This window comes from Pimephales promelas, chromosome 8, assembly GCF_988280905.1.
Source record: "Pimephales promelas chromosome 8, fPimPro1.hap1.1, whole genome shotgun sequence".
NCBI classification, from domain to species: Eukaryota; Metazoa; Chordata; class Actinopteri; order Cypriniformes; family Leuciscidae; genus Pimephales; species Pimephales promelas.
The window spans coordinates 17074694-17192435 of record NC_142776.1 but is presented as its reverse complement, the minus strand read 5'-3'; the positions used below and the strand labels follow the sequence as shown (position 1 = coordinate 17192435).

General features: G+C 37.5%; 5 protein-coding genes across 13 annotated transcripts; 2 read left to right on the top strand and 3 right to left on the bottom strand.

The window, feature by feature from the left end:
- Positions 1–50251: 50251 nt before the first annotated feature.
- Positions 50252–55791, top strand: cd7al (cd7 antigen-like). The gene is made up of 4 exons (XM_039660995.2): positions 50252–52917; positions 53114–53467; positions 54446–54561; positions 55067–55791. Exons 1-4 carry the CDS (start codon positions 52857–52859, stop codon positions 55241–55243), a joined length of 708 nt encoding a protein of 235 aa, XP_039516929.1. The 5' UTR covers positions 50252–52856; the 3' UTR covers positions 55244–55791.
- On the bottom strand, positions 55642–81483 carry rhot1b (ras homolog family member T1). Of its 5 annotated transcripts, XM_039660984.2 has the most exons (20): positions 80631–81483; positions 79434–79492; positions 79240–79321; positions 78649–78692; positions 78498–78551; positions 77899–77951; positions 76747–76855; positions 75387–75488; positions 75158–75256; positions 69764–69872; positions 69560–69680; positions 69001–69085; positions 68617–68762; positions 68366–68466; positions 61283–61413; positions 60784–60867; positions 59153–59275; positions 58743–58945; positions 57495–57617; positions 55642–56315 (listed from the first exon to the last, which is right to left on the bottom strand). In XM_039660984.2, exons 1-20 carry the CDS (start codon positions 80665–80667, stop codon positions 56198–56200), a joined length of 1983 nt encoding a protein of 660 aa, XP_039516918.2. In that variant the 5' UTR covers positions 80668–81483; the 3' UTR covers positions 55642–56197. The 5 variants fall into 5 exon arrangements, with proteins under 5 accessions (XP_039516918.2, XP_039516920.1, XP_039516919.2 ...); XM_039660986.2 differs by lacking the exon at positions 57495–57617; XM_039660985.2 differs by lacking the exon at positions 75387–75488.
- A 143-nt stretch (positions 81484–81626) lies between these two features.
- Positions 81627–88595, bottom strand: rnf135 (ring finger protein 135). The gene is made up of 5 exons (XM_039660990.2): positions 88233–88595; positions 87687–87782; positions 87453–87593; positions 82590–82692; positions 81627–82487 (listed from the first exon to the last, which is right to left on the bottom strand). The coding sequence occupies exons 1-5, from the start codon at positions 88593–88595 to the stop codon at positions 81952–81954; spliced, it is 1239 nt and encodes a 412-aa protein (XP_039516924.2). The 3' UTR covers positions 81627–81951.
- Positions 88596–88637: 42 nt separating this feature from the next.
- tefm (transcription elongation factor, mitochondrial) lies at positions 88638–95613 on the top strand. Of its 2 annotated transcripts, none has more exons than XM_039660992.2 (4): positions 88638–88774; positions 93138–93598; positions 93686–93835; positions 94974–95613. In XM_039660992.2, exons 1-4 carry the CDS (start codon positions 88732–88734, stop codon positions 95397–95399), a joined length of 1080 nt encoding a protein of 359 aa, XP_039516926.2. In that variant the 5' UTR covers positions 88638–88731; the 3' UTR covers positions 95400–95613. The 2 variants fall into 2 exon arrangements, with proteins under 2 accessions (XP_039516926.2, XP_088990220.1); XM_089134094.1 differs by having other exon boundaries at positions 88654–88774; positions 93125–93598.
- Positions 95614–98147: 2534 nt separating this feature from the next.
- On the bottom strand, positions 98148–116493 carry atad5b (ATPase family AAA domain containing 5b). Of its 4 annotated transcripts, none has more exons than XM_089134093.1 (14): positions 115731–116493; positions 115261–115300; positions 112336–112732; positions 110584–110672; positions 110330–110475; positions 110063–110216; positions 109796–109963; positions 109421–109572; positions 109142–109235; positions 109008–109072; positions 108586–108771; positions 98806–99575; positions 98551–98703; positions 98148–98374 (listed from the first exon to the last, which is right to left on the bottom strand). In XM_089134093.1, exons 1-14 carry the CDS (start codon positions 116211–116213, stop codon positions 98302–98304), a joined length of 2970 nt encoding a protein of 989 aa, XP_088990219.1. In that variant the 5' UTR covers positions 116214–116493; the 3' UTR covers positions 98148–98301. The 4 variants fall into 4 exon arrangements, with proteins under 4 accessions (XP_088990219.1, XP_039516916.2, XP_088990218.1 ...); XM_039660982.2 differs by having other exon boundaries at positions 115458–116492; XM_089134092.1 differs by having other exon boundaries at positions 98149–98374; positions 115144–115300; positions 115731–116491.
- Between the last annotated feature and the right edge of the window lie 1249 nt (positions 116494–117742).

Here is a 117742-nt window from a genome sequence, read left to right as displayed (position 1 = left end):
TAATATATATTAATTTAAACAAAACAGAAGTTAAATAATGACTTTCCTCCAGAGGTTATGAACGAATCTCTTCAAAAACATTTTAGCAGTAACTACTGGAAAACAGTAAAGATCTACAATCTTTATTTGAAGCTAAAGTTTTGTTTAAAGGGTATTTACTTATTTTGATAATAATTTTGAAGGTTTAATTTACTGAATTAACGCTGTCATTTAGGAATAATATTGTGCTAGAATCAAGATTGCCATTATTTAATGATAAATCGTGCACACACGGAGCTGTAGGCAATGTGCTTTCGAATTTAATATTTGTATGTTAACGTTACCAAAAGTAGGCTAACCCGCGCCCAAGGCTCCCTTTCCCGCGATCCATGTAGGCCTATAGACAATAGAGATAGAGAACATGGGAATTTGTAAGTATGCAAAGTACATTAGTTTTATCCAAAAACAACTCGCTAATAAAGTAGGCCTATAATCTATCCGTGGGGGAGAGAGAGCGCAGTCCGAATTGGTCACACCGAACGCGTCAAACACGTCAAGTCTAGTTAGACGCTTGAATCTTCTGCAGCCCGCTCAAGTTCAAAATTTTCTACTGAGAGAGACGTTCGCGGCAAACGAGTCACCCAATTCGCGACGCCCGGCGCGAATGATGCGTCTTCGCGTCTTTGCATTGACTATGAATGTACTCTGCTATCGCAATTAAATTCGCGTTCGGTGTGAACACACCATTAATGCATATACGAGCCAACATCATGGTCATATATTTTGAAAAAACACAAGCTACTCGCGTGCAAAACACTTATTTCATTCGTTAACATGTAGACTACAAATGTTTTCATTCGTAAGAAACGTTTCTAATTGTTGATGCAAAATTTGTAGCAATTCTGAAATTCAGTTAAAAGTAAATTTCTTGATCAAAAATGCAATAAATGATCATGTGTAGGCCTACAACGCATTCTCACCCCAAGGCGTCACCTTTGACCATGCTTCAATATTTGACGTTTTAGGCGCCCTTTAGCGTCACTTACATGACGCGATCCTACGGCGTCATCTAACTGACGCTAAAGGAAAGCGTCAGTTAGAGGACGCGGTTAGGTTTAGGTGTGGGGTGGGGGTAGGGTACACGCGATCCTAGGGCGTCATCTAACTGACGCTAAAGGGCGCCTAAAGCGTCAGATATTGAAGCATGTCCAAATGCTTCCCAAGGCGTCAGTTAGGTGACGCCTTGGGAGTGAGAATGGGCTGAGGCCTAAGTACAAAAAATAAGCTTACCGCTTCTCAACGTCTTCACATGTTTCATATTTTTTTGTCTGGATAGGCATCACGGGAAATTGCATAGCCTATATCACGTGGCTCATACAGTTACTTAAACTGATATAATCGATTTACTTAATTTTGATGCAATAGTAGTTGACATGCATTATGTTTTTTTTATTATTTTATTTATGCATACATTTAAGTGCACCTAGTAGCTTATATTTTTTTGTTACACACATATGTTAAGTAAACGTTGAAAAGTTAGGAATACTTAATTTTTTTATGTTTGATCCAATTACTTTTATAAGTATTGGTTGTTCGGCTGCTTCAAGATCATACATGCTTTCGAAACAGTACTGTGATGTCATACACCAATCGTCTGTACTCTGTACAGTGCTGCTTCAAGATTATACTGTTTGCTTTCGAATCAGTACTGTGATGTCATACACCAATCGTCTGTACTCTGTACAGTGCTGCTTCAAGATCATACTGTATGCTTTCAAATCAGTACTGTGATGTCATACACCAATCGTCTGTACTCTGTACAGTGCTGCTTCAAGATCATACTGTTTGCTTTCAAATCAGTACTGTGATGTCATACACCAATCGTCTGTACTCTGTACAGTGCTGCTTCAAGATCATACTGTATGCTTTCAAATCAGTACTGTGATGTCATACACCAATCGTATGTTCTCTGTACAGTGCTGCTTCAAGATCATACTGTTTGCTTTCGAATCAGTAGTGTGATGTCATACACCAATCGTCTGTACTCTGTACAGTGCTGCTTCAAGATCATACTGTATGCTTTCGAATCAGGACTGTGATGTCATAAACCAATCGTCTGTAGGGGAGACCCGGGGCAATTGTAACGTATTTTACATTTTCCTTAATAACTCACAAACTACTTGAGATAGACTAGTCAACTTTTGATACAAGAAACATATATATGTGCACTAATTAATAATACAATTTATATATTTTTACTTATAAGAACAAGACTAAAATATTCAATTAAATGCAGTGTGGGGGCAATTGTAACACTGAGAAATAACTCCTATTAACCCACTTTATCTCAAATAAAAGCCTACCTCAAAGTAATCACTTTACTGCTGTTAATTTTAAGAGTTTATATAATATTCCCACTTTGTCAAGCACATATAAAACACACATTATTTTATATAAAAAATGTTAATTGATGATTTGTTAATACTGGAACAAACATTTATTTTAATACACCCTTTTAAAATGAAGTTTTACAATAGAATTTAGTGAAATATGTTCATTTTTTTTAACAGAAAAGTATGTCAACACACACAACCAAGCTTATTACAATGGGCCTTGTGGCTCGGGGGCAACTGTAACACAGTGTTACAGTGTTGTTCATGTTCGTTTTTAATCAATAACCTAGGGATAAAATGTATACAAGTTTAAATTGACAGACATCTAAACTTTAGACAGCAGAAGAAAAATACTGTACATTCAAAAAATAACTTTCACACCTCAAAATCAGTTTGTCATTAATAACTTCTGCTAAAGTTGAAAATGTCACGCTTCTTTTCCACAGATAGAGAGAGAATCCTATTGGGCATGTACAGATTAAGTGTCATCACTCTAGCTTGTTTCTGATTGGAGGAATTGAGTGTGGTACAATTGCCCCCTGTTACAATTGCCCCCGGTCTCCCCAGTGCTTCGTCAAGGTGATCAAAGTACACTGCATGCTTTCGAATCAGTACTGTGATGTCATACACCCAGGGATGTAGTGGAGGCTAAATGCACAAATGCCGTTTACGCACCTCCCAATATTCGGGAATTGCGTTTACCCACCTCCAAAGTGCGTTTATCCACCTTTCAATTGCGTTTATCCACCTCTAAATATCCTAGTTCCTAAGACATTTTAAATTAAGCTTATGTCGTTAATTTAGTTTCTTTAATTTAGTTAATTTAGTATAGGTTGTTAAACCTAAGGCGAACTTTTTCACTCATTAAGACGGTCGCCTGCCACCACCTACTGGCGGTTTAGTGTTACATGTTTAAAAGTAGCATCATTCTTTCTTATATGTAAATTAAAATCAATTTCATAACATTATTTCATGCAATTGTAATTTTTCAGTGTAAATGATTTAATTTGATCAACCCCTAGGGTAACAGCCCTATGGTGTCTTATTATTAGAAATAATTGAATTTATTGATCAAATTTAGGAATTTAAAATGAAATATGAAGCATACATTTAATAATTTTGGGGGAGGGGGTGCCCTTTAAAGGTGCAGAAATTACAATATGGTGATTTAAATATCAAAGCTGATATATCAATGATGAGAATATTTTTTAAGAATAAGTCAAATTTTTAAAAAATCTGAACAAGCAACTTTTTTACTCGGACAAGTGAAAGGCAGATTTACTTAGCGTATGAAAAGGCTTAATGTCGAGCCCTCCCTATATAGCAATGTCATCAGGAGACACACATACACGGGTAGGCAGTGGCCCACCTTACCTGGTGACCATGTCTTGGTCCACCAGAATTTATAGTTTACCCACCTCTTCAACTACACCTCTGCATACACCAATCGTCTGTACTCTGTACAGTGCTGTCGATCACTGTCTGCTGTATGCTTTCGAATCAGTACTGTGATGTCATACACCAATCGTCTGTACTCTGTATAGTGCTGCTTCTAGTTGATCACTGTATATTTTCGAATCAGTACTGTGATGTCATACCCAGGGATGTAGTGGAGGCTAAATGCACGTAAATGCCATTTACCCACCTCCCAATATTCGGGAATTGCGTTTGCACCTCCAAAGTGCGTTTATCCACCTTTCAATTACGTTTATTCACCTCTAAATATCCAGTAGTTCCTAAGACATTTTAAATTAAGCTTATGTCGTTTTAGTTTCATATTGTCCACACTCTAAAAAATGATGAGTTGGATTTACTTAAAATATATATGCACCATTTTTGTATCAAAAAATGTGCACATATCTTTTAAGTAAATCCAACACAGTGCAGGCCATGTGAGATCAAAATAAATCTTAGTTCTGTTAACTTAAAATTTAAGCTCATTTATATATATAAAATAAGACAATTAAATCAGTTGAACCAACCAAACTTAGTTTAGATCTTCAGCTTACATGTCTTAAAATAAATAACATGCAAATCACACACAATAAAGCATTTCACTTTATTATTTATTTAAATTGCATCTTAAAATATATTCAAATAGAAAATAGTTGTTAAAATAATAATAATAATAATATAGTCACAATATTACAGTTTTTCTTGGATCAAAGAAATGGAGGCTTGGTGGGCAGAAGAGACTTCTTTTAACAATATTAAAAAATCTTAGTGTGTGTGTGTGTGTGTGTGTGTGTGTCTATATATATAATTATATATATATATTATTTTTTTCAAAAACCAATAAAAAAAACAATTAAATGCAACAAATTAGTCCATTATTAAATGCCTATAAATATAAAAAAATAGTCTATTAAATAATATATATTAATTTAAACAAAACAGAAGTTAAATAATGACTTTCCTCCAGAGGTTATGAACGAATCTCTTCAAAAACATTTTAGCAGTAACTACTGGAAAACAGTAAAGATCTACAATCTTTATTTGAAGCTAAAGTTTTGTTTAAAGGGTATTTACTTATTTTGATAATAATTTTGAAGGTTTAATTTACTGAATTAACGCTGTCATTTAGGAATAATATTGTGCTAGAATCAAGATTGCCATTATTTAATGATAAATCGTGCACACACGGAGCTGTAGGCAATGTGCTTTCGAATTTAATATTTGTATGTTAACGTTACCAAAAGTAGGCTAACCCGCGCCCAAGGCCCCCTTTCCCGCGATCCATGTAGGCCTATAGACAATAGAGATAGAGAACATGGGAATTTGTAAGTATGCAAAGTACATTAGTTTTATCCAAAAACAACTCGCTAATAAAGTAGGCCTATAATCTATCCGTGGGGGAGAGAGAGCGCAGTCCGAATTGGTCACACCGAACGCGTCAAACACGTCAAGTCTAGTTAGACGCTTGAATCTTCTGCAGCCCGCTCAAGTTCAAAATTTTCTACTGAGAGAGACGTTCGCGGCAAACGAGTCACCCAATTCGCGACGCCCGGCGCGAATGATGCGTCTTCGCGTCTTTGCATTGACTATGAATGTACTCTGCTATCGCAATTAAATTCGCGTTCGGTGTGAACACACCATTAATGCATATACGAGCCAACATCATGGTCATATATTTTGAAAAAACACAAGCTACTCGCGTGCAAAACACTTATTTCATTCGTTAACATGTAGACTACAAATGTTTTCATTCGTAAGAAACGTTTCTAATTGTTGATGCAAAATTTGTAGCAATTCTGAAATTCAGTTAAAAGTAAATTTCTTGATCAAAAATGCAATAAATGATCATGTGTAGGCCTAAGTACAAAAAATAAGCTTACCGCTTCTCAACGTCTTCACATGTTTCATATTTTTTTGTCTGGATAGGCATCACGGGAAATTGCATAGCCTATATCACGTGGCTCATACAGTTACTTAAACTGATATAATCGATTTACTTAATTTTGATGCAATAGTAGTTGACATGCATTATGTTTTTTTTATTATTTTATTTATGCATACATTTAAGTGCACCTAGTAGCTTATATTTTTTTGTTACACACATATGTTAAGTAAACGTTGAAAAGTTAGGAATACTTAATTTTTTTATGTTTGATCCAATTACTTTTATAAGTATTGGTTGTTCGGCTGCTTCAAGATCATACATGCTTTCGAAACAGTACTGTGATGTCATACACCAATCGTCTGTACTCTGTACAGTGCTGCTTCAAGATTATACTGTTTGCTTTCGAATCAGTACTGTGATGTCATACACCAATCGTCTGTACTCTGTACAGTGCTGCTTCAAGATCATACTGTATGCTTTCAAATCAGTACTGTGATGTCATACACCAATCGTCTGTACTCTGTACAGTGCTGCTTCAAGATCATACTGTTTGCTTTCAAATCAGTACTGTGATGTCATACACCAATCGTCTGTACTCTGTACAGTGCTGCTTCAAGGTCATACTGTATGCTTTCAAATCAGTACTGTGATGTCATACACCAATCGTATGTTCTCTGTACAGTGCTGCTTCAAGATCATACTGTTTGCTTTCGAATCAGTACTGTGATGTCATACACCAATCGTCTGTACTCTGTACAGTGCTGCTTCAAGATCATACTGTATGCTTTCGAATCGGGACTGTGATGTCATAAACCAATCGTCTGTAGGGGAGACCCGGGGCAATTGTAACGTATTTTACATTTTCCTTAATAACTCACAAACTACTTGAGATAGACTAGTCATCTTTTGATACAAGAAACATATATATGTGCACTAATTAATAATACAATTTATATATTTTTACTTATAAGAACAAGACTAAAATATTCAATTAAATGCAGTGTGGGGGCAATTGTAACACTGAGAAATAACTCCTATTAACCCACTTTATCTCAAATAAAAGCCTACCTCAAAGTAATCACTTTACTGCTTTTAATTTTAAGAGTTTATATAATATTCCCACTTTGTCAAGCACATATAAAACACACATTATTTTATATAAAAAATGTTAATTGATGATTTGTTAATACTGGAACAAACATTTATTTTAATACACCCTTTTAAAATGAAGTTTTACAATAGAATTTAGTGAAATATGTCCATTTTTTTTAACAGAAAAGTATGTCAACACACACAAACAAGCTTATTACAATGGGCCTTGTGGCTCGGGGGCAACTGTAACACAGTGTTACAGTGTTGTTCATGTTCGTTTTTAATCAATAACCTAGGGATAAAATGTATACAAGTTTAAATTGACAGACATCTAAACGTTAGACAGCAGAAGAAAAATACTGTACATTCAAAAAATAACTTTCACACCTCAAAATCAGTTTGTCGTTAATAACTTCTGCTAAAGTTGAAAATGTCACGCTTCTTTTCCACAGATAGAGAGAGAATCCTATTGGGCATGTACAGATTAAGTGTCATCACTCTAGCTTGTTTCTGATTGGAGGAATTGAGTGTGGTACAATTGCCCCCTGTTACAATTGCCCCCGGTCTCCCCAGTGCTTCGTCAAGGTGATCAAAGTACACTGCATGCTTTCGAATCAGTACTGTGATGTCATACACCCAGGGATGTAGTGGAGGCTAAATGCACAAATGCCGTTTACGCACCTCCCAATATTCGGGAATTGCGTTTACCCACCTCCAAAGTGTGTTTATCCACCTTTCAATTGCGTTTATCCACCTCTAAATATCCTAGTTCCTAAGACATTTTAAATTAAGCTTATGTCGTTAATTTAGTTTCTTTAATTTAGTTAATTTAGTATAGGTTGTTAAACCTAAGGCTAACTTTTTCACTCATTAAGACGGTCGCCTGCCACCACCTACTGGCGGTTTAGTGTTAAATGTTTAAAAGTAGCATCATTCTTTCTTATATGTAAATTAAAATCAATTTCATAACATTATTTCATGCAATTGTAATTTTTCAGTGTAAATGATTTAATTTGATCAACCCCTAGGGTAACAGCCCTATGGTGTCTTATTATTAGAAATAATTGAATTTATTGATCAAATTTAGGAATTTAAAATGAAATATGAAGCATACATTTAATAATATTGGGGGAGGGGGGTGCCCTTTAAAGGTGCAGAAATTACAATATGGTGATTTAAATATCAAAGCTGATATATCAACCCGGTCTCATCCCAAATCGTCATATAACAGAGAGGATATGAGGCACAACCCATCAAACTGACAGGTTTATTGCCCCTCATAAAAATAAGCCCCGCCCCCTTTTTTACCCCTCCCGCTCACTTCCGGTCTGACCGCGTGACCGTGGGAAATTCCCACGGTCTCCCCTCCTCTTACCACCCACCAACACCCCTCACCACCACCTCCACTTCTGGACTGGTCATGTGATCGTGGGAAAATTTTCCCACGATACGGAACCCCATCCGACCCCGTACCGAACTGGACACCTGTTGTACACCTATTACACCTGTCTTTGTTCAATGTAATAATGTTCAAAATGATGGAAAAACAATACATTTTCAAACTTTAATGATGACAGAAAACAGATATAGGTTATGTTTTTTAGTTTTTATTAAACAATGGTCCTTTTATACACATTGTTTAAAACCATTTAGTCAATTTATATCATTAAAACGCAGTACAGGTCTTTCCCTTTACACATTATTTAGTAAATTACTCCATTTTTAAATAAAACATCTGTTTTAAAAAAGTTTTCATTCACAAAAATAACATTTTGGATCAAAAGTTGTACTTTTACACAATTACACACCGTTTAAAAGTATTAAATAATATTGATTATAATAATAATTATCGATGTTCAAACACTAAAATGTTAAATTGTTTAGACGTAAAATAAATAATTAATAAACGTTATCAAAATGTGTATTAAAACAGCGTGTATTTAAATTACATCAAACAATTATTAAAGGATATCAAAACTTAAACATAAAAACTGACTTACGTTCTGTTTTGTTGGTGAAAGAAGAACAAAATTATCCCGTTTAAAGATTAATCAGCTCCAAAGATTTATCCGACAGCAGCGGTTATCCAAAAGGTATATCCAACAGCAAGGATTATCCCAAAGGTATATATACAAAACTTTAGAGATATTCCAAAAGTCCTCCGATTCAAACTTGTGTAAATGTAATCCCGGGAGCCCAAGAAAGCACGTCCTAACCAGCCCATTCTCACTCCCAAGGCGTCACCTAACTGACGCCTTGGGAAGCATTTGACCATGCTTCAATATCTGACGCTTTAGGCACCCTTTAGCGTCAGTTAGATGACGCCCTAGGATCGCGTGTACCCTACCCCCACCCCACACCTAAACCTAACCGCGTCCTCTAACTGACGCTTTCCTTTAGCGTCAGTTAGATGACGCCGTAGAATCGCGTCATGTAAGTGACGCTAAAGGGCGCCTAAAACGTCAAATATTGAAGCATGGTCAAAGGTGACGCCTTGGGGTGAGAATGTGTTGTCCTAACAGGCCGAAGTCAGAGAGAGCAATGACATCTCGAACCTCTGTACTGTGACCAGACTCAAGCTCCGCCTCTTAGATCCCTCCCACAACACGTGATGAAGATGGGCGTGGAAATAGAAAGTTCCCACGCCTCTTCACGCAGGATTAGAGGAGGAGCGTCCTTGTAGCTCCTCCCAATTCTACAACCATTAATACCAAAAAATGTACAAAATGGTGGAAAAACAATACATTTTCAATCTTTAAGGACGACATAAAACAAATAGGTTTAGTGATTTTTATTAAAAGAAAAATCTTTTACACAGACTTGAAGTTGTACAAACAATATTTAAAACTATAACAAATATTACAAGTTTCAAATACAATAACGTTGTAATATCTTTTAGTATTCTATTAAAAAAGTTTTCTAAAATACATTTGTTATATTAGTAATATCTTTTAGTGTTTCATTAAAAATACACGGCTTCATATATATTTTATGTTAAAAACCTTTAAAACAGTTAAAAATGCATTAAAAAGTCAAAGATCGGACATTTTACAGAAAAAAGTCAAACAAGTGGGTTTTTCATTAAAGAAAACTGTTTTTCTAAACCATTTTTAAAAAGACTTACGTTTTACAAAACAATATTTAAAACTATAACAAATATTACAAGTTTCAAATACAATAACATTGTAATATCTTTTAGTGTTCTATTAAACAAAGTTTTCTAAAATAGATTTGTTATATTAGTAATATCTTTTAGTGTTTCATTAAAATACACTGCTTCGTATATATTTTATGTTAAAAACCTTTAAAACAGTTTAAAAATGCATTAAAAAGTCAAAGATCGGCCATTTTACAGAAAAAGTCAAACAAGACAGTTTTTCATTACAGACTTACGTTTACAAAAATTATCCTGTTTTAAAGATCCAACTTTATCCAAAACTTTAGAGATATTCCAAAAGTCCTCCGATTCAAACTTGTGTAAATGTAATCCCGGGAGCCCCACGAAACACGTCCATTCATCTCGACCGGGAGAAACCATACTGACTGTTTGCGTCTGTGCATGGAACCACACGCAGACTCCTCCCACGACACTCCCACATCACGTGACCCCAGTGCACGCGGTATCCATACGCACAGCACGTCAACCCCCAACGTCATACGGCGGACTGATTTAAAAAACGTCCGTTCAGGACGGAGCATGAAACTTAAATGAGAGAATTAACGCCTTGCAATGAGGCGCGCTAACCACGCCTCCTCACACGCCCCGTAGAAGACGCACGTGCGGTGGATTGGTCCACGCTCTATTCACGCCCCGTAGAAGACGCATGCACGAAGCATTGGTCCTTGCTTCATAGAGGCACAGGTAAACTCCTCCCATACTCTGACAGACGCTGTTTTAAAAAGCCAGAAGCTCGATACTCGTTTTTTTGTGGCATATAAAACCGATTGTTTTATATCAAACAAATATACCTATTCGTATGTGCGTCACCACCCCCCTCACCACCTCTCCACTTCAGGGTGATCACGCGAACGGGGAAATTTTCCCCACGATGGTGAAAAACAATACATTTTCAAACTTTAAGGACGACATAAAACAAAGATAGGTTTTAGTGATTTTATTAAAAGGAAAAATCTTTTACACAGACTTGAAGTTGTACAAACTATAACAAATACAATAATGTTGTAATATATTTTAGTGTTCTATTAAAAAAGTTTTCTAAAATACCTCTTTAGTATTTCATTAAAAATGCACGGGGTCATATATTTTATGTTAAAACAGTTTAAAAATTGCATTAAAAAGTCAAAGATCGACCATTTTACAGAAAAAGTCAAACAAGGGGGTTTTTCATTACAGAAAACTGTTTTTCTAAACCATTTATTTTTTAAAAAGACATACGTTTACAAAACAATGTTTAAAATCCGTTTTTAGTCCATTTATATCATTAAGACGCAGCAGGAGTCTCTACCTTTACACGCTATTTAGTAAATTGCTCCGTTTTATATAAAACATCTTTGCTCCATTTTATATAAAGAAGCATTGGTCCACGCTCTATTCACGCCCCTGAACGTTCGACAGATTGGACCACACATACACACACACACACATACGTAAACTCCTCCCATACCTCGGCAGCGGCCGTTCAAACCAGAGCCGTTCAAACTAGCCACAAACGCGACGTGCCCTCATTTGGATTTTACGTTACTGCAGAACCCCAAAGACTCTCCAGAGATGTATTGATGAAGCTGATGGATTTAACTTTTTAGCTCCGCAAAAATGACGAGGATCGTGATTAGTGTGTTTTCTTCACGAACCGGAACATATATGGATTATATTTTTCATTTGATTGATCATTGTGGATATAAGATTTAAAGTTACATGGAATACGACGGAGCACCCACGATTTGGTTTTCACAGAGCTTCTCTTTTCTTAAAGGAGACTTGGATTAACAAGTGGATTAACAAACGGGAAATATATTTTTCATTTGACTGATCGCAGTGGATATAAGATTTAACGTTACATGGAATATACGGCGGAGCACCCACGATTTACACACCAACCTATTTATTTAGTCACTCTAGTGATTTCAATGTTCTATCTACACTCTTGTAAAGCCATTGGATTAACTTTAAAACATAATCTTTATACAGAAATCACTAAGAAAAGCATTGTTTATAAGAAATACACAAAAGTTTGCAAATAGTCATCTTGCTCAGATATAGCAGATGGCGCCGTTCACATCCTGTTTTCTCGGATTGTACGTGTTTTAGGTGAAGACTTACAACAACAATACAAATTGTTTAAGTTGACATAAACAAAACACCCCTCTGATCATCCCATAAGTTATAGTAAACATTTACAATGTGTATTTCTGTTTGAGAATCTTCTATGATGCTGAATCACACAAAGTATTAACACAAAAAGTAAGTGTTTTTACATTACCACAGAATCACTCCTGACTATTGCACTGTGAGATGTACCCATTTAAAGCTTGAGTTAAAACTAAACGCATTTTCATACCTGTTGTGCAAACATAATCTCTGATTTTTATCCATATCCTTTACAAGGACAGATAAAAATGCTTAAACCCATTTTAAACGAATTTCGGCACGGATATTACGCATATTCTAATCATCCCCGCAGGTCTCCTATTTATAATGGGGGATATCCCCACAATCGTATGCACACAGATTACAAAATCAAATCATTAATTTAATATCTATCTGCCATACGCGATTTCACCAACTCTTCTCTCAAATTATGTTGTGGAAGGCAAGCATAAAGCACCGCTGCGATAATACACACGCGTTCAGGAATAGGGACATGACGGAATATTCGCTTGCACAATCGGGCCAGTATTGCATTGAATGAAGTTTACCATTTGTTGTACGTATTTTAGTATTACCAGTTTAACATTCAAGCGATTTTAAACTAACCAGTGCTCGCGCGCGCTCTCTGGGATGCGCACATTCAAAATCGCACCATAAACAGCTGGCCAGTAACAAAAGTTATTTTTCACGGATTATATTGCTTTAACACACGAAACTTTGTCGATTTCGGTCTTCGTGAGTATAATAATCTAAACATAGTCGGTTTTGTCTTTAATAACCATAAAATGCATGACAGTAGCCTATATAATGAACAGAGTATTCGTCCACTGGGTCTTAAAGTGACAGCAACAATAAGTGTTGGTCATTAATTCTGCCATAAAAAAAAAAAAAAAAAAAGAAGAAGAGAGAGCTTTAAGTTAAAGGCATCAGGATTAATAGCCAATGTATTTCATTTATTCAGGACTAAAAAATACTATCCAGTATTATTTTCCATTTTCATTACTTAATTCAGTTTCTGGAATACTAGTGCTAGACCTTTTGGATGATATTTTAACTATTTTGCGGTAAAACTAGTCGATGTGGTAAGATCAGGGAGTTGTTTTTATTTAAAGAAAGATTCGTTTTTCACATATATTTGAAAAGTTCACTATCACATTTAAAACTTTTTTTAAAAAAAAAAGCTGTATGAAGTTAAAATAGGCTACAGTGGTTGTTGTTCGTTTGTTGTTGTACGTTATCAGAAAATGTTAAGAGTTTCTGAACATTTATAAATTGTGTGCTGCAAAAGCAGAAGTATATTTTCTTTGAATAAAGATTTACCTTTTTATTTTCTTTAAATAAAGATTTGTTCTTATGCTTTAATTTCTTAAAATCAGTCTGATGACATGCATTATTTCTGTGATTAATTGATCAGTAATGTTGCGAAGAGGCTTCCTCACGCAAGTAAAATCCCTTTAGAAGTGTTTTGTGACAAACACCGTTATTTACTTAGACTTTAAAAAAAGATTTAACATGTAGGCCTAACAACTTACATTTCGTATGAATTACCTGTCATTCTTTTCATTCAAAAAGAATGCAAAAACAAAAATGTCTTGTTGAGGGACTAATGCATTCACTGTACATTTAAACACTATATATTTATTTATTTTATATGAGCAGTATTTCTTAACCATAATGTGTTTTATGTCATTTTAATTTTGTGATTTTATACCTTAAGGCTGCCTTTTATTACAACAGGTTGAGGGACTAACGATGAAAATTAGTCATTTTAAGCTAACTTGGGTACATTTACACTTATGTTGACACTGAAGAAGCAACACTGAAGAAGAATCTGAAGAATAAGAATCTTCTCTAACCCCAAATAAACAGATAATGGATATTCATACATTTTACGTTATCAGAAAATGTTAAGAGTTTTTGAACATTTATAAATAGTGTGCTGCAAAAGCAGAAAGTCTATTTTCTTTAAATAAAGATTTACCTTTTTATTTTCTTTAAATATTAAAAGATTTGTTCTTATGCTTTAATTTCTTTAAATCAGTCTGATGACATGCATTATTTCTGTGATTAATTGATTAGTAATGTTTTGCGAAGAGGCTTCCTCACGCTAGTAAAAGCAGTTTAGATGTGTTTGTGACAAACACGTTGTATTTACTTAGACTTTTAAAAAAAAAATATTTAACATTTTAAATGTTTTCTTCTGACCAACTTACATTTCATATGAATTATCTGTCATTCTTTTCATTCAAAAAGAATGCAAAAACAAAAATGAGGGACTAATGCCTTCACTGTGTAGTGTTTAAAACATCACCTTTATACAGAAATCACTAAGAAAAGCATCGTTTATAAGAAATACAGAGTTTAACATCCAAAAGGTGAAGAAGCAGTTCTTTATGGAAAAAAGGAAATTAATTAAAAACAACAACAATACAAATAGTTTAAGTTGACATAAACAAAACATCCCCTTATCATCCCATAAATTATACTAAACATTTACATTGTGTAATTCCGTCTGTCTGTTTGACATGACGGATCTGTACCACACTATTGTAATGCACGTTTGGGGGTTAACGTTACCCGTCCTTGTAAAGGATGTGGATAAAATTCAAAGATTATGTTTGCACAAAAGTAGAGGTCAATTTGCAAAAAAGTAAATACGAGACAATTAAAATGAATATAGAAAAACACTTGTAAACACATTACTTAAACTCAATTTAAGCTTGTCATCATTTAATTATTATCATTATCATTATTATTATTATTTTTAACATCCCACCTAATGGGGTGGATTAGGGTTGGTCGTTGTATAGGCCTAGGTTTTTTATGATCTCAGACATGACCACAATTTTTAAAAAACAATTTAAACAATTGAGACTGCATATATATTGATATACAGTACATTGAAGTGTTAAACAATAGGTAAAAGTAAAACGATAGTAATGACATTAAAGATTGTCTAACCAGCAAATAAATTTTTTGCAACTTGTGCTGTCTTGCTCTAGGATGTAACTGATGAGAGTATCAATAATTACGTCAACGCCACAAAATTTCTCATTTTTTGAAAACAGTGACGTACATAGATCTGTTACAAACGTACACATGCAGAGAACTCCAAACTCGTCACTACAATCAAACACCACTCCTAGAACTTTTCTGAGGATTACACAGATCGGCTCACTGGCATTAAGACACACGATCGTAACATCAGACCATGAATTTGTTAGGCCTCTTACAATCATTTCATTTTTGAGATGTGCTACACGTCTGGTATCTCCCGCAGAGTCGTTATTCGGATCACACGCAGCATCGATGATCTTATGCATCAAGTCACCCATCTGACCTCTAAAATAATCTTCAAACATAGAGTCTATGGTAGCTCTTAAACAGCACTCTTTGCTCATGGCACAGTTGAACACCGTAAGTTTGTGCGCAGCATCTTCAGAACTCGACGGGGAGTCGTGCTCCATCATGCTTTTAGTTAAAAGTTTTTGTTAGAAGTTTTTTAGAACAAAACTTCGTGGATGTTGTAAACTTTTCCCCCTATCCTATGCTGAAAGATTCTGATCGTTCCTGGAATGTCATGTGATTGAGTCCTTGCAGAATGATCCTCCAGGTCTTGTGCGTTAACACTCTGAAGTTTGGAGGTATGGGTCAGATCCTCCATAGTGATGTCAGTCGAAGAAACACAATGCGTGTCATGTTCAGCTGGAATGTCATGCGATTGAGTCCTTGCAGCTCGTTCCTTCAAGTCTTGTGCGTTAACACTCTGAAGTTTGGAGGTATGGGTCAGATCCTCCATAGTGATGTCAGTCGAAGAAACACAATGAGTGTCATGTTCAGATATACAAGAATGTTGAAGTGTTCTTTGGCTGTCCATGTAACAATCAGACAATGTTCCTTCAACCTTTGATCGCTGAGATGTTGTAGTAGTATAGGCGTCTACAACACACTACGGCGGAACTCGTACTGTCCTGTTAGGTCAGCTCTGTCAGGAGGTCAGCAGCTCTGTGTCTCTGTGTGAGATCTTGAGGTCTGGTATATAAGACCGTTGGAGGGGCGTGTATAGGTGGGTGTAACCGTCATGACGTCATAAACAGTGGGTGTAACTGATGTTTAGTGACTTAGTGATCAATTACAATATTTGATTAAACATTACAAGATAAAAAAACATATGTGGGTGGGTTGTAACGAGTTTTAAGAAAGTAGATATATTTAATTTTGTGCATAAGTTAACTTTAACCAAATATCATGCTGTAAAACAAGATATAAATATCGCATAAAACACACCATTACCGAATTCGGTGTTGTTTTATAACTTCTTCAAACAAATATTCTTCAAACAATGTGACAAAAGTAATTTTACGATAAATCATCGTACAAGTCTGCGCTGTGTTTTATCCAGGGCACCAGACTAACTTGTTCACCTCCGTCCTGCAACTGCCCTTAAAAACAATTTGAACTGTCCTAAAGTGAATGTCAACCGTCCCAAAATAAAAATGTACTTTGTTATTATCATCCATAGCTGATAGTTAACTAAAACAACTCAGATGGCTAAAATATAATGGGTTTAGTTCAGCTGTAATGCATTAATTTATAATTTCTCTAAAATTTCCAAACGTACTTTCAGAGAAAAAATCTATTAAGTAGTTAATATGAATGATTTTAAAGTTTGAACACGCAATACAGATACAGATTTAACTACTGTGACTTAAAAAATACCTTAATTTTTGTCAAACAAAATTAATATTTATCTTGTCTGACTGTTTACGCTCATTGCATTTTTACAATGGTAATGTTGTTAAGAATTTACACAACACGAAGCTTGATTTAAATTATTCAATTAAATTGAAAAAACGTCGCACAAATAAATACAATAGAATAAAGATACAAATAAAGGTCTAGCACTAGTATTCCAGAAACTGAATTGAGTAATGAAAATGGAAAATAATACTGGATAGTATTTTTTAGTCCTGAATAAATGAAATACATTGGCTATTAATCCTGATGCCTTTAACTTAAAGCTCTCTCTTCTTCTTTTTTTTTTTTTTTTTTTTTTATGGCAGAATTAATGACCAACACTTATTGTTGCTGTCACTTTAAGACCCAGTGGACGGATACTCTGTTCATTATATAGGCTACTGTCATGCATTTTATGGTTATTAAAGACAAAACCGACTATGTTTAGATTATTATACTCACGAAGACCGAAATCGACATAGTTTCGTGTGTTAAAGCAATATAATCCGTGAAAAATAACTTTTGTTACTGGCCAGCTGTTTATGGTGCGATTTTGAATGTGCGCATCCCAGAGAGCGCGCGCGAGCACTGGTTAGTTTAAAATCGCTTGAATGTTAAACTGGTAATACTAAAAATACGTACAACAAATGGTAAACTTCATTCAATGCAATGCTGGCCCGATTGTGCAAGCGAATATTCCGTCATGTCCCTATTCCTGAACGCGTGTGTATTATCGCAGCGGTGCTTTATGCTTGCCTTCCACAACATAATTTGAGAGAAGAGTTGGTGAAATCGCGTATGGCAGATAGATATTAAATTAATGATTTGATTTTGTAATCTGTGTGCATACGATTGTGGGGATATCCCCCATTATAAATAGGAGACCTGCGGGGATGATTAGAATATGCGTAATATCCGTGCCGAAATTCGTTTAAAATGGGTTTAAGCATTTTTATCTGTCCTTGTAAAGGATATGGATAAAAATCAGAGATTATGTTTGCACAACAGGTATGAAAATGCGTTTAGTTTTAACTCAAGCTTTAAATGGGTACATCTCACAGTGCAATAGTCAGGAGTGATTCTGTGGTAATGTAAAAACACTTACTTTTTGTGTTAATACTTTGTGTGATTCAGCATCATAGAAGATTCTCAAACAGAAATACACATTGTAAATGTTTACTATAACTTATGGGATGATCAGAGGGGTGTTTTGTTTATGTCAACTTAAACAATTTGTATTGTTGTTGTAAGTCTTCACCTAAAACACGTACAATCCGAGAAAACAGGATGTGAACGGCGCCATCTGCTATATCTGAGCAAGATGACTATTTGCAAACTTTTGTGTATTTCTTATAAACAATGCTTTTCTTAGTGATTTCTGTATAAAGATTATGTTTTAAAGTTAATCCAATGGCTTTACAAGAGTGTAGATAGAACATTGAAATCACTAGAGTGACTAAATAAATAGGTTGGTGTGTAAATCGTGGGTGCTCCGCCGTATATTCCATGTAACGTTAAATCTTATATCCACTGCGATCAGTCAAATGAAAAATATATTTCCCGTTTGTTAATCCACTTGTTAATCCAAGTCTCCTTTAAGAAAAGAGAAGCTCTGTGAAAACCAAATCGTGGGTGCTCCGTCGTATTCCATGTAACTTTAAATCTTATATCCACAATGATCAATCAAATGAAAAATATAATCCATATATGTTCCGGTTCGTGAAGAAAACACACTAATCACGATCCTCGTCATTTTTGCGGAGCTAAAAAGTTAAATCCATCAGCTTCATCAATACATCTCTGGAGAGTCTTTGGGGTTCTGCAGTAACGTAAAATCCAAATGAGGGCACGTCGCGTTTGTGGCTAGTTTGAACGGCTCTGGTTTGAACGGCCGCTGCCGAGGTATGGGAGGAGTTTACGTATGTGTGTGTGTGTGTGTATGTGTGGTCCAATCTGTCGAACGTTCAGGGGCGTGAATAGAGCGTGGACCAATGCTTCTTTATATAAAATGGAGCAAAGATGTTTTATATAAAACGGAGCAATTTACTAAATAGCGTGTAAAGGTAGAGACTCCTGCTGCGTCTTAATGATATAAATTGACTAAAAACGGATTTTAAACATTGTTTTGTAAACGTATGTCTTTTTAAAAAATAAATGGTTTAGAAAAACAGTTTTCTGTAATGAAAAACCCCCTTGTTTGACTTTTTCTGTAAAATGGTCGATCTTTGACTTTTTAATGCAATTTTTAAACTGTTTTAACATAAAATATATGACCCCGTGCATTTTTAATGAAATACTAAAGAGGTATTTTAGAAAACTTTTTTAATAGAACACTAAAATATATTACAACATTATTGTATTTCAGCCCATTCTCACTCCCAAGGCGTCACCTAACTGACGCCTTGGGAAGCATTTGGACATGCTTCAATATCTGACGCTTTAGGCGCCCTTTAGCGTCAGTTAGATGACGCCCTAGGATCGCGTGTACCCTACCCCCACCCCACACCTAAACCTAACCGCGTCCTCTAACTGACGCTTTCCTTTAGCGTCAGTTAGATGACGCCGTAGGATCGCGTCATGTAAGTGACGCTAAAGGGCGCCTAAAACGTCAAATATTGAAGCATGGTCAAAGGTGACGCCTTGGGGTGAGAATGCGTTGCGTATTTGTTATAGTTTGTACAACTTCAAGTCTGTGTAAAAGATTTTTCCTTTTAATAAAATCACTAAAACCTATCTTTGTTTTATGTCGTCCTTAAAGTTTGAAAATGTATTGTTTTTCACCATCGTGGGGAAAATTTCCCCGTTCGCGTGATCACCCTGAAGTGGAGAGGTGGTGAGGGGGGTGGTGACGCACATACGAATAGGTATATTTGTTTGATATAAAACAATCGGTTTTATATGCCACAAAAAAACGAGTATCGAGCTTCTGGCTTTTTAAAACAGCGTCTGTCAGAGTATGGGAGGAGTTTACCTGTGCCTCTATGAAGCGAGGACCAATGCTTCGTGCATGCGTCTTCTACGGGGCGTGAATAGAGCGTGGACCAATCCACCGCACGTGCGTCTTCTACGGGGCGTGTGAGGAGGCGTGGTTAGCGCGCCTCATTGCAAGGCGTTAATTCTCTCATTTAAGTTTTATGCTCCGTCCTGAACGGACGTTTTTTAAATCAGTCCGCCGTATGACGTTGGGGGTGGACGTGCTGTACGTATGGATACCGCGTGCACTGGGGTCACGTGATGTGGGAGTGTCGTGGGAGGAGTCTGCGTGTGGTTCCATGCACAGACGCAAACAGTCAGTATGGTTTCTCCCGGTCGAGATGAATGGACGTGTTTCGTGGGGCTCCCGGGATTACATTTACACAAGTTTGAATCGGAGGACTTTTGGAATATCTCTAAAGTTTTGGATAAAGTTGGATCTTTAAAACAGGATAATTTTTGTAAACGTAAGTCTGTAATGAAAAACTGTCTTGTTTGACTTTTTCTGTAAAATGGCCGATCTTTGACTTTTTAATGCATTTTTAAACTGTTTTAAAGGTTTTTAACATAAAATATATACGAAGCAGTGTATTTTAATGAAACACTAAAAGATATTACTAATATAACAAATCTATTTTAGAAAACTTTGTTTAATAGAACACTAAAAGATATTACAATGTTATTGTATTTGAAACTTGTAATATTTGTTATAGTTTTAAATATTGTTTTGTAAAACGTAAGTCTTTTTAAAAATGGTTTAGAAAAACAGTTTTCTTTAATGAAAAACCCACTTGTTTGACTTTTTTCTGTAAAATGTCCGATCTTTGACTTTTTAATGCATTTTTAACTGTTTTAAAGGTTTTTAACATAAAATATATATGAAGCCGTGTATTTTTAATGAAACACTAAAAGATATTACTAATATAACAAATGTATTTTAGAAAACTTTTTTAATAGAATACTAAAAGATATTACAACGTTATTGTATTTGAAACTTGTAATATTTGTTATAGTTTTAAATATTGTTTGTACAACTTCAAGTCTGTGTAAAAGATTTTTCTTTTAATAAAAATCACTAAACCTATTTGTTTTATGTCGTCCTTAAAGATTGAAAATGTATTGTTTTTCCACCATTTTGTACATTTTTTGGTATTAATGGTTGTAGAATTGGGAGGAGCTACAAGGACGCTCCTCCTCTAATCCTGCGTGAAGAGGCGTGGGAACTTTCTATTTCCACGCCCATCTTCATCACGTGTTGTGGGAGGGATCTAAGAGGCGGAGCTTGAGTCTGGTCACAGTACAGAGGTTCGAGATGTCATTGCTCTCTCTGACTTCGGCCTGTTAGGACGTGCTTTCTTGGGCTCCCGGGATTACATTTACACAAGTTTGAATCGGAGGACTTTTGGAATATCTCTAAAGTTTTGTATATATCTTTGGGATAATCCTTGCTGTTGGATATACCTTTTGGATAACCGCTGCTGTCGGATAAATCTTTGGAGCTGATTAATCTTTAAACGGGATAATTTTGTTCTTCTTTCACCAACAAAACAGAACGTAAGTCAGTTTTTATGTTTAAGTTTTGATATCCTTTAATAATTGTTTGATGTAATTTAAATACACGCTGTTTTAATACACATTTTGATAACGTTTATTAATTATTTATTTTACGTCTAAACAATTTAACATTTTAGTGTTTGAACATCGATAATTATTATTATAATCAATATTATTTAATACTTTTAAACGGTGTGTAATTGTGTAAAAGTACAACTTTTGATCCAAAATGTTATTTTTGTGAATGAAAACTTTTTTAAAACAGATGTTTTATTTAAAAATGGAGTAATTTACTAAATAATGTGTAAAGGGAAAGACCTGTACTGCGTTTTAATGATATAAATTGACTAAATGGTTTTAAACAATGTGTATAAAAGGACCATTGTTTAATAAAAACTAAAAAACATAACCTATATCTGTTTTCTGTCATCATTAAAGTTTGAAAATGTATTGTTTTTCCATCATTTTGAACATTATTACATTGAACAAAGACAGGTGTAACAGGTGTACAACAGGTGTCCAGTTCGGTACGGGGTCGGATGGGGTTCCGTATCGTGGGAAAATTTTCCCACGATCACATGACCAGTCCAGAAGTGGAGGTGGTGGTGAGGGGTGTTGGTGGGTGGTAAGAGGAGGGGAGACCGTGGGAATTTCCCACGGTCACGCGGTCAGACCGGAAGTGAGCGGGAGGGGTAAAAAAGGGGGCGAAGCTTATTTTTATGAGGGGCAATAAACCTGTCAGTTTGATGGGTTGTGCCTCATATCCTCTCTCTTATAACTGACGTTTTGGGACGTCTTTTGACCATACGTCAATATTCGCCTTTTTAGGGCCCCCTTAAACGTCGGTAGATGAGGTTATGAGATCCTAACTCTACCCCATACCTAAACTTAACCCTAAACCTAACCCGTCACCTAACTGACGTTAAAGGTAAAGCGTCAGTTGTATGACGGCCCGGGATCGCCATCTACCGACGTTTAAGGGGGCCCTAAAAAGGCGGATATTGACGTATGGTCAAAATACGTCCCAAAACGTCAGTTATATGACGATTTGGGATGAGACTGTGTTAGATATATCAATGATGAGAATATTTTTTAAGAATAAGTCAAATTTTTAAAACATCTGAACAAGCAACTTTTTTACTCGGACAAGTGAAAGGCAGATTTACTTAGCGTATGAAAAGACTTAATGTCGAGCCCTCCCTATATAGCAATGTCATCAGGAGACACACATACACCGGTAGGCAGTGGCCCACCTTACCTGGTGACCATGTCTTGGTCCACCACAATTTATAGTTTACCCACCTCTTCAACTACACCTCTGCATACACCAATCGTCTGTACTCTGTACAGTGCTGTCGATCACTGTCTGCTGTATGCTTTCGAATCAGTACTGTGATGTCATACACCAATCGTCTGTACTCTGTATATGTCACGGTGCGGGTGCAGGCAGAAGAACAGGCGGGTACAGAATCTCGGTAGAGAGACATTTATTTCAAAAACAGGCAGGAAGACGGGATACACAGCGTAACATGGAACATTGACCGACAAAACAGAATCAAACAGAACTGAACTAAATACACAGAGGAATAAGGCTAATTGGAGTGCAAACAGGTGAAAATGATGAAGACAGGACGAGGAACAGGTGGCTGATTGGGGAGTGAGTCCGGGAGAGGAACAAAAGGATCCGGGGAAGTGTGGTGCAGATGACAAGACAGGACGGTGCAGACGAAGACTGTGACAGAACTCCCCCCTCCCGGGAGGCGTGACCTCACGCCGCATAACAGAGGAAGGAGGGGGGACGAACTGGGGCCTGGGCGGGGCGTGGCCAGGGCGGAGCAGGCTGAGGGCGTGGCCAGGGCGGAGCAGGCTGAGGGCGTGGCCAGGGTGGAGCAGGCTGAGGGCGTCCCCAGGGCAAGGCAGGCTGAGGGCGAGACCAGGGCGGAGCCGATGGAGGGCGAGACCAGGGCGGAGCAGATGGAGGGTGAGACCAGGGCGGAGCAGCTGGAGGGAGGACCCCTGGTGGAGCCGATGGTAGTGGGGCTGACAACACCAGGGGGCCGACTGACAGGGGCGGAGCGGATGGGAGAGGAGACCAGGGTGCAGCTGAGGGACAGACGACAATGGGTGCTGCGGAGGGACCGAGGGAACATGGGGACACCGTAGGCTCTGGTGACTGAAGTGATGACAGGGGCACGGAGGGACACAGTGAGGTCAGAGGGCGTGAGGGCTGACGGGTGACTGGAGGGAGTGAGGAGTCCGACAGAACCGGGGGGGTGACATGACGGGGCGGAGCCAGAGGAATGAAGTCCAAAGGTGAAGGGAGGACGACGAGGGAGCGAAGGGAGTGCGGAGGGTCGAGGGAGCCTGGCCGAGCTGGTGGACTGAGGGGCCATGGAGGAGCTGAGGGAGGTAGGAGCCACGGGGGAGCCAATGGGACCGGGGGCCGAGGAAGTGTCCAGATGGAGGAGGTGTGAGGCGAAGGCCGGGGATCCAACGACCCAGCTGGGTCAGGGGAGCTGGCAGACGGAAGGGCTGACGGCTGCGTGACGGGAGGAGGTGGGAGAGGGAGGCTGGGTGGGATCCTGGTCTCGGGCTCTGGCTGGACGGTCTCTGGGGCTGGCTGGACGGTCTCTGGCGCAGGCTGGACGGTCTCTGGCGCTGGCTGGACGGTCTCTGGCGCTGGCTGGACGGTCTCTGGCGCTGGCTGGACGGTCTCTGGCGCTGGCTGGACGGTCTCAGGCGCTGGCTGGACGGTCTCTGGCGCTGGCTGGACGGTCTCTGGCGCTGGCTGGACGGTCTCTGGCGCTGGCTGGACGGTCTCTGGCGCTGGCTGGACGGTCTCAGGCACTGGCTGGACGGTCTCTGGCGCTGGCTGGACGGTCTCTGGCGCTGGCTGGACGGTCTCTGGCGCTGGCTGGACGGTCTCTGAAGAGCTGGATGGAACCAGCAGTGAAGAGCATACAGTCTCTGGAGGGCTGGACGGAACCAGCAGTGAAGAGCATACAGTCTCTGGAGGGCTGGACGGAACCAGCAATGAAGAGCATACAGTCTCTGGAGGGCTGGACGGAACCAGCAGTGAAGAGCATACAGTCTCTGGAGAGCTGGACGGAACCAGCGGTGAAGAACATTCAGTCTCTGGAGAGCTGGACGGAACCAGCAGTGAAGAGCATTCAGTCTCTGGAGAGCTGGACGGGACCAGCGGTGAAGAGCATTCAGTCTCTGGAGAGCTGGACGGAACCAGCGGTGAAGAGCATTCAATCTCTGGAGAGCTGGACGGAACCAGCGGTGAAGAGCATTCAATCTCTGGAGAGCTGGACGGAACCAGCGGTGAAGAGCATTCGGTCTCTGGAGAGCTGGACGGAACCAGCGGTGAAGGGCATTCGGTCTCTGAAGAGCTGGACGGAACCAGCGGGGTGGATAGCTCGAGCTGTGGAGTGGTGCTGGTGACTTTCTCCACGGTGAATGGAGACCCACAGCACACCAGCACCCACTCCACACAGGCGGCGAAATCCTCGGGACCGTTCCCTGGGAGGCGTGCCCGGGACCGCTCGCTGAGGCTGGCGATGTAAAACTCACTCAGCGAACGGTCAGAGTAGTGAGTCAGGCACGCCAACTCCAGAAAGTCCCGTGTATGGGATTCCAGGGAACGGTCCTCCTGATCCAGGCACAGAAGAGCCACAGCAGGAATGTCCATTTTTCTTTTGGGTCGGTCAATCTGTCACGGTGCGGGTGCAGGCAGAAGAACAGGCGGGTACAGAATCTCGGTAGAGAGACATTTATTTCAAAAACAGGCAGGAAGACGGGATACACAGCGTAACATGGAACATTGACCGACAAAACAGAATCAAACAGAACTGAACTAAATACACAGAGGAATAAGGCTAATTGGAGTGCAAACAGGTGAAAATGATGAAGACAGGACGAGGAACAGGTGGCTGATTGGGGAGTGAGTCCGGGAGAGGAACAAAAGGATCCGGGGAAGTGTGGTGCAGATGACAAGACAGGTCGGTGCAGACGAAGACTGTGACAGTATAGTGCTGCTTCTAGTTGATCACTGTATATTTTCGAATCAGTACTGTGATGTCATACCCAGGGATGTAGTGGAGGCTAAATGCACGTAAATGCCATTTACCCACCTCCCAATATTCGGGAATTGCGTTTGCACCTCCAAAGTGCGTTTATCCACCTTTCAATTACGTTTATTCACCTCTAAATATCCAGTAGTTCCTAAGACATTTTAAATTAAGCTTATGTCGTTTTAGTTTCATATTGTCCACACTCTAAAAAATGATGAGTTGGATTTACTTAAAATATATATGCACCATTTTTGTATCAAAAAATGTGCACATATCTTTTAAGTAAATCCAACACAGTGCAGGCCATGTGAGATCAAAATAAATCTTAGTTCTGTTAACTTAAAATTTAAGCTCATTTATATATATAAAATAAGACAATTAAATCAGTTGAACCAACCATTTTAACTTAGTTTAGATCTTCAGCTTACATGTCTTAAAATAAATAACATGCAAATCACACACAATAAAGCATTTCACTTTATTATTTATTTAAATTGCATCTTAAAATATATTCAAATAGAAAATAGTTGTTAAAATAATAATAATAATATAGTCACAATATTACAGTTTTTCTTGGATCAAAGAAACGAAGGCTTGGTGGGCAGAAGAGACTTCTTTTAAAAATATTAAACAATCTTAGTGTGTGTGTGTGTGTGTGTGTGTGTCTATATATATATATATATATATATATATATATATATATATATATATATTATTTTTTTCAAAAACCAATAAAAAAAAATTAAATGCAACAAATTAGTCCATTATTAAATGCCTATAAATATAAAAAAAAATAGTCTATTAAATAATATCAATTAATTTAAACAAAACAGAAGTTAATTAATGACTTTCCTCCAGAGGTTATGAACGAATCTCTTCAAAAACATTTTAACAGTAACTACTGGAAAACAGTAAAGATCTACAATCTTTATTTGAAGCTAAAGTTTTGTTTAAAGGGTATTTGAAGAGTTCAGATGCAAAAGCCTCTAAATGCCATTTGAAATGTTCTTCTAAAATGACCATTTTTATCAAGCTTGTATATTTAAGTTCAGTAATTTCACTTAAATTGCAATGAAGATTACCTATTAATTGTCATTTAAGTGAAATTACTGAACTTAAATATACAAGCTTGATAAAAATGGTCATTTTAGAAGAAAATTTCAAATGGCATTTAGAGGCTTTTGCATCTGAACTCTTCATTTACTTATTTTGATAATAATTTTGAAGGTTTAATTTACTGAATTAACGCTGTCATTTAGGAATAATATTGTGCTAGAATCAAGATTGCCATTATTTAATGATAAATCGTGCACACACGGAGCTGTAGGCAATGTGCTTTCGAATTTAATATTTGTATGTTAACGTTACCAAAAGTAGGCTAACCCGCGCCCAAGGCTCCCTTTCCCGCGATCCATGTAGGCCTATAGACAATAGAGATAGAGAACATGGGAATTTGTAAGTATGCAAAGTACATTAGTTTTATCCAAAAACAACTCGCTAATAAAGTAGGCCTATAATCTATCCGTGGGGGAGAGAGAGCGCAGTCCGAATTGGTCACACCGAACGCGTCAAACACGTCAAGTCTAGTTAGACGCTTGAATCTTCTGCAGCCCGCTCAAGTTCAAAATTTTCTACTGAGAGAGACGTTCGCGGCAAACGAGTCACCCAATTCGCGACGCCCGGCGCGAATGATGCGTCTTCGCGTCTTTGCATTGACTATGAATGTACTCTGCTATCGCAATTAAATTCGCGTTCGGTGTGAACACACCATTAATGCATATACGAGCCAACATCATGGTCATATATTTTGAAAAAACACAATATATAGCTACTCGCGTGCAAAACACTTATTTCATTCGTTAACATGTAGACTACAAATGTTTGCATTCGTAAGAAACGTTTCTAACTGTTGATGCAAAATTTGTAGCAATTCTGAAATTCAGTTAAAAGTAAATTTCTTGACCAAAAATGCAATAAATGATCATGTGTAGGCCTAAGTACAAAAAATAAGCTTACCGCTTCTCAACGTCTTCACATGTTTCATATTTTTTTTGTCTGGATAGGCATCATGGGAAATTGCATATAGCCTATATCACGTGGCTCATACAGTTACTTAAACTGATATAATCGATTTACTTAATTTTGATGCAATTATTGTAGTAGTTGACATGCATTATGTTTTTTTTTATTATTTTATTTATGCATACATTTAAGTGCACCTAGTAGCTTATATTTTTTTGTTACACACATATGTTAAGTAAACGTTGAAAAGTTAGGAATACTTAATTTTTTATGTTCGATCCAATTACTTTTATAAGTATTGGTTGTTCGGCTGCTTCAAGATCATACATGCTTTCGAAACAGGACTGTGATGTCATACACCAATCGTCTGTACTCTGTACAGTGCTGCTTCAAGATCATACTGTATGCTTTCAAATCAGTACTGTGATGTCATACACCAATCGTCTGTACTCTGTACAGTGCTGCTTCAAGATCATACTGTATGCTTTCAAATCAGTACTGTGATGTCATACACCAATCGTCTGTACTCTGTACAGTGCTGCTTCAAGATCATACTGTATGCTTTCAAATCAGTGATGTCATACACCAATCGTATGTTCTCTGTACAGTGCTGCTTCAAGATCATACTGTTTGCTTTCGAATCAGTACTGTGATGTCATACACCAATCGTCTGTACTCTGTACAGTGCTGCTTCAAGACCATACTGTATGCTTTCGAATCAGGACTGTGATGTCATAAACCAATCGTCTGTAGGGGAGACCCGGGGCAATTGTAACGTATTTTACATTTTCCTTAATAACTCACAAACTACTTGAGATAGACTAGTCATCTTTTGATACAAGAAACATATATATGTGCACTAATTAATAATACAATTTATATATTTTTACTTATAAGAACAAGACTAAAATATTCAATTAAATGCAGTGTGGGGGCAATTGTAACACTGAGAAATAACTCCTATTAACCCACTTTATCTCAAATAAAAGCCTACCTCAAAGTAATCACTTTACTGATGTTAATTTTAAGAGTTTATATAATATTCCCACTTTGTCAAGCACATATAAAACACACATTATTTTATATAAAAAATGTTAATTGATGATTTGTTAATACTGGAACAAACATTTATTTTAATACACCCTTTTAAAATGAAGTTTTACAATAGAATTTAGTGAAATATGTTCATTTTTTTTAACAGAAAAGTATGTCAACACACACAACCAAGCTTATTACAATGGGCCTTGTGGCTCGGGGGCAACTGTAACACAGTGTTACAGTGTTGTTCATGTTCGTTTTTAATCAATAACCTAGGGATAAAATGTATACAAGTTTAAATTGACAGACATCTAAACTTTAGACAGCAGAAGAAAAATACTGTACATTCAAAAAATAACTTTCACACCTCAAAATCAGTTTGTCATTAATAACTTCTGCTAAAGTTGAAAATGTCACGCTTCTTTTCCACAGATAGAGAGAGAATCCTATTGGGCATGTACAGATTAAGTGTCATCACTCTAGCTTGTTTCTGATTGGAGGAATTGAGTGTGGTACAATTGCCCCCTGTTACAATTGCCCCCGGTCTCCCCAGTGCTTCGTCAAGGTGATCAAAGTACACTGCATGCTTTCGAATCAGTACTGTGATGTCATACACCCAGGGATGTAGTGGAGGCTAAATGCACAAATGCCGTTTACGCACCTCCCAATATTCGGGAATTGCGTTTACCCACCTCCAAAGTGCGTTTATCCACCTTTCAATTGCGTTTATCCACCTCTAAATATCCTAGTTCCTAAGACATTTTAAATTAAGCTTATGTCGTTAATTTAGTTTCTTTAATTTAGTTAATTTAGTATAGGTTGTTAAACCTAAGGCGAACTTTTTCACTCATTAAGACGGTCGCCTGCCACCACCTACTGGCGGTTTAGTGTTACATGTTTAAAAGTAGCATCATTCTTTCTTATATGTAAATTAAAATCAATTTCATAACATTATTTCATGCAATTGTAATTTTTCAGTGTAAATGATTTAATTTGATCAACCCCTAGGGTAACAGCCCTATGGTGTCTTATTATTAGAAATAATTGAATTTATTGATCAAATTTAGGAATTTAAAATGAAATATGAAGCATACATTTAATAATTTTGGGGGAGGGGGGTGCCCTTTAAAGGTGCAGAAATTACAATATGGTGATTTAAATATCAAAGCTGATATATCAATGATGAGAATATTTTTTAAGAATAAGTCAAATTTTTAAAAAATCTGAACAAGCAACTTTTTTACTCGGACAAGTGAAAGGCAGATTTACTTAGCGTATGAAAAGGCTTAATGTCGAGCCCTCCCTATATAGCAATGTCATCAGGAGACACACATACACGGGTAGGCAGTGGCCCACCTTACCTGGTGACCATGTCTTGGTCCACCAGAATGTATAGTTTACCCACCTCTTCAACTACACCTCTGCATACACCAATCGTCTGTACTCTGTACAGTGCTGTCGATCACTGTCTGCTGTATGCTTTCGAATCAGTACTGTGATGTCATACACCAATCGTCTGTACTCTGTATAGTGCTGCTTCTAGTTGATCACTGTATATTTTCGAATCAGTACTGTGATGTCATACCCAGGGATGTAGTGGAGGCTAAATGCACGTAAATGCCATTTACCCACCTCCCAATATTCGGGAATTGCGTTTGCACCTCCAAAGTGCGTTTATCCACCTTTCAATTACGTTTATTCACCTCTAAATATCCAGTAGTTCCTAAGACATTTTAAATTAAGCTTATGTCGTTTTAGTTTCATATTGTCCACACTCTAAAAAATGATGAGTTGGATTTACTTAAAATATATATGCACCATTTTTGTATCAAAAAATGTGCACATATCTTTTAAGTAAATCCAACACAGTGCAGGCCATGTGAGATCAAAATAAATCTTAGTTCTGTTAACTTAAAATTTAAGCTCATTTATATATATAAAATAAGACAATTAAATCAGTTGAACCAACCAAACTTAGTTTAGATCTTCAGCTTACATGTCTTAAAATAAATAACATGCAAATCACACACAATAAAGCATTTCACTTTATTATTTATTTAAATTGCATCTTAAAATATATTCAAATAGAAAATAGTTGTTAAAATAATAATAATAATAATATAGTCACAATATTACAGTTTTTCTTGGATCAAAGAAATGAAGGCTTGGTGGGCAGAAGAGACTTCTTTTAACAATATTAAAAAATCTTAGTGTGTGTGTGTGTGTGTGTGTGTGTGTCTATATATATAATTATATATATATATTATTTTTTTTCAAAAAACAATAAAAAAAACAATTAAATGCAACAAATTAGTCCATTATTAAATGCCTATAAATATAAAAAAATAGTCTATTAAATAATATCTATTAATTTAAACAAAACAGAAGTTAAATAATGACTTTCCTCCAGAGGTTATGAACGAATCTCTTCAAAAACATTTTAGCAGTAACTACTGGAAAACAGTAAAGATCTACAATCTTTATTTGAAGCTAAAGTTTTGTTTAAAGGGTATTTACTTATTTTGATAATAATTTTGAAGGTTTAATTTACTGAATTAACGCTGTCATTTAGGAATAATATTGTGCTAGAATCAAGATTGCCATTATTTAATGATAAATCGTGCACACACGGAGCTGTAGGCAATGTGCTTTCGAATTTAATATTTGTATGTTAACGTTACCAAAAGTAGGCTAACCCGCGCCCAAGGCTCCCTTTCCCGCGATCCATGTAGGCCTATAGACAATAGAGATAGAGAACATGCCATGGGAATTTGTAAGTATGCAAAGTACATTAGTTTTATCCAAAAACAACTCGCTAATAAAGTAGGCCTATAATCTATCCGTGGGGGAGAGAGAGCGCAGTCCGAATTGGTCACACCGAACGCGTCAAACACGTCAAGTCTAGTTAGACGCTTGAATCTTCTGCAGCCCGCTCAAGTTCAAAATTTTCTACTGAGAGAGACGTTCGCGGCAAACGAGTCACCCAATTCGCGACGCCCGGCGCGAATGATGCGTCTTCGCGTCTTTGCATTGACTATGAATGTACTCTGCTATCGCAATTAAATTCGCGTTCGGTGTGAACACACCATTAATGCATATACGAGCCAACATCATGGTCATATATTTTGAAAAAACACAATATATAGCTACTCGCGTGCAAAACACTTATTTCATTCGTTAACATGTAGACTACAAATGTTTTCATTCGTAAGAAACGTTTCTAATTGTTGATGCAAAATTTGTAGCAATTCTGAAATTCAGTTAAAAGTAAATTTCTTGATCAAAAATGCAATAAATGATCATGTGTAGGCCTAAGTACAAAAAATAAGCTTACCGCTTCTCAACGTCTTCACATGTTTCATATTTTTTTGTCTGGATAGGCATCACGGGAAATTGCATAGCCTATATCACGTGGCTCATACAGTTACTTAAACTGATATAATCGATTTACTTAATTTTGATGCAATAGTAGTTGACATGCATTATGTTTTTTTTACAGCCCATTCTCACCCCCAAGGCGTCACTTAACTGACGCCTTGGGAAGCATTTGGACATGCTTCAATATCTGACGCTTTAGGCGCCCTTTAGCGTCAGTTAGATGACGCCCTAGGATCGCGTGTACCCTACCCCCACCCCACACCTAAACCTAACCGCGTCCTCTAACTGACGCTTTCCTTTAGCGTCAGTTAGATGACGCCGTAGGATCGCGTCATGTAAGTGACGCTAAAGGGCGCCTAAAACGTCAAATATTGAAGCATGGTCAAAGGTGACGCCTTGGGGTGAGAATGCGTTGTTTTTTATTATTTTATTTATGCATACATTTAAGTGCACCTAGTAGCTTATATTTTTTTGTTACACACATATGTTAAGTAAACGTTGAAAAGTTAGGAATACTTAATTTTTTTATGTTTGATCCAATTACTTTTATAAGTATTGGTTGTTCGGCTGCTTCAAGATCATACATGCTTTCGAAACAGTACTGTGATGTCATACACCAATCGTCTGTACTCTGTACAGTGCTGCTTCAAGATCATACTGTATGCTTTCAAATCAGTACTGTGATGTCATACACCAATCGTCTGTACTCTGTACAGTGCTGCTTCAAGATCATACTGTATGCTTTCAAATCAGTACTGTGATGTCATACACCAATCGTATGTACTCTGTACAGTGCTGCTTCAAGATCATACTGTTTGCTTTCGAATCAGTACTGTGATGTCATACACCAATCGTCTGTACTCTGTACAGTGCTGCTTCAAGATCATACTGTATGCTTTCGAATCAGTACTGTGATGTCATAAACCAATCGTCTGTAGGGGAGACCCGGGGCAATTGTAACGTATTTTACATTTTCCTTAATAACTCACAAACTACTTGAGATAGACTAGTCATCTTTTGATACAAGAAACATATATATGTGCACTAATTAATAATACAATTTATATATTTTTACTTATAAGAACAAGACTAAAATATTCAATTAAATGCAGTGTGGGGGCAATTGTAACACTGAGAAATAACTCCTATTAACCCACTTTATCTCAAATAAAAGCCTACCTCAAAGTAATCACTTTACTGCTGTTAATTTTAAGAGTTTATATAATATTCCCACTTTGTCAAGCACATATAAAACACACATTCTTTTATATAAAAAATGTTAATTGATGATTTGTTAATACTGGAACAAACATTTATTTTAATACACCCTTTTAAAATGAAGTTTTACAATAGAATTTAGTGAAATATGTTCATTTTTTTTAACAGAAAAGTATGTCAACACACACAAACAAGCTTATTACAATGGTCCTTGTGGCTCGGGGGCAACTGTAACACAGTGTTACAGTGTTGTTCATGTTCTTTTTTAATCAATAACCTAGGGATAAAATGTATACAAGTTTAAATTGACAGACATCTAAACTTTAGACAGCAGAAGAAAAATACTGTACATTCAAAAAATAACTTTCACACCTCAAAATCAGTTTGTCGTTAATAACTTCTGCTAAAGTTGAAAATGTCACGCTTCTTTTCCACAGATAGAGAGAGAATCCTATTGGGCATGTACAGATTAAGTGTCATCACTCTAGCTTGTTTCTGATTGGAGGAATTGAGTGTGGTACAATTGCCCCCTGTTACAATTGCCCCCGGTCTCCCCAGTGCTTCGTCAAGGTGATCAAAGTACACTGCATGCTTTCGAATCAGTACTGTGATGTCATACACCCAGGGATGTAGTGGAGGCTAAATGCACAAATGCCGTTTACGCACCTCCCAATATTCGGGAATTGCGTTTACCCACCTCCAAAGTGCGTTTATCCACCTTTCAATTGCGTTTATCCACCTCTAAATATCCTAGTTCCTAAGACATTTTAAATTAAGCTTATGTCGTTAATTTAGTTTCTTTAATTTAGTTAATTTAGTATAGGTTGTTAAACCTAAGGCGAACTTTTTCACTCATTAAGACGGTCGCCTGCCACCACCTACTGGCGGTTTAGTGTTAAATGTTTAAAAGTAGCATCATTCTTTCTTATATGTAAATTAAAATCAATTTCATAACATTATTTCATGCAATTGTAATTTTTCAGTGTAAATGATTTAATTTGATCAACCCCTAGGGTAACAGCCCTATGGTGTCTTATTATTAGAAATAATTGAATTTATTGATCAAATTTAGGAATTTAAAATGAAATATGAAGCATACATTTAATAATTTTGGGGGAGGGGGGTGCCCTTTAAAGGTGCAGAAATTACAATATGGTGATTTAAATATCAATAGCTGATATATCAATGATGAGAATATTTTTTAAGAATAAGTCAAATTTTTAAAAAATCTGAACAAGCAACTTTTTTACTCGGACAAGTGAAAGGCAGATTTACTTAGCGTATGAAAAGGCTTAATGTCGAGCCCTCCCTATATAGCAATGTCATCAGGAGACACACATACACGGGTAGGCAGTGGCCCACCTTACCTGGTGACCATGTCTTGGTCCACCAGAATTTATAGTTTACCCACCTCTTCAACTACACCTCTGCATACACCAATCGTCTGTACTCTGTACAGTGCTGTCGATCACTGTCTGCTGTATGCTTTCGAATCAGTACTGTGATGTCATACACCAATCGTCTGTACTCTGTATAGTGCTGCTTCTAGTTGATCACTGTATATTTTCGAATCAGTACTGTGATGTCATACCCAGGGATGTAGTGGAGGCTAAATGCACGTAAATGCCATTTACCCACCTCCCAATATTCGGGAATTGCGTTTGCACCTCCAAAGTGCGTTTATCCACCTTTCAATTACGTTTATTCACCTCTAAATATCCAGTAGTTCCTAAGACATTTTAAAGTAAGCTTATGTCGTTTTAGTTTCATATTGTCCACACTCTAAAAAATGATGAGTTGGATTTACTTAAAATATATACATGCACCATTTTTGTATCAAAAAATGTGCACATATCTTTTAAGTAAATCCAACACAGTGCAGGCCATGTGAGATCAACATAAATCTTAGTTCTGTTAACTTAAAATTTAAGCTCATTTATATATATATAAAATAAGACAATTAAATCAGTTGAACCAACCATTTTAACTTAGTTTAGATCTTCAGCTTACATGTCTTAAAATAAATAACATGCAAATCACACACAATAAAGCATTTCACTTTATTATTTATTTAAATTGCATCTTAAAATATATTCAAATAGAAAATAGTTGTTAAAATAATAATAATAATATAGTCACAATATTACAGTTTTTCTTGGATCAAAGAAATGAAGGCTTGGTGGGCAGAAGAGACTTCTTTTAAAAATATTAAAAAATCTTAGTGTGTGTGTGTGTGTGTGTGTGTGTGTGTGTGTGTCTATATATATAATTATATATATATATATATATATTATTTTTTTCAAAAACCAATAAAAAAAACAATTAAATGCAACAAATTAGTCCATTATTAAATGCCTATAAATATAAAAAAATAGTCTATTAAATAATATCTATTAATTTAAACAAAACAGAAGTTAATTAATGACTTTCCTCCAGAGGTTATGAACGAATCTCTTCAAAAACATTTTAGCAGTAACTACTGGAAAACAGTAAATATCTACAATCTTTATTTGAAGCTAAAGTTTTGTTTAAAGGGTATTTACTTATTTTGATAATAATTTTGAAGGTTTAATTTACTGAATTAACGCTGTCATTTAGGAATAATATTGTGCTAGAATCAAGATTGCCATTATTTAATGATAAATCGTGCACACACGGAGCTGTAGGCAATGTGCTTTCGAATTTAATATTTGTATGTTAACGTTACCAAAAGTAGGCTAACCCGCGCCCAAGGCTCCCTTTCCCGCGATCCATGTAGGCCTATAGACAATAGAGATAGAGAACATGGGAATTTGTAAGTATGCAAAGTATTAGTTTTATCCAAAAACAACTCGCTAATAAAGTAGGCCTATAATCTATCCGTGGGGGAGAGAGAGCGCAGTCCGAATTGGTCACACCGAACGCGTCAAACACGTCAAGTCTAGTTAGACGCTTGAATCTTCTGCAGCCCGCTCAAGTTCAAAATTTTCTACTGAGAGAGACGTTCGCGGCAAACGAGTCACCCAATTCGCGACGCCCGGCGCGAATGACACGTCTTCGCGTCTTTGCATTGACTATGAATGTACTCTGCTATCGCAATTAAATTCGCGTTCGGTGTAAACACACCATCAATGCATATACAAGCCAACATCATGGTCATATATTTTGAAAAAACACAATATATAGCTACTCGCGTGCAAAACACTTATTTCATTCGTTAACATGTAGACTACAAATGTTTGCATTCGTAAGAAACGTTTCTAATTGTTGATGCAAAATTTGTAGCAATTCTGAAATTCAGTTAAAAGTAAATTTCTTGACCAAAAATGCAATAAATGATCATGTGTAGGCCTAAGTACAAAAAATAAGCTTACCGCTTCTCAACGTCTTCACATGTTTCATATTTTTTTTGTCTGGATAGGCATCACGGGAAATTGCATAGCCTATATCACGTGGCTCATACAGTTACTTAAACTGATATAATCGATTTACTTAATTTTGATGCAATTATTGTAGTAGTTGACATGCATTATGTTTTTTTTATTATTTTATTTATGCATACATTTAAGTGCACCTAGTAGCTTATATTTTTTTGTTACACACATATGTTAAGTAAACGTTGAAAAGTTAGGAATACTTAATTTTTTATGTTTGATCCAATTACTTTTATAAGTATTGGTTGTTCGGCTGCTTCAAGATCATACATGCTTTCGAAACAGTACTGTGATGTCATACACCAATCGTCTGTACTCTGTACAGTGCTGCTTCAAGATTATACTGTATGCTTTCAAATCAGTACTGTGATGTCATACACCAATCGTATGTACTCTGTACAGTGCTGCTTCAAGATCATACTGTTTGCTTTCGAATCAGTACTGTGATGTCATACACCAATCGTCTGTACTCTGTACAGTGCTGCTTCAAGATCATACTGTATGCTTTCGAATCAGTACTGTGATGTCATAAACCAATCGTCTGTAGGGGAGACCCGGGGCAATTAACGTATTTTACATTTTCCTTAATAACTCACAAACTACTTGAGATAGACTAGTCATCTTTTGATACAAGAAACATATATATGTGCACTAATTAATAATACAATTTATATATTTTTACTTATAAGAACAAGACTAAAATATTCAATTAAATACAATGTGGGGGCAATTGTAACACTGAGAAATAACTCCTATTAACCCACTTTATCTCAAATAAAAGCCTACCTCAAAGTAATCACTTTACTGCTGTTAATTTTAAGAGTTTATATAATATTCCCACTTTGTCAAGCACATATAAAACACACATTATTTTATATAAAAAATGTTAATTGATGATTTGTTAATAATGGAACAAACATTTATTTTAATACACCCTTTTAAAATGAAGTTTTACAATAGAATTTAGTGAAATATGTTCATTTTTTTTAACAGAAAAGTATGTCAACACCAACACTATCTCACGAGCAATTCGTACGAATTTGACGCATGATTAAAAATTGTCTAATTCGTACTAATTCGTACGACCTCACTCGTACTAATTCGTACGATTTGTCTAAACCCACGTGATGGTTAGGTTTAGGGGCGGGGTCAGGGGTAGGTCATTCGTACGAATTCATACGAATTGGCCAATTCGTAAAATATGTACGATTTAGCAAAATCGTATTAATTCGTACGAGTGAGGTCGTATGAATTGTTACGAATTAGCCACTTTTTAATCATTCGTCGAATTCATACGACTTGGTCGTGAGATCGGGTTGGTCAACACACACAAACAAGCTTATTACAATGGGCCTTGTGGCTCGGGGGCAACTGTAACACAGTGTTACAGTGTTGTTCATGTTCGTTTTTAATCAATAACCTAGGGATAAAATGTATACAAGTTTAAATTGACAGACATCTAAACTTTAGACAGCAGAAGAAAAATACTGTACATTCAAAAAATAACTTTCACACCTCAAAATCAGTTTGTCGTTAATAACTTCTGCTAAAGTTGAAAATGTCACGCTTCTTTTCCACAGATAGAGAGAGAATCCTATTGGGCATGTACAGATTAAGTGTCATCACTCTAGCTTGTTTCTGATTGGAGGAATTGAGTGTGGTACAATTGCCCCCTGTTACAATTGCCCCCGGTCTCCCCAGTGCTTCGTCAAGGTGATCAAAGTACACTGCATGCTTTCGAATCAGTACTGTGATGTCATACACCCAGGGATGTAGTGGAGGCTAAATGCACAAATGCCGTTTACGCACCTCCCAATATTCGGGAATTGCGTTTACCCACCTCCAAAGTGCGTTTATCCACCTTTCAATTGCGTTTATCCACCTCTAAATATCCTAGTTCCTAAGACATTTTAAATTAAGCTTATGTCGTTAATTTAGTTTCTTTAATTTAGTTAATTTAGTATAGGTTGTTAAACCTAAGGCGAACTTTTTCACTCATTAAGACGGTCGCCTGCCACCACCTACTGGCGGTTTAGTGTTAAATGTTTAAAAGTAGCATCATTCTTTCTTATATGTAAATTAAAATCAATTTCATAACATTATTTCATGCAATTGTAATTTTTCAGTGTAAATGATTTAATTTGATCAACCCCTAGGGTAACAGCCCTATGGTGTCTTATTATTAGAAATAATTGAATTTATTGATCAAATTTAGGAATTTAAAATGAAATATGAAGCATACATTTAATAATATTGGGGGAGGGGGGTGCCCTTTAAAGGTGCAGAAATTACAATATGGTGATTTAAATATCAAAGCTGATATATCAATGATGAGAATATTTTTTAAGAATAAGTCAAATTTTTAAAACATCTGAACAAGCAACGTTTTTACTCGGACAAGTGAAAGGCAGATTTACTTAGCGTATGAAAAGGCTTAATGTCGAGCCCTCCCTATATAGCAATGTCATCAGGAGACACACATACACGGGTAGGCAGTGGCCCACCTTACCTGGTGACCATGTCTTGGTCCACCACAATTTATAGTTTACCCACCTCTTCAACTACACCTCTGCATACACCAATCGTCTGTACTCTGTATAGTGCTGTCGATCACTGTCTGCTGTATGCTTTCGAATCAGTACTGTGATGTCATACACCAATCGTCTGTACTCTGTATAGTGCTGCTTCTAGTTGATCACTGTATATTTTCGAATCAGTACTGTGATGTCATACCCAGGGATGTAGTGGAGGCTAAATGCACGTAAATGCCATTTACCCACCTCCCAATATTCGGGAATTGCGTTTGCACCTCCAAAGTGCGTTTATCCACCTTTCAATTACGTTTATTCACCTCTAAATATCCAGTAGTTCCTAAGACATTTTAAATTAAGCTTATGTCGTTTTAGTTTCATATTGTCCACACTCTAAAAAATGATGAGTTGGATTTACTTAAAATATATACATGCACCATTTTTGTATCAAAAAATGTGCACATATCTTTTAAGTAAATCCAACACAGTGCAGGCCATGTGAGATCAAAATAAATCTTAGTTCTGTTAACTTAAAATTTAAGCTCATTTATATATATATATAAAATAAGACAATTAAATCAGTTGAACCAACCATTTTAACTTAGTTTAGATCTTCAGCTTACATGTCTTAAAATAAATAACATCCAAATCACACACAATAAAGCATTTCACTTTATTATTTATTTAAATTGCATCTTAAAATATATTCAAATAGAAAATAGTTGTTAAAATAATAATAATAATATAGTCACAATATTACAGTTTTTCTGGGATCAAAGAAATGAAGGCTTGGTGGGCAGAAGAGACTTCTTTTAAAAATATTAAACAATCTTAGTGTGTGTGTGTGTGTCTATATAATATATATATATATAATTTTTTTCAAAAACCAATAAAAAAAAAACAATTAAATGCAACAAATTAGTCCATTATTAAATGCCTATAAATATAAAAAATAGTCTATTAAATAATAATATCTATTAATTTAAACAAAACAGAAGTTAATTAATGACTTTCCTCCAGAGGTTATGAACGAATCTCTTCAAAAACATTTTAGCAGTAACTACTGGAAAACAGTAAAGATCTACAATCTTTATTTGAAGCTAAAGTTTTGTTTAAAGGGTATTTACTTATTTTGATAATAATTTTGAAGGTTTAAATTACTGAATTAACGCTGTCATTTAGGAATAATATTGTGCTAGAATCAAGATTGCCATTATTTAATGATAAATCGTGCACACACGGAGCTGTAGGCAATGTGCTTTCGAATTTAATATTTGTATGTTAACGTTACCAAAAGTAGGCTAACCCGCGCCCAAGGCCCCCTTTCCCGCGATCCATGTAGGCATATAGACAATAGAGATAGAGAACATGGGAATTTGTAAGTATGCAAAGTAGCCTACATTAGTTTTATCCAAAAACAACTCGCTAATAAAGTAGGCCTATAATCCAGCCCATTCTCACTCCCAAGGCGTCACCTAACTGACGCCTTGGGAAGCATTTGGACATGCTTCAATATCTGACGCTTTAGGCGCCCTTTAGCGTCAGTTAGATGACGCCCTAGGATCGCGTGTACCCTACCCCCACCCCACACCTAAACCTAACCGCGTCCTCTAACAGACGCTTTCCTTTAGCGTCAGTTAGATGACGCCGTAGGATCGCGTCATGTAAGTGACGCTAAAGGGCGCCTAAAACGTCAAATATTGAAGCATGGTCAAAGGTGACGCCTTGGGGTGAGAATGCGTTGTATAATCAGCCCATTCTCACTCCCAAGGCGTCACCTAACTGACGCCTTGGGAAGCATTTGACCATGCTTCAATATTTGACGCTTTAGGCGCCCTTTAGCGTCAGTTAAATGACGCCCTAGGATCGCGTGTACCCTACCCCCACCCCACACCTAAACCTAACCGCGTCCTTTAACTGACGCTTTCCTTTAGCGTCAGTTAGATGACGCCGTAGGATCGCGTCATGTAAGTGACGCTAAAGGGCGCCTAAAACGTCAAATATTGAAGCATGGTCAAAGGTGACGCCTTGGGGTGAGAATGTGTTGCTATAATCTATCCGTGGGGGAGAGAGAGCGCAGTCCGAATTGGTCACACCGAACGCGTCAAACACGTCAAGTCTAGTTAGACGCTTGAATCTTCTGCAGCCCGCTCAAGTTCAAAATTTTCTACTGAGAGAGACGTTCGCGGCAAACGAGTCACCCAATTCGCGACGCCCGGCGCGAATGATGCGTCTTCGCGTCTTTGCATTGACTATGAATGTACTCTGCTATCGCAATTAAATTCGCGTGCGGTGTGAACACACCATTAATGCATATACGAGCCAACATCATGGTCATATATTTTGAAAAAACACAATATATAGCTACTCGCGTGCAAAACACTTATTTCATTCGTTAACATGTAGACTACAAATGTTTGCATTCGTAAGAAACGTTTCTAATTGTTGATGCAAAATTTGTAGCAATTCTGAAATTCAGTTAAAAGTAAATTTCTTGACCAAAAATGCAATAAATGATCATGTGTAGGCCTAAGTACAAAAAATAAGCTTACCGCTTCTCAACGTCTTCACATGTGTTTCATATTTTTTTTGTCTGGATAGGCATCACGGGAAATTGCATACCCCATATCACGTGGCTCATACAGTTACAAACTGATATAGTCGATTTACTTAATTTTGATGCAATTATTGTAGTAGTTGACATGCATGATGTTTTTTTTATTATTTTATTTATGCATACATTTAAGTGCACCTAGTAGCTTATATTTTTTGTTACACACATATGTTAAGTAAACGTTGAAAAGTTAGGAATACTTAATTTTTTATGTTTGATCCAATTACTTTTATAAGTATTGGTTGTTCGGCTGCTTCAAGATCATACATGCTTTCGAAACAGTACTGTGATGTCATACACCAATCGTCTGTACTCTGTACAGTGCTGCTTCAAGATCATACTGTTTGCTTTCGAATCAGTACTGTGATGTCATACACCAATCGTCTGTACTCTGTACAGTGCTGCTTCAAGATCTGTATGCTTTCAAATCAGTACTGTGATGTCATACACCAATCGTTTGTACTCTGTACAGTGCTGCTTCAAGATCATACTGTTTGCTTTCGAATCAGTACTGTGATGTCATACACCAATCGTCTGTACTCTGTACAGTGCTGCTTCAAGATCATACTGTATGCTTTCGAATCAGTACTGTGATGTCATACACCAATCGTCTGTACTCTGTATAGTGCTGCTTCTAGTTGATCACTGTATATTTTCGAATCAGTACTGTGATGTCATACCCAGGGATGTAGTGGAGGCTAAATGCACGTAAATGCCATTTACCCACCTCCCAATATTCGGGAATTGCGTTTGCACCTCCAAAGTGCGTTTATCCACCTTTCAATTACGTTTATTCACCTCTAAATATCAAGTAGTTCCTAAGACATTTTAAATTAAGCTTATGTCGTTTTAGTTTCATATTGTCCACACTCTAAAAAATGATGAGTTGGATTTACTTAAAATATATATGCACCATTTTTGTATCAAAAAATGTGCACATATCTTTTAAGTAAATCCAACACAGTGCAGGCCATGTGAGATCAAAATAAATCTTAGTTCTGTTAACTTAAAATTTAAGCTCATTTATATATATAAAATAAGACAATTAAATCAGTTGAACCAACCATTTTAACTTAGTTTAGATCTTCAGCTTACATGTCTTAAAATAAATAACATGCAAATCACACACAATAAAGCATTTCACTTTATTATTTATTTAAATTGCATCTTAAAATATATTCAAATAGAAAATAGTTGTTAAAATAATAATAATAATATAGTCACAATATTACAGTTTTTCTTGGATCAAAGAAATGAAGGCTTGGTGGGCAGAAGAGACTTCTTTTAAAAATATTAAACAATCTTAGTGTGTGTGTGTGTGTGTATATATAGTATATAATTATATATATATATATATATATATTATTTTTTTCAAAAACCAATAAAAAAACAATTAAATGCAACAAATTAGTCCATTATTAAATGCCTATAAATATAAAAAAATAGTCTATTAAATAATATCTATTAATTTAAACAAAACAGAAGTTAATTAATGACTTTCCTCCAGAGGTTATGAACGAATCTCTTCAAAAACATTTTAGCAGTAACTACTGGAAAACAGTAAAGATCTACAATCTTTATTTGAAGCTAAAGTTTTGTTTAAAGGGTATTTACTTATTTTGATAATAAGTTTGAAGGTTTAATTTACTGAATTAACGCTGTCATTTAGGAATAATATTGTGCTAGAATCAAGATTGCCATTATTTAATGATAAATCGTGCACACACGGAGCTGTAGGCAATGTGCTTTCGAATTTAATATTTGTATGTTAACGTTACCAAGGCTAACCCGCGCCCAAGGCCCCCTTTCCCGCGATCCATGTAGGCCTATAGACAATAGAGATAGAGAACATGGTAATTTGTAAGTATGCAAAGTACATTAGTTTTATCCAAAAACAACTCGCTAATAAAGTAGGCCTATAATCTATCCGTGGGGGAGAGAGAGCGCAGACTATACCTGTCATGGCGCTGCTCTGAATAAGGTCTATGTCACATCTTCTTAGCGACCGTCAGAGCCAGCTGATAAGTTACACTTTTGAAAGACGTTATTTAGGTGTTAAAATAACGAATAACGTAATCTCTACGTTGGAATCCAACGTAGAGATTACGTTATTTTAACACCTAAATAACGTCTTTCAAAATTTGTAGTTTGGTCGTTTCCTTTTAGCAGTAAACAAACGTGATATGTACGTTTTTTTGACCACTTAAAAAAAAAACATACCAATTTGGTATTTTCACAACGTTTTTAAACGTTTTATTTTGGTTACTTACATTATTTATCCATTTAAAAAAAAAAAAAACGTTTTAAAAACGTTTTTAAAACGTTGTACTACAACATTACCTAATTACAACCACAATACAACGTTGTGAAAAGTTGTAAAAACGTTTTGTGTTTGCTGGGTTGTAAAGCTCTGAATCATTTTTTGCCTCGCCTGCAGGGACATCACATTCTGGTACGGTGCGATAATACCACGGCTGTGGCTTATTTCAACCGTCAGGACGGCATGCGCTCGTAGAAACTTCACGCTCTCACAAGCTTTTGGTGTGGAGCAGACGGGTTTTCCTGTCGTTACGAGCGACTCACGTTCTGGGCACTCTGAAAAGAGGCGCGGATCTGCTGTCAAGGGGAAACCCAATCTATGGGATTGGCCTCTTCACCCGCAGATAGTGGAAACGCTATGGATGAGATTCGGACCGGCGAGCGCGTAGTTCTTTTCGCAGGGCCGGCTCTATCCCTTTAGTTGCCCTAGGCGAGAGTGATTTTTAGAGATTGATTTTTTTTTTTTTTGAACATTTATGCATAATTTATTTTTCGACATTTGTTGGCCAGTTGTGGTCTGTGTAGGCTATATTAAATATTAAAAGTTTTAAATCTAAACCTAAAATTATGTATTATGTCTGTTATGTATTGTTCTACAGTAATGATAATTTTTTAAATAATATATTGCATTTGGTGTCTCCCACATTGTCCCACAACAACATTACGATAGTGATAAGTGTACAATGTTTTATAATAATAATTTATTCTATAGTGTCCAATCCATTTCTTTAATTTAACATATTATTATTATTATTATTATTATTATTGTTATTATTATTATTATATAATATTGGGTGCATCCAAGTTATTTGACAGCCAGGCCTATTTTAACTCTTTTTTTTAAAAAGTAACGCAATAGTTACTTTCCCTGGTAATTAATTACTTTTATAATGATTTAATTCAGTTACTAACTCAGTTATTTGTGAGAAGTAGCCTAACTAGTAATTATAACTAATTACTTAAGTAACATGCCCACAACTGATGATGAGTATGTATTAAACTAGTAAACAAAAATCCTCTTATAATCACTCCAAAACTTGTTGAAGAATGAAGAATCATTCTGTAATAAATTGTTCACCCAAATGCTACAAATAGCGTTCAAGGATATTTCTATCATCCGACATATTTGCATTGTACAAATACATTTTATCTGTGTACAGTAATGTAACTTGTAGTAGGCTAGATAAATTACAATTACGTGGCTGCTACAAGGCTAAGGGGGTTTCAGAAGAAAATGTTGTGCATTTTAATGTTTAATTCATGTTTAAATCAAATTTAAATGTTAAATTCAGCAATCTGGTGAAATTCAGTGTACAAATTTAACAAAGAAAAATTCAAACCTCTTTACAGTGTCTGTCTGCATTACACTAATAGGCTATATTGTAAAACAAATGCAAAGAAGAAACTTTTAGAGTTTTCTACAAATTTCTATACTTGGAAGTAAGCTTTATACTTGGAAGCAACTCAGCACCGCCAATTAAGCAAAAGAAAACGAATGGGCAGCCGATGTAAGAGTTTTATGGGCCGTTAAGACAAAAAATAAATAAAAGTAGGCTATGAGATGTAACGGCCCAAAAAGCACGTCGATCACCGGGAATCTCAAGTAGGCTACACCGGGAAGTAAATTTATTGTGTTTGATAGTTTAATGGCTGAGATGAGAAGGCTTACCACACTGGGCTTTCTTTTTATTTTTTTGCTTTCTCTGTATTCGTCCCGGTGCACCAGAAGGTTATACCGCTTACGATCAACGTGCCAGCAGCTGATCACTTGCCTAACGTAACGCAACCCCCGGAAAAGATCGACAATAATCATCAATTCGATAATCAGTAATTAAGTAAGTAATTCAACGTGTGGCTGAGGGGCGCTTTAGGATGCTCATGTTTAATATTTTTTTTTTCGCTTCTCATTCTTACTCTGATTTCTTGAGTAATGGGGAGTAGGACAGAATGTGAAGTTGGTCAAGGGCGACACTAGAGCGCGCGTCCGGGGCGCCCCCAACACATTTGGCGCCCTAGGCAACCGCCTAGTTCGCCTATAGCAATCGCCGGCCCTGTCTATTCGCCTCGCACGAAAACTGCCATTGTTCTATGTTCTTCTCTCCAAGGGACATGGACGCGCCCCTCGGAGTAGACGCACTGGCCCACCCATGGCCCAGAGTGCTACTGTATGCTTTTCCTCCCCTGTGCCTGATAAATCCCACATTGGCCAGGGTGAGAGAGCAGGGCCTGTCTCTCATTCTGATAGCACCCAGGTGGCCCAAAGCACCGTGGCTGGCGGCAGATAATTCCTCTGTTACACTCCGAGCCGTGGCACCTTCCCGTTCGCACGCACCTATTGTCCCTAGCCGGATAGGGTGGCTCTCTGGGCCTGGCCTGTGAGAGGACGAACCGGAATGCACTTGGGCTTTCGCCGTATGTGGTCGCCATTATTCAGTATGCCAGGGCCGTCTCTTCATGGCCCTTATATGGCTGTAAGTGGCAAGTGTTCGAAGGGTGGTGCGATGGGAGCGGTCTCACATCTTATCAGTGCTCAGTTCCTGATAGTTTGTGTTTCCTTCAAGACTTCATGGAAAAAGGCAGGTCCTTTTCTACCATTAAGGTCTACTCAGCTGCGATTTCAGCCTGTCATGTGGTTTTGAGGGCCCGACTGTCGGGCAGCACCCTCTATTCCACAGTTTTATGAAGGGTGTACGCCGCTCTTTAACAGTCATCAGGAGAACTGTCCCGGAGTGGGACCTCTCCATGGTGCTGGAAGCACTGTCTCAACATCCTTTTGAGCCTCTAGTGATAGTGTTTCCCTTAAGCTTCTGTCCTCCATGACAGCTTCACTCTTGGCCTTGGCATCTGCCAACGTGTCAGTGAGCTACATGCACTCTCGGTTCATCCCTCGTGCTCTAGTTCTCCCTCAGTGGAGATAAGGTTTCCCTTAAGCCTAACCCGAAGTGCTTCCCTGCGTTCACTTCGGAGGTGTTGGAGCTGTCCGCCTTTCACCCTCCACCTTTTACCTCTCTAGAGGATCAGAGGCTCTATATGACCAGAACCAACGCCTTCTGGAAGAGTGACCAGCTCTTTGTTTCAGGGGCCCCCTGCACAGAGGGAGTTCCATATCGAAGCAACGCCTCTCACATTGGGTTGTGGATGCTATAACTGTGGCTTACGAAGCAAATGGAGTGCAGCCCCCAAGAGGCATCAGAGCTCATTCCACTAGGGGCTTAGCCGCCTCTTGGGCTCTGTTTAGGGGAGTGTCACTGCAAGACATCTGCTCCGCTGCCAGTTGGGCTTCTCCTCATACCTTTTGTGCGTTACTACCGGCTGGATGTCACCAGTACCTCAGTAGCACATTCGGTTTTAGGGGTGAGGTCTTCTTAGCTCCTCCCTGTAACCCTGTTGGAAAATACCAATAAGAGTGAATGGGCCGGGGCTGGCCATGTTCATTCCTGTCACCAAACATTTACCTCCGCTTTTGGGTATATAGTGGGTTGGGGTTACTATCATGTATGTGTCTCATGCATGTTTCATGTCCTGCTTGTCCACAGTACTTGGGTGTGGCTTCACCTTTGCAGGCTCATGATTAATGGACACATTCTCCCCGAGGTGACTGTCTTTCTCTGGCTTTCAGAACCTCACTGTGAGTGTATTGGGCAATCGGGGAGCTGTCCATGTCTCTCCCATAGGTGGATCTCAAACACAAGATGATGAAAGAGAACAATAGGTTACTGTCGTAGCCCCGGTTCTCGGAGAGATCCACCAGCTTTGCCCCGCTTGCCGCACGAGAAGCGAATATACTTACTGAGGAATAGAAGCGCGGCCAGCTGTTATATGCCCGTAGGTGAGGGGGTGTGGCATCACCGGGCATTGGCTGCGCGCTTCTGTCTGTCTAGCCAGACTTCGTGCAATTGGATGCTTCTTCAGGTGTCAGGTATGGATGCCCTTCCCATAGGTGGATTTCCACTCGATGTTTCAGAGAACCTATTGTTACTGGAACTTTCAAGTCTGTAAAAGCTTACTAATTTGAGTTTAAATTTACCCCCCCCCCCACACACACACACACACACACACACACACACACACACAACTTAAATCATTCACTGACAGTAAACCAGTTAATTTATGCATGTTTATTTGAATGACTTTGGCACAAACAGCTTTATAATTCCAATGTAAACAAGTAATCTTGTTCTCAAAGCAGATACATCAGGTTTCAGTACCATAACATGGGCAATGTAAACAAGTAATCTTATGCTCAAAGAAAATACATCAGGTTTCAGAACCGTAATATGGGTACTTTTTCTCTTTCTGAATCTTCTTGAGACCTTACAAATACTGCAATATTGCCAAAGATGACTGATAAACAGTTGTATAGTTCCTGAGGCCATCCTTAAAAATATTTTGGTTTGCAGTAACAGCAATTTTTATTTTATTTTTTAAATGGGTCGGTAGGTAGATCTATATATATTTTTTTTTCAAGATTCAGTGTAAAAAAAAAGTACAATTTTCGGTCATGGTGATCGTAAATTTAAAAAAAAAAATGCATATTGTGACGTCACTGACTGGGTCTTCAAACTGTGCATCCACCGCTAGGTGTTAATTCAACCTACAACCAGATACATTTTAGGGCAGTCACAAAATGTATAAAATATCTATTTGTAATGCATATATACATGAGATATAAGCAAAAACAAGTACAAAACACATGGTCAAACAAAGAATATAACAAAGATTCGAATTAACCTATATACACAGTGCTTTAATTTCAGGAAGGTCTAAAATTAGCTACTTTTCAGTTGTCTGTCACTCTGTCTGAAAAGAAATTTAATTTAGTAATCAAATGTAAAATGACACCGCATAGTTTATCATAGTTAGATTAATGCTTGTTAAAGTTTAAGTTATACATTCAAGAGCTGTGAGTGATTTTTATCTGCCTTTTGTTGTTTTATTCGCATTACTGGCTCAATCGTCACATGTTTATTAGACTACTACTGCCCCTTTAAGACCGAATGCAGAACTCTACTGTAATAGATGACTGATGCACCATAATTTTCTCCCAACTATTTACGTCCAATTAAGACATAAACTGTGTTTAAATGAATCTCAGAGCAGGTCATTTTTATGTATATTTGATAGTTTAGATGCGCACATGAAGCCCAAAATGAGGCTATAGCCTACTTTTCTTGTCTCGTTTTAGTGCATTTCGGAGCGCGCGTTGCCTTGTGAACAGCGTCTCTTGCGCAGACTTTTGTGCTTTTAATAACTTTTTTAATGATTGAACGCGTCCGCAGTTTAGCAACAGTACAGACTGCATTTTACAACAATCACCGATCGTGCTGATTCTGACGGTACGTTTGGGTTTTAGGAAGAAATGACAGCACAACGCTGTGAAGGGAAGGAAGTTGCGCTAGACAGAATGCGTCTGTAAATGGTTTCATCTCAAGACTCAAATATCTTCTTTTTCAACGCATTCTCACCCCAAGGCGTCACCTTTGACCATGCTTCAATATTTGACGTTTTAGGCGCCCTTTAGCGTCACTTACATGACGCGATCCTGCGGCGTCATCTAACTGACGCTAAAGGAAAGCGTCAGTTAGAGGACGTGGTTAGGTTTAGGTGTGGGGTGGGGGTAGGGTACACGCGATCCTAGGGCGTCATCTAACTGACGCTAAAGGGCGCCTAAAGCGTCAGATATTGAAGCATGGTCAAATGCTTCCCAAGGCGTCAGCTAAGTGACGCCTTGGGGGTGAGAATGGGCTGTCTTTTTATAATCTTTTAAAGCGGAATCTAATGTCTAATGTCTCTAATGTCCCCAGAGTGTGTGTGTGAAGGTTTAGCACAAAATACCCCACAGATATTTTTATATAGCATGTTATAGTTGTCACTTTTGGAGGGTTTGCAAAAACGCACCGTTCTGTGCCTGGCCCTTTAAATGCAAATGAGCTGCTGCAAAGGGTGTGGTATCAAGAGCTCTTGTGTGTTAGCAGCTGCAATTTCCTCACGCAGACACTAAAATGACAGAAACTGTTCTCCCTTTAATGTTAAAACAGTCAGTCAAAGATAGAGAGACTCGAAAAGTGACATGGAGAATTCAACAGGACGTATATGAATGGTTAGTTGATGAATTTATGTTGCTGATGTGGAGTTAACTCAGAGCTGCCAACTTTTGAGTTTAGCTTGGCGTGAGAGTTATCGCGGGGGGGGGGGGGGGGAGTTGGGGTGCACATAGGCTATATTTGGACTGAAGCCGCCTTTAGTGCCTGTCTTTATACCAAAAACATCCCCCTCATGGAACAGCTACAGTGGCGTAGATCATCGAGCCTGTAGTTTGTGAAAGAGCATCTGATGTGCTCAGACCCAAGTTCGAATCCGCCTTTTGCCGAACATGAGATGTAAAATGTATAAACTAACATGAAGGTCTCTAGCGTTAAATATTTTGCCAATGAACTAAAAAACGAAACCATGATATGGCTTTTTGCCTTCATAAAACAGCACAAGACTTTAAGAATAGGCATTCTGTTTGTGCTGGGTGTTTTTAGAGAAACGTGTGCACTTTGCTCACGCGAACACGGAGCAGTTTTTCCTGTGAGTGAGACTGGAAAACCCGTAGTGGATGTATTCGGAGTGATAACAGAACGCTTAGAGTCCAGAGAGGAATTGGCTTTGACTCCAGTCCTGGTTTTGCGTCCACGCCGTTAGGAGCTCAACATCTGTCTCGCATGCATGATCGCTCTAGACTAGATTAGAGGATATTTTAACTAATTTGTGGTAAAACTAGGCGATCACGAGTGGCTCAACTGGTGGATTTATAGATAAACTTATCTTTCAGGTATTTTGCCGACTGGCTTGACACTTTAGCTTGAGAAATCGGGGGTGTGGCGTGAGAGCGTGAGAATTGACTCAATTGCGTGAGTCTCACGCTCAATGCGTGAGAGTCGGCAGCCCTGAGTTAACTATCTTCAATTTCATGACAATATTCTGTCATGTAATCTTCAAATCGCTCATATAGGAACTATTGTGTGATGCACACTTTCTATTCCATGTGAAAAGATGGATTTTAAAGTTTGAGACTCACAAACATACTCTTATATAACCACACTTCCTCTTCTCAACATGGACTGCGTGTTCCCAGGGGCAGGGTTTATGTACATTTTAGGGTTGGTGATGTCACTAACCCGGAAGGAATGTTGTGTAATCCCTACCAGCCGTTTGTTGTAGTCCTTTTCTTTAAAAGTAAATATCTTCCTTTGCTTTGAACTTTGAGCGTTGTAACTTTGATAATGTTGTTTATGTTCAAACACCAACATCACACACTAACTAAAGTTAGAAAAGTGAAATCATACTTTGCCACCCCTTAAAAATCTCCAGCAATGGCAAAACAATCAAACTCTGAGGAAATTAGAAATTATTGATAACAGTTCTGTAAAGTCCTCAAAGGCTGGAGAGTATTTTGGAGGCCTGTAAATAATAAGTAAAATATGTGGAGCACCTTTTAACCCTTTAAGTGACTTCTCAACCAAACGGTTGAGCATATTTTGAGTCACTATATTTAATTCAACTTTTGCTAAGCCACGCCCTAGAATGTAGATTGACCAATCACAGCGCAGTCAAGAACGAGCTCCCACAGTGTCCGATTTTTCACAGCGCTTCATTGACTTTCAACACAGGCATCTCATGTTATTGGTCTCGGCAGGCTATTACCGTCAAAGTTTTATCCAAAATATGGTTAAAAGTTGTGCCTCGGGCATTTGCAACACAGATGCGCGTTTCCCAGAGAGGTTGGAGGGGGGTATCCGTTTTTTTTCCGTTTGTGTCTGGGGAGAGGGGCTTTTGCTCTGGTGTTGTCGGAGGTTGTAATATGCTGTCCTGGTTTCCCTGGCTGTTTTCCAGAAAGTCACTCTTGGGAGCTGAATCTTGGAGCAGTTCTGATATGTTACAGTCTGTCTGTGGTGAGCTCTGTGGGCAGGGTTCTGCTGAGATTTTGTCCATGAGTAGAAGTTGTTGTAGCTGCACAGTGTTATTGTTGTCCTTGTGTGATATGTCAACCGCATGTCCATTCAGGTCCTGAAGTGAAGTCCTGTGGTCATTCATACTGTGTCCAGGTGTGTGTGTGTGCCATTCAGGTTGAGTGTATTGGCACACACTGCAGAAGGATCATTGAGGGAGTAGTAGATATTGTCCTTTAGCACTCTCAAACCAAGTTTGTTTGGGTGGAGTCCATCCTGTTAAAACAGTTGCCTCTGACTTTGACCTCAATCTTTGAAAGATTGAGGTTGTCAATGAAATATTGCAGTTTTTTTGCAGCCATGTGTTGAGCCCAAGCAACCGTGAAAACCTGGGAGGTGACATAAGATGACATACATAAGATGAAAATCTTTTTTAGACTACTTGTTTTCCTGCCCTCTCAGATGTGTAACGTGTATGTGTCCAGATATAGATTGATAATCTGAATCCAGAGTTCCTGTTCCCCTCTTTTCACGACCAAATCTGTTTCTGTTTTAGTCCCGTGTTCCCTAAGAGGCAGTATAACTGTTGGTTCAGTGATGTGAATAAGCTCTGAAAAACTTTCTTATTTATGGTTCCATATGTAAATATCACACATATTACATTTTTTGTGTTATTTAACAAAGTGAAGATGACTGTATGCAAAAAATCTACGGTTTCACAATGATTAACTGAAGGCGACAAACCACTTAATACTGGTTTCCTTTTCCTCTTGATCTTTAAAGGCCCCCAAACCATTCAAGGTGGAGTCAAAACACTCTGCTCCTCATGTTCATCTGAGATTATTTTTTTGTTACACTCAGACGTTTTTGTCTTTCTTACCAGTCACTGGTTTCTCAATTAATTTCCTCTTTCATAATGTTAGGTTTGAAGTATGCTCATGTTGTTCTCTTGTTTCTTATCACCCCCTCTGTAAATGGTAAGTTAAATTCCTTATAGGTTCTAAAATTGTCAGAACTAATGTTTATTTAAAGTTTTTAAATAGTGTACTCATAAGACTTGTTGGATTTTATTTTAGCAGTCTAAAGCAGTTCTATTAGTGTGTGTAATTTTTATAAAATTTTCAATACATGTGATTCATCTATAAATGTTACTAACTAGCCATTTCACCTCAGCACATGGAGGTATTGTTTATATCCACAGAGGAAGAAATTCATCCATTGACATTTCCTGTGAATCAACCAGCAAGGAGGGAAAACCATTCGCCTTTTCACTGAAACGCAGGTTGCTGCAGTCTAGACGAGTCCTTTATCTTTCTGAAGGATTATTACCAACTATCAATAAATCTGAGGACAAGGATCGCATCACAGTACGTGATGAGTTGTACAACCACACAGTTCATCTGACAATCTCAAACCTGCAGGGTCGGGACATAGACGTATACCACTGTGAATTCTACTATGGCAGTCTTCCAGAAGATAAGAATATCCCTGGCAAGATGGAGTTCTTCATCTATGTTGAAGACTTTTGTAGGTGACCTTTATTTATATTACTTTAAATATGTGTTTACGCTATGTCCCGTCCACACAGTGGATAGCCGAATTAGGTTAATCTTGCATTTAATACCATCACCTTAACAAACAGAAATCATACAGATGCACTTCATATTCAACAGCAAATTCTCAACTCAGTGCATTATTTTCATGCAGTGTGTTGTGTTATTGTTAGATACAAATGTAGGATAATCAATTAATAAACCTTAACAGGAACAGATTGATTACTGTTATTTTTCAGTGCAGTAGGTTGTATTATCCAAATCTTTCAGTCAACGTGCTAGTCATGTTAAACTGGAATGAAACATTTTCAAATCTACAATTAGTTCTATGTTAGATTACTTGCAATTTACTACCCCCGTTTATGTATCAATGTAGGCTACTCAGAGTGAAACTAGACAATATGATGCAGTCAAGCAGTGAAAGTCTCAAATTACTCATAAGGTCAAGCAGAAACCACAAAATCATTTCTTTTATTTGCAGATGATTATTACAGAACCTAAGACTGAACATTCACATAAAATAAACTTGGGCTGACTACCTACCAAGTGCTTTTACTGAAAAAGAGAGACATTTTGTGCCTAATTCTTTTGGCTCCTCCTAATATATGCGTGTGTGTGTGTGTGTGATAAAAATGGCTACAATAATTCAATAATAGTTTAGTATGAACTACAGTTTAGTAAAATCCATAATAAATACTATTAAATAACCTACTTTACATGTGTTTAGCCTATTTCTTATTGACTGATTTATAGGTCAGATATGGGAAGATATCTGTGCAAAAATATACTTTATATATTATGTATATTCATTGATGGCTGAACACAAATTCAGCAGCATATCTTAAATAAATTGAAAATAACCATGAGAGCTGTGGAAATACAATGCATTAAATACAGTGATATTGCAGCATGTTCCTTTATTGTTATTGTGTTTGTTGCAACTGTGTTGCAGCTCGTGAGCCACTGCAATCGTGTGATTGTTTAAGTTACCTGTCATTGCTGTATGTGATCTCTGGAGCTGCATGCCTGCTGGGGGTTCTGGTTTTTACTCTCGCTACCGCTTATTGTGTAAGTATCAAGTTTCAAGTTTGTTTTTAAATTCAATGGATAGGGGAGAGTGGGAAATGCTGTGCCACCCTGTTTAGGTTGTTCTTTAGGCAAAAGGACCTAAAATAGAAATACTAATTATGGTCAACATGTGTGTTATTCACTGAAAATAGAAGAAAGTGCATATAACAATAGGTCCATAGATCTTTTTTCCTCCTCCTCAAAAAAGTGGTCCCTCCCTAGATTAGGGACCCCATCATAGGGGAATGTCAATTATTATAATAAAATGATTATATGAGAAAGAACAGATTTGAAAGTTTCATTGCAACTTTATTTTACAATATATTTAATTGTTATTGGTTCAACAAAAATTAAATAAATGAAAGCATACTAAAACTGTTGACAGCGATTTGCCAGCAAATATGTGGTTTAAAGGTGGTGTATTTCTGACCATATATGGTTTCCACCCCACTATATATTCAGTTTCAGTTAAACCCTCCTTCTACCGATTTCCTCTCGCATACAGTGTAAAAGGCCCAACCGTAGAAAGCCACAGCCTGTAGTTCCTGTTTATGAGGAGATGACTGGGGTGCGGCCAGACAAAAGAAAAGCCACAAGCTGTCAGACTGATATGGCAAAACTGGAAGAAGCAAACAGCTCTGTGGCCACTTTGTTCAGCAATGAAAACCTCTATGTCAATTGATTCAATGAAATGTAGTGAATAAGAAGTCACTCTATTAGAGTGTTGACGTTCATGCTTTAGCTGACCCACAAGACTTAACTGAATCAGCAGCTTTAAAAGGTGTTTGATAACATAAAATTGGTCATCTTTTCATCTTCCATCTATATCTTTGTTAAAGGTACTCTTAAGACATGTCATTTTATTGCAGAATCTCAGCCTGTATCCTTTTTATACATGAATAAATTGTTGTTTTTTTTAAGTACAAAATGTGTATTATATGAGTAAAAGTATTTTGTATTTCTTTAGTACACACTGTCAATATCTTTAATTGCCGTTTTTGTTTTTATCCCTTCTGTGGAACAGAATGGTAGTTTCCCACTGTCTGCATGTAAAAAAAAAAATGTTGCAGTATCACAAAATACTGTTGCAGGACCTGTTTATTAAAAGGTTGGGAAATTATGGAAAACGACAAGGGAAAAAATGCTGTTGATAAGACTCAATTTTTAAGACATTATGTGAAACATTAAAGCATGCAAATAAAGTTTAGATGAAGTGCCTCCACGGTTTCACACGCAGGCTTCCTGTCTTTTCTGTTTTCGTTCAAAAACAGTGAACCACAGATCGCAAACAGGTTATCTGACAGTTTGAGATAAAAGTGAGTGCAAAGTGTGACATTTGTTTGCTTTAAATATGAATGCTATACGTTTTATTCACATGGCAACAAACATTATCTCTCATGTACATATTTACAATTTACTTGTATCATGTTTAAAGAAAAAACTTAATAGTTTTCGGTCTCAAATAGAGTCTCAAGACGTGGGAATGTACATTTGACAATAAATAGAAATATAACAGCTATGTTTCGTAATGCATTCTTTCTTAAAAACTAAATACTGTTTCTATTGATTCTTCTGCAAATGGGAGATACTGTAGCTAGGGCAGACAGGACATGGGGGATGTACGTTTAGGGTCTGCTCATCGCGATCTGAGGAGGGCTCTGTACATGGCAAAGCCTAGAACAGCACAAACAGTGGCTCCAACACTCACTCGGAGCCAAAATGCAGAGCTCTTCAGGTCAGCATGGGTGATATCCCTAAAAAAAAGAGCAATCCGAAATGAAGAGGAAAAAGGTTAAATTTATGTTTAGTAGCTTGCATTTAGAACTTAATTTATACAAATTATACAGTTATGTGACTGCAACTTAAGATAAATACAAATAAAACATTTAGTAACATTCTGTAGGGAAAATCTAGTTGAGTTTAGTGAACATTTATGCCCGAAAAGTGACAAACCCAAGAATTCAAATAAACAGATATAAAAATATACAAACAGTGTTATTTAAAGGACATAATGAAAAGCTTGTCACTAAAATGTTACAAAACTCTGTCAAAGATGAAGAAAGATGACAAATTCAGATTCAAGAAATGGCAATGACAGATGGAGAACACAAACTTTAAGAAGAGGAAATAGAGAGGAAAATAGCAATAGAAGAATCACTGTGTTGAAACTTAAAACTGTGACAATGAGAAACTGAATTGCTGCATATCACAAGTTGCAAGTCTGGCGAGGATGACAAGATATTGAATTTAAGAAGCATGTAGCAACCCAAAATCCACACCCGTGGAATTCCTGACTACTTGTATATTGCATGGTTTGTTGTTTAATACAAGTTATTATAATCATTAGGTCTAATTACACACACACAAAAACTGAATATTATCATTAATACCACTAATCCTCTAAATGACATTTGTGTTTGTATGCAGGCATTAATGTTTGTATAAAGCATAAGGAGGTGGGCTTCCCCAGCATGAGAGTCCCCAGATTTTTGGTTCCAACCAAAGGATTTTTTTTCTTATCTACTTAATATTTTAGGGAATTTTTCCTTGTCATTTTGCTTGTTCATTGGGGGAAATTGTGAGACACTGTTCTTTGTTAATCTCCTTTGGAACTGTACGTTCTGAAAACTGCTACACAAATAAGAAGGACTGAATTGAAAAAGTATTCAAAAATGCTTGGTAACTCTGAAAAGAGGTGACAGTCCACAGAAGGTCATAACTGTGTTGCCTAGGGCCTCTCCATTATACTATTGAGTTTTATGACTATATGGTATATTCAAAAGTTTATTAGCACATTATGCCAGGCCAAAACAAAAAGCTGAATAAAAGAAAATGAATGTGAATCAGCATGAGAGTAATGAAGGAAAAAGTCAATGAATAAAGATGACAAGATGACAAAACAAAGAGGAAAAGCAATGAAGCATCCTGAGAACCTGCTAAAGACGACAGTGTAGAGTTTGGTCCGAACCGTCTGCATAAGCTCAGAGTTCAGGAAGTTCTGACACAGACAGAAAGTGCACCTGTTACAGGTACACATGCAGCGTAGGCGCGCATGGCTGCCAACACACAAAAAAAGATACAGGCACATGACAGAAATGAGGCATTTCGAAGAAACAAGATATAGTGTACTTTTGAATAAACAGTTAAAAGGGAAAAGTGAAAGGATTAAAATCACATTGTCAAGTTGAGTGTTCAAGTTTTTTTTTTAAACTACTAACAAGTACAACATTCACTGTTGTTTTCTCTTTTGTTGTCTTACACAATGAAGGAAAAAATGATATCACATGCATGGAACTGACTCACTTCTGAGTAAACCATCTGACCATGTACTAATTTTATTGCTATCTGCATTTGGAAAAAAATACCCTGAGAGATAAACAAGAGTGGTAAATTAACTCTTTCCCCGCCAGCGTTTTTGAAAAAAGTTGCCAGCCAGCACCAGCATTTTTTTTTATAATTTTCATAAAAGTTTAATGGCCCCCAAAATATCTTCTTGTATGAATATCTGATCATGAAATATCTCAAAAGAAAGAACTGACTATCTGCTTTTAAACAACAACAAAATCCAAAAATATTTTAACCAACACTTAAATGTGGGCAAGTTTAATAAAAATAGCAACATTTTGAGCAACAAGCTGATAATATCGTGTTTTCGTCAAAGGCTACATCTAAATCGGATTCAGAACGATGATCAAATCATAGACGAAGTAGATCAAGTCCATCAACATCCCCAAATGTTTGCACAGTCCTATAGCTCGTCCTGTGTCGACATTTCATTCAGTTACATTTGATTTGTATGCTATTTAATGTTGATGATGGCATTATTTTACATCTGCATCCACTTACATATGAATGATATCGCTTGTTTCTGCTTCTTTTTGATCAGGAGATTCAGTACTCTTTCAGAAGATGCCTAACAGCACCTCCCACCATATAACAGTAAAAACACTAAAAGCCGGAAAATTCCGTCAATGGCAGGGAAGCGCTGTCTCATAAATGACAGAAATTTCTGTCAATGATAACAGAGATAACAGAGAGAATTCAAAAATAGTAATTTATAGTAATAAGTTGTCTTAAAATATCCTAAAAGGAATTAACAAGCAGAGGCAACTCTACTGTGCTTCAAATGTGTTAAAATACCCTATAAATATTATAATTGGGGATAAAGTAAACACACTTACGGGTACACGGCCATGGTGATGAGTTTGATGAAGATGTCTTTGCTGGGAGCCGCAGCTGTGTTACAGGTATAGGACTGAGGCGGAGGCATCTTGTGCTTGCGGCAGAATTCCAGTGGAGTCATGCAGTATTGCTGCTTTGTTTCTGGCAGGTCTGACTTTGCGGCAATCAGCATACATGGAGTCTTACTGTCCATGAAGTGTTGCTGGGAAATGAGGTAAAACTTCAATGAGGTGAATTTAGAACACATGCATATAGGATGTTTAAATTACAGTCATAAAGGAACATTACCACAAATGTGAACTTATTGGTCTCTCTATTAAACAGAGAGCATTGGTTATGCTTTTTCTTTAAATAGCAAAAAATGTACATCAAAGTGTAAAACAACAAAACTGTGACCCGTATAGCAAACCTTGAAGATTCGTGAGCAGTACTCAAAAGAGCAGGGGTTGCTGACATCATAGATCAGACACACGACGTCACATGAAAGTTCTATCTCAGACAGGACATCAAAATCTGGAAAGACTTCGTGGAGCTAAAGGAAAAACATAGGAACTTAGAACAAAGTTTCAAAGATTCAGTTTACTTTTCGAGATAAATAGTACAAATAATGATAAATGGTGGTCAATTCTCTGAACTCTTTAAAAGGCACAATATGTCTGATTTTTTTCGCGACGAGAGGGCGCAGTTTCCAACAATAACAAAAGCGTAGGTTAATGACAGTGATGAGCTGAATGATGGGACTTGCTGTCAAGCAGATAGATCTAATAATGTTTATGGATGCGTGCAAACATTCATGTTTTTTAACATTACAGTGGTATGAAGCAGGTCGCGATTGCTAAAGGGACAGATCACACGCGAGTTCCACGGATATAAAGGAATAAGGACATTTAATTCTACCCAACTACCCCCAAATGTGCTGGATTACTCATACAGGTCAGTTTATTAGAGGAATTAAACTTGTGAGGTAACGCAGCGCTGCTTCACTTGGACTAATAATACGCTATCACACTAAACGGCATGTTTTATGTGCATTTGCTCACCTGTCTAATAAAGCTTTCAAGTCGTGATTCGTGAAGCTCTGTCAAGTCCAAGTTAGTCGCAGACAGGGAGCTCTTGGCATTTCAAAAACGCCACACTGTTTGATCCTCATTTTAATTCTCCTTGTTTGTCCCAAAGTCGGCTTGCCATGGTCTATGTTTGAAAGAAACAAGAACTGCATGGCGCTAAACGTTACGCACTACGCAGTTGTCCACGTCTGTCGCCATGGTTACGTCATGGCTATGGCAGTATAAACGGAAACTGAGGATAGCGCGGATATTAAGTCATTGACAGGCAAAGTTTTTGTCCGGGACGGCCAATTATTTAAAATTGGAATTTCTCTGAAATAGAAAAAATCTTTGGAGACTTTTGGGATATTGTACGTACACAACTGCAGGATGTGCATATATGACAATGTGCAAGTGATTTTTGAACATTTTGTTAAACAGTTCTTACATATTGTACCTTTAAATGGATTAAATGCATAATGTAAGTTCAAATGGTCTGAGGAACTGCAATAGAGCTGCTCTATTTCCTCTTCTGTCAAAACCCAGAACTCCTTATTCGCCTGTGGTTTCCTCAAGATTTTTACATGGGGTTTTATACTGGGGTTTTTCAATTCATGAGAAAAGGAAGGACTGTGGTAAAGATAACTTGATACTTGGACATTTTGCTCTACAGCATAAATTACACCAAATTTGTTGTGTGCTTCTCTTTACGCCTCCACGGACACTGAATCCAGCTTAACACGAGAAGCACAACAGTAGTTTACATGGTAGAGCAAAACATTCAAGAATCATCAAGTTACATTTTTCACAGACCTTATTTCCCATGGAACCAGTAGCGAATTAGTCTTCCAGGTTTTGACGTCATCGCTGCACCATTCTCTATACTTTTTGAAAATAGTGTTCAGAAACTGTAGTTCCACAAACTGAAAAAACAAAAACAAACAAACAAAAAAAACACTAATGTGTAAGATTTTGTAAGAAAAAAACGATTTACCAACAAGTACTTCTCCTGTCCGTACACATGTGCAGTGCTGATTGCATAATATGATTTATGCTCCTCTCGTATTGTCCTCTGATGCTGTGAGGAACAGACAGTAAATAAACAGCAATCATGACAATGTCACATCTGAACTACACAATGTCACATTTTTTAATGAATAAATTGCAAATGATACCATCAGAAATGAGCAAGTAAAATATTTCAAAATCATGTTGCTGTTTTTCCTCTCATTTCTATACAGAGAAGCTCTGATGAAATCTAAAACTGTGCAACAGCTGAAGTATGAACAAATTACTTAATGTTTGTATTATGAACAAACAACATCCCTAATGCATTATATTTAGCACATTTTAAACAACGTTGTTGTAAAGTGTTACCCACCAATATCAAGAAAAAATCCAGATAGGATACGTATTTGAGAGTAGGCTGTCTATATAGATTTTCAATCAAATGTGTTTTTTAAAAACATTTAAGTGTTTTTCTTGTAACTGACCACAAGGTTTCTGCCGAGGAAGCCCTGCAGGAAACCAGTTTTGCCACTTCCAGTTAGTCCAAACACATGACAGCGAAATACATTCCGTTGCGTCTGTTTCTTCTGAAGATCGAGCTTCTTATCACGGGTCACTAGCATGTGCAAAAATATTCAGTCAGCACCACAGCTGTCATACTAATCTTTTATGAATTTTAAAATAAAATACATTAATAAATGATGAATTTTACACAGTCATTGAACTGAACTGAATTAATACTGAACTGACTTTAGCTGGTATTTTTTAGAACTGTTTTATAGCAGAATTGAAATGTTTGCATCAATGACCATTATTTTCACTGTCAGGTCACCTTTATTTATTTAGCCCTTTATACAATACAGATTGTTTGAAAGCAGCTTTACAGTGATAAAGGGAAAATTATGCATTTCGGCTGATGTCAGTTCAATGTTGATTCAGTTCCTTTGTAAAGATAATTATCTATTACTGTTTTTCTCAATAGCTTTGGCACATTTTTCGAAACAGTCTTCTCTTAACTCTAAGCTCAATTGTAACAACTGTTTGCTGGGACATCAGAACTAAATAACACTGGCAATGTCTGCAAAACATAGCAACTCAACCAAAACATTTCATTCATGCTTCAAAACCAAGTTGTGTTAGTCAATTGTCCAAGGGCACCAAAATAAAAATTGTGTGTAAATACAGATTCAATAAAAGACAATACAGTAGGTAAAAATTGACTGGGAAAAGTCAACACTGTAGTACACAAAAAGAATTAATTAAAGCTGCAGTTTCCAGCTTTTTTGGGGGTTAAAAATTATCCAGCTTTTTACAGTTTTTCTCGATTGCTTAAACACATTTCTTGAAACTATGCCTCTTATTCTCAAAACAGTAAACACAAATCCATAACGTCTCACCCAGTTTCCCAAACAACCTATTTTCAGGTCAAAATGAAACTCTACATTCAAAACCATTCACTCTTGCTGAAAAAATAAACTTTGCCCTCAGACAGGACACACAAGCCCTCAAAATAACACACACTACAACATAGTCTAACACACTGGTCCAATAAATTCAAAACAACATTTCCAAAACTGGTAAGTTATGTTACTTGTGGTTCCCCTCCTCACAAACTTTTTCACATGACAAAAGACACAACCAATGGATACATTGGCACATTTTTATTCATTCATGTACTACACAGTACCACAAAAAAAAAAAAAAAAAAAAAAAAAGATTATTCCACCTCAGCCTCCTGCCTGTCTGGGTCAAGCCAATCACATCCACATCACAGGCTATATTAGCCCTAGCCCGGCAGCAGAGGTAAAATCCTTTTGCCTGACTCACCCCTGTTTTCCTGTTTTTCTCCCTGAAATTTCTGATGATGGAGGCGAAGGTGAAGTGACTCAAATTAGGCTGTACTCATTGTCCAGCCTTCCTCATAGTCATGCCATGGACAAGGGCATGATCAACTCAAGTGGCTCTAATTTCATCTGAGACTGCTTGTCTCCTCCTGCTTCACCACCATCTCTTCTACCTCATCCTTCACCACGTCCCCCTCTTCCTCCTCCTCTCCCTCCTTCACCATGTCCTCTTCCTCCTCCTCTCCCTCCTTCACCATGTCCTCTTCCTCCTCCTTCACCACGTCCTCCTCTTCCTCTTCTTCCTCCTCCTTCACCATATCCTCTTCCTCCTCCTTCGCCACATCCTCCTCTTCCTCTTCACCATATCCTCTTCCTCCTCCTTCACCATGTCCTCTTCCTCCTCCTTCACCACGTCCTCCTCTTCCTCTTCTTCCTCCTCCTTCACCATATCCTCCTCTTCCTCTTCTTCCTCCTCCTTCACCATATCCTCTTCCTCCTCCTTCATCACGTCCTCCTCTTCCTCTTCTTCCTCCTCCTTCACCATATCCTCTTCCTCCTCCTTCACCACGTCCTCCTCTTCCTCTTCTTCCTCCTCCTTCACCATATCCTCTTCCTCCTCCTTCATCACGTCCTCCTCTTCCTCTTCTTCCTCCTCCTTCACCATATCCTCTTCCTCCTCCTTCATCGCATCCTCCTCTTCCTCCTCCTTCACCATATCCTCTTTATGGTGATTCTCTTTAAAGAGGATTCACCATATCCTCTTCCTCCTCCTTCACCATATCCTCTTCCGCTCCCTCCACGTCCTCTTCCTTCATTTCTTTGTGGATCCATTGTTCCAAAACTCAGATGAACTGACTCTGGCACTTTTAGGCATCTTGAAAGTTCTGATTGATGTGTGTTAAATTGTGACTCTCAGTGTTTTCATCTGGGTAATTGTGTGCTAAGTGAGCTGAAACTATGCTGACTTGAGTGAACAATATTGAATGCTAGTGCTTTCTAAATGACCACATGGTCTAGGCAATGAGAAATTAAGGGATTTGTGTGTAGAGTTTTGCAGTGATTGTTCAACAATTCTGATTCATGTGTCAAAACAGGGAATAGTGTTTATAGTTTAGGGAAATGGGTGTGCTTTTTGATAAATGGCATTATGGTTTTGAAATTTTAGTTCAAAAGCCTGGTTATAGTGTTTAAGCAATTGAGAAAAACTGTAATAATGTTTTTAATTCCAGTGGTACTGGTGGATTTCCGCGGGAGATATCGAGCATGTCTTTGCGTCATTACGTCACATCTGTGCACATAAAGGAGGAGTCTCGGCTATAGGCTGTATTGCGTGTGAGGTGGAGATTTATAGCCTTTTCTCACAGCACTTGATATAATTAAACTTATCAATTTGATCCAGAAATGTTCAAACGACAATCAACAGTGACAACTAGAGATTCACCCGCTATAAAATGCAAAAGACATCATTTGGACAGCAACCGGCCATGTGAAAACAAGGATACATATCGAAAGGGTATTACATCACACAATGCTGACATTGTAAATTCATTAACAATTTGAGAACAAAGTATAATTTGCACAGTTTTGGGTGATATGATAAGTGATTGTTAGATTTAATCAGCGCAATCTACTGCAATGTCAGAACCAGAACAAAAGTGGATACTAGTTCAGATGACATTTTCCAGTGAAAATTGTTATGTTGGTCATACTTCCAAAAAGAATAATCTGTGATTCTGTATGCCAGTATCGACACGGGTGCGGTGATTGACAGCCTCATAGTCTCCTCAAACATTGTGTTCATCCGCACTGTGTCATGTCGAAGTACAACTCACGTATATATATATATATATATATATATATATATATATATATACAATATATCGCACGATATTGTTATGCGCCTCTAGTCAGTAAAGCCGGTTCCTTGATTAGTAGTACAAAGTAAATCACCTTCACCTGCTTTCAGATGGAGCGGCATTTACTACAAAGAGCCGTATTTCACTGACAAGCTGAGCCAAATCGCGTTAATATCGAGGACGTATCGCCAATGATATTTAATGCGATATGGCTCAGCTTGTCAGTTAATGGGCTTTATGCCCAGCTGCACTACTTCCTGAACTTCAGCCAGCTCCTTGTTTCCTGTCTGCCATTATTGGTCAAATTGATTAATTCAGGTGTGCTTGACCTCAGTAGTCATGGCAACAATAATCAGACACACCTGAATTAATCAATTTGGCCAATAATGGCAGACAGGAAACAAGGAGCTGGCTGAAGTTCAGGAAGTAGTGCAGCTGGGCATAAAGCCAATTACGGCTCTTCGTCACGACAAAATTTCCCGTGTTAAATTAACACACCTGGGAGTGTATATGTGTCCACACTCAAGAGTGTTAAAGTTAATGAGATAATTATGTGATTAAATGAGTGATGATTGAGCATTATTGAAGACACCTAAAGCAGAATCACAAGGAGAAAATCTAAAATAGCCACTGTTATGGAGATGAGTGTTTGCTTTAGTTGGGGTCTTGACCCTTATATTATTAAAGGACAACTCCGGCGCTAAATGAACCTTAAGTCTAATTACACATTGTTACCTAGTCAACCGTTATCTGAGATTTGTTTTCATGATTGCCGAATGTAAATAGTTTTATCTCTAAAAACAATTTAGCCTATAACTAGTATAATGCTAGTATATAGGGCATAGAGTAATGACAAATAAAAATCGCTTGTTATTACCACTAAAAAGGCTCAAAATAGCCCCACAGTAACACGACAGCATAACAAGGGTCCCTACATTCAAACCGAAGCATTGAGAACTTTGTCAGTGTCCATACAGTTTAATAAGCAGATATTTTATACACACAGTCAACTTCGCGAATACAGGAAGAAGCCATCTTGGAAAAATAGTCTCGACCAGTCGATCTACGAACGCCGATCCAAGTGCGCTGGTGAGATGTGAATAAGGTGATAAGGTGAGCGCGAACAGTAGGCTACGTGTACATATTGAAGGGAAGTAAACGGTTTGTGTTTGTGTTTCTTCTGGAAACAACGGATCATATGAGATTCTGCTCAGTTCAGCGCACTTGGATCGGCGCTCGTAGATCGACTGATAGGGACTATTTTTCAAAGATGGCTTCTTCCTGTATTCGCGAAGTTGACTGTGTCTATAAAATATCTTCTTATTAAACTGTATGGACACTGACAAAGTTCTCAATGCTTCGGTTTGAATGTAGGGACCCTTGTTATGCTGTCGTGTTGGTGTGGGGCTATTTTGAGCCTTTTTAGTGGTAATAACAAGCGATTTTTATTTGTCATTACTCTATGCCCTATATACAAGCATTATACTAGCGTTATAGGCTAAACTGTTTTTAGAGATAAAACTATTTACATTCGGCAATCATGAAAACAAATCTCAGATAACGGTTGACTAGGTAACAATGTGTAATTAGACCAAAGGTTCATTTTGCGCCGGAGTTGTCCTTTAACTTTATATTTTACTTTGCTATTGCATCTGAGTTATACCTGCCAGATGAACAAAGATAAACAGTTATAAAATGATGTTGGTCATTTAATGACATTCATCATTTGAAATTTATGTTTGTGATTTATTCTGTTGGTTACAGCATAACTGAGATTCTGCATAAATATCCAGAATGTTAGATATAATATAATGGATTTCTCAAAAGTTGTTCTAAAAAAAAAAAATCTTTATTTTAGGCACACACAGACCTCAAGATTCAGTCAAGCAGACTGACGAGCAGAATATTCAATTAGGAAAAGTAAATTACATAGACAATTCAGATCATAATTTATTCCTACCGCAATGCATGATGGGAGCCATTTTTGAGTTGTGAATGGTGGCAACAAGGATTATTAATTTCACCACGGTTGAGATAGACAGGCTGATTATTGATCTCTGTGTTTCTAAATAAAGATGATAGTGATTTGATCAGAATATTTTTTCTATTAAATATTTTAGGTTATAAGAAAAGTAAAGATATGCAGTAGAACCACAAAACTGTTGCTAACAAGTTAAGCCAATTCATCTGAAAAGTTTCATTTAACAGATCACAGCATGATTATGTCAAAACATAACCAACACTATCAGATCACAGTTTTCTTTGTACATTTGACTGTTATAAATCAATAACAGCAGAAAAACAAAGTTTAAAGTGAAAGTATAAGTGTCAAGAGCCCAACTAAAGCAAACACTGATCTCCATAACGGTGGCTTACAATTTGTGATTTCTCCTTCAGTGCTTGTGATCATCAGGTGTCTTCAATAATGCGCAATCATCACTAAATTAATCACTTAATTATCTCACTAACTTTAACACGCTTGAGTGTTAATTTAACACTCATATCGTCCATCTGAAAGCAGGTGAAGGTGATTTACTGCTAATCAAGGAACCGGCTTTACTGATTAGATGCGCATAACAATATCGTGCGATATATCGCCCAGGCCTACCGGGAATTACTGCAATTGCAGATTTCGAACAGAGATAGCGCCAAAGAGGAAAAATTGCGGAATGCGGCTTTAAGAAAAAATTCACATTTTTACAGTAGATTTATTTTTGCAGTAATGTGTTACATGTCAACTGAAATTCTCAGTTGTCATTTTTACACACTTTATTATCTTTCTCTAACATAAAGTGCATATTCTTAGTTACATATCTTCCAATTTCTCTTCCATGACAAGAATTTTTAGTTTATATGTAAAGTTTACATTTCTAGAAAAAAAATAAGTATTTATACAATATTTATGTAGCTGCTGCTTTTCAGAGTTGCTGCTTTTTTGATGTTCCTCCATGTTAAAAAAGGGTGGTGATTGTGCCGTCAGCAAACTCCATACATATATGCATTATGTTTTCGAACTTGATTGGTTGGTTGATTGGTAAGATAGTGATTCCTATTTCTTTACAACGGCAGTTGCCAATTTAGCAAAACATTGCAAACATTGCAAACATTCCATGTCATAAATATTCATGGCATATAACATGTCTGACAGATTTTCATCACTGGATAAATCATTTTACATGTGATGGCTCACACGTTGAAAGACCGTTTAGAAGTTGTGTAGAATCAACTCATCAGTTTTTATCAACAAGCCATGTGCATTAAGTCATTGTTCAAATTGTAGACAATTATACTTACTCTTTTGCACACGTGCACATGCAATTTGCTTAAATCAATAAGAATGAATGTGAACAAGAAACTAACTGTTCAGAGATCTGAACCTATTGTTTCAAGAAAAAAAGTCTCATTTGAGAATTGTGCCAAAGCAATTGAGAAAAACTGTAAATTAGTTAATTTCATATATAAAGCAGTTTTTCAGAAAACAGTGATATCAACAGGGTGTGGTTTAATAACAGGCTACATCACAGATCAAGGATATGACTTTTATGAAGTTTGTAACACTGATTCTGTTATTTTTCTGTATATATTGTAACAATGCTTTGAAACAGCTGTATTTTATATACAAAGCTGTACATAGGGATGGGAATCGAAAACCGGTTCCACTCGAGAACCGGTTCTAAATTTTATGATCCATCGATATTGTATGCCCTCGACGTTAATACTAGAGTAATGATGCTGAAAATTCAGCTTTGATCACAGGAATAAATTGCATTTTAAAAACATCAAAAATCTTACCGTTCTAATAATTTTGGCCAGAACTGCATATAATTATAGGTTATACTGTATATAGCAAATATGTCTTTTAACTTACCGGTTATGGCAGATGCCTGAGACTCCTGCTCAGCAATAATAGAGTAACCAAGGTAGCCAAGATATTCTAGGCATCGCTGAACATCCAGGTAAGTTGTTAAACTGCAAAAATGACATTGATAATTGATAAACTGATGGCAGAAATGAAACAACAGGGTAGCATTTCAATGATCAATCGATTCATTGTACTGTTCAAAAACACAATTACATTCACAACATTAAGGACACAAAGACACATGGTATGATACACACGTCCACTGAGAGAGATAGCCTTGATATGTGATCCAGCCCTGGTCATTAGTGCAGACCGTATTGTTCACATCCAGTCCCCAGGGGATGTAGGGGAAAACACTGAACAGATCCATAAGCTCCTCAGGGGACAAAGCACAGTCTCTGTCCTAAAACAGATAAAAACAAGCTTCAGTAAAAAAAAGATACAAATGATCATCCAGAAAATGGCAACTGAAACTCCTGTAATCTAGCACTACATTTGTGACAGACATGTTTATATAGACATTTTAAAAACATGGTATGTTGTTAATATTAATGAATATTTTAAAAGGATCAAATAGGACAAATTTAATATTATGATAAACTTTTTTTCAGGCAATGTCTGAGGAAGTCAAACACTTGTACCTTATCATGTTTGTCAAAGATGCTCTGTAGAAACAGGTAAGCATTGTGATTCAGCTCTGTGGTGCAGTCCGGTGGTATTTTTAACCTGTAGGAACGTAAACATGGAATCAGATGTTGATAGATGTAAGATTAGCATAGTTGGATTCAATTGGGATTGTCTCTAATGTTCAAAGCAGATTAAGAAAGTTCCAGATTAAGAGAGTTCAAGCTTGATTTTAAGTACTGTAAGGGAGCAGTTATATTATATTTGTACTATTTATCTATTTCTCAAAAAAAGATATTCTGTGCACTTATCTATTTCTCAAAAAAAGATATTCTGTGCACTCACATGTGAGCATGTAATAAATTAATAATTCATTTATAAAGTTTTTTGTACTGAACAGTGGACAAAATTACAATATGTAACCAACACAACAACTAAGACCCAGTAAAAACATCTGTATTTCAAACCTGAGGAATATAAATCTACAGTATGTTCTAACCAACAGAACTGCTTCCAGCCATGACAAGAGAATGTGATTTGCAGAAAGAGTGACTAATGGGAAGTGGCATTTCTTACGGGGGAAACAGATAGTCCTGATGCAGCTCAAGATCGTCATCATATCCAAACCTCCGCAGTACCGTCCACGTGGTCTCATGCCTTCCTCTTTGGATAAAGAGAGTATGTAGGAAAAGGAAACCTGTGGGGGAAAAAAACAATCTGGATATTCCTTTTCAGGAATAAAAAAGTATGCAGTGTTAAGCTTCACAAATGCAGCCTTACCTTTGAGAGTGAGCCCATTGTCATGCACTCCATCCGTCAGGTTTTTACTTACAACATTTTTTACATCCTCTAGGGCTTGTGGGGCTAGTGGGGTGTTGAAACAGGTCATCTAAAATAAGAATCAGACAACAACATTGAATTTGTGACAAAATAAGGTTTTTTTTGTAAAAGAGTTTGTAAATTAAATCCATATGACAATCAGATTTATTTGGATTTTTATTATAAACATTGATCAGCACACATACATAGAATACATCAAATATTCATCTTTGATATTTTTTCACCTTGTTCATATTTTCATTTTGTGTTTCATAGATTTAATATGATACGAAATAACAAGAGAGTGAGTAATTTATGACAGAATTTTCAATTTAGGGTTAACTGTCCCTTTAGTTTGATTATATGGTTATGGTGAGTCTTGAGTGTCTTTTTTAAGGTTAGGACCAACAAATAGTACTTAAAGTGTATAAATATGAAAATATGTCCTTAGAAGAAAAAGAATTCTACATTCACAAATACCAAATATATTTGTTGAGAATTTACCCCCAAAAAACTGGCATTTATAGGATTAGTCCACAAAAGCTTCCAGGCTTGCTACTATATGATACAATATGGATGCAGGAATTGTCTCCTATTCAGACACAAGGACATCAATTAAATCAGGATTTGATGTTGGCGATGGGACCAGTGTTCAAATTCTTCATGGATTTTTGAAAATGAATGGTCATGTAGTGTGGAATATAGCTCTAAGGGAATGAAAACATCCTGCAAAGATTTATATCTGAAAGTACACCGTATATAAAGTTATTGGGCCCTATTTTAACAATCTGAAACGCAAATGTCAAAGCGTAACTTTGTGGGCAGGTCCCGGCGCTGTTGCTATTTTCCTGGCGGGATAAATGCTTCTTGCGTCTGGCGCAAATCTAAAAGGGGTTGGTCTGAAGTAGCTTCATTATTCATAGGTGTGGTTTGGGCGTAACGTGAAATAAACCAATCAGAGCGCCATCCAACATACCCTTTAAGAACAGGTGCGCATGTTGCATGACGGATTCTTATTATAACGGCGGGTTTACCAGGCGCGCGCCAGGAGTGTTCACAGTCGATGAGACCGACGTTCTTGTCAGTAAACAAGACCTTGTCGGGTCCTTTAGTACCCTACGAGTACAAATACCCTTAAAAAATGGGTAATTCGGTTTTTTCATCTTCATGTAAACCACAATGATTTCCCTCATGGGTTAATATTTTTCCTTGTTATAATGTATGATTAGCAAAAATAAAAACTGCTGCATCTGTGTTGATGAGAGAATCAAAGTGTATGCGCGTTATGCACCCGCTACATTATGGCCAAGCATGCGTGCTTAAAATAGCACTATGAACAACGCGGTCACGAAGTGGTTTTGTGTGTTTTCTTATTAGTTATTGCCCGTCTATTATTTATCCCAGGTGTTTCTCATTTCTCACGCCCCCTTGTTATCTTGTCTAGCTCGTTTGTCCTTGATTATTTAAGCCCTGTGTTTCTGCCCTGTCTTTGTTGGTTGTTTGAATTTATGTGTGTTAAGTTGGTGCTTTCATGATTCTCGAGTCCTGCTTCTAGTCTTGTGTCTTGTTTCAAGTTGGTTAATAAAGCTTCACTGCGTTTGGACCCAGCCTCAGCTCTGTTTCTCCGCACAACGTCACAGAACAACCAACCCTCAAAATGGGTCCAGCAGTCGTCAGCAACAGGGCTCTGATAGAATACCTGTCATCATTCTTGCAAGAGGGCCAGTCTGTCCAAAGGTACGCGAAGGATTTCTTGACCCTTTGCCATCTGGGAGCGCTAGATGATATCCAGCTCATGGGCCTGTTTCTGAATGGGCTGGATTATGAGATCGCTCGATGGATGCCGCGGGACCTTACCAACTGGACTCTTAACAGGTATATCGCTCAGGCTTGTTCCTTGGAAGACCTCTTCTCTACTACGCGCTTATTCTACTCGACACCTGCCGAGTGTACTTTACCCGCGAAGCCCTCGTCGTCTTCACCGCTGGTTCACGTCAGCCACGACGAGCCCGCGCTTCACGTGCGCATTAACGAGCCCGCGACTCACGTCAGCCCAGCCGAACCCGCGATTCACGTGAGCCCCGCGAGGGAATCTCCTGTTCAAGTGAGTGAATCTCCGGTTCAAGTGGATGAATCTCCGGTTCAAGTGGATGAATCTCCGGTTCAAGTGGATGAATCTCCGGTTCAAGTGGATGAATCTCCGGTTCAAGTGGATGAATCTCCGGTTCAAGTGAGCCCTGCATCTCCAGTTCAAGTGAGCGCTGCATCTCCAGTTCAAGTGAGCGCTGCATCTCCAGTTTAAGTGAGCGCTGCATCTCCAGTTCAAGTGAGCGCTGCATCTCCAGTTCAAGTGAGCGCTGCATCTCCAGTTCAAGTGAGCGCTGCGTCTCCAGTTCAAGTGAGTGCTGAGTCTCCTGTTCAAGTGAGCGCTGAGTCTCCTGTTCAAGTGAGCGCTGAGTCTCCTGTTCAAGTGAGCGCTGCATTTCCAGTTCAAGTGAGCGCTGCATTTCCAGTTCAAGTGAGCGCTGCATCTCCAGTTCAAGTGAGCGCTGCGTCTCCAGTTCAAGTGAGTGCTGAGTCTCCTGTTCAAGTGAGCGCTGAGTCTCCTGTTCAAGTGAGCGCTGAGTCTCCTGTTCAAGTGAGCGCTGCATTTCCAGTTCAAGTGAGCGCTGCATTTCCAGTTCAAGTGAGCGCTGCATCTCCAGTTCAAGTGAGCGCTGCATCTCCAGTTCAAGTGAGCGCTGCATCTCCAGTTCCAGTGAGCGCTGCATCTCCAGTTCAAGTGAGCGCTGCATTTCCAGTTCAAGTGAGCGCTGCATCCCCAGTTCAAGTGAGCGAGTTGTCCAGCCCAGCGAGTGTGTCTAGCCCTGTGACGCGCCGCCGCAGGAGGAGGAGAAGGAGGACTTGTTTGGTTCGCCAGGCCCCGGTGAGCGTGCCCAGACTCCTCGCCCTGCCGGCCCCGCCTCTGCGCCTCGCCCTGCCGGCCCCGCCTCTGCGCCTCGCCTCTGCGCCTCGCCCTGCCGGCCCCGCCTCTGCGCCTCGCCCTGCCGGCCCCACCTCTGCGCCTCGCCCTGCCTGTGCCCTTCAAGCTCTGTTCAAGCTGTGCCCTTCAAATCCCGGTGGATTTCCCCAAGTATTTTTTTGGGGGGGGCAGTAGGTACCCTGTGAGGGCCATGGAGGCAATGCAGACATGGACCTCGCCTCGTCCTGCTCCGCCCTGGCCTTCGCCTCGTCCTGCTCAGCCCTGGCCTCTGCCTCGTCCTGCTCCGCCCTGGCCTCTGCCTCGTCCTGCTCCGCCCTGGCCTCTGCCTCGTCCTGCTCCGCCCTGGCTTCTGCCTCGTCCTGCTCCGCCCTGGCCTCCGCCTCGTCCTGCTCCTTCTTGGTCTCCGGCCCAGTCTGGTATGCCCATGCTCTGCGGCCCAGGCCCGCCTTGGCTACCTCCTGGTCCTGTTCCCCTGCACGGGCCTGGCCCTCCGTCCCTCCCCCAAGACTGTCTCCGCTTCACCGCCCTCCTGAACTTTTTGTTGTTTGTATGGGCGTCGGGAGCCACCCATAGGGGGGAGGCTATGTCACGAAGTGGTTTTGTGTGTTTTCGTTATTAGTTATTGCCCGTCTATTATTTATCCCAGGTGTTTCTCATTTCTCACGCCCCCTTGTTATCTTGTCTAGCTCGTTTGTCCTTGATTATTTAAGCCCTGTGTTTCTGCCCTGTCTTTGTTGGTTGTTTGAAATTATGTGTGTTAAGTTGGTGCTTTCATGATTCTCGAGTCCTGCTTCTAGTCTTGTGTCTTGTTTCAAGTTGGTTAATAAAGCTACACTGCGTTTGGACCCAGCCTCAGCTCTGTTTCTCCGCACAACGTCACAAACGCGTAACGCGCCACTGACTTTAGACCAGATTTTTTCTGATCAGTGGCGCAATTGTTTTCTGGAAGTGTAAAATAGCACCAGGGAATGTTTGCGCCGAAACACGCCTCCTTTTTGCGCCGATCCGCCCAGGGAGCGCAAGTTCATTTCCTAGTTTACCGACGTGCGTCTTTTGAGGGAAAGTCTAGTCTAGAACACATTCAAATTTATGATTCAAATACTTCAGCTGAATAGCGTCATGTCGAGAAGACACTGTGTTCTACATTGCAAAGACAGTTCAGCCACTTGTTTTCATTGCCCAGGGACGACCATGTGAAGAATCAGTGGTTTAGAGTTCATATTTGCAACGATACCACAACAGTACAGCCCGAACCTTGTGTTCTCATCATTTTAACGACGAATCATTCAAAAACATACATGTATCAAATGTGGATTCGCAAGCCGGTTTTTCCCGAAGGAGGTCTCAGTATCCAGTATATATGGATCAGGTTCGTCCTCCTCCGAATCACAATCTGTAAGTATTATTAATAATGTTTGCTGCTATGTTTTCTGTAGCATGCACAACATAGTTATATTTTGTTGTGTGTGTTGTGTAACGTTACACTCCATGCAGCTTCTAAGCAGGGTAAAGTTAGTTTTGTTTTTGATATTCCCCAGATATTCACTGAAAAATGGCAATTACCTCCTAAACGACTTAGCCAAAAGTTATTTAAACCCCATTGCCGCTAAAAATGGAAGGCTAAAAGGCTCTGTATATTCGCTCTATATAATAAGCACTTCCCCTCAAAAGCCGCCGCAATGTGAGTTTCACCGGGAAAGCTCGCTCTTGACAGAGACGCGAGTAAGGGACCGTGTGGAAAGTGCACTTTTTCTGACACGTTTGTTCATACACTACAATTTTCAACACTTGACAAGCTATAATCCATTAATGGTGATGGGCGTTCCATTTCCGACAATCTCTGCCTACGGTTTACCAATAACAACTGACTGGGTCATTTGACCAACCGCCGCAGATTCGCGTCACTCAAAGGAGGTGTTTGGGAAAATGAATCGTCGAACGAATCATTTGGAAGTCGTTGAGCAAATCAGGTAAAATTAAATGCATATTATAAAACAAATAAAGTGTTTTTTTATCCTTGCATGCACGTTAAACTGTTTTTGGGAACTCCCAAAACAACAATAGGAACATTTCAAATGCTATGATAGGAGCTCTTTAAAATTGTGAAAGTGGTTCAGATCTTGGCTTTCTGGAGGCCAGTTAAGCTCTTACCACACCAGAGTAAACTATTTAATTATGGACCTCACTTTGTGCACCAATGTTAGAAAAGGTTTCTCCCAAAACTGTTGTAACAAACAGGAAGCAAACAATTCTCTAAAACATCATGATATAACCCAGTTAATCAGAAGGGGGTGGGCACATATTGTGTCGCGCACACTCAAAGGCCATGAATTTATGTTCATGCATCTGTTCATTAACAGCAAATATCTCACCTGAAAAAAGGTGAGCTCATGATCATTGAGGACACCATTGTTGTCCAAATCTGACACCTTAAAGATTCGTGTCAAAGCTCGAACACAGGCAGACCTCATCTGTGAACGAAAAAAACAAAGAAAACTTAAACTTCACATACATGAAGTACTGAATGGTTTAAGCAACTACATATTAAAATGTATTCATACACATGAACATTACACATTCATACACAAGAGGTGTGCAGACCTCTTTCTTTTCTGGACAGTAGAGTGGCCCTGTAGGGTGAAGAACAGCTTTCTGTGCATAGTAAAACAACTCTGAAATATTCTTCAGATTCTTGGCTGAACACTATAAAAAGAGGTGGAAAAGATGAAAATTAAACATTAAAACCCTGGTTTCACAGACAAGGCTTAGATTAAGCCAGGAGTAGGCCTTCAATTTAGTTAGATTTAAAATATTTAAAGGTATAGTTCACCCAAAACAATAATAAATTGTCAATTAAAACCAGGCAGTTGATGGTTGCCATTGATTTCCATAATATTTTTTTCAATGGATACCGTCAATTGTCTGGTTACCAATTTTCTTTAAAATATATATTTTTTCTGTTCAACAGAAGAAAGAAACTCATACAGATTTGAAACAACACGAGGGTAAGTGAATTAAGACAATTTTCATTTTTGGGTGAACTATCCCTTTAATTAGCTTTTATAAACACTCCTTAGAAAACTACTTTATGGGTGTGCATCTTGAAACAAAACAATGGCACAATATTTTAAGATATGCCAGTGCAAGATGCTTTCAGTTACGACAGCTTAAGCCTAGTCCAAGACTAAAATGAGTGTTTAAGCATTGTTTGTGAAACCAGGCATAAATGTTATACACAGTCAAAGAAATACAGGATTTTTTTTTTTTTATCAGAGCGATTTAAACTTCCAGATTAGATTAAGTGCTTTGAAAATCCAACAACTAGAGACTTTAGTTTGATTAACAAAATTGCAGTATAAATTCCTACAGTGAAGCGTAAGGAAGTCACCTCGAAAACCAGACAAATAGCAACAGAGAATTTTCCAAAAAAGGTGAAATTGCCTATGCCACGTTAAACCCACAAAGTTCAAAAAACATAAATGAATACAGTTCAAATCTTTAGATCTCACTTGACGATAGACTATTTATGTACATCCTCCTTTTTATGCCATAAATAACTTTCTTATACATCCCTGACTTTGCCTTGCAATTTACAAATGTTTTTTTTTTCATGCCCTTGGAATTCATTGATTTTACTGGAATCCACACAACATTCAGAGAATAATCTGAATGCACACAACCTATTTGATAGTTATGGGTAGGATAATGCCAGGGACACACTTAACAAGTAGAAGAAACATTCTAAGAATTGAACTGAAAACACTTAAAGACTGTTTCCAACAACTGGAGCAGATTTTAAACACTGACTGAACGCAAATGTATCTGACTCGGCGTGTTTGGGCATGATGAGTCGTAAGTAACAAATTACATCCATCGGCCTCACAGTCAGTGAGTCCCTGCTTTAGGAGACATTCAGCTGCTCAGCACACAAATAAATATGAGTATACATGGCTCAACATACCTCCACACAAGTCTCTATCTCTGTGTATTTGTTCATGATGGGAAGAACAGTCTCCATACTGCTGTGTTCAACCAGATCAGATTTATTCCCCACAAGGATCAGAGGAACCCTTAAAAACACACACACACACACACACACAGCTTCTGGCTATTTTTAGTATACCATAGACTGGGGGTGTTACTGTACACAGTACCAATAATTTCAAGTCAGCAACAAATGAAAATTCAGACTTACTATCTGTTTTCTAAATGCATGTTATAGATAATATTGTGAACAATTCATCCATGTATATGTTTAAATTATATATAAAAAATATGTTGAAATATCATAACAGGATCTTCCTGTAACGACTTGTTTCTGGTTACAAATACAGGGCTATTTAAAGTCACGCATTCACCTCCTTTTATTAGTGCACATTAAAATCCAATCAACAACTAATGCATAGAACCAAGTCCCCACTCTTCATTTTTTTTTTTTTTAATAATAGTTTACTGCTACTAATCTGCTATTGTTTCCATGCCATTTGACGTTAAGCAATAAGGTAGGAGAGGCTGTGCAACCAAGAATATAAAGGGCAATTATTTTTTTTTAGCTACTGCCCATTTCAATGTGAAATAATTAGCAGTTACTCAAAGTTTGGCAAAATGTGGGCCTCATTCATAATACGGCTTTTTATTTAAAAAAAATTTATGTAATGTAATTTATGTAATTTTTTTTTTTTAAGTATTAGTAAAACTGTTATGAAATAAATTTTCAGATTCATTCATTGTTTGTATTTTCAAAATGTAAGCTGGCCTGGCACTAAAGAAACTGACCACATCAATTGTGTGTAAAGCATCAGAATGTTGTTCTCTAGCAAACTGACAATGTATTCTGATAACATCATTTACCGTAAAAATCTATAATAAAATAATTAGTTAACCAATTAGTTCAGTGTGAAAAATAAATTTCAATAATAAGCAAAAATGAATAAAAACTGCCACATAGTCAACTTTCCTTTTTATTATAGTTTACTAATCTGAGCACCAGTAGTGTTTACTGTAATGGCATATATCTTGGTCTCTTTTGTATTTATGCAATATTCTGGAGCCAAATGTGAGAAAGGAGTTCAGAAGATCATCCCATCTGAAGATAATACCAGCGGATACCTACCTGCTATCTTTGTCTGTTCTCTCATTTATCAGGGGAATCCAGTGACTTGTCACCTGTGACAATGACATTATTTTCAAAATCTGAAAGCTATAGAAAAACCTGTCCACATCAAGGATGATAATTATAATGATACTATAAAGATTTAATAATCATTTTAATTCTATCAGAATACACACCACAACTATAACAATAACAGCAGAGAGGAACAATATTGTTATAATCACTTTGACACTTTCAGAATGATTTTTTTACCAGCTGATGAATGATAAAACATTGACAGCCAACCAGAATCCACTTTAAAGAACATGTAACTAGTTATGCTGCAGTTATGTTGTAATAAATAAGTTGGTGTGGATGCTAAAATAGTTCTACCTAATATAGCTAATATCTTCATAGGTATTGTTCTTGATGTGAACTGGTCTTTACTTGTACCATATAAGAGCAAATAAAATATAAAATATAAAATTGTGTGTCAAATATGTAAATTGTAGTATCAGACAGATTTGGAAATCATGGATCAAATTACTGATTATTCTAATGAATGATCAAGTTATTCTGATTTACAGCATGAAGACTAGATTCTATGATCAAGTTCTCACCTTCTCAATAGACTTCTTGTTGTTCACAGAGTAGACTATACATATAACATTGGCCTAAAAAGGGACGCAAATATCATTTCTCTGAAAATATCACTGACAAAAAATAAATAAATAAATAAATAAATCGCTGAGTGTTGTGAATCCATCTTACCTTTGATATCTCTTGATACAGTTGTTCATCTGTCTGTTCAGCTTCTGTGCATTTAAAAAAAACAACAACACTGTTATCTCCTCTCCATTCAATAATAATACAATTATTTACGAAAAATAAAAAATGTTAATTTTAGATCTTAAAAAGACAGAGGTTATTTACACTAATTGCACAGAGCAATAGAGGCTATTTACAGAAAATTTAAATAGCAAAATAAATGTATTTTTGTGTAAATATTAATAGTTTTAAATGTTATTTATGCATAGAATAAATAATGACAGAAACAGTGCAACTTAGTAACATTATGCATAAATTATCAACATCTTCTGTTTATATATTATATTTATAAAATAATATAATGGATGCTGCCTTATTGAAAACGTATTTGTCCCTGTCCCTGAAGTCGAGAAAATTCAGAAAATTCGAAATTCCTAAAGTAGCCTTTGCCACAAGATGGCAGTATCTGTACAGTGTCAATAGACACTCCAAAAGAAAGTCAGTAATGTTGTGCTTTTGCTATCATAAAAATCAATTAATCTATCAGTATCAGCCATTGAACTATAGTACATAATTAAATTGCTGGTTTAATACCTGAGTAGTCTACTATATGAGTGGGGACTCTCTCTGGTGTGACATCTGCTGGTATAGTGATTTCCTCAGCTTTATAAGGAACCTATTATGACAAAAACATTGATACTGACACCAAACACTGTTGACACTGTTGCAAATAATAAAGTCAGAAAAATAATTTTAACAGAGACTGTAATGGCAATAATAATACATACCACACCCGGGAACTCCTCACTGACCAATGACATGATCAGGGATGTCTTCCCCACTTTGGCTGTTTATACCCACAGACAAATAAAAGAGTGTTACCGATTTCCTCATCTCCACAAATAAACCCTGAAATCCTTAATGTAACCTAGACACGAGAATACCTCATGCAATTTTAATTAATATTTTAGTGGGAACTGGGAACGTCCTTTCATAATGTTACAGGCTACCAGGTCTATATTAAAGCCAGATGAAACCCTCTTATGGTCATAAATCTCATAAATAAGTTAACAGAGATCAGATAGGCAAATACATTTAAGTTTGGCAAGCTCCAATATTTACCAACCTTTTGCATTCCATAAAAACTGTCACAGCTAAACCTATCCTTCCTTTTTTTGTAAACAGGTCTTCATGGACCACAACAGATATTGTCAATGTTATAGGAGTCAGAACCCTTAAAGGGATAGTTCACCCAAAAAATGAAAATTAATTTACTCGCCCTTATGTTGTTCCAAACCTGTATGAGTTTCTGTTGAAGGTAGCCATTGACTTCCATAGGTAATACAAAGTCAATGGCTACCATCAACTGTCTGGTTACCAAAACCATCATTCTTCAAATATCTTCTTTTGTGTTTAACATAAGAAAGAAACTCATTCATGTCTGGAACAACATAAGGGTGAGTAAATGATGGCAGTATTTTTATGTTTGGGTGAACTATCCCTTTAAGTTATTTTTTTACACATTGTATTTTGCAAATGCTGACAACTTAGATGTCATTCTGTAAACCTTGTGCCTACCAAGAAAAGCTTCTGTAAACCCAACGAGCTGACTACCAATACAGTTTTTGTAAAAGATAGTGGACCGTCTGCTTAGACAAAAAATCTACGTAGACAGTATGGTAATGGTAAGTTAACACAGACTGAAACGGCCACGTAAAGATGCTCAAAAACGTTGACTAAATGCAGTAGGAAGTTCATTAACCATCTCATCTTGTTACATATTGTCATGCATAAATCTAACCAAATGTGTCATTGTGCGATCATGTTATTGTTATGAATGAAGCCATGCGCTGTCACTACAAGAGCATGTTATAACAGCCCTGCAGTGACGGTACAGTAACCTGGTCATCAAACAAAACTGCGATTTCATGTTACAATGTAACGTTTCGTAACAAACAATGACATCCCAATAATAAGAGACTTACGTTCTCCAACCAGCAGAATCCTCACGTCTTTTCGCATATTTCCCACTTCTGAAGTCAAGTCGCATTTACCCGTTCATAATCGTCAGGATTTTACAGGCGTTCACAGCAATCCACATCTAACTTCACAATTAAATAAGCGTGGCATTGTGTAAAACTCAAAACAAGTTTATTTTTAAAATTATGAGGCGATACGACGTTTCTAGGTGATATAAACGTCAGTATTGTTTTTTAAGGATTAGATTCACTCAGCACACGCCCCCTTCTGACCTCCAACATGCCTACGGGTATCACAAAGGGACAAATTATGCAAAAGTCAAAAGAAGACGCAAGATTCCTCAGTTTTAAAATATTAGTTGTTAGGGTTGTTAGTTGAAAATAAGTAACCATTTACCATAACCATCCACCGAGAACCTTTTGTGTCATTGAGATTACAGTATATTAAACAATTAACAGAACATTTACATTACATGTAATTATTTATTCATTAACCTTTATCCAAAGCGTCAAAAAAAGGCAAAAAAAATCTTACATTTGAGCCAACAGTATTATTACCCAACCAATATGACAAATAAAAAGAATAGAAATAACCAGCAAATCACCAAAATGGTGTTGAGTGGTTTTGATCTGGTGGTCAGAAGTGAGTGTGTATGTAGGTCAGGTATGTATCATGTCACTTTTAACACTTTATACAATACAGATTGTTTCAAAGCAGCTTTACATTGATAAAGAGAAAATGATTCAATGATGAAAACAAAGTTACAGTGTTACGACTGTACAGCAGCTCTAAAAGAAAATAGTGTCATTGTTCAACTGAAGTCAGTTCAGTGTTGATTGGATCATCATTTGTTAAATTAGTTCATTTTATCTATAAAGCAGTTCTGCAGAAAACAGTGATGTCATAGTCCAGCTAAGTTCAGTTCTCATCCAATAGTGTCAGTGCGGTCAAATCAGTAATATTGTTAAACATTAAATTTTCCCAACATTCATCCATGTATTTTATTATTATTAATCAGGGACGATTGAGAGAAATGAAGCTGGCTGAACAAGGCAAAAAAGAGAGCATTGTTTGGTCCTAGAATATTTATGGTTGTGTATAGCGGTGAAATACCAGAAACCAAATGAGATTACACAGGTATGTAATGAAAAAAGTTAAATACAATTCAAGATTCCATATATATAGAGAGTTCAGATGCAAAAGCCTCTCTAAATGCCATTTGAATTTTTCTTCAAGAATGTTAATTTTTATCAAGCTTGTATATTTAAGTTCAGTAATTTCACTTAAATGGCAATTCATTGTCATCAGCAAAATGGAATGTATAAGCTATTGTAAAGGAAATGTTAAAGCATTTTGACATTTCGACAACCCATAAAGCCAGACGACAGGTCTGAGAGGGCCAGTGAAATTAATGTGGAAACTGTGTAATTCAAGCAGGCTATCATCCAGACTATGAAAACACAGCTGTCCTTTTGCCATGTCCAGAATAACTCTGATCCTGTTAGGGACACTATGCTTAACAGGGGTCTTTATATTATCGTGACAGGCACTTAGTTGCCTACAGCTCCACTCCAAACACCAAGATGAGGAAGTTCTTCCCAAAATCTCATTACGCATCAGAGTGGGATACGCCACCCCAACAGCCCATCCAGAGCTGTGTGTGGTGTCCACATCCCAGTAAAACCACCCTCCTGTGAACTCCTGCATAGCCATCCACTGGCAGGCATCAAAGCGCACGTGTGTAGTTCTAACTTGTTGTCCTGGTTGTGTTGCCATTGTACGGCTTTCTGTATGAAAAACCAGCCTTCGGTTTCCCAGGTGGGGAGGGAAGGAAAGCTCGACAAACTTTGGATGAAGAGCAGCTTGGAGGGAGGGAGAGAAATTTAAGTGAGAACATGCCATCACCAACACACATTATTTAGTCAAACAAGCATGAAAATCACTGTTAGCATAAAAGACATTACCCTCAGCACCGTCGCTGTTATGATGCTGTGCTTCTGCACTGAGAGTTAGAGAATCTTCAGACAGATAGACTGGATCCTCTTCTACAAATTCCTGAGAACTCTCCTAAGAGAGATTAGGTGTTTGACAATCAGCCTCTTTCCACATCAAATTTAACAAGATCCCTAAATCACATGTACTTGCTGGGCTGGTGTAATTTGATGAAAATAATGGGTCTCATTCACATACGTGCACATATAATTCATCATGAATAATCTATACATTTGTACATTCACTACCATTTAAGATGGGCGAGTAAGACATTTTTGAAACAAGTCTCTTATGCTTAACCAGGCTGCATTTATTTGATAAAAAAATAAAGTAAAAACAGTTATATTACTGAAATAATATTACAATTTAAAATAAATGTTTTCTATTGTCATATATTTTAATATGTTTATATACTAATATATTTCAATAGTTTTTTCCCCCTGTCATGACAAAGCTACATATTGCTAGAAATGCTGTAAACTGAATTCTATCTGCTGCAAAATTGTCTGTGACTTCTCTAATAAAACAGCATTTTTTTCAGTTTCAGTAACATAGGCTCTGTAGCATGCACAACGAGACTAACTATAAAGCAACATAGTCTTTATTCAAGATTCTTAACACTCTGGAGCAATAAGGGAGAACGTATGAAACTAGCAAACCACATAAATGTCAACGAACAATGAAAAGAGAACTCAATCTGAACTAAAACACACCGGTGTAAACTAAAAATAGATCTATCCAAAACGAATGTTTAATGGCAAACATGTTGAAAATTATAGCCACTTTTCTTTTCCTACATTGACATCCATTAAAAAAAAAAAAAAAAAACTGCATCTGGTCTCCTTCCCTGCATACAGGGGTGTTACGCTTTTTTGCTAACTTTGGAGGCTTGCCTTAGAGCGGATTTGTCCAAAATCTCAAATATGTGTGTAAGATAAAAGAGACGTCAAAAATGTGCAGTATTGGGGGTGCATAAAGTTTTTTTTTTTTTTGTATTTCAACTGGTTTTGAAAATTACATAGGCCTACTTGACTTTTCTCGAGATTTACTCAAAGATCAAAATGTCTATGATATCAAAATGTAGCTATTGCACCTGTAAGACTGGGAAAATTGGAAAAACTGATTGAGGAACTACCACTCTTCGAGTGGACAAAGCACCTTGCTGAAAATTAACATTTGAACTACCTTATTCCCCATGCAGGGATAACCCAAACTCACACAAGAATCTAGATGGTTTAAATGGTGAATGATTATCATTGAGTATTACACATATGTTTAGTATCATTTGAAATGTCTAATTTGGAAATGAAACATTTGTACCAGTCGCACTAAGTAAAACCAAAGGTAATAAGGTTTTTAAAGGAGAACTCCAGCGCAAAATGAACCTTTGGTCTAATTACACATTGGTACCTAGTCGACTGTTCTCTGATATTTTGTTTTCATGATAATCGAATGTAAAGAGTTTAATCTCTAAAAACTGTTTAGAGTATACGCTAGTATATGGGGGCATTTAATAAGTAAAAAGAAATCGCTAGTTATACCATTAACAAGGCTCAAAATAGCCCCACACCAACACAGTAACATACTGAGGGTCCCTACATGCAAAACGAAGCATTGAGAACTTTGTAAGTGTACAGACCGTTTAATAAGAAGATATTTTATAAAGACAGTGCACTTCGTGTATACAGGCACCAGCCATCTTTGGAAAACAGTCTCGACAAGTCGAACCACGAACGTTCAGAACAAACAAAGTTCTCAATGCTTCTTTTTGCATGTATAGACCCTCATTATGTTACTGTGTTAATGTGGGGCTATTTTGAGCCTTGTTAGTGGTATTAGTTAGCGATTTCTCTTTACTTATTACTAGTGCAAAGTGCCCGTGCAAAATCAGTTTTTGTGTGTTTTTAGTAATTGTTGGTTTGGTGTGTTTGGGTCCTCATTGTTAGCGAGAAAATCTGCTTTCTTCGTCCCTCTGTCTCTGGTCCTGCGCTAATAATGGCCGTGTGCCCGTGTGTTTTAAGCAATTGTTAACTTGGTTTGTTGTGTTTGAGTGCTCAAATGAATAAGCGCGACGATTCAGGGAGGAAATCTGCTTTCTTCGTCCCTCTGTCTCTGGTCCTGTGCTGTGCTCACTCAGTTTGCAGCGTGAGAGGGGGAGTGGCCAGCGGCTAGAGTAGCAAAAGCCAATGTGTGCTTCTTTTAGCGATATATTTAGCGATATATTTTGCATTTCTAATCCAAAGAACTTCAAACTCGGCACTGCACTTACTCGTGCCCGTAGCAAGACACTTGTGAAGTTTGAGATCCATCGGACTAACGGTTCAAGAGATATGCGATTAAAATACAGATACACACACCAGTGTTGTAGTACTCGAGGCTCGGACTCGGTCTCGAGACCATATTTTAATGGTCTTGGTCTTGTCATGGACTCGTGTCCATTTGGACTCGGAATTGTCTCGTACTCGAACATTTTTTTTTTTAGGACTCGGAATTATTCCCGAGTCCACTCGAGTTCAATTAAAAATATTTTTCATGATAATAATTTTTCATGATAACAATAATAAAATATTTCTTTAAATTGATTGAAACGCCCAGTGATTGGTGATTTTCTAGTGCGCAACTGTGCATGACACATTTTAATAAAATTACTTTTAACACCACCTACTATGTGGCCTTTTTACCCTAAACTGATCATATTTTTTAAACTCTAAGTCAATTCAGTAAAAAAAAAAAAAAAGGATTTCTCTAAATAAATAAAAGTAAATTAGGTAATCAACCCTCACTGGTCTCGGTCTCGACTCGGACTCGACCGTCTCTGGTCTCGGACTCGACTCGGACTCGACTCTCTATGGACTCGATCTTGACTCGGACTCGACTCTCTCTGGTCTCGGTGTCAACTCGGACTCGAGTGAGGTGGTCTCGACTACAACACTGACACACACACACACACAGACACACAGACAGACAGACGTTCCTGCAATTTATAGATAGATATGCCCCCATATACTAGTGTATACGCTAAACAGTTTTTAGAGATAAAACTCTTTACATTCTATAATCATAAAAACAAATCTCAGAGAAAGGTCGACTAGGTACCAATGTGTATTTAGACCAAAGGTTCATTTTGCACCGGAGTTCTCCTATAAGAGTTTAGAGATAACATACAAAGGAGGGTGTATGGGTAAACCCTCCTACTCTCAGAAGGTGTTAACTCAATGCTAATTCCCACTGTTAGCAAATGGTACCAAGTAAATCAACATCTGCCCCCAATAAGTCTGGGAAGTGATCACAGTATATTTCCACTGTGAACTGATGTTTACATGAGGTCTGGCTATAAAATGAAATGTAAATAGAGATCAGGGCCTTTTCTGTACTTCAGAGGAGCCCGTGAGGCTGAGTCCGCGAGACTTTCAGCTTCCTAATGTCGGGTTCGTCTTCTCTTTATTCCAGAACATTTGATGTTTTGTATTGATTATCTTGAAACTGATGATAAATTTACCTGACATAATAAATTGTTACGTTTGATGATTCTAACTGACTTTGATATTATTTCATTAGAGTTAAAAGGAATTAGTCAAACTTTCACTCATATTTAATGATGCACAGATATCATTAAAAACCTTTTCATTTATGGAGTCAGATGAAATAACGAGAGAATACATATGAAAAAATTATTGCATTTAATCAAAATACTTTGCCACGAGAAAAGATGCTCGGGCATCTGTAATACACAGAGACCTTCACCTGCTGATCGGATGCCGGATTTTGGGCCGATCGAGCCGGGCTTTACACACCCATATATAAACTGAAATTTTGAGAAAACAAGTGACACTTTTTCACAAGTAACAATTATTTGAGAATTATTACTGAACGAGACCCAATAGGTTTTTGCTTTAAAGGTGCTGTATGTGAAAGGTATGGAATGGCTGTGGCTGCCATCACGCAGCATCCAGTAGATGCTACACACTGGTTGAGGAGAGACCCCTTATCCCATTGTAAAGCTCTTTGAGTGTAAAATAGTATCTAAAAGCAGAAGCACTATCTATATATATATATATATACAGTATATGAAGAGTTCAGATGCAAAAGCCTCTAAGTGCCATTTGAAATTTTCTTCTAAAATGATCATTTTTATCAAGCTTGTATATTTAAGTTCAGTAATTTCACTTAAATGGCAATGAAGATTACCTATTAATTGTCATTTTAGTGAAATTACTGAACTTAAATATACAAGCTTGATAAAAATGGTCCTTTTAGAAGAAAATTTCAAATGGCATTTAGAGGCTTTTGCATCTGAACTCTTCATATATATATATATATATATATATATATATATATATATATGTTATTAATTCGTTTGTTAATTCATTCAGTGGCATGATGAAGAAAATTTAGCACCATCACCACAGAAGATAAAAGACAACATTTGTGATAAATTTACCTTTGACGTTTTTAATTATTTGAGATGTGCCAATCTGTCAACAACAGCTTAAATAGTAAATACATCTTAAAAGTGAATGCAAAAGATGGAAGATGTATGTGAACATCGGTAAAGCTTTTGATGAAGGGAGCTGAGATCCACAAAGTACATGCCGATCTTGCTTTGCGGAATGTAGAAAAGGGGCTGTGACTCTAGAACGGCTAACATCGCAAACAACACCTTTCATTTACGTTTATTTAAATGTTATGTAGCGTTTTCCCACATGGAGAACTGTAGCCTATACATAAATACAAACATAATGCTCTTTGTAGGCCATCCTCAGAGTCCTCATGTAAAGTGCAAACTTATTGTTGCAGTTACAATGGTATATCTTAAGAAACCAAAGGTGCTGTACCTCTGTACTGTACTGAGAAGATTGTTCTTGATGATCCCCTGATGCCAGACTAAAACTTCTGTCAGCATAAGGTGAAGCATCACTGTCAATAGATGAGCCGGAAGCATCCATCAGAACAGCCGAGGAATCATAAAACCCATCCTGAGTTATACAAAATGAATTCATTATTTCTTAAGATTTATTTACAGTACATGTGCAAATTTGAAAGTAGGCAACTAAGACACTACACATTACCTCACAAGCCTGATTTGAGTTTAGTTCAGCTGAAAGTGAATCCTCTGTCTTTTTCTTCTCAGTATTTAACCAATCCAGGTGTTTGATTAAACTTTCCTATAGAGCAAGCAGTTGAAGTAAAAGTTAGAAGTGTTTTAAATTTAGCACACAGGACACACTTGCCCTGAGGTGCTTCTGTGTGTGTGTGTGTGTGTGTGTGTGTGTGTGTGCGCGCGCATGAGTTTGTACATGAGTGTGAGTGACATCAGTTTGTTAATGGCCAACAACACAAATAATAACCCAATAATGTTTTGTTTTTTTTCCTTCAACCAGCAATTTAGGTTAAAATCAAATAGTTCCCTACAGCAAAGTAGCTGTTAAGATGCTGTTTCCTTGGTTAAGGTTTTCTTCCAGCCTGGCAGTGACCAGGTGAATAATGCCCCAAACCAGGCAACAGACCAGCCATATTTATACCGCTTTACCTCTATATTCAATATTATATTGTTTCATTATGCTGTTTGATAAGATAAATCTATGAACTTGATCAAATTAAGACCATGAACTTGCCACTTTTGTAATAGTTCTCCCAGCGTGTTGTTCTGTTTCTGTCAAAATCTGCTCCCACCTTTCGCGACCACCAAGCTCCTGTAAATCCAGTATGTCACACAGAGTAAAATTAATTTTTGGTTTACCGCCTATATTTGTCCGGCACTGTGGGCAATCTCTCGCGCCGCTAACGTTACTCGACCAATAGTCATTGATGCATTTGAGACAATGGTTATGCCCACAAACTAGTGTAACTGGCTTTGTAAAAATATTAAAACATATCAAGCATTTAAGATTATTCGCGACGAACTTTACAATATCCTCATATGATGCCGACATCATGCCAACAATTTTCTTAGAAATCGAAACTGAAACTCCACGCATAGCTTTGTTTTCTAGGCAAAAGAGTTAATTCGTAGTCGGAACCAAAATCACACGTACTATGTTTCCTCACGAACCCTTAAATTCGGACCTCTGAGGGCAACGCACGGGCTCTGTTTGTTGTGGCGATCGATCAAACATGTGGGTCGCGAAACGGCTTCTGTCCTCTATCGTCCTCAAAGGTAATAATAACACATGTAAACATATTAGGTATGAAATTCAATATGTCCTAGTCATTGTGATGTCAATCGCAAGGACTAGTGTCTTGCAGATCATCATATCTTTTTGGATTATCAATTGCACTAATTTAATTTGAAGTGTAGAGTTATATATGGATGGTGTCTTTATTACATGCGAGAAAATAAATGATCTGAGAGAAAAAAAAATGTTTGAGAGAAAAATTTATCGCACTGTGATAGCATAAAAGCTTTTCATGAGAGAGAAAACATATTTGAGAGAAAACGTTTTCATATCAATAGCAAAAAATAATAATATTTGAGACTAAAAAAGTTTTAAAAGAAATTGTTCTTTTTCTTGACATTTTTGAATTATTTCTGAGAAAAAAAGTCTCTCAAAATACTTCCAAAAATATATATTTTTGCTATATCAGTATGAACACTTTTTTCTCTGTTATGTAGCGTTTTCCCACATGGAGAACTGTAGCCTACACATAAATACAAACATAATTCTCTTTGTGGGCTCTCTGCCCGGCCCGAGGATAGTGACGGGAAATATCGGCGGGTCGGGTCAAGTTCTGGCTCGGGAAGATAATCTAAAGCCCGGTGTCGTGCCAAGGTACTTACCCCTGATAGAAAGTGTATCCCCGGTCGCGGGAGCGCGCTCGCATTCAGCAGGAGGTGCGTCATTGCTTTGTCCAAGGTGAATTAAACTATAACACGTGAATTGTTTAAGTTATCGTTTTACTGTTGTTGTTTTTTTTTAATCGACGAGGTTTAGCAAAGACAGATATCACGTGGCCCATCACAAACAAATTATTTTATTCTTCTGTGGGCAATAAACGATCGAGCTTCATGCACGGAATGGAAAAATTCTCACGAGAATGTCTAAAGTTACTGAAAAACTAAGACGACCATGGCATATCGTTCAAACAGCCTGTGGATATAAAATTGTTCTAACAGAAGTGAATATGAACACATTTTTTTTTTCCTGACAAAAGTTATAGTGGGATACAGATTTTTTCAGACCGTATTTTCGACCTGCCAAAATATGTATCCCCCCCCCTAAAATCTACAGATGATGGCCTATCATTAAGTGTTTTATTTTGTGAATACTGTAAATCATGTCTAATAACAGCAGTGAATATGGACACATTTCTTTTTTCCTGACAAAAGTTATAGTGGGATACAGATTTTTTCAGTCCGTATTTTCGACCTGCCAAAATATGTTTCCCCCCCCTAAAATCTACAGATGATGGCCTATCATTAAGTGTTTTATTTTGTGAATACTGTACATCATGTCTAATAACAGCAGTGAATATGGACACATTTATTTTTTCCTCACAAAAGTTATTGTGGGATACAGATTTTTTTAGACCGTATTTTCGACCTGCCAAAATATGTATCCCCCCCCCCCCCCCTAAAATCTACAGATGATGGCCTATCATTAAGTTATAGTAAACTTTTGTCAGGAAACAAGAAATGTGTCCATATTCACTGCTGTTATTAGACATGATGTACAGTATGCACAAAATAAAACACTTAATGATAGGCCATCATCTGTAGATTTTAGGGGGGATACATATTTTGGCAGGTCGAAAATACGGACTGAAAAAATCTGTATCCCACTGTAACTTTTGTCAGGAAACAAGAAATGTGTTCATATTCACTGCTGTTATTAGACATGATGTACAGTATTCACAAAATAAAACACTTAATGATAGGCCATCATCTGTAGATTTTAGGGGGGGATACATATTTTGGCAGGTCGAAAATACGGACTGAAAAAATCTGTATCCCACTGTAACTTTTGTCAGGAAACAAGAAATGTGTTCATATTCACTGCTGTTATTAGACATGATGTACAGTATTCACAAAATAAAACACTTAATGATAGGCCATCATCTGTAGATTTTAGGGGGGGGATACATATTTTGGCAGGTCGAAAATACGGTCTGAAAAAATCTGTATCCCACTATAACTTTTGTCAGGAAAAAAGAAATGTGTTCATATTCACTTCTGTTAGAACAATTTTATATCCACAGGCTGTTTGAACGATATGGTCGTCTTAGTTTTTCAGTAACTTTAGACATTCTCGTGAGAATTTTTCCATTCCGTGCATGAAGCTCGATCGTTTGCCCACAGAAGAATAAAATAATTTGTTTGTGATGGGCCACGTGATATCTGTCTTTGCTAAACCTCGTCGATTAAAAACAACAACAACAGTAAAACGATAACTTAAACAATTGACGTGTTATAGTTTAATTCACCTTGGACAAAGCAATGACGCACCTCCTGCTGAATGCGAGCGCGCTCCCGCGACCGGGGATACACTTTCTATCAGGGGTAAGTACCTTGGCACGACACCTGTCCACACCAAGAAGACGCCAAAGAACTAGCGCTGATGAAAGCCAACTGTGTTGTCGCCTCTCGTCCCCTCTCGTCGAGGTAAAAATCTGCACTTGAACACACCGAGAGAATTACAGACCGTCAGCTAAAATGTGCGCTTAGGAGTATTACCGCCACCTACCGTATAAGATGATGTGCTGATATAGCTGGAAGCGCAAAACTTTCTGTTTGCAAGCAGAGGAAGATCTGCCCTGTACATACGCTTTTCAATTACCGTATTTTCCGCACTATAAGGTGCACTTAAAAGCCTATAATCCGGAGCGCCTTATATATGGATCATCATCTTATACGGTAGGTGGCGCTGTTACACCCCACAATACAGCAATGGTTTACCATTGTTGAAATAGTAATGCCAAATAAATAAAATCTTTCAAATCCAATCTTTTCTTTCTCTCAACTCCGCTTCTCTTGTGTTCGACTTGCTGTTTGTTTACATTCACTAGCCTCCAACATGGCCGCCATGCCAGTAACGACGTCATGAAGCCCAAGCCCTATTGAGAATAAGGAGTTGACGTCATTGTACGGAGCCCCTCCCCTTTCCGCCATGTTGGTTGGATTCCCACGGCTTAGCCGCTTTCCGCAGTAGCACCTCAATGCAGAACATGAGATCCACGGGGAGGAGTCGGATCACGATCCAAGGGGTGGAAATGGGTAGGATTAGGGTTGGGTTTAGGGATTAGGGGTGGGTTTAGGGATCAGGGGGCGGAGTTGGTTAGGTTTAGGTGTATGTAAGGTGGGAGGAGTTGGATCTGGATCCGACTCCTCCCCATGGATTTCATGTTCCGCAGTGAGGACCATCTCGCTTTCCGACCAAGTAGTTACGGGAACTTAGTTATAGGAACTGTCCACTTCTAAACAGTTCTAAGAACTACTCTCCCCCAAACTCGGTTTTGCTGCTTGCATTCGCACTGGCCAAGTGGCTATAGGAACTGGTAGGAGGCCGGGGTAATGCAAGCACGGCGACGGTCTTACAACAAACCAGCATGGAGGAGGCTATTGCAATGTTCCTGGTTCCTGTTCTGCCTTGCCAGGACCTTAATAACGGAGAACGAACGGCGGCGTTTAATGATTATGCTTGAGTTCTGTACAGAGAAACACAGAAGACGAAGGCTCCAGCGTAATATGATATTAAGTAATATGATTAAATATGAGGAATGTTAGGTTCTAGGAACTGCAAAAGTCCCTCCGGTCAGAAAGCTGATAATGTAAGGATTCAGTTCGACTCCCAAGACAAGACGATGCTCACCCGACTAACCAACAGGAACGTGGCACCGCTCTTGACACAATTTTCACAGTGAAAGCAAAATCATGACTCGAGAGCAAAGAAAAGTGTTTTGAGAGAAACACTTATTTTTTAGAGAAAAAGTTTTCACACTGAGATTTTCAAAGTATTTTGAGAGCGATTTTGTTTTTTTCTCAGAAAAAAAAAATCAAATTTGTATGTTTTTTATCTTCTATGTGAAAACACTTTCAAACAAAACTTTTAAAACAAAGTCTCAAATATTATTATTTTTTGCAATTGGTCTGAACTTTTTCTCTCAAATATTTTTTGTCTCTCATTATGCTTTTTTGCCATCAGTGTGATAATTTTGTCTCTCAATTTTTTCTTCTTCTCTTAGATCATTTGTTTTCTCGCATGTAATAAAGACACAATCCTAGCTTTATAAATATACACCGTCTATATTTAGTTAAAGTATTTTACCTGAATTTATTTGTATTTGTTGAATAATACATTTTTCAGTCGGGGCTTAAAATACAATTACTAATTCAGAAAATATCGATTTAACTGTAATGATGCGTTTGAGAACCAAAAAACTTACACAGATTTGAGCTGGTTATAATGACGATATATCCTTCTTTATAACTGCTTTATAGCTGAAATTGAAGTTACTAAATAAATGTTCAATTTTGTTATTTTCCTGTTTGATCATTTTCTGACTAAACCAGTCATTGATTGCAGGGGATTACTGTCGTCCTCCTACCTCCTTGCCCGAATATGAGCTCAGATTGTTGCACTACACCTTTTGCAGAAGGAGCGGAATAATGATGTCTGGGTTCGACACCCTCAATGCATCCATTTCCTCTGAATTGTGCCAAGAAAACGACAAACACCTGGACTCATGTTATACGACAGAGCAGCGTGCTGTCATCCTCCAGCACCTCAATACAGCTACAGAGTCAGAACTGGCACAGGTCAAACTGCTACGAGGACGGAAGGCTGTCAACATCATCGACTACAGAACCAGACATGGACCCTTCAACAGTCTGGAGAGTGTCATTAATGTACCCTTACTGAAACACAAGAGTGCTGTCATAGTCTTTGACTCCATCCTCAAACCAGCTGAGAGGAAGGAGAGGAAAAAGGGAAAAGTCCATCTGGCTAAATTTATAAGGCCTGCGGTTGACCGAGCTTTCTTGGAGGTGAGGCAGTTTTTCTACACCACTATATTTAATAACTTTTGTGTATGAAGCATTTTGTGCAATGTTTTTTTCTTGAATGTCTTGCAGGATGCAAGCTCTATCGTGTCCATTGTTTGTGGCACTAATAAAATTGCATGGACACACATGGATCGGACTAAAACTGTCTTAGATTGGCAGCAAGCAGAGTGCAAGAGCTTTATGAAAGGAACGTACATGGCATCAGATTATTTGAACGATGTGAGTTTTTAAATTGTGTTTTTTGTTCATTTATTTGAGATTTACCAGTATCTAGGTTTAATATTAAAATTTTTGCACATTCTTTTGAGACTGTAAACCAGCAACCCTTGTGGATTGAAGAAAATGTATGGTTCTAGGGATGTATTGATACCCTCATGTTACGATTCGGAACATATCACGATACTGAACTCACAATACAATATTATTGCGATACTCCAAAAAAAGGTTAACAAAAAAAGGTACTGTTGATTAAAATGCTAAATTTGATACCTTGTGGGTTTAAATGAATAGGCTTGGATTTGGTGCTTGTAACCCAAGGACAATGGTAACACCAGAATAAAAAAAAATCATGATTTTTTCTGAAGCTGAAAATACAGAATTATTTTAGATGAATATGCTTGCACTCTTTCGCTGACTAGATATATTTAAAATAATGTCGGCCACTTTTTACTTGTAACATCAGACATTTGGCATTAGCAGGGCCCACAAATATTCCCCCATTGCATTATTATACATTATATTCAACATTATATATAGTAGTTCAATGTATACTTACACTAAAACTCTGAAAACCTTTTTTTCTCACACAGTAATTTTTAATTTGGGGGGACTATCCACGATGCATATTGTCTGTGATGCGTATTGTTGCATTATTCTGTTTTGCGATATATTGTGGCATGATATATTGTTACACCCCTACTAGGTTCTATGCATTGATTGTTGATTAGATGGATGGAGGCAGATTTTTGGAGGTTATTGGAAGTATTCTTATTCAGGTTGACTTAATCATGCAGCCTAACAATTTGAATTATAAAAATGTGATCCTAATGTTATGTGTTTGCTAGGTTAAGTAAGCATGCTTATTTTGAATAAGCTGTGTTTGTTGTACATAATGTACATTAAAGGTTTATTTGGCGTCCAAAATGGGCAATTTTAACTAAAATTTTGTACCATTAAGGTTTTGACTACACAGACTCAAATCATTTGCCTGCCAAAACATGTCGGTTTAAGTTCTTCTGTCAACAAGAGTTTCTGGTTTAATTTCTGTGTTAGTACTTACTTAAATGCACATTATTTGATCGTAGTTTTGCACTGGAATAACCAATTTGAATTTGTATATTTTCTTTGTCAACCCCAGATCTCTACTGTTCTTTCAAGCTTTCCTGCTGCCGACTTTTTCGTGGTGGAGAAGCCAAGCATCTCTCCCCAGAATACTTCTCTTTATCCAGTCATGGTCCATCTTCGGACAGTAGAGGCCATGCTATTTGCTTTCCTCACTTCAGGGAGGGAACCGGGAAGCCCTCCCAAAGTCCTTAACATGTTGCGCACAGCCATTGGCCGCCATTTCGACCTAATAGTGGGAGATTGTCGGACAAGTGGAGCTGAGACAGTGAGGAAAATGATGACGGAGTCAGTGATCAAGCGAGACCCACGTGTTCTTTTCCCTCACGACTTGTTGTTAAAGCACAGGAACTCCTTTCAGATGAGCAGTAGGAACAGAGGGGAAGAGCTGTGTGATGCTCTTCTGCAAGCTGTTGCGTTTTTCGAACTCCTGCAAGAATAAATCGCTAATGGATGACTGTCTTATTTGTTGGATTTAATTAGCTGAGTGATTAAGCAAGTATCATGAACATGACAAAGGATTTTTATGTACTTTTGTTCCCCCAACTTTTAAACTGGACCAGGAAAATTGAAATGCAACACTCAGTTGGTGCTCCACCTCTGTATCCATAAGTCGTTCACTCTGATAAGCAGTTTAAATAAATCCATTGACTGAGTGCTGTCTACACTGATTGTGCTCTATTTTTGTAAAAACACTCTGAATAACCCCTTGGCCTGAGTAACCCCTTGGCCCAAGGCTTGTAATCATAATGATGTTGGTTTGATCCCCACAAAGAAAGAGCTGAGCTCTTGAGCATGGCACTAAACCCCAGGTTGCTGCTCGAGGGGGAATGTGAACTGTACTGTCCGGGAAAGTTGTTTTGGGATTAAAGAATCTTTTAAAAAGAGATAAGGTCGTTTGTTGTCATTTTTCACATGAGAATGACATGAGTCACATGAGACTCAATCACATGAGTCTCCTGGGCCAGTGTGGAAACATCTAACATATGACAGGCCTTTTCAAGCACAACACATGATTAGACAAAAGGCATACATTTTGTACAGGCTGGTTATTTTTTATATTTTCAAATGAAGTCTATTATGCTCACTAAGGTAGCATTTATTTGATACAGTGAATATCACAACAACAAAATAATAACATTCATTACTGAATAGGAGCATAAGGAAGACATAGTCTTATAAATTAATGCCCCTTTTTTCAATAATCTAAGCTAGTACAGAACAGATGGCTTGCCGTTTTTAAATATATATATATATATATATATTTCTTCAGCATTACTTCACATCTAAATAATTAACAATTACCAATTTGAAGAAACCTCGTTTCTTATGCTTCACTTCCTTCGTATTTTTCAAGTACATTCAAGTACACAAGAGTTCCATAAACTAATCCCAGTTACAAGAAACCCCTTTTGTTTTTGTGAGGTGCGTGAATATGGTACACACAAATTGCCTTTTCTTCTGTTGTTACTGTCTGTGATTAACATGAATTTATTTTTAATATGTGCTGGTACCAAATTATTTTTCACTCTCCACATAATTTATAGTATTTTGAAACTGACCAACTCTTTAAATTTGAAAGTCTGCAGTTTTATAAACACTTTATTTGTGTGGTCTCGTGAACCTTGGTTAGTCAAAATTCTTATAGCTTTCTTCTGGAGTAAAAACAACCTATCTGTATAACTGGTGCATGCCTTACCCCACACTATGTTAAATATGGAACAACTAAGATATATATATTAAGTATATAATCTGTAATGAAGCTTTATCTAATGTGTGCTTAACGTTATATAGAATGCCAATATTCGTACTAATTTTACCTTTGATATGTTCTATATGAGGCTTCCAACTAAGTTTGCTGTCTAGGGGATAACCCCCAAAAATTTGATTTTTGGAACACATCCAATATTTACATTCTCAATGACTAATTTTGTATCTTCTTTTTTTCCCTTATTTCCAAATACCATATAATTGGTCTTATCCCAGTTTATAGACAGTTTGTTACAATCAAACCATTTCTTTAATTTTGACATTTCCCTTTCAATAATGGCCATTAATTCATTTATATCTGTCCCGGACTTAAACACCGTTGTGTCATCAGCAAACAACAAAAAATTCATATCTTTGGAAGCCTCAAATATATCATTAATAAATAAAATAAAAAGTTTAGGGCCAATTACAGAACCCTGGGGAATTCCGCATACAACAGTTCTACAATCTGAGTTATGAGTTGACTTAAAAATCCATTTATATATCTGACCCCTTAAACCGTAGTGTTGTAATTTTGTCAACAATAGTTTATGGTTAACAGTATCAAATGCTTTCTGTAAGTCCAGGAATACACTTACAAGATACTGTTTTTTTTCCATTGCAGCAATAATTTCATCCGTTAAATGAATTAGTGCAAGGGTTGGTGATACTACTGTGAAACATTAAAATTTAAAATATTTGAATACATAAGATGGAAAAGTAAGATTTCTTAATATAATTAAAAAGGTTATGCTTTTTAATATTTTTGTGGAAACTTTTTTTTTGGTTGAATAGAACATTCAAAGGAGCAGTATTAATTTTTTGAAGTAGAATTTTTTGTAACAATGTAAAAGTCTTTACCGTCGCTTTTGATTCATTTAATGCTTTCTTGCTGATTAAAAAAAAAAAACTGACCATAAACTTTTGAGTGGTAATGTAAACATACATAGTGACCACAAATAAAAATGTATTCTATTAATTTGTTAAATGTAATATATATAAAATGTCAAAACACAATATTTACAACATGAAGCAAGATTGTTTGACAAAATTTGTTTTACACAAATTTTGTGTAAAATGTTTAGTTAATTTGATTAACTATACCAATAGTTATCCTGCTGAAACACCTGTGTGGATTTAAGGGGAACTGACTATAACATTCAGAAATAACCTTGAGACCAGTTGGTTAAATATAACGAAGTTGCCTCAAAACTAGTTAGTTTTGAGAAAATCGATTTGTTTTGAATTATTTGTTTGCATATAGCACATGGTGTGATGTTTAAGATGTATTCAATGAAATTCAGACATTTTTAAATGTGATTTACTAAGTGTGCAAATACTTTTTGGAGTTACTGTATGTAATATGTATGGTACTGATGTGCATTATGACAACCATTATGTTCATTTGAGGTACTAGTGAAAATTAGTCAAATACATCTTTTAAAGTGTTATATATGTATTTTTCTCTTTTTCTTTATTTGACAAGAGTAAATTATCTTATATCAGACTTTACATATTTCTGTAATCATTTCTGTAATCAACAGTAACAGTTTAGAGGACATGGAGGTTTTCTAGAGCAGCACATTGGTCACACATCAAGGGAAATCCAAGGCCATAAGCTCCAGCGTGCTTCTGGGAAGCTGAAGGCTTGACAGGTAGTGTGAATGTCTGATAGTGAGAGACAAATAAAGAGCAAATCTCAATCATTAAAAAAAAAGATCACAAAGAATTGTGGTACATTTTTGCATATTGTAAAACAGAAATTTCCTTTCAAAGTATGACTTTAGAGTGGCAGATTTATGAATCTTGAGACTCCAAGCTGTACATGGACCAAATTCAAATACCTGACCGAGTGCTGTTCTTTAACTTTCTCTGATCTACAGATTGAGCGCAGAGTGGGCAGGTAGTCCATGGAAAGAGCAGGTTTATTGCCATGACAAAATACCTTTTTGCTGGAGATCAGTATGGATACAATTTCCTTGCGCTTCTGGACACCACTGTAAAAAAAAGAAGTCAAAATCACATACCACATGATATTAGCACACTGCCACACACGGATGAAGTTGAAGCTTCATGTAAACATTTAATACAACACACACCCAGGTGCGCAGAATTTGCAGAGACACAATTTGAGGGGTTTTTTGTCAGATGGCAGAGAAAGGGCACAAATAATTTTTTCCCATCTCTCTGAAGACAACAACTCCCTCAGCCTTGCAGCTTCCGTCCAGATTCCAGAGAGTTCAGTCCGGCACAGAAGAAAACTCAAACCTTCCACAATGGCCATTATCTCTGAGGAATTATCAAAACATTGTCCAAAATGCTCCTCTCTTGGTAAGTCCAATAAGCTATCATTCAGTGTTGCACCCATCCAACCAAGAGGTTCCGGTTTGCAATGTCCAGTTCCACTGAGAGATGGTCTTTGTAAATAACCATCCAGAAATGACATGTTGTCAAAAAACTTTGCAATGCACACCAAATGCTGAAAAAACAGCATGAATGACTTGTCTTGTCCATTTGTTTCTGAAGACAAATGATTCGTTTGCTTTGAGGGAACTGAGAAAAGTGTACAGTCTGAATGTGGGTAAGAAATATTTTTTGCCTCACAAGATGACAAATGTTTTTTTCCTCTGCATGTAGAGAGACTGTCTGACTTAACCTTGTGAACATTTGCAAAGGTATGTAACATCAAGCCTTTGACTGGCTTTTCTCCTTTAGTCTTGGGCTTTATTGACTCTTGCTGATGCGAGGATTGAGATGTGAAATCTGGAGAAAATAGTCTTTCGATGTTGGAGTAGAGTAGACCTCCTCCCGTTTTCTCTGCCAGGATCTCCAGGCATCTGCTGTTTTCCAGCTCAATCCATGATCTACACTGTGTAATTTAAGACCTATGAGACCTAAAAGCTCTGCAAGACTATCAGCATTAAGTGTGGCCCATTTTAATGCTTATTAATGTCAAGAACCAATTCTAGGATTTCAATATTTGGGGGACTCAGTCCCCAATTAGGTAATGTTTTTTTTTTTAAACACTTATGCCCATTTCAACGCATTCTCGTCCCAAAGCGCCATATACAACGCTTTTGCAAAAGCGTAAATATCCAACGCACATGGCACCCTTTAACGTCTAATGAGACGCTTCGGTTATGGTTAAGTTTAGGTATGGTGTAGGGTAAGGGTTAGACCACTAGGAGGCGCCTTCTGCCCAAATATATGTGCGTCTCATTTCACGTTAAAGGGTGCCATGTGCGTTGGATATTTACGCTTTTGCAAAAGCGTCCTATATGGCCCTTTGGGATGAGAACGGGCTCCCCATTTCACACATACTCCGTTGCACTGGTGCATGTTGAGGTGCGTATACGGTACAGGAGCAGCACACGCTATAGAGCTTTCACATATGCTGCGTTTGCAGTCCGTAACTGATCTGCGGCTGTAGCACAAACACATACTATTTTTATTTCAAACCCAGAAGTTATTCAGCAACTTTTATTAAAAAAAAGTTTGACAGCATTGCTCTTTGTACACATATACAAACTTGAATGGACATATGCACGTTTAAACACAATTTAAACAACGTAGGCCTATAATTCCATGCATTACTTCTATGTATATTAAGTTGCTCAAGCAAGTGGTCAAATATTTAACCATGCACTTATATAACAATCGCAAACATTTTAAATTAAAAATGAAAATTGACAAAAACAGCCGACTCTCATGCCTTTTTTTTTTTCATTTAAATTTTAATACAATAAATCTTGCATGTCACAAATAACTTGTTTTTCCACCTCCACGAATGAGACGAATATACTTTTTGAGGTAAATTGTAGTTTTCCTTGCTTAAAACCCTGGTCTTAAAGTAAAAAGATGAAAATTAGTATTTAATTAAATACATTACTATATTTTATTGAATTAAATGCATGGTGAAACTACTACATTTTCAGATCAATCGGTGTTCATTTTGACTACGAACTGTGCGCTGTCACTTTAATTCAGCGTTTGCAGCACAAGAGAAATAGACTCTGTGGAAACGATTGCTGCACTGTACGCACCGCACCTGGAATGGATTGACGGACTGCATCCGCATGTATAATTTCAGACGTAATGTTTTAGTTTTATCAAATGCCAGCGCTGGCAGTTTTTTTTAAGCAGTTTTTTCACTTGCTATTTCATGTCTACGACAAACGCGTACAAACATTTTGGACCTGAATTTGTACATGTACTAATTTTGTAAATGTATTTTTCATGTATAAATGCTTTATGATGTTATTTTTCGATTTGATCAAGAATGTAAAGCAATGTCAACGCTGTTTGTAAGACAAACGTGTATAAAGTTAAAAAAATTATAGGCTATGTAATCGCAGCAAACTTCAGCTGTTGTTATGAGTGTACAGTATTGTTTTAACACAGTTGCCACATGTACACCTAAATAAAACGGTACACTAAGTAAACTAAGTTTTGTGAATAACTCACAAAACTTACGCTCACAAAACTCACGCTCTCACTATGGAACCGGCAGGAATCAAGCATGTCTCTCCTGGAGTTCTGCCTCCAGTCAAGCCTGCCACTTATCAGCCAATCAAAAAAAAAAGAAAGGGGCACCACAATAGCCAATCAGAAAATAGCACTATTGTATCTAGGTAAGATTTAACGCAACAACCAAAGAAAAAAAGCATATCCTGAAATTGTTCACGTGATTCTGTCACTCCTGCTGCCTGGCTTCAAAAATTAAGAGCCCTGCTATATAATTGAGCATAGTACATACCAGGAAGGTATTAATCAGGATTAGGAGTTATTTTTATTTTTTATCCTTTGATTAATCACTTGGATCAATCATTCATTTTGAAAGCACTAATGTTTAGTGTATATATGTCACAGTGTCTGGTTGTGTTTTCTCTTGTTTGTCACTAGAGGTCCTCGTTCTCACGGTGTCCTTCACATTTGACTTCATTTCCCAGCATTCTGTCTGTCAGCTCACTCATCAGTTCATTGCACTCAGCTGTTCCCCGTAATCATTGTACCCAGCTGTTCCTTGTTAGTTTTGTTAGAATTTTGTTATATGTATATGTTATATGATTTTTTTCACGCTGAGGCGAGAGGACGTCTTTGTGGATCTTTTTGCACTCTAGAATCAACATTTTACAAACTTTTTTACTTTTCCTGAACGGATTTCATGGATGTATGGATTTTTGTATCATACCTGTTGTGGCTGGCAATCTTCTTCCTACAATATCGGCTTGTACCTGAGCCGCTGCATCAGAGTTCTTTACTATTGTCTACTTGCATTGTGGTCTTGATATCTCTTACCGACACCAGCATCAACATCAGCATAACATCTCCCCGGCTTGGCGATCAGCCACTTGCTAGCCGGCTGGACAATCTTTGGATCTACTCTGTAAGTGACATGAGGCTAAAGTACTCCATCCCACAACTGCTTGTCTTGAGGAAGAACAGCAGTCCAACATATATCTCAGCCATTAAACAACTTAAACTTCAAAGCCGACCACGCTACATCCATAGAAGCTGCCGTAGAAAGTTTGTTCTCTCCCAGTCTGGCGACTCGATTCCATCCCTCTGGTCAGCCGAGCGCTCTGTCGCACGGCATCTACGTCATCAGAACGCCCCTCTACCTGGAGTAAATAGCGTTGAGGAAACCACGGAAACTACTTGGATAAGACCCGTCTATACGGAGCAGAACATAAAACGTGGAGTGGATTTCAGTCTACTTCGTTCTTTACAGCACATCACTCCATCAAACATCAACATTGAACTGTTTAACACAAAGTCTCTCACAAATAAATCTTGTCTTATACACAGCCATATATTGGACAGGAATATTGATATCATGTGTCTTACTGAGACCTTGCATCAGAATTGTATTTTTTTGTGCTTTTTTGTATTAAATGAAGCATGTCCTCCTGGTTATCAATACTTGGAGAAAGCCCGCCAATTCGGATGCGGCGGTGGCCTAGCAGTACTACACCGCAGTGACTTAAAACTCACCCCACTGTCTCTGCCCGAACTGCTCACTTTTGAATGCCTTGCTTTCAGATGTAAACCCCCTTGCTCTATGACTATTCTTCTCATTTACCGACCTCCCAAGCAAAATCCAGCTTTTATCTCAGAGATAAATGAATTACTCACTTCACTCTGTGCTACATCTGCAAACATTGTTGTACTTGGGAGATTTTAACATTCACGTTGACACCCCCTCCTGTCATTCAGCAGCTGATTTTCTACAGCTATTGGACGGTCCAAGGCCCCGTCCACACTACTGCGTTTTCGTTTAAAAACGGAGAATTAAAACGAAAACGATCTCCGTCCACACTAGCGTTTTACCTGCGTATTAGAATTTATCTCCGTCCACACTAAAACGACTGAAAACGTGGATCACGTGACCATTCACCAACACTGGGCATGCGCGCGCCGGTGTAAACAGTGGTTGGCGAATCAGGGAAAGATACGTCATGACTGATGACACCCAATCATAGAGCCGAGCGTGAGCCTCTGCGTCATCGTTTGTAAACTCCTCCGTTTTGTCTCGTCCACACTAAAACGCCCTCCGGAGATTCAAAACGCAAAACGCAGCTGCAGCGTTTCTAAACTTCTCCGTTTTAGGTCTTCGTTTTTTCCCGTTTTAGTGTGGACGGGAGGTGCAAACGTAGCAAAAGGTCTCCGTTTTTAAACGAAAACGCAGTAGTGTGGACGGGGCCTAAATCTCAAACAGCATGTTGACGTCCCAACCCATAACAGAGGACATACACTTGACCTGGTCATTACTGACTCTGCTCCCATTGAAAATCTGCTGGTATACGATCTCGGAGTGTCCGATCACAGTCATCTCAATGGAGGTGAACTTTTCTCATTACATCAAACCAAAACGTCAAATCTATTTCAGAAACATAAAAAATATCAACCCAGACACGTTGGCTTTGGACCTTCTATAAATCCCATCGGCAAATTTTACATCAGTAAATGAATCAGTGGATTTTTATAACAGTACCCTGAGCAGTATTTTGGACCTCAACGCACCTGTAAAAACACGAATAGTCACTTTCTCACGTACATCTCCCTGGTTCACTCCAGAACTACGGAAAATGAGAACAGTCGTGTACTTGAGCGGCGTGTTTCAAAAACGGGACTTACTGCCTATCAAGAACATCAAAAGGCCTATTCAATGTTATCCAATTTTAAATATCATTAGTAAAAATAAGGGAAATTCCAAGCAGCTTTTCTCTACCATTAACCATCTCACCAAGCCACAAACTATTTCGCAAAATGACATATCAGAAGAGAAATGCAACAGCATCACCTTCTTCAGAAAAAAAGTTAAGAACATCCGCTCTCTACTCTCCAGCACCCCTGCTCTGTCTGTCCCCACTGCCGACCCACAGCCTGGGACCTTCCAGTCTCTCTGTTGTCTTCCTGAAATCTCTAAACAACAAGTTGAGGACATCATCAGCAGGATGAAGGCTTCCACCTGCATGCTGGATCCTTTGCCTACAGCCCTGGTGAAAACACACATCAGCTCTCTTAGTCCTTTAATAACCAAAGTCATCAACCATTCTTTATGCACTGGTCACGTTCCATCTGCTCTAAAAACTGCTGTCATCAAACCCCTTCTAAAAAAAACCCACTTTAGACCCTGAAGTTCTTGCTAACTACAGGCCTATTTCCAACCTTCCATTCCTGTCCAAAGTTTTAGAAAAAGTTGTTGCTGCCCATCTTCAGGATCATCTAAATTCAAATTTCCTTTTTGAAAAATTTCAGTCCGGTTTCCGTTCCGCTCACAGCTCCGAAACAGCCCTGATCAGGGTCACAAATGACCTGTTGATGGCGGCCGACACCGGCACACCATCGCTTTTCATCTTACTGGATCTTCCTGCAGCTTTTGATACGGTTGATCACAATATCCTCCTTCAGCGTCTCCATCATACTATTCGACTAACTGTTAATTCGACTAACCCTAACTGTTCCTCCTCAGTACACTTGTCAGATCAACGACTGCAGCCTCGATCTGCCAGGGTAGAGGGGAATGTAGTGAACTGCAGATCAGATGACACCACAACTCTCCACTCCACAACAGGAGCCCCTTTCATTTGCTGTGATAAGATACTGTGACAAGACAAACGTTTGATAGGACCCTCAACATAGAAATACCACAAACATACGACCATCTGAGCCAGGATTTCCATCCGTGAAGGGCCAGAATGAGTACACCAGCATCCCATTTATCACAGAATAATCCTGTCACCAATTGCCCCTTAATCACTCCAGTCCTTCATCATCCCTGAGACCAAGGTGTGAATGACCATGGATTCTCTCAAGGCCATTAAACTTGTTTTGCCTAGTTGACCTCGTCATGTGGCAGAACAAAGAAAGGCCCCAAAAGAAAGACAATCTCTACAGACTGAAAACTGAAAGGGATATGTCCTATACACCTCCTTGTTCATCCAGGGAGTTGTGCCACTTTACAAAGGCCTTTATAGATGACATTGCTGTTGTCTAAAGACTGCTTATCTAGGCCCAGCTTATAACAGATAGACACATTAGAAATGTTATCTGTATTCATAGTAAATGCCTATATACAGGGTTTTTCCTGCATAGACAATTATGAGGCGGCCGCCTCCGTCAAATTTCGGGCCGCCTCCGCCTCTCGACAAAACTCAAGTCAGGGAATCACATGATTAGATACCTCTTTTCCACCGACACGGTTCCGCTGCGGGTTCACGGCCTGTGTCCATTCTCAAACCGTTCTGCGCATTTCGACAGCATCAGAAAAAGCATTTAAACTTGCTGGTCTCGAACAGAGCAAGGTAAATTTCTGTGAAACTGCACGAGCCGCTGCCCCTCCCCCTTTTCAACATCTCCTGTCATGGCCCTACTTTGACTCCATAATAGTGTTTTTCTTAAGCTTTGGCTTTGTTGTGAAATTAAAACACTCAGACCCCATTTACACCTGGTATTAACATGCGATCTGTATCCAGATAAGTTATCCGGATAATAAGTACCGATTCCATTTACACCTGGCCACATAAATGTGTTTTTGCAAAACGGATATAAATCCGATCTTCAACTCCCGCGTTATATGCAGATTTAATGGATTGCACGCCACCAAAAGCAACAGATACAGTATGAACTGCATTTTATTGATCATCAGCTAATTTCCAAATCAAAGACATCAATAAGAGAGAGTGGCAACAGCCCTGGTAAGAAAATTTGTTTCTTTACTTGAAGATGATTGTGTGTTAAGCGTCTGTGACTTACTTTCACTTTTATTTGCGATGTTTGCACGTTGGCTTGATGAATAGCTAGACGCTCATCTGCTCATCTGCGGTGATGCGTGTCGCAGTAGCGCCGTCATATCTGACATGACATATAGCCTATATAACACGCTCTCACTCGTTTATTATTTAGCAATTTTTGGAAGGAGTAAAATATGTGGTTTCAACAACCAGATTGCGTTTAGTAAAGATCCGAACACAATGCGAGCCAGACTACCTCCAGATGTGGTCAGGCAGATCCGATCACAATCCGATCACAACGCATTTACACCTTGCATTAACATGCATTTTTTATTATTCGGATAACTTATCTGGATACAGATCGCATTTTAATACCAGGTGTAAATGGGGTCTTAGTTACTTAAAATATATCCATAGAGCCAGCCTGGCTTAGGCAATAGTCCAACATTTTTCTGGCGTTTTTTATAAAATAAGCTATCACAAGTAACTTAGCAGGCACGTAATTTACTACTGTTTTGTAATTTCATGGTGTACTAATTTACGTTGCATAAGTTAGTAGGTTTTTTTTGTTTTTTTTGTGCTTTATTTACATTCAAGTGATATACAGGGCTTGTCAGATGTTACCAGCTCAGTAACATCTGACAGGACAGGAAAGTTAGTTTTTCTGAGGTGAGGAAACTTTATTTCGAAATAAGTTATGAAAATAACGTTAGAATAATGACACTGACATAGCCTGACAACATCTCATCTGACAGCAGATACTGATTCAGGTACAAAGTGTTTTTTCTCAGGACTGTGATGGGGAGTCACGTTAGCCTCTGACAGAAAAGTCAACCGCTTTTTTATGCACATCGTTCAAAATAAACATCTCACATCAGAAAAACAGAATTTGTTGAGACCCACTTTTGTGGAATTTGTAGGCACAATAGTCAATTTAGACAATTTTTACTTTATTTCATCAATGAAAATGTAAAAATTATAGTATAATTTCATCAGTAATCACATTACAGTTACTGATAGCAGAGGCAGTTTACAAAAAAAAAAAAAAATAGTGAATTTCAAAGAGCATTGTCTTTTTGTGAATTGGGGAACATTCAGGTAAATTGTTTATTTTCCATCCAAGTATGTTCAATTTCTTAAAAAAGGTTCCCTAAATGAATGTTACAACCCAACTTTTTTTTTTTAGCCAGTTGAAGGCGCGGTACATTTTCATGTGTAGACATAATCTGGTTGTTGTTTTTTTACCACCTAATTTTGAGCCAGAAAACGTTCCATAATGACGTGCGGAGTGCACCAGATTAATGCATTTATCTTTAAAATGTGCAAAATTTTCTCCCGGGACCCCCCTAGTGTGACGATTTTACCACCTCCGCCTCATTTTTAGCCAGGAAAAACCCTGCCTATATACTTTTCATACAATCTTCTAGAGAAACCACAATAGACTTCCCCATTACCCTGCTTATCTGTTATTCGTCTGCTTGGCAATTCATGCCATTTATGTTTGTTTATGTAGTAGTTCGTATTTTCAGTTTTGATTATGGATTCTTTAATATCTCAGTAGTTTAGACATTCCTTTTAGTAGTATCTGTGGTAATTTACTCTTGCATATCTTTTTGCTTAAAATAATAAGTATTACAAATACTCTTAATGTTTCGATCCAATTTGTCTTGTAATGCTGCCCGAATCACACACTGTTCTTTTGCTGGCCAGAGGAGAACTGGCCCCCGAATGAGCCTGGTTTCTCCCAAAGTTTTTTTCTCCATTCTGTCACATGGTGGAGTTTTGGTTCCTTGCCACTGCTGCTTTGGCTTTTGGCTTGCATAGTTGGGGACATTTAATATTCAACCATATTATTGATCTGTGTTGTATTATTTTAATGTTATCACTGTGAAGCTTCTTTGATACAATCTGTATTGTAAAAAGCGCTATATAAATAAAGGTGACTTGACTTGACTAATAAATTAATCTTATTGCAACTGTGTTATTGTTGTGTTAACCAAAGGCTCTACAAGTTCACCGTAATCACCCTAAAATCCTTCAGATTTATCGGATGACCTACTCTGTCAAAAAAGCAACGCGCCAAACATGTAAAACTGATACTGAAAAAAAAAAAAAAAAATGCAATTCATGACCCCTTTAAAACATGGAAAGATAGTGGTGAACTATCATCTTCAAGGAAAAAATGTGGTTAAATGCTACATGAATACTGAATTTATTTGTTACAGATTGTTTACTTATCTTTAATAATGTTAGAAATTTATATTTGATGTATATAGATTTTAATTTTTCATCTAATAAATATGTCAATAACCACTTCAAGGCTGTTCCAGAGTTACAGGGGTGGAATTGAAATTACATTTTTAAATAAAGCAGTGGGTACCACATCCATAGGACTAGAGGCTGTTTAGTGAAATCTTCTAATGTCACCGGAGAAAAACTCTCCATGGTTATTGGTCTAAAAAGATACAAGGTATTTGAGAGGAAGGAAGAGGATTGAGGAATAATGCTCTCAAATATTATTTATCTTCCCCACAAAAAAAAGAGTAAACTGTTGCACACATCAACTGAAAAAATGTGGACAGATAGATAAAGATAAGTAAAAAGTAGTAAAGGTTTTGATAAATAAATGTTAATCTGGCTTACTTTGAGTGTATCCTTGAGAATTTGTAGTTCTGTTCTCCCTCCACCACTACAGGCCCAGAGCTGAAGCTGGAGAATACTCCGTCTGATATCCCCCTTATTCTGACACAACAGAAAAGCCATGTCTTCTGGATCAGTCCTCGTGTTCTCCACCACACACAGGCACTGCAGATAGCTCCTGATGGTTTGCTGAGTAAAAAATTCTTAATTTAAAATTTAAAATAAAAAAATAAAATAAATAAATAAATAAAATAAAATAAAATTTTAAAATTTACTTCAAATAATTATGCAATTAATCGAAAGTAATAATAATGCCATATAAGAGATAATCGAAACAATTGCATCAAAATTTGCTATTGTGACGGTAAAAAAGGTGAACAGTAATTTACAATGTCTGTGATTTTAAATATGTTGTTTTTTCTCACCAATGAAGGACTTTGGAAATGGATTTCATCAAAATGCCCCTTAAGTCTTCTACCAAAAAATGGGTCTGTAAGGAAGCAACATTTTAATACACAAATATGCTTAACTCTATCTTATGCCTTAAACTGTTGCTCACCGTTGGTCGTCAGAATTATGGGTCTTTTGGTTTTGCTCATAAAAGTCCTAATAGCGGCAAGAAATCCAACATCTTTAGGAAAAATGACATCAACCTGGGTGGACACATTTAACATTGGAAGCACGCTTAAAAAAAGTGTGAAGAAATAGAAAGGCGTTCTATTCCTATTCTAATCAGCTAATTTAGTAAGTTATTTATCAAATAAATTATTTACTCATAAATTATTTAAAAACATCGATGATGCTTTTATACACAGTCTGCACGGCATAGATACTCTACCTCCTCAAATAGAATGAGTGACATGGGGATTGATCGGCTCTGCCAAACTGATGTAGAATCTTTAGAAGTACATGCCAACTCCTTATCTCCTTGTCTCTTGTCCTTAAAACCAGACCTTTTACTTTGGAGTCTACCCGGTTTCAGTTCGACAGCTATTGCAATCAGATTTGTAATGAACAATCAAAATAATAAATGACAATTGTTTATCTAGTGGATGCTTATTATTCTTCAGACATTATACAGAGTCTTATACAATACAATGCTTTTATTTTACCCAGACATAGCATATACATCTATTAAATGCTTTAGTGAAACAGGCCTATTTTTCAAAACAAAAATAAATTAGTTAAGGCTAAATTAGCCTAGTACACTTACCATGAATGCAGCATTCAGGTCCGTCAGATGTTTTACCTACAGATTTTTTGCTACTCAACTTAAAGAAGTGAGTGAGTTTTACTGGTTGTGGTTTACCGCTTAGACAGGAAACACTGGGAGAACTTGAACTCTCCTTAGATGAAGTAACTTTTCTATTGGCTTCGTCGCCTGTGGAAAAAGGGGAGATGTAGTCAATGTTAACGTTTTAGTACATAGAGTATGAATTCTTGGTTCATCAGTTAATACTGAACTAAAACGTTCACTCACAAGGTGGAGCAGGATTTATTTTGCTTTGGTTAATGATTTCAGGTTTGAGGGTTTTAATTCTCTGTATGTCCACCTGATGAGACTGAGTCGCTTCTGTCAGCTGTGATAGAATGAGACGACCACAGCGCAGGACTGAGCTATTCACCTCAAACACCTGTGTGACCATGGAACAGAAGAAGACGTCATTATGGCTTGTTTAACAGACAGTCAGGATTATACATATTGTGATGAATGCACTGATAAAATGAAAACATATTGCACCGAGACCTTGAATCCCAGCTCCTGTGCACAGGCATAAACAGCAGCCGTTTTGCCCACTCCTGATGGACCGATCATAAGCACTGTGTTACACAGCTCCTTCTCATGGTGCGTGGATACAGTATCACCCTCAAAATCACCACAGTCCCACGACTCTATTGGAATAGAAGTTTACACATATTTCTGTTACAGAAAAATACAGGCTTGACAAATATAATATATATTATGTTGCAATAACTGCAGGCTCTCTGGCAGTTACATACCATTACTGTTTTCTTTTTTCATCCTCCTTTCTTCTTGTTGTCTTCTTCTCTCCTCAATGTCTGCTCTTATTTTCCATTCGTTTAACCAGCTGTCATTACAAGAATTAACAAAAGTAAATGCAGTTCTGTTTGTCAGTATTTTCTTGTATATTAATCATTTAAACCATTATTATTGCAAGTAGTAAAATACTTATCAGACATTTCTATTGTCAGTGACAAGTTCCCCCAGAACAGCGGTTCTCAACCTTTTTGACTTAATTATTGCTCACAACAATATACAAATTATAATACATTTTGTCCGGGAATCATTTTTATGGCTAAATGAGTTTTCAGGGAACAAAAAAAAAGTAGATATTATAGTTAAATAAAAATATAATAACATTTCTAAATTCCAAAATTTAAAAAGCAGAATGTTCTTCAGGGTTCCCACTATTTTTATTTTAAAATTAATTTTTAATGAATTTACATGATTAGTCCAGCTATTTGCAAATTACTTGATAATAAAAATTAAAAAAAATAAATAGAAATTAGGAACAATTTCAACATTTTATTTTATTATTTGCTGAGGCCCTCTGATTCACAGGTCATTCCCTTATAAATGTGCCTTTTGGGTAATATACCCTAATTGTGAAAGGAATAGTTCACCCAAAAACTTCCATTTTGTTATCCTTTTTCTTCTTTTTCATTAAAAAGTATTTTTTCACCCTAACTCGAAAATCTCATTCATACTTCTGTACATTCAAACCTGGCGCATTCAACACAGGAAAGCCAGTTAAGTTTCACTGTAATTTGTTCTACTGCTCGACCTTCAGCTTTAGCTGCCTGAATGCAAACTATATGAAACTACATGCATGTTCTGTAACACTTTACAATAAAGTTTAACTTGTTAAAATTAGTTAACAACTACATTAGTCATCATGAACTAACAATGTCCAATACTTCTATCATAATGATCATTTCAACATTTACTAATACAACAATTTTCAGATCAAAAGTTGTATATTTTTCTACTAATTAATGCACTGTAATCTAAAATGAACATGAAGATATTTTTTTAATTAATTAAGGTACGAATAATATTAAAATATCTATAAGAATATATTTTTCAGTGTTTGTTCATGAATGAGCACATTTTTATTTTAAAGTGTTACCAAATGCATCAAACACAACAGGTTAACAGGACAATTTCAATGAATTACAAAAATGTAGATTTTCTACATACAAAGCCATCAGACTCAAGAGTTACCTGTGAAATAGCACACAAGTTGTATGGACTAATTTAAGTGATTTGGTGAGGTCAATTTGTAAAGAAGGACTACGTGCCTGCGCACATATATATTAAAATGCGCATACCTATGGACTAAACGCGTGATAGGCAGGTGCACACCGTCACCGTTTTCACAGATTCAAGTTTACATGGAGAGGATAACAATTTTCAAAAATGTTCAAAAATTGCACCTTGGAACCCATTTCAAAGTTTGCGTTCTCGAGCCACCAAACACTGTTGTCGTGCAAATGAACGGCCAAAACACATTAAAAGTTTTCTGATTTAAGTTAAAACGGTGTCGTGTCCCCTAAGTTAATAACTAACGATCTTTGCAACAGAAGTGAATTCTAGAAAGCCAAAACAATATCTGTTACTTTAATTTCCTATTATCACTGTAAAGCTGCTTTCAAACAATTGACAAAAGAAAACATATTTTTGGGTTAACAACTAGGCTGCCGTCTAAAATGAATGCAGTGACATTTCACCTGTGTAGTTGGCGTACTGATGCAGAGTTGCCAATGACTTCACTAGACTGTTGAGGGTTATATTTATCTGTCCAGAGGGCATCCTGCCGTTGTAGACAACTGGGCCACGGGTCCTGATGAACAGACTCATTCTGCATTGGTTCAGTGACAACTGCACAGAATGCAGTTTGCTGCTGTCTGCGTTTTGTTCGGCTAAGTCGGTTTCTGCATTTTGTGTGAGAGTTCGTCAAACTATCTGAAAATTGCTGAAAATCCAACTTAGCAGAAGAAATACTGCCTTTGTTTGTCCTGTGACTTTTGTATGTCCTGTCATACGTCTGTTCTTGAACCTCTCGTTTTCTCTTTCTCTGGACAGAGAAAGTTGAAGGATGCTTGGAATCATCTGTTTTTTCTGCATCTGAAAAATGAAAAAACTTTGATCAATAAAAGTAAAGAAACAAAAACCTGTCACAAAACACTTTGCAAAAAGGCACATCCCACATCCAAACAGATTTACAGCAAACCAGTCATTTGTCCTGATGATTGATTAGTCAGTAGTAGTAGACATTTTAATTTAATTTAATTTAATTATCTTGGTTGCATATTATTGGTGAAGCAATGGACTGCAGAGAGCTTACAAAAGATCTGCTGGATCACATTGTGAAGAGGTGCCAATAAGCAGAAGGGTACAAAAGTATTTCCAAAACATTAGATGTGCCACATGGAATAACGTGAAGGCCATCATTAACAAGCGGAGACAATGGGCACCACAATGAAATTCCAAAGAACAGTTCACCTGTCAAAAATCTATGTAAAACAACAATGAACGTATCAATGAGGCTGCCAAGAGATTTACATTAACATTAAAGGAGCTGCAAGAATATCTGGCAAGTATTGTTCACTCGCTGCATCTGACAACAATGTCCTGTTTTCTTGGCATGGGTTAGGGTGGCCAGACAAATAAACAAACAAACAAACAAACAAAAACACAGACACAAATAAGCCTACTTTTTGGTGATGCATTATCAAGCATCATGCTGTAGGGCTGCTTCACTTCAACTCATTTTTTGGCAAAAAAAAAACTCACAGGCCTCCATTAAACATCTGAAGCACAATCTTTTCATCTTTTAGCACAATACTAATTTCAAACACAATTCTAAGTCAAAGGAATGGCTTCAAGAAGAAGAAAAAAAAAACATTTTCAAGTGGCCCAGTCCTAAATCTAACGGAGAAAATGACCACATGAAATAACTTAAACAGTGACAGTAGATCACCCTGCAATATGATCAATCTGAGGCTCTTTTGCAAGGAAAAGTGTTACAAATTGAGTTGATATACTCTTATGGCAGCTGTATTAAAAGCAAAAGGTGTTTTAACCAAGTATTTCATTTCATTTAATTGTGCAACCAGGATATTTTAAGTCTTTACTTTTTATTCCCCCTCTCAAAAGTTTATATTTATTTGTTACATGAATTTTGTCGCTTTCAATAAACGTGGAAAAAGAACTGGCATGTGTGACCACCCAGCATATTTGGGTCTCGAAAATAAGTATTTGTATATCTTTTATTTTGTATTTATGTCTATTTCAATTTATTTACAGTATAATGTTTTATTTAAATTACTTTAATTATATGAGTTTGCACTGGACAGTCCAGTTGCATTGTCTGAATTCTGAGTGACAGTTGGGAGTTGAGTATTGCCATGACAACTGTGGCATATCCTCAAACAACACAGAGAGGACCACTGGAATAAAACACATGCTGTGTCCGAAATCACCCACTACTCACTATATAGTGAGCTCGCCATTTTGTAGTGCTGTCCGAATGCATAGTGATGATTATTATACCCTATATAGTCCACTCGATGTATCCCAGAATGCATTTTGAAAAGTAGTGTACAACCGATGGTCACTAACCCAAGACCTAGATAACATCATGCATTGCGCTGATCGTAAAAATAAGTTATAATCATGTGTAGAGTAGCGCATTGTAACAGAAACGGACAGAAATGACTTTTAGTTTTTACATTTTGGAGAAATAAGCTCAATATAATGTAATGTATTTATTTAAAAAAATCTATTTAGCCTTTTCAGTTCCTGCTCAGCTCCATCTGACAGATGATGTAAATAACGGCACTGAGAGACGATTGAGTAGTGTCCGAAAGTGGTGTTTCTATTATGCTGGTGAGCTCACTATATACTGCTCTACTATGTAGGGGGTAGGGGGCAGTGGTTTGAGTGGAGATTTCGGACACAGCAACACTTTTGTCTCTCTCACTCTCATTTATCACTAAAGGTTAGTAAAAATGATCAAACTTCAGAAACAACTATTCAGATGCTTCTACTATTAGTTCAATTGGGTGTTTGTTTCATGGATGATTTTGGTATAGTTATAATAGAAAAAACTAAAATACTAATACTTAAAAAGTCTGTTAGTGTATCATCTGTGTGAAACAACTGTAAGAGAGTCTGAAATATATTGTATTATTATTATAGTTGTTTTTTGATAGTGTGTTTATTTGTTTATTTATTGAGAGTTAATAGTATTGCAAACTATAATTAAATAAAACAACACAGAGAGGACCAATGGAATAAAACACAGTTGTGTCTCTCTCACTCTCATTTATCACTAAAGGGAGTTCTACACATGAATTTAAAAGGATTCATTTCTTACATCTCAAAAAGTAGTAATTATAAATAATAGTGGTGTGTAAATGTTTCATGCGCTCTGTAAATACAATAACAAACATCTATCTGTTGCTTCCTCTTTAAAATATTGAGAGGTTGGTTTGTGAGTATCTATTTGTTGGTAAAACCATCTATTTTCCTACCCAAAGCAGAACTCTCCGAGTCTTCTTCAGGTTCAGTTCTCTTCCTATGGAGAAGAGTGAGAAACCTGTGGATGGGAAACTGCAAATTGAGTATCTGAATCTCTTCTAGAAACTCACTGCTGATTTCATCGGGAAATTCATTTCTCCAGCCAGACACCTGAGAACAAAAATAAACACAAAGACTAAGCAAATTGTTCTACTACACCAAATAATCAACAACTATAATCAGATATTTTCATAATCATACATAAATATTTATTGTTTTGCGACTCTTATGAAACAGCTTTAAGCAGACCATGAAGCAGCAGACCCACCATTTCCCTGAGGATTTTGACATTTGTTGCTTCTCTACAGATGTGCTGAGTCCGAGGCGTGATGGGAGTCAGGGTTTGGCCACTCTCATGGTGTTTTGTGCTCTCTGGGATTTGTCCAACATGAAGTTCTGGCTGATCTATCAAACGGTCTTCACTAGTGTTTATTCGTAAACATCTGGGCAACACCTCTTTATCAGTGGCAAAATGGTCAATGTCTGGTTTAAAGCTACCGTCACTTGAACAAGCAGGAATGGAGACAAAACACACACCCACCTTGCTGCTCATCCTCTTAGTCTTTAATGTCAGCTTATTGCGTTTTAGAGACCTCTTTGTAGATAACTCGTTTTGAATTGGAGAAACATTTTGTATTGTTTGAGAATGGTGTCCTTTTCTTGTGCTTTCTGTGAGAAGATCTGGTACTATAGGAAGAGAAACTGAATGGTCTTTACTGTCAGTAACGTCAGGTATAGCAGCATCTGCAAATAGATTTCTTTTAATGAGAATAACGTCACAAGATGCATTGGACTCCGGGGTCTCAGTCATGGGGGTGAGACTGTTTCCACAATCAGTAAAATGGTCCAATCCTTTGTGTGTTTTTGTTCGTTTCAGCCTGTTTTTATTTGTTTGGGGTGCACCTGGGTTTAGCATTTGCTTTCCGTCTCCCGGTTCTCTGCATTGAAAAGTCCTTCTGTCGGAGACACTTCTGGAAGAGTTCTTGGTTATTGTAGGCTGAGGTAGAAAGAACGGTGTTTCCATTTTGCCACAGATATGTAACAACACTTTTAACTGCAACAAGCAGCAGTCAGCCGTTGTATCTTCATATCATAGTTAGCCTGACAGTTCCCATTTCTTGCTTTGGATAAAAAGTAGCTCTACAAAGAAGATTCCAGTGCGCATTGTGTGCCTAAAATCACGGAATTGTTAGATTTCTCTTATGGAATCGGATGGACTGAGATCTTACGGTCTAATAATAAATCTCGCGCCCAGAAAAAAATGGGCTGAGCTGAGCCGCCTTCTACGTGTGACGTTCACCTCCGCCGAGTCCGCCTATTGGATATGCCACCACGCAGGCGTGACTTCACGGGTGCAAAAACTACTTCCAGTTCAACATATAAAGAATAAAAACAAAAAACGAGTATTTACCATAGACAGGTATTTACCATGGTATTTACTCGTAAATTAATGTACTTGCACAACTATACTTTCGTTTACTTATCACATAGCGGTAGTTTCCGGTTAGAGTGTTCATCGCACGTCCATACATGAGAATGAAGTTTACGTTTTATGGATGCCAATTGATTAAAACAATTAATAATGATCTTTGTATTATCTTGAGCCTGCTGGAATGTTACTATAAATATATTTTCTTTCCAACTGTTCCATTCTGAATAATAAATAGGCTAAGTATTTATCCACTAGCCTAACCTGCAGTCCTGTCTTGTCATTTTAATGAATTTGACTAATAAAAAGTATTTCTTGTGTGCATTTGTGCTTTATTCCTGTCTTTTTAAAATAGTTGAATGAATAAATGAATGAATGCTCGCAAGGTGCCTACGATCAGAACGCACGCAGCGTAGAGAATGACAGTCAACATCCCTGAATATATTTTGAGCATGAACATGTAAATAGTAAAACGATTGACATTGAAAAATGACACTGAATGATTACAATATTTATTCTAAATAAATAAATGCTCGTGTTTCGTACTGATGTTATTTATTTGTTATTTACAGCATCGCGGGCACTAGTGTAGACGAACACTGACATCCTGTGGTAAAAGTGAAATAATGGCATATTTTTTACAGCCTCTGAGCCGCAGCTTTCTCGGATTGGCTTGGTTTGAATTTAAACTTCATGTTCCGATGAGTTTTGAACATTCTGCACACGGTAAACATCAGAATATCCCTTCTTCTGTCATTAATAATTTCCAAAATATAAAATCTTATTACAGACATTAATTTTAGGTGGTGTTTGTTCAACTCATTGACCGCAGTACAAATTGCTCACAGAATATATCCTGTGAAAGACACATTATTAGAGCGTTTTCATCTGGATATTGATTACAGTTGCTGTTTTTGTAATTGTGAAAAAGAGTCTATTGTGCACTTATTCTTTGAATGTCCCTATTCTTCAATCTTTTGGAATGAGATGTCTCAATTTCTAGGTTTTAAAATGAATTGCAACCTTGTCTTAAATATGTCTTCTGTCTTACTTCATACAAATGACTTTGACTTTCCTATAAGAAAAATGTATCGATTTGAAAATGTTATCGATATGTTTCTATT

Bases quoted from the DNA above. Each gene is read 5' to 3' on its own strand.
- cd7al (XM_039660995.2), top strand. From the start codon at position 52,857: ATGTTAGGTTTGAAGTATGCTCATGTTGTTCTCTTGTTTCTTATCACC. The intron at 53,468-54,445 runs GTAGGTGACCTT...ACTGTGTTGCAG, and splicing joins CATCTATGTTGAAGACTTTT to CTCGTGAGCCACTGCAATCG. The intron at 54,562-55,066 runs GTAAGTATCAAG...TCTCGCATACAG, and splicing joins CTCTCGCTACCGCTTATTGT to TGTAAAAGGCCCAACCGTAG.
- rnf135 (XM_039660990.2), bottom strand. From the start codon at position 88,595: ATGCGTGGAGTTTCAGTTTCGATTTCTAAGAAAATTGTTGGCATGATG. The intron at 87,783-88,232 runs GCAAGTTCATGG...CTTGCTCTATAG, and splicing joins GGAGAACTATTACAAAAGTG to GAAAGTTTAATCAAACACCT. The intron at 82,693-87,452 runs GTACAGCACCTT...AATCTCTCTTAG, and splicing joins CTTCTCAGTACAGTACAGAG to GAGAGTTCTCAGGAATTTGT.
- rhot1b (XM_039660984.2), bottom strand. From the start codon at position 80,667: ATGCGAAAAGACGTGAGGATTCTGCTGGTTGGAGAAC. The intron at 78,693-79,239 runs GTATTAAACCAG...TTAAATGCACAG, and splicing joins TCATATAGTAGACTACTCAG to AAGCTGAACAGACAGATGAA. The intron at 61,414-68,365 runs GTAAGTTAAAAG...TGCACATGCTAG, and splicing joins TCAGGCATCTGCCATAACCG to TGACCCGTGATAAGAAGCTC.
- atad5b (XM_039660981.2), bottom strand. From the start codon at position 116,213: ATGGAAACACCGTTCTTTCTACCTCAGCCTACAATAACCAAGAACTCT. The intron at 109,573-109,795 runs GTAAGTGTACTA...TGATTGCAATAG, and splicing joins ACCTGAATGCTGCATTCATG to CTGTCGAACTGAAACCGGGT. The intron at 98,375-98,550 runs GTATTTGAATTT...TCTCACTATCAG, and splicing joins AAAGAACAGCACTCGGTCAG to ACATTCACACTACCTGTCAA.
- tefm (XM_039660992.2), top strand. From the start codon at position 88,732: ATGTGGGTCGCGAAACGGCTTCTGTCCTCTATCGTCCTCAAAG. The intron at 88,775-93,137 runs GTAATAATAACA...CATTGATTGCAG, and splicing joins GTCCTCTATCGTCCTCAAAG to GGGATTACTGTCGTCCTCCT. The intron at 93,599-93,685 runs GTGAGGCAGTTT...AATGTCTTGCAG, and splicing joins TTGACCGAGCTTTCTTGGAG to GATGCAAGCTCTATCGTGTC.